The following is a 131,387-nucleotide window of genomic DNA, read 5'->3' as shown; positions in this document are numbered from 1 at the left end:
CAACTTGCTCCCAGTGAGTTAACATTGTTTGTGCTGCAAGCATCTGTAAAAATTACAAAATTCACCACACATTGATGCCATATCAAAGCTCTATAGACTTTCTGGTAATTGAATAGAAATAGTGGTTCTCATGGAAAACCTTCAAATACCTTACAAAACCCCACTTATACAATTATGGTTGAATCTGACCCTCTTATATTTGAGGATATATATGGTATATACAGTACAACAGGTATGGTATATCTCTGATATCAAAGCTCTGTATATGATGTCTCACAGAAGTTAAACTGGATGGCGCTTTCTTGCTGTTTAGGTTCCCTGCACCTTCTTTATCCATATCATTAGCACCAGCCGATAAAAAAGTATACTCCAACCATATTCATTTCAGTCATGTGAATGTCCTAAAATGGCCACAGTACCCTTTATTCATGGATGACCTTTGTCCTAGGGCTGCACTAGTAGAATAACACAGCAGACAAAAATAGATGTCATACAGTGGCCCCTGTTAAACCACATATGGTGAGGGCTAGATTTCAGTTTCAGGCACCCATAGGCCACTTCACCATTGTCTAAATCTTAATTGCAATACTCAAAGGTTCCTAGTACCCTACATAAAATTTATTCCCACAGACCTTGTACATGTATGTAGTCAAACGTATGTTAAATTCTTGGATCTAAATTACATTTTACACATTGAATTAATCCTCATCAAAATGATGACCTCTAAATCTTAATTGCAATATGTATCAATGTATTCAATGGTTTAACTTCTTCCAGGCCTTATATATAGCAACCCAACATTTACACAGGAATAGGAACCATTCCTCCATATAATTTTAAGTCATTCTAGCACAAGATAACTATGGCTTTGACTAGTGAATTTTATAACTCTGTTCAATACACTGGCATATAACTACTTTGATGCTAAACTTTAACAAACTTCACAAAAACAAATTTGATTTATATACTGGTTTAAGATTTTGATTTTTTTCAAGAATGGCTTGCTTCTACTTTCCTAAGCCGCAATTGCTATTTTGCCTCCACTGAAGCCTCTAGTGATTTCATGTTTCAACCGTCTTGAAGGGATCCAGCATTTCCCTAGACTTAAATCATTCTGCTGAGCACAGAACAAATCAGCAGAAGTAGAATGAATGATACTTGAGAATTTCAACACAGTTAAGTATTTTACCATAGAGTGCTGTAGTCTTCTGTATGCAAAAAACACAGCCCTGTTTTGTTACTGTAATTCAAGGATGCATGTGAGCATTAAATAATATTAAATATAAAACTAAACACAGAATATAAAAATGATTGTTATAAGAACCTTACAACCTTGCTTTATTATGACAGATTTGATGTGCCGCTCTTGGATGGACATCTGGAATCGCAGCCACACTGCAGTTTAAGTTAAGGTGGCCATAGACGTTCCAAGAAAGATCGTTCGTTTCAATACACACGTGTAGAGCTGAATCGTCAGATATACAGGTAGATATATGGGAAGAAACAATAGAATTCTACCTGTATCTGACGATTCAGAACTAACAATGGGAGATGTTTGGGTCGCTTCAAAGGCACCCGATCAAAATTTTCCGTCCAGCCCGATCGACGAGCTGACCGATATCCAAGTCTTCTGCCGATATCAGTCGGCTCTTTTTCCACCATACACGCAACGAATATCGGACGAAAATTTGTTTTGTATATTATCTGTGCGTCTATGGCCACCTTTAGACAAGATCTAAAAGTACTAATGCTCAGGTGGCAATAAGCAAAAATATTCACTCTGCTACTAAAATAATAAATATTTTCTCAGCAGTAGCAATTGTTAAAGGGACCATCTGCCATTGACTTTTACATGACTTTAGCTGGAGTATTTTCAGATTCGAATTTTTAGCTGCTTTGGAATATAACAAATCTCAAAAATTTGACCAGAAAAATGGTTTAAATAAAGGTTTAATAAATAGGTTTATAAATAAGCACCTTAGAGTCTATTTTAGTCCTTTACAGATATTTCATGAAACTAGACTCGTGAACAACAACATCTCTTATGCAATACCATTCTTAAACAAGGTTAATCTGAAGTTCTAGGCAAGAGTTTATGGAGAAACCAGACCAAATTTTCCCCTAGATCATGTAAAACCAATACACTGATTGTCGACTGATTTGTGATTTGAAATTATGTCAAAGAAAGTTAGTAATATTAACCCAGATTTATTCTCCATTCTTTTACAAGCCCACATTTTGATGTATGAAGACAATATGGAAAAGATACAGGATGAAAATTATTTACTGCTGGGAGTCCAGTAATCTCAACTGCTATGTCCATCTGAACTGACTTTTTTTTTTCTTTTGCTTGTGTCTATAAAAAAGTGAGCACAATTTAGTTAGTGCTATCAAAAAAAAAAAAAAATTTAAATCTTACATTTTTTTAAGAAAAATGTACATGTAAATATTTTAATATACAGTAATTTTACTTTATGCAGTCCAATTAGAAAATGTTCCATTTACCACCACTCTTTTTGTTGCACTGTTGCTTAGTCTAAGTAGATCACATCCACTTCCAGAAATGAGGTCCGTGCTCACCTTCTCATAAAAGGAAATGTTATTAATTTGGCAAGATCTATTACGCATAAAACCTTGCTGGCACAAACTCATTGTATTATAATTTGCAATGAAGTCCAGTATCTTTTCCCTTAATACGCCTTTGAAAAGCTTTCCTATCACTGATGTCAGACTAACCAGCCTATAGTTTTATAGCCAAGAACGGCACATTAGCAATAAGTCAGTCTATTGGCACAGTGCCAGACCTCAATGAATTCTGAAAAATTAAGTAAAGCTCTCTTGGATGACTACCCACTGGTCCCAGATCTTTGTTTATCTTAACATGTTCTAGTGTCTTTTGCATTTCCTCATGCATGAACAATGCTACATTAGTTCTATTACTATGGTTGGGTCTATTAAGAAAGAGAAACCTTCATTAACTGGTTCCTCATTTGTGCAGACAGATGAAAAATAACAGTTCAGAATATCTGCTTTTTTTATGTTCTCATCAACCAGTAACCCTCCCCCCTCTGATATTAAGGGTTCCACCTCTTCCTGCATAATGTTTTACTATTTACATATTTTTAAAAAAAATAATACTATTTGGAGAGATATAATACAATAAACCCATTTGTTGGAGGTGTAAGAAATTCAAGCTTCTTTGAATTGGAGGAAACAATCTCCTGTGGTTGTGAGGCAGCCTTATGACTCCTGCTGCTTGTGTGAGGAAGTGTTTTGGGGCCATCTTTCTGGAGCACTGAAGCCCTGTTGATGTAGACGAAGAAGTAGGGCTGGAGGACTGCGGGTATCTTCTATTGCAGAATGGATGAAAGGAAGTTCGGTTAGACTTGGAAATAGATTTTGACTTTCCCTTCCTGGGGAAGAAAGTTTCTTTTGCCCCATTTGTTTTCAAGATGATGGAGCCCAGCTGACTACAAAATTGGAACAGAAGGGCTACCAGACTCTTTTTGGATGCCGGGTCTGCATTCCACACCTTTGGCCAAATTCCTCTCCATGCTGCAATATCCAATGCTAAAACTCTGGTTGATAACTAAATTATTCAAAGTAGCATCCCATATGTGGGCATATTTACAAATGAATGTTGATTTTTTTGTGCATTTTCACCAAGAATGACAATTATCTACAACATTGGCAATTTAGTAAAAGATGAAAACAAAAAGTTTTGACTAATTAACTTCACATTGCTAAAGATTCACATCATTTTTTCATGCAAAATTTCTCCAGAGAATCATCACAAATTTACTAAGAGCAGAGGATGAATTTCTCCAGGTTTTGGCTGGTGAACTGGCATTATAAAAATAGGGCAGCTACTTCTGCTTCTCATTATCTATGCCACCTCCTCCATGTTAATTTCTCATACACGTCACTTCTTCATGGCGAAAATTCTCTAGAGAATTTTGACTAATGCAATAGTACAGGGAAATCACTGACAAATTGTCACATAGAATTCATGCCAGGAAAAAAAAATGGTACATTTCTCCCACACAGTTTTTAGTAAATAGGAAATGTGCTGTGAAAACATGCCTGATGAATTGAGGCAAACTTTGGTGAGAGGGCATATTGAACTCATTTTCTGAAGCTGCCAAAATGGCTTCCTGGAACCAAATCCAAGCATTCAGGACACAGGTTAACCAAATTACTGGTTCAAAGATGATGCGTGTCATCAGTTGCATGGTGGCCAGCCCCTCATTTTTTTAAACAATTTTTATATTTTTACCACCAGCATACCACCCCCCCCCCCCACATACACACACACACAAGAATATTCTCTTGCAGTCCATGGGATCCCTAAAGAAAGTACCATCTTTCAGGTGGGGTGACGGTATGCTTGACTGGTCTAGCCACTGTTGCACTGATATTTTGTCCCATTGGTTCTTGTAAATTTTGTGGAAAGGATACAGAATGTCTAATCTCTTGAGTGTATTCTGTCTGGAGTATTCAAATGTGCATTAGAATTCCCATATCATCAGGGAAAAGGGTCAACGTTAACAATAAAAAAAACTTATTTCAAAAATTTGGGGCTGGCCCCAATGCAAATGATGACAGTCTGGTTGAGTTTTGCTCCTGGGAACTTGTACAATTTTGGTAAACCTTGGAACTATAGTAAGCTAATATTTAGGACCAAGCTTCAAATAACTGTAACATTCTTTATTAAGATGGGTACCTAATCAAATTCTGAACCACAACGGGAGGCATGAAAGCAGAATGTCCTATAAAATTTCTTTTAGATTTAGTACACTAAAAAAAAAAAAAATGGACTGCTGGGCTTTTTGTGAGACTAACACTTAAAATACACAAAAAGGGGGGTTGTGGGAGCATTCAAATGCTAAGTTAAAATACGTTTAAGTAAAATGGAATTGTTACTGATTTGGCAAATTAATCAATGCACATTCCCTGGTCCCCTGTCTCATAAGTAATTCAGTATATATGTAAGTGCATGTGTAATAACCATCGCTTACCCTGGTGGTCCAGTGGTGTGCCCTCTAGCATGTTAGGGTGTCAGCCGTGCCTTCGGCGGACTCCCGCCGCATGTGTCCTTACACTTCTGGGTACGGTATCCCTATGGCATGCACGCTGGAGTGATGATGTCATCGCGCAAGATTTAAACTATTTAAAGGGGCCTTTCATAGAAATTGACTGCCCATTGTTAGGTTCTATTTGTAAAGTTCGTAGGTGCCTGATTCTAATTATTATTACTGGTTTTGACCCTTGCCTGCCTTTTTGACTATTCTGATCCTCTCCAATCCTGATCCTGCCTGCTTGTGACTACTCTGATCTCTCCAATGCGATCTTCGCCTGTCCACTGACTATTCTACATTCTCCTATCCTGATTCCGGCCTGTCTGACGATTCTGCTCTGCTTGTGCTGGCCCGGCCTGCCTGTTCCTGGCGGTGTTTTTCCTTCCAGTATCCTGGTGAGACAATTGTGCCCCTTTGCTCAGCCAGAACCGTTAGCTTTGCTCCTCTCTCAAATAAGACCTGGCAGCATCTGATTAGCCGAGGGCTCCTCCCGAGGTGAAAGGCACCGTTATAGGTAGAAGTGAGAGCCGGGACCAGGTAGTTTAGCTTGGGATCTGGATATAGGGTGCCGTACGTGACAGTACAACGGGCCCATGAGACAGAAGAAAATGGAAGAAGCTCCCGCTATTCCGCAAACCACTGAACTGCTATACTCGACCCTTCTCCAGCGTCTAGATGAACAAGAGGGAAAACAGAACTTCATTATTCAAGGTCTGCGGTCTCTCTCCGCGAGGTTGGATGCACAGCAATCCTCTTTTATGAATCCTGAGGGGTCTGTTCCATCATCTACTCCGGGTAATAGAGGTTTTTCCCATGACCCAAAAATCCCCTTCCCTGATAAGTTTAGTGGGGATAGGAGTAATTTTTTTGTTTTTCAAGAGGCATGTAAGTTATACCTCAGTTTTTTCCCTCACAACTTCCCTACTGGTGAGGATGAAGTAAGGTTCATTATGACCTTACTACAAGATGACCCACAAGTCTGGGCACTAAGATTACCTCTCTCTGACCCTGCCCATTAAGCATTTTTTGCTACCATGGCCAAGTTATACGATGACCCAGATCATGCTAGCTCTGCCGATTCCGCTGTTCGTAAACTCCGTCAAGGGAAAAGTTATTGAGGAGTATTGTACAGAATTCCACCGCTGGTCAGTTGAGACGGGGTGGAATGATACAGCTCTTCGTAGTCAATTCTGGATGTGTCTTTCTAGCTCTGTCAAAAACAGCCTGGTTAATTACCCTCCTTCATCCTCTTTGGATGACTTCATGAGGTTAGCCATCCAAATTGATAGGAGGCAAAGAGAAAGATGAGCTGAGGGGGATACAAATTTCCATATTATGTGTAATGACGAGTCACGAACTCCCTCGTTTCCTAACCCTCAGGGGGAACCCATGCAATTGGGGGCTCCGCGCTTGTCTCCTGAGGAAAGGGCCCATAGGCGATCCCTGGGTCTATGCATATATTGTGGGGATAAGGGGAATTTCCTTAAAAATTGTCCCAAGAGGTCTGGAAGTACTCAAAACCTAAGTGGAGAAGGGAAGCTCCATTTCAGAATTCCTCCTCCCAATTCACCTCAAAAACCTCATCCAGAACTGTTAGCTTTGCTCCTCTCTCAAATAAGACCTGGTGGCATCCAATTAGTCAAGGGCTCCTCCCGAGATGAAAGGCGGCAGTTCGAGGCAGAAGTGAGAGCCGTGACCAGGGAGCTTAGCTTGGGTTCTGGATATAGGGTGCCGAACGTGACAGCATGCGTTTACAAAAACAGGGTTTTTTTGTTGTAAAGTTATGATCATAATGTTGATAAGCCACCATACCACATCAAGGTAAACCCCGTATGGTGGTCCCTAACTTATTTACCTCCAGTCATAGTATAAAAAGTCTTGTACTTCTCTGCATAGTAGTATTACTTGTAATCAGTGTCTCCTGAACCTTGGTTTCAGTCTGAGGGCTAGATCCTTCCCAGACACTAGCTTTTGCGGCTTTTAAGAGAGAGAGATTGCCCATACCAACGCCCATGTTTTAAAAGCATAGGGCCACCATTTCTTAAAGGGGTGGGTATGGGGTGCTACAAACCACATGAAGCTTAGCCTGCAGCTTCTGGCTATAATACAATATACAAAAAAGAGGGTATGGGGTTTACCTTGACGTGGTATGGTGGCTTATCAACTTTATGATCATAATTTTTAACTAAAAACCCCGGTTTTTGTAAACACATGCACTTGCATATATACTAAATTACTTATGAGACAGGGGACCAGGTAATGTGCATTGATTAATTTGCTATATCAGTAGCACTTCCATTGTACGTAAATATATTTTAACTTTGCCACAACCCCCCTTTTGTATATAACACTTAAAATACAATTTTCCTTCAGAAAACCGAGATCTTAGAAACAACGCTTATTCTCAGAGTTTTAAATGAGATTTAACAGACTAATTATGCTCCTGGTTATATAAATATATATATATAGATACAGTATGCAGAGCAATAAGAATAGATTACATTAAATACATTACATTAAATACCATTTTTTTATCTATAAAACACCAAAAGCTGTGCTAATGATACACAAAGTATAACGGTACCCAACAGTGCTGACTGTCTAGAATCATTCGCCTTAGACATTATTTGATTATAGCAATGTGTGGCGCTTATGCAGTAAATATGTTAGACACATGAAGGCTTTCCTTCCCATTTAACAAATAAGTAGAACTTTTATTTTAAAATCCCCCAAAAATAACCTCAAAAAATTACCAACCTCTCTTCCTTAAATGATGTCCTTTTTAAGCTGAATCCCCTTTAGTATACTAATTCTTCCCTCTTGTTTGATGCTCACAGAACTGTCTACTGCACAGGCCTGAATGATTTCCATTGGAGCAGGAGGGAGAAAGCATGGCAGTAGACAGATCTTTGACCAATTTCCTTTTCAAAGAACAAAACAATTTTTATTTTGGGAGCTACTTTGTGTTGATGTAGGGATTTTAAAATAAAAAAGGCTTACTTATTCTTTAACATACTAATATGTATTATACATGTACTGCAACATAAAAGAATAAACTAGAGAATATATCAAATAATCTTTTACATGTTGCTGTTACTACTGCCAAAATCAAAAAGAAATGTAAAGAAACTGATCTTAAGACAGGCAAAAAGTTCATGCAATACATTGGAAAGGACTAACAAAATCTAACACAAGACAGATTGTCTTTGAGCTGCTCAAATGTTCATATTTAAATATGCTTGAAGTAGACACAAGTATTAACTGCCTTAAAGCCAGTTAAAACACATTTAATGACCCACTTTTTCTCTAGAGGCCATCAACTGCTGTTTATTACAAAATGAAGTCCAGTTATGCCTGACAAATATGCATAGTAATTACAAGTAGTTATGTTAAGCAATGCTTGAATGAAAGCACAAAGGAAAGAAAAATCTACACTTAAACAGGTTTTTTACACTGTGTGTTTTCTCAGACTGTTAAAATATATTCACCATTATAACACATATGAAAGTCATTAGTATCATCCTCTGCTTTTCCAATGAATCCTTTACTGCTGATGAGCGTTTTGTTGCAGGCTAGCAGGGGATACAAAATGCATAATTCTGAAATAGTATAATGGTTTCCACAGCTATGACTTGCCATTCTTTTATTTCTGTTTAAAGTACATGAAAAAATCATATGCCAAAATCAGTTTTCAACCCTCTTGTGAGGAAAATGGCTGATCAAATATGCATCTCAGTAAATTTATAATAATATTATTATAATACACAAAAGCCATGAATATCTTGTAAATTATATCCTTATAAATGGTGAGTTCTGATGTCATCAGTTATGAGTTCTGATGTAATTTCTGTCACATGACTCACTGAAACTTGTGTATTATAATAAATAATGTACCCCCAGTTGCAAAATATGAGGATATTAAAAGTTACCTCGGAGTTCCATGACCTGTATAAAAACATTCGGCCTTCGGCCTCGTACTTTTATATGGTCATGAAACTCCTCGGTAACTTATAATATCCTTATATTTTACAAGAGGGGGTACTTTATTCACTATATATTATTGTCATATTAAAAAAAAAAGTCTTTCTGTTGTATAGGGCCCACATTATGATTTGCTTGTGTTATAATCATATCATAAAAAACATTAAAGTACCTCTTTAAATGATCCTTGATCTCTCTAGTGAGTATTTCAGATGATGAAACTCAGCTCCAGAGGACAGCATAATAAAGGTATCCATATAATAAAACCGTGGGAATGAAACAGGTTTCAAAAACATTCAGTTCCCCTAAAAGGAAAAAAAAGCAAAAACGTTTTGCTTTCAGATATTTTGACACAACACAGCTTTGAAAATTTTACAAACAATAAAACCAACTGCAAATGAACATTTTAGTTATTACACTTCTATAGTGTAGAAATGAGCAAGTTATTTTTCAGATAGGAAACTCAGTTGCATGGAAATGATTCATGCTGTTTTATTCATACACTGGCTACACTTTACTTATACCTCCAAACCTAAAGCCAGATATATAATATGTTTATGTTCACATCTGAAAACATCTATGTACACAATAGCTATAGTTTAAAGAAATTATAAAGGGAAAGACTTATAACACGTTATATTTTGCTGACTGTATGGGGCAGATTTACTAAGGGTCGACTTTCGAAGTACAAAAAAATTCGAAATTCGACCATCGAATTAAAAAACTTCCAATTCGAATATCGAATTTGACGTTTTTTCAACAAATTTGGCAATCCTTCAGTTGAATAAAAATCGTTTGAATGATTTTTAGCGATCAATCGATTTTTATTCTACCAAAAAAAAACTTAGAAAAGTGCTGTGGAAGGTCCCCATATGCTAACATTGCACTTCAGTAGTTTTTTTTAAAGAAACAGTACTTCAATTATCGAATGGTCGAATAGTCAAACGATTTTTACTTCGAACCGTTCGAATCGAAGTCGGATGGTCGAATATAGCCTATTTGATGGTCGAAGTACCCAAAAATTTACTTCGAAATTCGAACATTCACTCGAGCTTAGTAAATCTGCCCCTATGTGTTTAGAGCAAACTATTCTGCTGAATTGGCCCTAACAGTATCCAAAGAAATTATGATAGGATTTCCCTTGAAACCCGCTAATAATATTGTGAACTAGTTTAACACAAATTTTACTGCATATGGTAGTTTAAGACTAATTTAATAGGGGTATATGTGCCTATTAGAATTGATTTTTTGTTTTTTATATTTGCAACATTGAAGTGGACTGGGGAAGTACCAAACTATAGTCAATATGTATAACATAATCTTTAAAGGAGAAGGAAAGCTATGGAGGCATTTTATTGCCAATAGATTAGCTGCAATAGTGCAAGCTAGAATGCTTTATTTATTCTGTAGAATGTTTTACCATACCTGAGTAAAAAGCTCTAGAAACTCTGTTTGTTTAGGATAGGAGCTGCAGTATTAATGTGGTGTGACATCACTTCCTGCCTGAGTCTCTCCCTGCTCTGGGCTCAGATTACAGTAGAGATGGAGGGGGGGAGGAAGATGAACAAACTAAGCATGCTCTTGCCCAGGGTAATGAGGGTTAAGATGAAGACAGGAAGTCTGATACAGAAGCCCATGTGTACACAATAGAAGGAAAGAAATGCTGTGTTTCTTTTGACAGGGGACTCAGAGCAGCATTACTTTGGGGGTTTACTGGTATATTTAGATGGACCTTTCTGATAAGGCTTACTTAGTTTTAACCTTTCCTTCTCCTTTAAAAGGCAAATGTCAACCTACCACAATCATCAGGGAAAGCAACAAAATCTATAAACGATTTAAAGCTGAGTGCATTCATCCAGCTTGAGTAACCTGAGTAAACCTCACTGTACATGAAAGTTGACTAGTAATGTAAAATGACTACCTTATCTAATCAATCTCCACCTTCTTATTACAAAGTGTTACAGCTTTTGCTGCATTTTAATATGCAGAACAGAAGAAGCATGAAAGGAGAAGGAAAGCTACCAAAGCAGTGTATTGCCAATTGATTATCCAACAATAGTGCAAGCTATAAGACTATATTTATTCTACAAATGCTTTACCATACCTGAGTAACATCTCTAAAGACACTCTCTGTTTGTTTAGGATAGCAGCTGCCATATAATATTGGTGTGAGATCACTTCCTGCCTGAGTCTCTCCCTGCTCACTCATAGCTCTGGGCTGAGATTACAGTAGAGGGAGGGGGGAAATGGGAGAAAGGAGCAAACTGAGCACGCTCAACCCCTGCCCTGGAGGTTTAAGATGAAAACAGGAAGTCTGATACAAAAGTCCATGTATACACAACAGAAGGAAAGGAATGCTGTGTTTCTTTTGAAAGAGGACTCAGAACAGCATTACTTTGAGGATTTACTGGTGTATTTCTATAGAACTTTCTGAAATATCTTACTTCATTTTAGCCTTTCTTTCTCCTTTAACATGCATTGTTGCAGAGACAAACTACTCCGCTATATGTACTTTCTTTGCACAGAATACACTGCATGAACTCCATCTACAACAGTGTGACATATTTTTGCCACACACAGCTTTAAATGTGTTAATGTTTTCTTACTTACATCATACTGGTAAAGTAGAGATTGTGTGCTTTGAAATTGTCAAAACATACTGAATGTACAGACTGCAGAAGACACTAACCCCATACTGGCAAACTCTGCTTTAACGTCTAACAATTTTAGTATTAGATTTCTCTTCTCCCAGCTGGTACAGTAACTCTCTCTGGCACACAAGAGCCTGAGGCCTTCCAGTTTTCTTGCATGATTGAGCAGGAAGACATGGCAAAGCTGACACAAGATACTGTTATTGGGAAAAGTTTTAATGAAACCACTGAGCTACCAATGCTGAAGATATCTGTATGTCAGCACAATGGAAAGTCTTCAGTGGTTATTTTATTTCCTTTTGGAAATAACATTTGGATCCAAGAGAATAAATCTTACTATTTTGGGAATGATGAATCGAGGCTTAACAAAAAATCTGCAGGAGTTTCCAATGAACAAAAACATATTGCAATTTTACATTTTTTCATCCAATCATTGTAAAAATTAAAGGGGTGGTTCACCTTTGAGGTAACTTTTAGTCAAGTCAAGAGGATTATCGTCATCGCTTATGCATATAGAAAATACATAACAAGACAAAATTACATGTATGTTATAATATTGTATAGTATATTGCTTTATAGAATGTTCAGTTCCTAGTAACTTTGCAATTGGTCTTCCCTGTTTATATGTTATACTTTTTGAGTTATTTGCCTTTTTCTTCTCACCCTTTCCAGCTTTCACTGACCACATCTTAAAAACAAATGCTCTGTAAGGCTACAATTTATTGTTATTGCATCTTTTTATTACTCATCTTTCTATTCAGGCCCTCTCCTATTCATATTCAAGAATCTAATTCAAATCAGTGCATGGTTGGAAGGGTAATTTGGACCCTAGCAACCAGATTGCTAAAATTGCAAGCTGGTGAGCTGCTGAATACGAAGCTAAAAAACTCAAAAACCACAAATAATAAAAAATGAAAACCAACTGCAAATTGTCTTAGAATATAACTCTCTACGTCATATTTATATTTAAAAATTAAAAATTTTAAAATTAAAAATTAATTTAAAGGTGAACAATCCCTTTCAAAAAAATAAAGACCACCTGAAAAGTTGCTAAGAATGAGAGATTTTATAATACACAAAAAAGTAAGAATTTAGTTACTTATTAGAATGAGTAACACCAAAAAAAAAAGCATTTTCAAGTAATTAAATGATAATGTACTGTTGCTATTGGTAAAAGTGATGTGTTTGCTTTAGAAAGACAACAATAGTATATTGTAAATAAATCTACCATGACCTGGATGAATGAAAATCTTCATAGTTATATACACCTATACAATATCATGCCATTGTCAAACAATTTGCTGTGGGTATGTTTGTCAAATTGCATAATTTTGTGAAAATGTTTGCAGATGTATTTTTGTGAGATTATGCAACATGCAGGAGCAATGATTCCTTTGCAGAGTGCTAGAGAACTTATTTATTTCACACTAAAGGGTCAAGAAGTATCTAGTGCCTAGGTGTATGTGCAACACATATTCAGACAAGGAGGAAACATCTGCATCTGTGTCAAATAAGTGGCTGGTATGGAAATGGTCTGACACAGCCCTCCCAAGACATGGTTTTTCACAATATGATTTATAGAAGAGTCTTACTAATGAATGAATGTATATAAATGAATACCCTGTTCCAATGAATTACAATGGATTGCCATTGTTTGGGGTATTACAGACACCTTGGATCCTGGAATCAGGGATAGCCTAAACTTCAAATTCTTCTTTACCCTGGATTATTAGAGGTTTTTGAGGAGATGTATGCCTTTAAGGTGATGATAATGTCCACAAGTTATAATGCCAATAACATAAGTTGCTACTGGCAACTGTTCATAGTAAAGCAGATCTAGATATACCATACAAAGGTTTCTCTACATTTTATTACTCATGAACCACATTTAAATGTAAAAAGAGTTGGTGTCACGAAAAGCACCCTAAATCCAGAACCCAAGCTAAGCTCCCTGGTCTCGGCTCTTGCTTCCACCTATAACAGCCCCCTTTCACCTCAGGAGGAGCCCTCGGCTAATCGAATGCAGGTCTTATTTAAGAGAAGAGCAAAGGGGCACCATCATCTCACCAGGGATACTGTATAGAAGAATGCCACTTGGAAGACAGACCAGACAACTCAGCATGGAACAGGCAGGCGGGGCCAGCACAAGCAGAGCAGAATAGTCAGACAGGCAAAAATCAGGATTGGAGAAACTGAGGATAGTTAGTGGACAGGCAAAGGTCGGATTGGAGAGGTCAGAGTAGTCAAGCAGGCAGGCAGGCAAGGGTCAATACCGTAATAACAAGCAGGATTCACAAAGGAAAGCACCCGGGAACTAATCAAATCGAACCCAACAACGGGCAGTGCTCTGTAACCTGAATTCCCCTTTTATACTTTTGAACACAAGCATGAAAAAAGTTTCTTGGGATGCCAAATAATCGCTCTAATTGGCAGTACACTTGGTTTTATGCAACTAAACTTCGGACAGAAAGGCCCACAAACAAACAGCAACTGAAAGTAGGAAACCCAGAATCTGGTTATGTATGTATGTATGTATGTATATTTTTATTTGTAAAGCACTCCTTGAGGGAAAAGCACTGTACAGCATGGTGATGTCCATGAGTTCAAGACTTCAGGTGGTCATTGCCAGCAAAGGGTTTTCAGGAGAGTATTAGAAATTAACATTTTATTTTCAGTTTTTTTATTTGTCCAATTACTTTTGAGCCCCTGAAATGAAGTGATTGTGTTAAGAAAAGGGCTTTAGTTCCTCACATTTTTATGCAATCTTTTTGTTCAACCCACTAAATTAAAGCTGAAAGTCTGCAGTTCAACTGCATCTGAGTTGTTTCATTTAAAATTCATTGTGGTAATGAACAGAACCAAAATTAGAAAAAAAAGTTGTCTGTCCAAATATTTATGGAACTAACTGTATTTATGGCAGATATTTCAGATTCGATATCTTAAAATTGCATTGGGAAACTTGTATTCAAACATATTACATTTCCTAGAATGTCCTTTTATAAGACAAGGTTATAGTATTCTTATTATTCACTTCTTGTTTAAAGACGTTGGGTATTTTAATCACTTTTCCTGGTATCCTGCCACCTCTAATTAGGATACATCAGTGTTTTTGCTGGAACTTGGATACCTATACAGAGTTATGCACTGCCAACTATAAAAGCCTGCCTTACTTCCTCCGCATCTGACATCTACATCAGTTAGAGAGAGAGAGAGAAACAGTAGATTTGTGATGGTTAATTATAGGTTTATGCAAAAATGGTCCAGGCGGACCATAAGGTCTTCACCACCTGAAAATACATATTGGTATTTAACATCTTGAAAACAGTCATAAGTCTAGGTCAAATTATCCAATATAAACAATAAAGTCAGTGCCTAAAAAACCTTTTACTGCAAGAACTGACTGTGTAAAGCAGATATTGAACAGCTTCCATCACGAAAAATAACGTTAAAAAAAGGCTTAGCAAGATTTAAACCGGCAGTTAAAGGGAATAATTAATCAAATCTACAAAGCAAAAATCTTTGCTTCTTATTCATATACAACATTAAAGGTAAAAAAAATTTTCATTTTGATTTATTATCAGTTTATTTTCACTTCCATTACATTTATATTACCTTTCCTTAGCCCATGAACCCTCTACTACTACCTTTCCAGTCCATAGTGACTTGGTACCCCCCCCCCCAATCAGAGCTTCGAATACAGCTTGAAAAAAAAAACTACCAAAACCTGAAGTAAAGAATTAAGGGACCACAGTGGTACATAACAAAGGGTTGTGGTAAAATGAACAACACTCTGGGTCTCCAAACACTGTCCACTGATGCAGGGTAGGGTAAAGAGGCAGAAGAGGGAAACTAGAAAAAATAAAAAATTAAGAGGGCTGGAAAAGTTGTTTAGAACTGAACATTCTATAAAATACTACAATTTAAGTGAAATGAGAAGGAAAGGTTAAGGGGTGCCAAATGTTAGGCTTCCTCCAATGTTTATAATCACTTATGTGGTACCCCAGGCTTTTGCATTTGCCTGGGGTATTTCTGTGCAAGCAATTGGCTTCTTCAGCTTCTTCATTTTGCTTAAAGTTTAGCTTTCCACTCTTCAGTACACGTGCACCGGCTGTAGAAGTCAAAAGAACATTGCTTCATGGTGCTTGATCAGACCCTGGGCCGGTGCAGTTTTCTGCCTTAAGGCCCCCCGTCGTATCACAAACGTGATTATAATCATTGATAGGTGCATTACATAAACAGATTTGTCTTTATTTGAATGTCATCAAAACTAAGGAGTTGGTGGTGTTCTTTAGTAGGAAACAGCAGAGGTCTTATTTTACACTTACAATTGGTGGGGCTGCAGTAAAGAAGGTGAGTAGTTTTAAATATCTAGGGGTCCAAATTTCTGAGGACTAGACATGGTCTAAACATAATCGAGCACAGTCTAAGAAGGCCAGGCAGTGTCTGTATTATTTAAGAAAATTTAGAAAATTTGGAGTTTCAGCAGAAATATCAAATACCTTTTTAATTGGTGATGTGGAGAGTGTTCTGACAGAGAATATCATCTCATGGTTTTGGAATTGTGGTGTGAAGATTTACAGCAGGTGATACGTGTGGCAGAACATTGTGCTAGATTCGCTTTACTATCACTACCACATATTTATGTAAGGGGATGTAGAGTTAGAGCATTCACAATTATTAAAGATGGAACTCATCCTTGTAATTAAGGGACTACCTGAATCATTTAAAGGAGAAGGAAAGCTACGGAGGCATTTTATTGCCAATAGATTAGCTGTACTAGTGCAAGCTAGAATGCTATATTTATTCAGTAGAATGTTTTACCATACCTGAGTAAAAAGCTCTATAAACTCTCTGTTTGTTTAGGATAGGAGCTGCAGTATTAACATGGTGTGACATCACTTCCTGCCTGAGTCTCTCCCTGCTCTGGTCTCAGATTACAGTAGAGAAGGGAGGGGGGTGGGGAAGAGGAGCAAACTGAGCATGCTCTTGCCCAGGGCAATGAGGTTTAAGCTGAAGGCAGGAAGTCTGATACAGAAGCCCATGTGTACATAATAGAAGGAAAGATATGCAGTGTTTCTTTTGACAGGGGACTCAGAGCAGCACTACTTTGGGGGTTTACTGGTATATTTAGATGGACCTTTCTGATAAGGATTACTTAGTTTTAACCTTTCCTTCTCCTTTAAACCCTTTGCTATCCATGTCACACAAGGTGATGAAAAAGTAAATTTTACTGAGTTTAAAACACAGTTAAGAAGCTTTGAGGACACTGAGAAATACCATGTCAGCCCAACCACTGATAATGTGATGCAGGTCAGCACCCCTGTTACAACTGTAAGAGAGAGGGGCAACATTAACCCTGTCTGCTACAACTGTGACCAAAAGGGCCACAAAGCTAATACATGCCTAAGCTAAGTAAATAAAAGAAGGTCACAATAGTGTAACTATTGCAAGAGCCCGACACTTAGGGGGTTATTTATCAAAGTCCGAATTTATCTCAATATTTTCTGCTACAAACTCATTGGGTCTTCTCCCATTGACTTTTATGCAACCTCGACAGGTCTTAAATGATAAATTTGTGATTTTTTTTAAAATAAAATCTGATTTTTAAAAAATCATGAATTTTTCGTGATTTTTCAATTTGGAGTTTAGTAACTAACCCCCATAAAGAAGTATTTTGCAGACGCGAGGGGCGGGACAAAGTAAAGCAAGCAGCTGATTGTACAGAGCCTTCAAAATAAGTGAGAGGCAGTCAAACAGTTTAACACCAAAGGGACTAATGGTGTATACAGGAGCAACATCACATATAATTACAAACATTAAAAAGTTTTTAAGATTTGATGAGACATTCAAGCCAGAGAACCACTACATGGAGTTGGCAGACGGTAAAAAGACTTTTTGGATAGCGCTGAGGAGAGGTATAGTAGTTGATGGAATGAAGATTAATGGTAAGTCTAACCTAAATTGTGAAATTTGTACCCAGGAAAAATTTGTTCAGAACAGAAACAGAGAGTCTGGCACCCGTGCCAAACATTCACTTTAACTAGTACACTCTGATTTAGGAGGCCCAGTAGAGCCAATAGCAAAAGATGGTTTTAGATATGCCATAGCATTTACTGATGATTACTCTGGTGCAGTATTTGTGCACTTTCTGAAAAATAAGAGTGATACAGTATTAGCCACAGAAAAGTTCATTTCTGATGCTGTCCCCTATGGGACTTTCAAATGTATACGGTCTGATAATGGCACAGAATTTATGGCAAAGAACTTTCAGTAACTGCTCAGTAAGAAGAGCATTAGACATGAGATCTCAGCATCTTACTCATCCCATCAAAATGGGACTGCTGAGAGAAATTGGAGAACACTATTTGAGATGGCAGTAAATTGCCAAAAGAGTTATGGACATATGCCGTAATGACTGCTGCTTTGATTCGCAGCAGATGTTTTAATAATCATTTAAGGCAAATCCATACTACATGAAAGCCTAATCTATCAAAGGGGAAAACTTTTGGGTCAGAATGATTTACATACCAGTATGACAGAAAGAAAGTAGACTCAAAGTGTAAAAAGGGAATTTTTGTAGGATATGACATATTACCCAAGCACTGTAAAGGTATTTAAACACAGGCTAGTAAAGTTCAATAACAAAGAGTGTGAATGAGAGACAAACTCAAACTGATGTTAGATGTTGATGATAACATTTATAGGGAAAGGTGTGTATGCCCTATATTAAACCCAAATCCAGGGGAGGTCCCAGTATCTGAGGTTGAGCATGCAGAGGGCAATGATAATGGTACATCCATTGTACAAGATACCCCAAAAGGCACAGAAAAGCCCCTCAGTACTTAGATAACTATGTACTAAAATCAGATTGTAATGCTCAGATACTGACAAACATTGACTACTGTTACAGGGCACATGATATACCACAAACTTTTAGAGAAGACATAGATTCACCCCATTCACAGATTTGGCTTAACGCAGAAATAGATTCACTAAAAGAGAATGATTACAAGCAATGCAGATGGATCTGAAACATACAAAGCTAAACCAGTTGCTAAATGTTACAGGAAATGTAAGGATAACTTAAAACTTGAGTCATATAGTGATGCATTTGGGCCTGAGACCTAAATGACAGAACAAGCACAACAGAATATTGTTTTAGGCTATCCACGAATGGTGCACTGATTTCTTGGAAGTCAAAGAAACAACCCATGATTGCACTGTCTTCCTGTGAGGCTGAATATATAGCACTGGCTGCTACCACACAGGAGAGTTTATACCTTTTTATTATTAACATGTATTTATATAGCGCCAACATATTGCGTAGCACTGTAAAGTAAATGTGATTATACAACTACATCACATGAATTACATACATAGAATATATGGAGTAACAAACATCACAATCAATACAGGTACAAAAAGGTGAGGCAGGCCCTATGCATAGGCATACAGTCTAAAGGGAAGGGAGTAATACACAAGGTGTGGGAGTGGGCAAGATCGAATTAAGTGGGTGAAAATATGGTATTGCGTTTGGTAGTTAAGCAGAGTGAGGGTAGGCTTCTCGAAAGAAGTGCGTTTTCAGAGATTTCTTGAAAGCAGAAAGGTTGGTAGAAAGTCGGACAGACCGTGGGAGAGCGTTCCAGAGGAGGGGTGCAGCCCTTGCAAAGTCTTGAATGCGAGCATGTGAGGAGGTAATGAGAGAAGAGTTGAGTAGTAGGTCGGTAGAGGAGCGTAGTAAGCGAGTGGGTGAGTATATAGAGATGAGTTCAGAGATGTAGGGTGGGGCAGAGTTATGAAGTGCTTTAAAAATCAGTGTCATTAATTTGAATTTGATTCTGAAAGGTAACGGAAGCCAGTGCAGGGATTGACAGAATGGCGAGGCAGAGGAGGAGCGGTTGCTGAGGTGTATGAGCCTCGCAGCAGTGTTCATTATGGACTGGAGAGGTGACAGTCTCTGGAGGGGGAGGCCAATTAAAAGAGAGTTACAGTAGTCTAGACGCGATATGATGAGAGAGTGAATAAGAATTTTGGCAGCGTCTTGAGTGATAAATGATCGTATTTTGGATATGTTCCTTAGGTGGAAGTGACAAGATTTAATAAGTGACTGGATATGAGGAGTGAATGACAGGGCAGAATCTAGGATAACCCCAAGGCACCGGGCCTGGGGAGAAGGGGTGATAGTGGAATTGTTAACTATGATGGATACTTCAGGGATGCTACTGGTGTTAGTTGGAGGAAAGAGAACCATTTCAGTTTTAGAGAGGTTTAATTTAAGGTAGCGTTGTGACATCCAGGTAGAGATAGCGGACAGGCAGGAGGAGACGCGAGTTAGGAGTTCTGGGTTGAGATCAGGAGATGAGAGATAGATCTGAGTATCGTCAGCATAGAGGTGGTAGTGGAAACCATAAGAATTTATTACTTTGCCAAGGGAGGAAGTATAGAGGGAGAAAAGTAATGGTCCTAGGACAGAGCCTTGGGGAACTCCAACAGAAAGAGGTAGGGGAGAAGATGATACTCCATTGTAGGAGACACTGAAGGAACGATTGGTGATGTAAGAAGAGAACCAGGACAGGGCTGTGTCACGAAGGCCAAGCGACTGGAGGGACTGGAGGCGGAGAGGGTGATCTACAGTGTCAAATGCGGCTGAGAGATCTTGTGCAGTTACTCAAACAGATGGACAGTGAATGTCAATATGAGACAGTAAACATTTGTGAAGATAATCAAGGTGCAATAGCTCTCGCAAAGAACCCGGTTTGCCGCCAAAGGTACAAACATGTTGATATCAAATACCATTTTCTTAGATCTGTACTAAGCAAGGGAACTCTTGAGTATTGTCCCACAAACAAAATGGTAGCAGATGTTAAGACTAAGCCAGTAACAACGTTTAAACTGGTACATTACATATTTGGAGTATAAACCAGTGCACTATACATTTATGCTAAATATGTCTTTCTGTAATATGAGAGCAAGTGGGAGTGTTAAGATATGTATTAATGTGTGTGTTCTCATACAGCTCCAATAGTAATCTGATACTGACACTGTCATGTAACATGATATTTGTCTGCTAATGCAGAAGTGTTAATAAAGTTTTGTCTTCTTGAAGCAAGAGAAGCATGGTTACTGTGTGCAGTTTCTCCTCTGTCTAAAGAAAGCTGCAGGCTATAATAAAAAATCACCAGCGGTATGGCACTCGCGTCACTTCGTTTTACGAAGTTGCCTCAGTTTCTTAATCATGATATGCCAAGATACTTGAGTCAATGCATTAGAATGTGTTGGACTGCTTTGAGAATGGGTAATGGTAAATTTACTGAAATGTAATAGATCAGCCTCCTGGAGTGTGGCACACATTTAACAATAAAAGCTAGAAACAGTTTAGAAAAGAAAAGACTTTCAGAATGACAAAGCATGTGTTCCGTGTTCCAAGGCAGCACCTTATAGTAATGCGTCTGCCACACACACACTGACACAAATTTACAGAAGACAAACAGCCTACCAATATACATATAATTCATCCAAATAATAGCACTACTTGCCTCTCCTTATCCCACCCCCACCCAATTATGCTAATGTTTTGTTTTAGTAACTATTTATAAGGGACTGCAAGTTTCTGCCTGTTCCATTTGTTTATATATCTTTCAGATGCTTTATTTTAATTTAACAATGCTGAAAGAATGCACTCATTTAAACATATAAATAATGTATTTTATGTGATAGCAACATACTGACAGAAAAAAACAAACGTTTAATTAACTACATAGTTTTTAATTATCGTGACCAAGACAGGATCAGCATTCTTAACACTCCAGATCTTAAAAATACTGTCTTCAGCTGGAGAAACCAGCCAGTTGGAATCATGACTCCAGCCCAATCCTTTCATTGCACAGGTATTGGACCTATTATCTAGAATGCTCGGGACCTGGGGATAACGGATCTTTCCATAATTTGGATCTTCATACCTTAAGTCTACTAGAAAATCCTTTAAACATTAAATAAACCCAATAGGTTGGTTTTGCTCCCAATAAGGATTCATTATATTTTAGTTTTGATCAAGAACAAGGTACTGCTTTATTATCACAGAGAAAAAGGAAATCATTTTTTAAAAATTTGGATTATTTGGATAAAATGGAGTCTATGGAAGACAGCCATTCAGTAATTTGGAGACATAGTAGGGGTTATTTTTGACCCATGGGAGTGCAAGTGCTTTCCCCTGCCTGCCTTTCTTGAATCAAGCACTGCCTCACATAGGCACTCAATTCAAGGTGCAGTCCGATGGTCTATGAGCTCTGAGGCAGAACACAGAGGCCTGTGTTTAATTGCACGATGACAAAGGAGAAAAAATAGTTTTGTTTTTTTTTGCATTTCACAAGATGTTTGTTAAGTGAGCTTTAATAACAGAATGTTATTTGAAATTAATGAAAGTCCATTATTTGCTGAAAGCCACAGTAAATAATAAAAATATATACAGGTTAGATACAAGTAAATGCGTCCGACCATATCTTTATTAACTTTTCTTTGCATACTATCACACAGGGAAATCATAAAGTAGACATAACTGTGTATCTTGTCTCTATACAGGCCAGGCTGCCCAACCTAGCTTGGCCATAAACCAAACATTCAAATTTTTTGTGATTTGGCTATACACACAGATAGCTCAAGTGTTGATCATAAAACGGCCACATCCATGGATGCCTCATCCACACATCAAGAAGAAGAATCAGCAGTTTAAATGCTTTTGTCCAGACATACTGCAGTCCAATAAAATGCTAGCATCATCACCTGAATTGGGTGTTCTAGGTGCAGTATATGTAAGCACCAGGACTTGCTGATAAATGTTGATCTAAAGGTGGCCATAAACGGGCAGATTAAAGCTGCTATCGGATATCGGATTTTATTTTTTACGATATAGAACTGAATCAGCTAGTTGATGCGGTCCTGCAACCCGTCAGTGCCCATTTGCAGCGTTGTAATCTAATCGTTCGGCTACAGGGTCGTTAGTGGACCAGCCGTTAGTGGGCATATCGGTTAAGATCTGCTCGTTTGGCGACCTTGCCAAATGATCGTATCTAATAGTGTATGGCCACCTTTAAGCAGAAATATGTGAAGAAACTTTTTATGCAGTAAGTGCAGTTGCTTTACAAAATACTTTATGTCATGACCTGAATGAATACAGTTCTCTACAAAACCAGTATTGGGCAGCATGGCTTAAATCTGTTCATGTTAGCAACATAAAATAACATTCTAACCACTTTACCATGACTGTTTTACAACTCCAGCCAATGTAGATTGTTTCATGGTAGCATTGTGATTGGACATGGTACCATTGTGATTGGACCCCATGGTTATCATGTTAAAGGGATTCTGTCATGATTTTTACGATGTCGTTTTTATTTCTAAATTACACTGTTTATACTGCAAATAATATACTCTACAATATAAAATTGTATTACTGAAGCAGCAAGTGTATTTTTGTGTTGCTGTAATATTGGTGTGTAGGCAGACATCTCAGGTCATTGTGCCTGGTCATGTGCTTTCAGAAAGAGCCATGGAACTGCTTTCTGGCAGGTTGTTTTTTCTCCTACTCAATGTACAGTAACTGAATGTGTTGCATTCTGGATTTTACTACTGAGTGGTACTCTTATATCTACCAGACAGCTGTTATCTTGTGTTAGGGAGCTGCTATCTGGTTACCTTCCCATTGTTCTGCTGATGGGCTGCTAGGGGAGGGTGATATCACTCCAACTTACAGTACAGCAGTAAAGAGTGTCTGAAGTTTATCAGAACACAAATCACATGACTGGGGCACCTGGAAAACTGGCATTATGTCTAGCCCCATGTCAGATTTCAAAATAAAAAATAAAAAAATCTGTTTGCTCTTTTGAGAAACGGATTTCAGTGCAGAATTCTGCAGGAGCAGCACTATTAATTGATGTGTTTTGAAAAAACATTTTTTCCCATGACAGTATCCCTTAAACACTCACATGTCACTGAGTTTCAACCTGCCTGAATAAACATGGCCATACATGGTCTGATAAAAGCTACTGACACATCTCCTTGAAATCGAGTAGGCAGTTTACAGGCCTGTGTGTGAGGCCCTCAAGTTGTCCTGTTCAACCTACAGTATATCTGCCTATAAATTTGGCATATATTTATTAGGTAGGTATAAAAATGCCATAGGGGAGTACTGCATTGGCAAGTTTTGGTGGCCCTTTATCAAAAGGTTTACTTGGGCGCCAAGGCTAATGCTTGGATCATTACATGACATGTTTCTGCCAGCCAATGACTTCCCATGCTCTCTGACACAAGTCATACCAAGGCATACGCTGATAGCATATTAGTAAAAATACAGTAAAAAAAACTGGCATCTTGGTGACAAGAATATTATTCTTTATTCTGCTACTGGCAAAACTAAAAAGCGCTGCGCCTTGCTACTAATTCACAGTAACAGATGCATAGGTGTTTAGAAACAAGAAAGGACATGCTCAATCTCTCTCTTTCTATATGGTGTTTTAACACTTTGGGGCCCTTTTACTTAGTTTGAGTGAAGGAATAGAGGAAAAATAGTTCGAATTTTGAATGGTCGAATATGGCTACTTCGACCATCGAATGGGCTACTTCAACCTTCGACTATGACCTTCGACTTCAATTCGAACGATTCGAACTAAAAATCATTTGACTATTTGACCATTCGATAGTCAAAGTACTGTCTCTTTAAAATTTTCTTCGACCCCCTAGTTCACCACCTAAAACCTACCGAGGCCAATGTTAGCCTATGGGGAAGGTCCCCATAGGCTTCCTAACAATTTCCTGATCGAAGGAATTTCCTTCGATCGATGGATTAAAATCGATTTTAATCCATCGAACGATTATTCCTTCAATCATTCGATCATGGATTTTACTTCGACGGTCGAATATCGAGGGTAAATTAACCCTCGATATTCGACCCTAGGTAAATGTGCCCCTTTGTATTAATTTATTTATTTATTAAAAATAAATTATTATTAATTTAAAAAAATTAATAAAAAAGAAGAAACAGATTTTGATTGTATATGTGTGTTTAAAGGCAAATGAAAGCAAACAATTTCATGTACAGCACTAGAATTGTTGTTTTGGTTTTTTTTTGGAACACATGGGGTTTTGTTACAATGGTCTCTCTGTCAGGGCCTTGTGGCTCAGGATAGAGTGAGGACCAAGGAGGAAGCAACAGGCGAGTCCCAAGTATGTGGTAGCCAAGGGGTTAAGCAACACGTTGTCATATTCAGGCAAAAGGTCGGTACAGGCAGCAACGGTTCAAGTGGTTTCAACGAATCAAGATCAGAATCCAGAAAAATCAATATCCAGGGGCGATCCTGGCCCCTCCGCCACCTGAGGCAGCAGCAGTTGCTGCTGCCCCCCCCCCCCTCCCCCAGAAATTTGCACTTAAAATACCAGGAGCAGCATTTTTGCTGCCCCTGATACCTAGTGGGGCGCTGCTGCCTGAGGCGACAGCCTCAACTCGCCTCATTGGCGAAACACCCCTGTCAATATCAAATAGTATAGCACCCAGGAACATCCAAGAGAACCTACTGTATAAACGGGCACTAATTAAAGGCTCTGCCATTTTGGCAGCGGCACCGCAGGGATTAGGATCACACTCTCTCTGATAGCACAGAATGCAGATTTCCAACATATGTTAATTAGTTTAACTCAGAGTGGTACCGATACTAGTTAACCTTGATCTGAGATAATAGCAATATGGTATAATATTTAAATATTTTGTGCACTGAAGAGTTCATAAAGCACATGATCCAAATCATGGAAAGTAATTAGAGGCATATAAAGGCATAACTACAATATATAAGAAATATGATAGCAAGCGCTTTAGTCACAAGGCCCCTGAGCCTGATTTTGGCCTGAATACATCTATAGAACCCATGTCCAACAAGAATTTTTCTACAAGCACAGATGTGTGCATAACTTAATGAAAGAATTGCCTGTATGGAAACTGACATGAACTGACATCATTTAAGTAAAAATGCAGTTAATGCAAATATGGAGAAATTTAAAACATGTAGTTATAATAAGTAATTTAAAAATAGCAATATCAAATAAACTTGACACAGAAAGAAAATAGGAATGTAAATATCCTAGAAAGTTTTGTCCTTGCATTCTACAAATCAGATATAGTTGCCCACGTCTTAATATTATATAACGGATATTTAAATCTGATCTGTAACTACTCTAAAATTTTGCCATTACAGTTATAAGGTAATGATGAATTATCATCTAGCAACAATAAGTTGCAAACTAAGAGGCAGATTTACTAAACATGCTCTCTTTTTTCAACAAGCGTTATTGTTGAATAACCCATTCAGGGAAAATATTCGGCAGCAAGAAAAAGCATCTGATTTTCTGCATAAACCAGGATGTTCAAGCCTTTAGAAAGCTGCGCCTGAAACCATCAGACTATCTGTTCAAATGTAAATGATATAATAGAGGAAACGTAGAACCTGTACAGATGTTTCTGTTATTTAGATCTTCATACCTTATATCTACCAGAAAATCATGTGAACATTAAATAAACACAATAGGCTGGCTTTGCTTCAAATAAGGATTAATTTATATCTTAGTTGGAATCAAGTACAAGCTACTGTTTTATTATTACAGAGAAAAAATAAATAATTTTTAAAATTTTGGATTATTTGGATGAAATTGAGTCTATGGGAGACTTGGCATAATTCGGAGCATTCTGGATAACAGGTTTCCAGATAACGGATTCCATACCTTTATCCCATATAATCTTGTGCTGACCTATGCAGCTGCATGTTGACGTCATTATTAGTTTTTGTAGGACGTTAAGGCTATTCAGGCAAAGTCTCCCCCTTCATTAACTGGTAACTCCAAAATAAAAACATGATCTCAACAGGCATGCATAACAACAACATTGTTTTGGTAAAACAGTGCATTCTTTTCTACTAACAAGCTATATAGACTTTTCCAGAAATTATATACTATAACTACAGCACAGCATCTTTTGGAAGAACATCCGCTGCTTTATTCTCAGCTGGAGATGAAACAAACTCTATTCTAATTGTAAGAAATACTCATGTGTCCTTTTGTAAAGCTTTATTAGCACATCGGTTCCCAAAGGGTTTAACATAAGATCCAAGTGAATTTCTTTTTTATGTACATTTTTATATATTCTCTACTTGGCTTCTTTTCTTCAATAAAACAAATATGAAATGTATCCAGCACTAACAGCACCATTAAACCAATGCTCTATTCAGCACAACCACATGCAGCTACACATGCTACAAGCCAGACTAAAAAACTCATATCTGTAGTCCATTACAAACCTATTACCCACAGTCCACATATACAGATATGCAAAGGCACAGGAGTCTTTGTATATATATCTTTGTAGTGTTTGTCTGATCTGAAAATATGATGCGGAAAAAACAACTGGGGAAAAAAACCTTAACTGGGAAAAAAACACAATTGCAAATAAAGCAAAATCACAACTCAAAATGTATGAATTTGCTACAGTACCTAGTTTTTAAGAGGGCTCTGAAAAAATTACAATGCAAATTGTTAAAGGGGAACTCCACAAAAACATAACTTTAGCTTTTTGAAAAGTAAACATAATTTTAAGCAAAATAATATACATCATTTAAAAAATATGCAGACTTTTCATGATTTTTAATGGTTTCTGACAGTTCCCTAAGCCTAGCCCTCTGCTCTCCTACTGATCTCTCTGACTACTTTACTGATCTGGCTGACTACTGTTACTTTGTAACAGCAGCCATCTGTCCACATTCATCATCCTCCAAAACCCACAATTCCCTGCACACATAATTTCAATAAGGAAAGGAATATCACAGTGCAATGAATTTTGTGTTATGTAGTTACTGTATAGTGTCAGTAAACTGTGGAGTAGTTGTAACAATTTGTAACATCCGTGATTAGTCCTTCCCTGCCAGGATTTTAAATGATGCAGAAAGAGAAGAACTGTTAAACAGCTGGATTTCAGCATAGAAAATGCCATTTATTCATACTTTTTCAAGAAACAGACTGTGATGTATATATTAGGGGGTTCTTTGTTATGTGGGCCTCTTTATCAAATTTTGGTTTGGAAGCCGGAGTTCCTCTGTAATGATTTCAGATTTTTTTTCCTCCTGATTACAGAGAACTGTGACTATGAAAACTGTACTGAATGCTTAATACATCTGTTATACAGATTTTTTTTCAAAATGATGATTTGGAAACATTTGAGCTATATTATATTAGGTTATATATATAAATGTTTTATATTCACAATTAAATACATAAACCAATTTAAATTGCTTTGCTCTTTAATTAAATAAAGTATCCAGGCCCAAATGAAATTAGAAATAATTTATTTGCTTTGAAATCTCATACACTATATACATTCATTTTCGATAATATAAATTCTAATTTCATATGAATACAGTAAAAAAATACATACCCGCAAAATCCAGTGGCTCTTCACTGATAACCGAACTGAACACTAAAATAGATTTGTCAGATAATCCACATTCAAGTTTTTTTCCATCTCCTAAGAGGAAAAAATATGGCAAATGGTAAATCTGCATAAAAGATTTCAAGAAAGATCCATTTTCAAACCAGGCTGCGACATATTAATATTTTTATCTGACTTATTAAAATACTTTTCAGGATAAACAATCATTAGACTGTAAGTTCTATAGGGCAGGGACCTCCTTCCTACTGTGTCTCTTACTACATAGCACTTAAGATCTGTGTCCTTATATGAGCTCTGTCTATATTTATTGTATGACTTGTCCTCCCGGTGTGTACTTTCATATAATACACAAAAGCCATGAATATCTTGTAAATGATATCCTTATAAACGGTGAGTTCTGATGTCATCAATTATAAACGGTGAGTTCTGATGTCATTTCTGTCACATGTCACATGAAACTTGTCTATTATAATAAATAAAGTACCCCAGTTGCAAAATATGAGGATATTAGAAGTGACCTTAACTCCTTAACAGCACCTTACAAATAAAGTTCTACATATATAAAAGTAATTGGTAGTACATTTCTATAGGAAGACAAGACAAAAAAGTATGTGCTTATATGGAAATGTGGGCAAAGACTACCATGGTCCTATAACACAAAGAAACCAATCAGCATTTTTTTTTATAACTCTTTATTTATTTGAAGTTTTAACAAAGCATTGCATATCATCACATTGCAGACTCATTTACGCACAACAGAGTCAGTGGCCTAACAACAAGGCATACACAATCGCATGAGAAAATTCCATTGAATAACGCCCGTGGGCGCACACCTTGTGGCATGGAGACAGAAGCATTAGGAATGGATATGAGCCTAGCATCGTGGACTAGGACAGTAATCAAAAATTAAGAAAGGAACATGAAAAATAAAAAATAAAAAATAATAAAAAAAAAATATAACCAAACCGTAAACCATTTGAGCCCGGGGGAATCAGGGGAGAGGACCATCTGCTTACACAAAAGGAGGAGGGTATATAGACTCAAGAGCGATAGTATCCCTGAGGGAATGGGCAGCTGCAGGTGGGATGGAAGTCAGGTAGAAATAGTATGGATCAAGTCCCAGTGCGACCATACTTTATCAAAGAGCATCAACTGGGATCTGTGTAGGGCAGCCAAGTATTCCATCCGCCTCACATCCTGGATGGCTGTTTTGAGTTACCAATCAGCATTTTAATTGTCTAGTTGTGATGAAAACTCACCCTGGTGGTCTAACGTGCTCTCGGCGGGGACGCCCGCCTCGTTGATGTTCCTCCCTGGCTGCAGGTTCCTCTATGTGAGTTCCTGGGTGCTATTCCTGTTATATTCTGTCCTCTGATTCCTGTTTTGACCCTTGCCTGCCTGACTTTCTCCTGACTTCTGTGATCCTGACCTTGGCCTGTTATTCGACTATTCTACACTCCGTTGTCAGACCCTCGCCTGTCTGACTCCGCTTGTATTCTGCCCGCACCGACCCACCTTGTTTGACTACGTTTTTGTCTAACCCTTGAACTGTGACCTTTTGCCCAAAAGGCTTAATAATCGTGCCCCTCTGCTCGTCCAGAACCCTAGCTTGGCTCCTCTCTTTATAAGACCTGGCGGCATCCAATTAGTAGAGGGCTCTTCCGGAGTTGAAAGGCGGCTGTTAAAGGCAAATGTAAGAGCCGAGATCAGGGAACCTAGCATTGGTTCTGGTTTCTGGGTGCCGATTTGTGACAGTACAACGGGCCAGAGATGGAAGCCGAAGGTCACACTGCAGCTGCTCCTCCCACCACTGAAGCGCTCCTTACCACCCTTCTGCAGCGCTTGGAGGATCAAGAATGGAAGCAAGACTACTTGGTTCAAGGTCTGTACAACCTTTCTCGCAGATTACATAGTAACATAGTAACATAGTAAGTAAGGTTGAAAAAAGACACATGTCCATCGAGTTCAACCTTTTTTTTTTTTTTTTATTAACTACCTATCTGCCAGTTGATCCAGAGGAAGGCAAAAAACCCATCTGAAGCCTCTCCAATTTGCCTTAGAGGGGGAAAAATTCCTTCCCGATTCCAAAATGGCAATCGGACTAGTCCCTGGATCAACTTGGACTATGAGCTATTTCCCATAACCCTGTATAACCTTACTTGCTAAAAAGCCATCCAACCCCTTCTTAAAGCTATCTAATGTATCAGCCTGTACAACTGATTCAGGGAGAGAATTCCACATCTTCACAGCTCTCACTGTAAAAAACCCCTTCCGAATATTTAGGTGGAACCTCTTTTCTTCTAATCGGAATGGGTGACCTCGTGTCAGCTGGAAGGACCTACTGGTAAATAAAGCATTAGAGAGATTATTATATGATCCCCTTATATATTTATACATAGTCATCATATCACCCCTTAAGCGCCTCTTCTCCAGCGTGAACATCTCCAATTTGGCCAGTCTTTCCTCATAGCTAAGATTTTCAATACCTTTTACCAACTTAGTTGCCCTTCTCTGTACCCTCTCTAATACAATAATGTCCTGTTTGAGTGATGGAGACCAAAACTGTACGGCATATTCTAGATGGGGCCTTACAAGTGCTCTATACAGTGGAAGAATGACCCCCTCCTCCCTTGACTCTATGCCCTTTTTAATACAGCTCAAGACCTTATTTGCCCTTGATGCTGCTGACTGGCATTGCTTGCTACAGCCAAGTTTATCATCTACAAGGACTCCAAGGTCCTTTTCCATAATGGATTTGCCTAGTGCAGTCCCATTAAGGGTATAAGTGGCTTGGATATTTTTACATCCCAGGTGCATGACTTTACATTTATCAACATTGAATCTCATTTGCCACTTAGCTGCCCAGATTGCCAGTTTGTCAAGATCATGTTGCAAGGATGCCACATCCTGGATGGAATTAATTGGGCTGGATAATTTTGTGTCATCTGCAAACACTGATACATTACTTACAACACCCTCCCCTAAGTCATTAATGAACAAGTTAAATAAAAGTGGACCCAATACTGAGCCCTGGGGGACCCCACTAAGAACCTTACTCCAAGTAGAGAATGTCCCATTAACAACCACCCTCTGTACCCGATCCTGTAGCCAGTTTCCTATCCACGTGCAAACGACTTCATTAAGCCCAACAGACCTTAGTTTAGAAAGCAGTCGTTTGTGGGGCACAGTATCAAACGCTTTGGCAAAATCCAAATAGATCACATCTACTGCCCCCCCACTATCCAGAATCTTACTTACCACATCATAAAATGCAATCAAATTCGTCTGACATGACCTATCCTTCATAAAGCCATGCTGATTGTTGCTCATAATGCCATTCATTAGGACAAAATTTTGAATGTGATCCCTTAACAAGCCTTCAAATAATTTGCCCACCACAGATGTCAAGCTTACTGGCCTATAATTGCCAGGCTGAGATCGTAATCCCTTTTTAAATATTGGAATAACATCAGCTTTTCTCCAATCCATAGGCACCATACCAGATGACAGTGAATCTGAGAAAATCAGAAATAAGGGCTGGTCTAAAACTGAACTAAGCTCTCTTAGAACCCGGGGGTGTATGCCATCAGGCCCTGGAGCCTTGTTTACATTAATTTGTATTAAAGCTTTTTGAATCATATCCTGAGTCAGCCACTGACTAGATTGAGCTGAACCATTCGTGCAGTTATTAAGCGACCCTGTGAACCCAGACTCCTCTATTGTATACACTGATGAAAAGAACTGATTTAACACATTTGCCTTATCTGTATCTGTTACAACCACACTGGTACCATTATTTAATGGAGCAACACTCTCAACCTGCATCTTTTTACTATTAATATATTTAAAAAACTTTTTAGGGTTAGTTTTCACCTCCACCGCAATTAACTCTTCATTTATTTTCTTAGCCTTCCGGATTGCTGATTTACAACATTTATTACAGTGTTTATATTCATTAAATGCAGCTTCTGTCCCTACAGATTTGTAGTTTTTAAATGCCTTTCTCTTCTTTCCCATTAACTTCTTTACTTCTGTATTAAGCCACACAGGATGATTCTTAGAGCTTCTACGTTTAGTCCTTAAGGGAATAAATTGAGAACAGTAATGATTTAATATCATTTTAAAGGACAACCATTTCTGCTCTGTGTTTTTAGCTGAAAACCTAATGCCCCAATCAATGCTCTGTAGGGCAGCCCTCAAGGCACTAAAATTAGCTTTTGCAAAATTCATGGTTTTTGTTGCCCCAGTATTTTTTTGTTTTTTGCACTAGACATTAAATGATATAACATTATGGTCACTATTACCCAGGGGTTCAATGACTTGCACATTTGCTATAAGTTCTGGGTCATTTGAGATCACTAAATCTAGAATAGCATTTTTTCTGGTAGGCTCCTCAACAACCTGTGCTAAAAAACTGTCGTGCAATAAGTTTATAAACTTGTTCCCATTAACTGATCTAGCAGTACCGTTGCTCCAGTCAATATCTGGGTAATTAAAATCCCCCATTATCATTACTTTACCTAAACTAGCAGCCTTTTCTATTTGCATTAGGAGCTTTGTCTCTTCCTCCTCACTTACATTAGGGGGTCTATAGCATACGCCTACAATTAATTTGCTGGATTCTTTACAATTGGTGAAGAACTCCACCCATACGACTTCTGCCCCCTCATTTTCTAACATAACCTCCTCCTTTATATGAGCTTTTAAATCCTGCCTAACATACAGACATACCCCTCCTCCTTTTCTATTGCCTCTGTCCCTCCGAAACAAAGTATAGCCACTGATATTTACTGCCCAGTCATGCGACTCATTCAGCCATGTTTCGGCCACACCAGATTGGATGCTACGCAGTAGATGCCGAGTCCTGTTGCCGCCCAAGAAGGTCCTTCTGCAGCCATATGTATCAGAAATAGATTCCAAAAACCTAATATTTCCTTTCGGATAAATTTAGTGGGGATAGGACTAAATGTTATGTCTTTCAGGAGGCATGCAAATTATACCTTAGCTTTTTCCCTCACTCCTTTGCTACTGGAGAGGAAAAAGTAAGGTTTTTAATGACTCTATTACAAGGCGACCCACAAATTTGGGCGCTGAGGTTACCTCCCTCTGATCCTGCCAGTTTTTCCCTTGAAACCTTCTTTGATCGTATGGCAATACTTTACGATGACCTGGATCGTGCTTCATCAGTCAATACCGCGATTCATAAATTACGCCAGGGAAAAAGGCCCATAGAGGAGTATTGCACTGAGTTCCGCCAGTGATCAGTGGAGACCGATTGGAACGATATGGCTCTTTGTAGCCAATTCCGGTTAGGGCTTTCTGAAAGCTGTAAAAGACAGCCTAGTAAATTACCCTCTATCGGCTACTCTGGATGATCTAATGTCTTTAGCCTTCCAAGTTGATAGAAGACAAAGGGAGAGAAGGGCTGAAAAGGGTACTTCTTTTCTTACTGGGTAAACTAGTGTTAAGCCTTCTAACCCCTCAGTGCCTCTGCCTCAGGAGGAACCCATGCAATTGGGCATTACTCATTTATCTCCTGAGGAAAAGGGTCACTTTCTGAACCAGTGTCCTAAGAGGCCAGAAAACTTCAAAGCCTAAATGGAGAAGGGGAGCTCCATTTGGGTCGAGAAGTTTCCTCTCCCCAATTTTCCTCTAGGATCTTGGTACCTGTTAGGTTAACCTGGCCCACGGTTCTATTAAGATTTCTGCCTTTGTGGATTCTGGGGCGGCAGGGAATTTCTTGGATGCTGCCTTCGCAGTAAGGCATAATATTCCCTTAACACCCCTTATTCCTCCTATGAGAATCTTGGCTATTGACAAAAGTCCCTTGGGGTCAGGTTTGGTAACCAAAAAATCGGTGGCATTAACTATGTGCACTATTAACATGCATATTGAGGAGTTATCCTTCCACATTATCGAGGGTTCTTCATCTTCTCCTCTAATCTTGGGGTTACCATGGTTACAGGTACACAATCCCCATATAGATTGGGTATCCAGGGAGATTATTCAGTGGGGTCTAAATTGTAAAAGTTCTTGTTTAAGTCTTCCTCAAATCTTTGGTTGGTTTACCCAAGGCATATGCAGAATTTTCTGATGTGTTTTCTAAAAAAGCCGCTGAAACTCTACCCCCACATAGGCGTTATGACTGAGCAATTAGAGGGAGAACATATCCTCTTTCTTTGCCCGAAGCCCAGGCAATGAAAGATTATATCAAAGCAAACCTTGAAAGAGGTTTCATTAGACCCTCTAATGAAGGATGGAGGTCTTCGCCCATGTATTGATTATCATGGCCTTAATAAGGTCAGGTTAAGAATGCTACCATCTACACTAAACTTGATATTAGAGGTGCGTACAACCTCATAAGTATTAGGGAAGGGGATGAGTGGAAAACGGCCTTTAACCCCAGGGATGGCCACTATGAGTATTTAGTCATGCCGTTCGGCCATTGCAATGCCCCCGCAGTGTTCCAGGAATTTGTCAATGACATTTTCCCACTATTCGTAGTGGTATATCTTGACAATATTTTAATTTTCTCTTCTAACCTGGGCGACCATCAACAACATATCCGGGAGGTTTTACTCATGTTAAGAAGGAATAATTTATTCACTAAACTTGAGAAATGTACCTTTGAGGTTTCTTCTGTAAAATTTTTGGGGTTTAACATTTCTGGTAAGGGGTTAGAGATGGATCCTGGTAAGGTTAAGGTCGTATTGACTGGGCTCAGACTCTTTCTTTACATGCAAAGGTTATTAGGTTTTGCAAACTATTATCGTCAATTCATTAAAAACTTTTAGTTGATGGTGTCTCCAATTACGGATCTGAATAAGAAGGGTGCTGATCCTAGTATGTGGCCTGCAGAGGCTATTCAAGCCTTTGAATTCCTGAAAAAGGAATTTGTATCTGCTCCCATTCTTTGTCACCCTGATACAACTTTACCCTTTATTGTTGAGGTTGATGCCTCAGAAGTTGGGGCGGGGCAGTCCTTTCTCAAAGGTATCCAATAACCAACAAGGTGCATCCATGTGCATTCTTCTCTAAAAAAATTCTCATCTGCTGTGCTGAGGCCAATTATGACATTGGTAATAGAGAATTGTTGGCTATTAAATGGGCCTTTAAGGAATGGCGACATCTGTTGGAGGGAAATAAACATGCCATAATGGTCTATACTAACCACAAAAATTTTATTTATATCGAGTCTGCTAAACGGTTGAATCCTAGGCAGGCTAGGTTTAATTTTTCTCTTACATTCAGGCCTGGTTCCAAAAATTCTAAGGCAGATGCACTCTATAGGAGTTTTGAGTCAAACATGTCCGAACCCTTAGAGAGTGACTCTATCATTCCCAGAGAGATGATTGTGGCAGTTTTGGGATCAGATCTTGCCACACTTCTGATCCTGTAAATACTCCTTCTGGGGGGTTATTTGTGCCGAGGATTTAAGGGAACAGGTTCTTAGTGAGGCTCACAACTCTAAAATGGCGGGACATCCAGGTATATATAAAACGTCTACTTAATTGTCTCTTAATGTGTGGTGGCCTTCATTTAAACAAGATGTCAAAAGATTTGTTGATTCTTGTCCTGTCTGTCAGAGGTCAAAATCCTTTAGAAACCTGTCACAGGGATTACTAAAGCCATTGGCTATTCCTGATAGACCCTGGTCCCATCTGTCAATGGATTTCATAGTTGTCCTTCCTCCATCTCAAGGGAAGACAGTGATTTAGGTAGTGGTGGATAGATTCAGCAAGATGCGTCATTTTATTCCCCTCCCACACCTCCCATCTGCTAAAACTTTGGCTGAATTATTTATTTCTAATTTTTTCAAATTACATGGGTTCCCAGTCAACATTGTCTCTGACAGAGGAGTACAATTTGTTTCTAAATTCTGCGAGCATTTTGCTCTTTGGTTGGGATTAATTTGTCATTTTCTACCGCATATCACCCTCAAACCAATGGTCAGACTGAGAGGGTTAATCAGTCCCTTGAACAATTCTTAAGATGTTATTTTTTGGATAACCAATCTTCGTGGGCTGAGCTGTTACCCTGGACAGAATTTGCTTATAATAATGCATCTCATGCTTCTCTGTTTTTTATTGTTAATGGTTTGCAACCGAAAGCTTTTTCTTTTTCTGGTTCCTTGTCTCCTGTACCTTCTGTTAATTCCTCTGTTAAACAGTTTGCCAAAATCTGGTCTGGGGTACATGATTCTCTTTCAGCAGCTACGACTGCTCAAAAGAGAGCAGCTGATAGGTGTCACAGGGAGGCACCTAAGTATCAGGTAGGAGACTCAGTATGGTTGTCCACAAAGAATATTACACTTAAAATTCCTTTACTCAAATTGGGTCCCAGATTTATTAGTCCATATCTTGTTGTGGAAATTATCAATCCTTCCTCTGTTCGTCTTAAACTACCTGATAATTGTAAGATCTCTAATTCTTTTCATGTATCTCTGTTAAAACCAGCTACACATGTGCGTCAACAATCCTTTCCTCCTCCAGTGTTGGCAGAGGGTCAGCCTGAATTTGTAGTCCAGGAACTCCTTGACTCTCGCTTTGTGTGGGGTAAGTTGCAGTACTTAGTACAATGGAAGGGTTACGGCCCTGAGGAAAATTCTTGGGTTCCTGTTTGTGATGTAAGGGCTGATCATCTCAGGAAACGATTCCACCTTATGTTTCCTGAGAGACCTGGGGGTCTGGTGGCCCCTCCTCGAGGGGGGGTTATGTAATGAAAACTCACCCTGGTGGTCTAGTGGTCCTGCGGGGACAACCCGCCACGCTCTCTGCGGGGACACCCTCCTCGTTGATGTTCCTCCTTGGCTGCCGGCTCCTCTATGGCACGCGCAGCGCTTACTTCCTTATTTTATGCTCAAGCGACGCTGGCATGATGACATAATTGCGCAGGGGAGCGAAGTTTAAAGGTAACAACCAGGGACCTTGTTTATTTTTTCATAGCCCGTTGTTTGGTTCCATTTTTGAGTTCCTGAGTGCTATTCCTGTTATATTCTATCATCTGATTCCTGTTTTGACCCCTGCCTGCCTGACTTTCTCCTGACTTCTGTGATCCTGACCTTGGCCTGTTATTCGACTATTCTACACTCCGTTATCCAACCCGTGCCTGTTTGACTACTCTGATTGATTTTCCAGTTTTGACCCTTGCCTGTCTGACTCCGCTTGTATTCTGCCCGCACCGACCCGGCCTGTTTGACTATGTTTTCATGTAACTCTTGAACTGTGACATTTTGCCCAAAAGCCTTTGCTTAACGATCGTGCCCGAGCCCGATCGTGCCAGAGCAGAGACCAGGGAGCCTAGCATTGGTTCTGGATTCTGGGTGCCGATTCGTGACACTAGTGCAATTAAAATAGTGAAAAAAAGTCAATGGTTTTACTATTACAATGTAGTACCAGACATTACAAAATGGTGGGTTAATAACCTAACAGAACATTGTAAAGGCAATAAAGAGCAAGAACATTATGTTAAATAGTTCCCAGATAAACGATTCCTTGCAAGGGTCGGTTACCTTTGGATATATTTATCCATTTCCTTTTGAATGCATACAAATTACTTAAATATTGTTTTTTCTACAAGAACAAATGTTTCCTCTGGGGATATGCTAGTAATTAGTGATATGCAAGTTGACCAAAGGGCCCATTTACTAATAATCAAATTTAGTTTTTTTCCACAAATCTCGAAAAATTTGTGTTTCTCCTATATTTCTAAAAATGCAAGATGTATTAAGTGTAAAAACCACAAAAACATCTAAGGCAAAACTTTTCCAAGTAAAAGTTGTCAAGGTGCTATGGAAGCCAATGTGAGATGTGCTGGTCCTATTAGATTATTAAACCAATCAGAATTTAAGAGGTTTTGCAGTTGTTTCCAGACTTATATTACTGTGCAGATGCAATAAAATGCTCTATATTTTCTTTCATGTTGAAAAATCACATTCAGCAATACATATTAATATATATATTATACATGAAATATACAAGATTTATGTTATATATCATGAAAACTTCTGTTTACTTATCCATACACTGACAATGTTTGACCAGGGAGTTTTAAATCTGTGGTGCCATTATAGGTGAGATTTTTTTAAAAGAAATGTTTCATTCTGTCTGCATTTATGTCGCGCAAATTCTTGTTATAAATGCTTCCAGATATTTTTGTTCTAAAGATTGAAGAAAATGTCATAAAATATTTTTTAATCATTTTCTTTAAAATGTAGTTTTCTGAAATATTTTTAGATGTTACCTGACTTGGCGGAGAAAGCATGGAAAACAACAGAGAATGTCCTTTGACTGAATTCTATATCATTCTTAACTTCATTCAAATTTACGAAAATCAAGGGTAAAAATTATGATGAATTAAATGATAATTTTTCAAAATTCTGATTTTTGATAAATGAAAGAATTTTATCGAAGTGCTGGCACACCAATGCAGAAATTTCAAATAATTGCTTTTTTACATTATACAAAGGCATTGAGTACTACAGTATATTGTTATTACTGTGGTTCGACTGGTTTTAGTTTTTTAAGCAGGTACTTTCTACATGAAAAAACATTTCAACATCTGCATAATTAAAGGCACTGTGTGTGTGTGGCCAGATGTTCAAATTTACAATTACACTGGCAATGATGATGGAGCTTTTAACGTAAAGGCTGTACAGTATGTCAATATTATTCTATACACAGCGTAAATGTGAAAAAAATAATAAACCACTGAATCATTTATAACTAAAAAGATCATACTCGTAATCACAACTAAAGTTCTGTTTTTCTTTAAAGAAACCGTAGAAGCAGTTTTAAGAAAAAATTTCTTGTCTTCATTCATATTAATAGGGACATCAGGGTAGTGTAACAATACTTTCCGATACATGGAATTACGCTAGAGGGATTTATGGTAATTCGTTATTATATAGTGAAGTGAATAGCTGTTTGTGCTGAATAAAACCAAATCCTATCTCCATTTGACTGTAAGAGAGTTTGCTGCTTTGTAGAGGTGCAAACATTTGTGCCAAGGAGTGGGTAGGGTGCATTTGGGTGCAAATTGATTCTGCACTGTAAGGAGTGGCATTCAACTGCACACCTCTTACTAGTGCGTATATATATATCAATCATTCATTCATTCAAAAAAACCAGCAACACTGGGATTTCAGTGAAACAAGTAAAACGTTGTATTTATGAGTACATATACAGTCAACGTGACATTTCTGTCCTCTGGGACCTTTCTCTATATACACAAAAAACTTTGCTGTGTACAAAAAACAGTTTCTCTGTATGTGTAGCAGAGTGACATATTTTAGTGTAAAAGCAGGGGATTGTTTTTTATACCACTTTCATGTCTGTTTGTCATGTAAGTTTTTTTTCCTGAAATCATAGGAACATTCACACTTATGGACAACAACTGAGTATTAAAAATATATGGATGGAATCTCTAATCCGGAATCCTGATTTCCAGAAAGCTAAGAATTAGAGGAAGACCATCTCACATAAGACTCCATTTAATGCATATAATTCTAATTTTTAAAAATGATTTCCTTTTTCTTTAAAAATAAAACAGTACTGTACCTTGTACTTGATCCTAATTAAGCTTTTTTTTTCTTACAAAGGAAAGCCTTATTTGGAAAATCCCAAGTTCCAGGCATTCTGATCCCTCCCTGATATTATAACTTCACTTGCCGATATAAATTATACATCTGTTGTTACTGAGGCATCATAAGCTTTTTATCATGCAGGAAAACATATGCAACACACCAGTAACGAACAATAGTCTATGAAGCAGGTTTAAACAAGTGACAGATGTAAAAATTGATCGCACAATATTTATTCAAAATGTGGGCTTTTGCTTCCCTCTGCTGCAGGTTATATGTTATTGCTGAAAGTATAAATTACATACCCACTAGCATATGTCAAACTAGCTTAGGTCTTAATTATACAGTAAGATGCAGGCAGGGTATAATTTTAGTACCTTTATATGGGTACCCCTTTGTTTAGCAGAATATAATTAAGGAAAATGGACATGAAGGTAGTCAAATATACCAAATAATCAAAAGATTATACACTACGGAATGCATATTTTGCAACAGTTATGCCACAATTACACACTAACACAAAGGGGCACATTTACTAAGCTCGAGTGAAGGATTCAAATGAAAAAAACTTCGAATTTCGAAGTATTTTTTTGGGTACTTCGACCATCTAATAGGCTACTACGACCTTCGACTTCGATTCGAACGATTCAAACTAAAAATCGTTCGACTACTTGACCATTCGATAGTCGAAGTACTGTCTCTTTAAAAAATACTTTGACTACATACTTTGGTAGTTTAAACCTACCGAGGTTCAATGTTAGCCTATGGGGACCCTCGCCAGCACTTTTCTAAGTTTTTTTTTTATCAAATAATCGAATCGAAGGATTTTATCGTTCGATCAAACGTTTTTTATTCGATCGATCAATGTATTTGCGCTAAAATCCTTTGAATTCGATATTCGAATGATTTTACTTCAAGGGTTTATTAACCCTTGAAATTCGACCCTTGATAAATCGGCCCCAAAGAGTTTAAAAACTGTTCGCTAAACTAAATGTAGATGAAACACTGTGCATATGGGTTTTGATTAAGCCATATATTAGTTAATATCAAAGGATTCTAGAATAGGACACTGGCAAATAACTTTTGTGTTGTATTAAGGGATTTAGAGTTCAAGTTTAAGGTTCATACTTTTTGTTAGGGTCATAGAATTTGTCTACAGAACAAGGGATACATCTGTTGTCTGATGCTACAAGTACTCCTAATGCAAGGCCAAGAAAGGCACAAATAGTCTCAGGAACACCAACTGCACAATTACCATTCTGAACACTGTACTGACGTAATAGATTAGCTATATTACCAGAGATACTGTAGTTTCTTGGGCCATTGAGCTGAGACTGTGAGCCAGCCTTTCTTTAAAGGAGAACTAAACCCTAAAAATTAATATGGGAAAAAAATGCAATATTTTATATACCAAACTTATTGCACCAGCCTAATGTTCTCAATAGCAGCAATGATCCAGAACTTCAAACTTGTCACAGGGGGTTACTATCTTGGAAAGTGTCTGTGACACTCACATGCTCAGTGGGCTCTGAGCAGGTGTTGAGAAGCTAAGCTTAGGGGTCATCACAAATTATCAAGCATAAAATGAGGTTGGCCTGTAATATAAGATGATGCTACAAGGCTGATTATTAAATTGTGATGCGAGTTGCACTGGTTTACTAATTATCTGTATTCATTACTAATCAGCCTTATAGTGTGACATTTCTATTCTATGTGTACTTAAGCTCAGTCAGTGACAGCAGCACAGAACATGTGCAGTGAATCAGCAGAAAAGAGGGTGGGGAGCTACTGAGGCATCTTTGGAGACACAGATCTTTACTGCTAAAGGGCTGTGGTTGCCTTGGGCTGGGACAGAAGCGCAAAACATAATGTACAATATTTCTAGCCTACTTCATTAGTTAGACTTTAGTTCTCCTTTAAGAAAGACGCAGTTCTGCTAAAACAATGGATGATTATTGGATGCCATGGGATCAACCCCTTGGAAGATGTGGTTAAATTGTTAAAAATTGATAAAATCACGACTGTCATTGAATCTATTAAAAGATCCCATTATCAAAAGTGTGAACAAAAAAAAACGCTGAACGACCCAAGGATAACATTTCAGACAATTTCTAATGAAAGAAAAATCCAAAAAACTCAAAAAGTCGAATTCATTTAAAGTGGTCCAATAGGATCCGTGCAGCTCCCATTGAATTCTATAGTTTTGCCTTAGAAGTTTTTGTGGTCTTTACACCTTTATCAAGACACTTGATAAACGGCTCTGAGCCCGAAACAGGTAATAAAAAACAAGTTTTTTAGCAGCTAGTACTGTGTCAGAAGCCTTTCTCTCAGCAACTCCAGTCCAGATTAATTTCTTATTACTTTATTACTTTGAACCTGAGGTGGGGGTGTAGACTGAGATCAAGAGGTTAACAAGTATCTCCAGAAGGGCAGTCAACTTTAAGCTTCAAGCAATGCTAAAGTATACTATTTCAGTTATTTACTAAGAAAACTCGCTAACATTGTACTAAACTCTGTTCTAAGAAACAGTGTCTTGTTTCCTGCACATGCTGCTACTTCTCCTTCTTCTTATTGGGATGGAATTCTAAATGACCAACTATTTATCACATGTGCTCCAGGAGCATGCACTACAGCAAAGAAAATATTCAGAATACAATAACTAAAAATGACAATGAATTGTAAGCCCTTGTGAGTACAGCCCTCATTACACCTAGGGGGTTATTTACTAAAATCATGAAAAATGTGTGATTTTTTTTAATAAAATTGGACTTTTAAAAAATTTAAATTTTTTTGGAATTTATTAAACCCAGAGGATGGAAAAATCAGAGTCTGAAAATCCGGTATTTCACACCTGTCGCGGTTGCATATAAGTCAATGGGGGAAGTCCCAATGGACTGGGTTTCGTGCAATACCCCAAAGTTTTATTTATTTATGAAAAATTTATGAAAATCAGATAAAAGTAAATTTATAAAAATATATGAAAATCAGATAAAAGTAAATTTTCGGGAAAATGTAATTATAAATAAGCTGAAAAAAACCCGAGTGGGTTTAATCAGAGTTTGAAGCAGAAAATATTGAGATAAATTCGGACTGATAAATTGATAAATAACCCCCTTACTGTGTTGATTTGTCTGTATGTCAGTTGCAAAGTAACCTTATGCATAGTGCTGTGAGATTTTAGCAAACCACAATCATTTCCCAGTGTCCAACAATGTTCTTATTTGTTTAACATAAAAGAGCTTGGAAATACACATTATGCAGAGATACGTTATGCCCAACACAGATTTGTAGGGGAAAAGTAAATGGACATTTAAAAAATTTCTTTGGGACCTTATGAGTATAAAGACAATTTTTACTATATTTTTATTATTATTTCTAAATTATAAAGTGCCAACATATCCTGCAGCACTGTACGTGCCGGCAAGGGTTTTCAGTATATACATCTATAAATGTTTCAAAATAGTTCAAACCAAATGTTCCTTTTATGTAATTTGGATCCTTGGTTTAACATGACATGAACTGACAGTTTTCTGTAATTTGTAACTTGCTTACTTTTTCAGTGTTGTTCTGATTCCATGTCTCAAATATATCATCTATACTGAAAGCCCAGAGGAAAGGGGTGTCAATGATTAATTATTGTTCTCAATGTTTGTTTCCCCAGTACTGCAATAGTAATTGTAATGGATGACAATATACAGTATGTCAGTGTATTACAGTACTATGAGGTATGAGGTCAAAACGAAATGACTAAAATTTAAGCAATAAAGATTTACATTTGTCCAAGTTCTATAATATACCATTATCTGGTGAAGATGAGCAGACAAGACATGGATTAATTCCATAACTTAATGTTACTGCAGTTATTGGTGGCTGATGACCTTCCAGAATGATTGGCTGTTAAAAAACACAGGACATATATCTCAATATGGGTAAAACCACAATTTAAATATTTATACTTTCTTGAAATAAAACACTGGGCCAAGTAAAAATAGTATGTCTAATATAAAAAAAGTGGTGATGATGATATAATGAAAATGAATGGGTAAATGCTATTACACAGAAGACAGAAAAAAAGTGATTATGTTAAAATGTGAAAAAATAACTTTTTTTTATTAAACACAACCATGTTGAAATGTAAATGATAGCAGTGAACAATCAATTATTTTGTAATTAAAGTAAAAATATATATACACTAAAAAAAATGTAAAAAAGTATATAGGATGCTGTGAAATATAAATTCTTAGTACCCCCATTAAATAAATGAGTAACAAATAACTGTCCAGGAATGCTAAATTCCTTTCGATCACAAAACTATGTTCCTACTTTATATTAAAAATGTACCTTAAAATATAGACATATGGACTACAAAACTATCACTTCACTCATCTGGAATGAAAACACTGGGAGTAAGTGTGGTTTATATTTTTAAAGGTCATAGATTACTGGACCAGAGGAAATTGTTATTCTTGCATATACTGTTATATATGGATATGCCATGATTAATTAACTTTCCAATTGTTGAAGTTTTTCAAAGAGTATAAACTTTAAAGCTGTCCTCTAATAGAAGGAAGGGGAATAGCTGTAGATGTTGGATTTCATCCATTAAATAACTGATTAAAGCAGGAGTGGGAAAAATATGAGCCACAGCCGAGTGTTAGGAGTGTTGGAAATGTACAAGAAGTCGTGAGAACTGTACAAAACAGTCAAACGGGTTGTTATTATTATAAATAGTTGATATTTGGCCAAAGTCTGAAATGTTCCATATCCACAGATCTCCCGTTTCTGGATTAGGGAGAGAAGAAAAAACAAATAAGTTGTGCATATTTTGTTGAAGGAGACAAAGACAAGGTGATGGTCAGATAAAGAAAATGAATATCTTAAGATTGTTGTTTAGTCGGAATACTATTAATATAGGAAATGGCACAGGAGAAGATAAGCTACAAGAGAAGTGATCTTCCACTTCTACAACCATGAAACTATGGAGTTACATATGATAGAGTGAGGAAGTCATATTGTCATATTGACTCCATGATAAAGTCATAAGCAGAGCTGAATGAATCCTTTTCCTATAGAAGATGAACTTTAATCTGAAAAACCACTGCAAAAATGTGGTATCTGTGTGCACCTTTTTAATGACCATCTTTTCAGTTTGTATCAATTTTTTTTAAAAGCAGTCGTCCTTAAACTTTATGAAAATGTTAAATAATGAGGATATTTTAAGGCAATATCTTTTTTTTTACCTGATTTCCCTATAGACCCCAATGGAGATTTTATGAGACAAACAAGGTGATATTGTTTTTTTCTCAAACTGAATTCAGCCTTATGCCCTTAAAAGTACACTGTCATGGAAAAATATGTTTTTTCCAAAATGCCTCAGTTAATAGTGTTGCTCCAGCAGAATTCTGCATTGAAATCCCTTTCTCAAAAGAGCAAACAGATTTTTTTATATTCAATTTTGAAATCTGAGAAGGGTCATGTGACTTGAGCCTGCACTTTAGGATGGAATTACTTTCTGGCAGGCTGTTATTTCTCCTACTTAATGTAACTAAATCAGTCTCACTGGGACTTGGCTTTTACTATTTAGTTTATCAAAGCACAAGTCACATGACCAGAGCCAGCTGGGAAATTGACAATATGTCTAGCCCCATGTCAGATTTCAAAATTGAATCTAACAAAATCTGTTTGCTCTTTTGAAAAATGGATTTCAGTGCAGAATTCTGCTGGAGCAGCACTATTAACTGATGCGTTTTGAAAAAAACATGTTTTCCCATGACAGTATCTAGGGTTGTCACCTTAAAAAAAAAAAATTACCGGCCATGGTGGGGGGCGGAAAAGAAAGGGGCGGGGTGTGATGCAAAAGGGGCGGAGCCAATGAGGGGCCCCGCAAAAGGGGCAGAGCCATGGGGGTGTAGCGTCACAAAAGGGGCAGGGCCACCGCCCGAAGCCGACGAAAACTTACCTTTTTTGTAGTGTTCTTGACATCGCTGCAATGTTGCTCCACCCCATTTTGCATCACGCTGCGTAGCCCCACCCTTTTTTGCATGATGGACCGCCTCCTTTTTGTACCCGCCCCCCACCGGCTAGTTATTTTTTTCAGCAAAGGTGTTGCGTGTGCGCATGCATGCAAGAGCACGCACTGTGTTTTTCCAGTGCGGCAGGAGGAACTACAGAAGTGCAGGGTGCAGATCTGGGCTGGCGTGGCCCACAACAGCCGGGGGTCCACCAGGTTTTTTCCCAGTGTCCCGCCGGCCCTGCGAACTTCACTGCTCCACCCCCAATACTATCTGCCCCGCCCCTTTGTTCGTGTTTAGACACCGGCAAATGTGGCAGAACTAACGAGGCAGAATATAATAAAATGAATTAGCTGATGCCTTAAATGTACGTGTATTAAATGTACATATATTTTGTTACTTCCTCAATAAACCTACACAGCTAATTTTGCATAGGCAACTGGTGTCGTGCACAAGCCAAACAATCCTGTATTAATATATCCTACATCAATCATTCGCTAGAAGAGCTCACTATTAGTAATACTTTATTTATAACATCTCCACACGTACGTGTTGCCTATGGCAGCAGGAAACCTTACTCCACTTCAGAACGCCGCGCAGTTGCGTAACTAGGCAACACGAGAAGCCTTAGCCAAAGTACGGCAAGTGAGATGTGACAATTAACAAAAACTAAAGCGTATTCTGTTTCAGACAAAAACAATTGTGAATAGATCGTAATCTTATCCAGCGGCTGTAAATAACTTGAATCATCGGCGTTAACCTCTTTTTATCTCCCCCTCTTTTGTATGCTTCTGCTACTGTTTGTAGCCCATCCTCCGCCATGTGCACTTCCTTCCAATCCCTTCTCCCCTACTTGGACGCGCCTATTGCTCACTTCCTTATTCTCACAAGGCTCCGCCTCCTACTCGCTGCTGACATTTCTCTACCGGGGTCTTTGCAAAGGCAGGTGTACTTTGTTCTTTGCGTACTAACTTACTTGGGCTCTCCAACCACTTTCTGGTGAGTCTGCGTCTTTTTCTTTTGCCAACGTCACGATTTTTCGCCTTATAACTTAAATACCCAGCCATTCTGTTTTGTAAGCCTCACACAGTCATTAAACTTGTGTGTCAGACTCCTAGTTATCTTGTTTAATGCCATTTAGCAAGTATATGTACCTGCGGTTGCTGGTGGGTGTTATTTAACAACAAAAGGGACTTGGACACATTATTGTCTGGGCAGCTGAGTTGCACTAACTTGTCAACAACTTACAATTCTCTATATCTGATTTACAGACACATGAGCAGTAACCTAAATAAGAACGTCCCAGTGAAGACTCTGTTTTATAAACTAAAGATGGGCATAGACGAAAAGATCCTATAGTACGAATCGAGGATTCGTACGATTTTCAGACCGTGTGTGGAGAGTCCCGGCATTTTTCGGTCATTTGGTCGATCGGACAGGTTTGATTTTGTCCCGACCGATCCCGCTGGAGCCCATTGCGCTCTCATCGTAATCTGATCATTCGGCCATAGGTCTGAAAGTTCAGATTACCCCCGGTATAGCCATGCCCTTTAGTGGCATATCGGGGAAAGATCGGCTCTTTTGGCGATGTCGCCAAACGAGCGGATCTTTTCGTCTATGGCCACCTTTAGGCACGTTTACATAAGTGATTATTTACAATATGAAGTATATAGAGTCCTTGAGCTGGCTGGGGGTAAGAAAAATCATTGGAGGGACAAATCTGGGCCATGGGATGCCAGCTGGACAGCCCTGATGTAGGAAAATGATGGTGTTTAGTTTATGTAGTTAAAGGAAAACTATACCAAACAATGTAGGTGTCTGTAAAAATAAAATGCATAAAACAGCTCATATGTAAAACCCTGCTTCATGTAAATCATTTTCAGAATATACTTTTTAGTATTATGTGCCATTGGGTAATCATCGATAAAAATAAAATGATATAGAAACAAGTTAAAGGAAAACTTTACCCTCAAAATGAATATTTAAGCAACAAATACTTTATATCATATTAATCTTACCAAACTGGTATATATATATATATATATATATATATCTATATATATAAATATTGGCTTTTTACATCTCTCGCCTTGAACCACCAATTTGTGATGGTCTGTGTGCTGCCTCACAGATCAGCTGACCTGAAATACAGTACTATAACTCTTACTGTAACAGGAAGAAGCGTGGGAAGCAAAAGACACAACTCTGTCTTTTAATTGGCTCATGTGACCTAACATGTATGGTTTGTTTGTGTGCACAGTGAATCCTATGATCCCAAGGGGTGGCCCTTATTTTTTAAAATGGCAATTTTCTATTTATGATTACCCAATGACACATACTACTACAAAAGTACATTATTATGAAAATGGTTTATTTACACAAAGCAGGGTTTTACATATGAGCTGTTGTATGCAATATATTTTTATAGAGACCTACATTGTTTGGGGTGGGGTTATAGTTTTCCTTTAAAATTGCAACTGCCAGGCAAAAAATGCCCTTAAAGCGATACTGGCGCATTCCTATAAAAATCATAGGAACATGTCAGTATAAAGTAAATGCTGCACAAGGAAGCGTTTCCTTCAAAGCCCCCCCCCGCAAAGCCGCCCCCAGCCACGCAAACCTGTGTTCACCCGACCCTCTAACACAGCTAAAAGTCCCTCTGATCCGTTTCAGTGACGCTGGGAGGGGGGGCGGCGGGATCCTTCCATTGGCTGTTACAAATGAAAACAGGACCTATGGAAGGATCGCTCCGCCCCCAGCCCAGCGTCACTGAAGAAACCCGGGAGATCAGTTAGGTGTGTGAGCGAGTCGGCAGCACACAGGTTTGCAGGGGCTGGGGGCGGCTATGCGGGGGGGCTTTGAGGGAAATGATTCCTTGTGCAGCATTTGAGGGAAATGATTCCTTGTGCAGCATTTACTTTATACTGACACATTCCTATTATTTTTATAGGAACGTGTTAGTATCGCTTTAAAGGGGTTGTTCACCTTTGAGTTAACTTTTAGTATGATGTAGAGCAGGGGTGCCCAAAAAGCAAATCAGGATTAGTGATTTGTGGGCCGGCCTGGGACCCGCGGGTCTGGCCGACCTCGCACTCTTCCTTGCGGACAGGTGTGGGTTGAGCTCTTCTTCTGCTCTCCCCGTCAAATGCCAGCTTCCAACTTCGTCTTTTATAGACGCTGCACCTGCTCGACCCACCCCTTTTGTGACTTCATCAGCGGGTCTATTAAGCAACGCAGAAATCGGATGCGGGCAGTCGCGGGCCTAGAGAGGGCGGGTCGGGGAAACCCGACCCGCACATCACTAATCGGGATCTACCAGTAGACCTTTAGCTGGTGATCAGTAGATCTCATGACACTGGTAACAAACAGCTTGACTAAATCACCCTCCTGTTTCATGCTTTTCATTCAGAAATGTATTACGTTAGGTTACATAAGAAATATATGTTTGTGAAATATAACAATACATTTTCTCATAAATCAATATTTAAGTAATATTTACCATGGCATTGAATGCTAACAATGCTTTTATGGATATAAATCATAATGGGACATCATCACTAAAAATAGACCTCGCATTAGTAAAGTATGGGCACTCCTGATGTAGAAAGTGATATTCTGAGAAAAATTGCAATTGGTTTTCATTTTTTTATGTGGTTTTTGAGTTATTTAGCTTTTTATTCATCAGCTCTTCAGTTTGCCATTTCAGCAATCTAGTTGCTAGGTTCCAAATAGGAATATGAATAGGAGAGGCCGGAATAGAAGGATGAGTAATAAAAAGCAGAAATCATATATGTGTAGCCTTACAGAGCATTTGATTTTAGATGGGGTCAGTGACCCCCTTTTGAAAGTTGGAAAGAGTCAGAAGAAAAAGGCAAATAATTCAAGAACTATAAAAAAATGAAGACCAAATGAAAAGTTGCTTAGGTAATTCTATAACCTACTAAAAGTTAATTTAAAGATGAGCCACCCCATATATATATTTAATGGAATTCTATTATATTTAATGGAATTCTATTATGTTTTATATGGTGGAGTTTTTATTTCTAAATCACACTATTTACAATACAAATAATTCACTCTGTCATATAAAATGTTATTCCTGAACCAACAAGTGTATTTTTTAGTAGTAATATTGGTGTGTAGGCAGCCATCTGAGGCCATTGTGCCTGATTCTATGCTTTCATAAAGAGCCAGCACTTCACCTTGGAACTGCTTTTATATAAGCTATTGTTTCCCCTAATCAATGTAACTGGAAGAGTCACAGTGGGACTTGGATTTTTACTATTGAGTGCTATTCTCATATCTACCTGTTTGTGTTTTACTGACTTTCTTTTGCATAGGATGTTGAAGTTACACCCAGTAATGCAATGCTGGAATACTGGAAAAGAAACTTCTTTATGGTTTTGGTGCTGCGGGCACTTTCTTTGACTAACTGTTCAACAGATGAAGAGATTCCCGAAGAATGGTTACTCCTTCATGTTGTTCAAGGGCAAATAGGGGCTGGGAATTACAGTTATCTGAGATTAAACCATGAAGGGACCATAATCCTCCAGGTTTTGAGCCTGAAAGGTGATGCTGATATATATGTTTCTTCTTTAACCCTTAACCCAACTTTTGATGACTATGAGCTACAATCAACAACTTGTGGTTTGGATAAGGTCACTATTCCACATGACTTCTCCCGGCCTGTGGGCATAGGCATTTATGGGCATCCATATCACCCGGAAAGTGAATTTGAATTAAAAGTCTACTATGACGAAACAGTGCGAAAGGACCATTTTGCTCGTGAATCTTATGACCCAGAGAGGCTGGAGGCAAATCAAAAACAACAGCAACAAACATCTCTGGATTCATCTCAGGAGGAAGAATCTATTCTGTGGACTATATTAATAGGGATTTTAAAAATAGTTCTCGAAATTCTTTTCTAAGCAGTATTAAACATACGCTGGTATTCCATACATTTTGGGAATTTCTACAGTAAAGTAACTGGAATTTTCTATAAATATTAAAATGTTAAGGATTTATACACAAAAAAAATGGATGCTATTATTATTACCAATTCAGATACAAGGTGGTCTATCTAGAATTTACTTGGCCTGGCTCTGAAATAGTCTTAATGCCCCCCATCCGCAAGAATGTACACATACAGGTTTGGGACCTCTTGTCCAGAATGCTCAGGGCCTGGGGTTTTTCCGGATGAGGGGTATTTCAGTAATTTGGATCTCCATACCTTTAGTCTACTAAAAAATCATTTAATTATTAAAGCCAATAGGTTGGTTTAGCCTCCAATAAAGAAGTATTATTTCTTAGCTGGGATCAAGTACATGGTACTGTTTCATTATGACAGAGAACTTGGAAATCATTTTTAAAACTTTAAAAAATGATTGTATTAAAATGGAGTCTATAGGAGATGGCATTTTGGATAATGGGTTTACAGATAACAGATCCCAAATCTGTATATTATAACTGTGCATCACTTAGGACCTTTACCAGATCTTCTATATGTCTATGTTTACTCTCCATTGTTACACCCCTCCAGTGCTAAACTGGTGAGTTTACCTTTATGCAAACAATATACAAGGTTTCTCCAGTATTATACTATATTATGTATTGCTTGTGTATTACATTTCATAACCTATTCAGATTTTTAACATAAGAAACTTCTTGCCACTCTGTTTTACCTTCAACATCGGCAACTACAGCTTATTTTAGAGGCATATCTAATTTTGGCAGAGAGGTGCCAATTAGAATATATGAGTTATTTACTCCTCTGGTTCTGCACCTTATTTTGGCTTATTCTTGTAATCACAGTGACATGACTGCAGTTTTGCCAAAAAAATAAAGTATGCCCACAAAGAAAGGACATATTAATAAGGAATCCATCCTATTTCCATTGCTTACATAAGCAGTGTCAGACTGGCCCACAGGGATACCAGGAAAACTCCCGGTGGGCCCAGGTGTCAGTGGGCCCTCCTGCTTCAAAACATTTGGCCTATTTCATGACCATTACCTATTTGTTTGAGAACAAAGAGACTAAATAGATTGAATAATAGATTATAGCATGTAAAGAAAATTGACTAGCAGAATAGAGGTTGTGTGAGGAGAGGAATTATAATAGTTCTGAGAGTGGGCCCCTGGTCTAAGGTTTTTGGGTGGGCCCTTGGTGTCCAAGTCCGACACTGTAAATAAGAATGAGAGATTCCAAGAGCCTTCTATTTTTGTAACAAGTCTGTAACCTATAATATACCACTTAAAAGATTTATTTTTAAATCAATTATGTATTTTGCATAAGGGAGAAAACTGACTGGAAGCTTATAGGTTTAAGACCAATTTGTTCTAACCTCATATTGGGAATAAAACCATTGCTGTGGTTTCTACTGAAAGTATTGAAATGTTAATCTCAGTTGGCTTTGAGCTTTGTTTTAGGGGCATATTTATCAAGGGTCGAATTTCGAATTGAAAAAACTTCGAAATTCAAATTCAAAAAGTCCAATCAAAATTAAGTCTAAGTTTTTTTTGGTCGAATAGGTCAGTATTCAATCAAATAGGTCCGTATTCGACCGTATTCGAATCTCACGAATAGCAAATGCTACTGAATTCGATTCGATTTTTCAAAGTCCACCAATTGACTCCAAATAGGATCTAGAAGGTCCCCCATGGGCTGAAACAGCAATTCAGCAGGTTTTAGATGGAGAATGATCGAAGTCGAATTTTTAAAGAGACAGTACATATCATACACAGTAAATTTCGATATTCGAATTTTTTTCAAATTCCAATCGAAATTGGACAATTCCCTAGTTGAAGTACACAAAAAAATAGATTGAAATTCGATTTTCTTTTTCATTCGAAAATCTGCCCCTTAATGTTTCTGTGTGTTCAGAGAATAAGTTGTCTTATGGTAGTATTTGTCACTCTTATTACAAACAGTGTAAAATTGTGGGTGTTTTTGGTCTTTGTGGATCTCAAAAGGACATGCCCCATACTAACTAGTAATATTGTTTATAATAGTAAGCAGTTATGTACAAATTCTGAAAGCCATGAAACAGTCCTAATTCAAATATTCCCCACCTAAAACCTGCCGAGTTCATGGACAAGTCAATGGCAGAGTTGAGCCATTTGGAGATGTTAATAGCCTTCCTGAAAGTTTTTGGGTTTTTTTTGGGAGAAAAATTTGATTCATATGAATTGAATATGATTCGAATTTTTGGGTCGTAACCATTTGATCAAATATTAGCCATTTAATTTTTTTCTTAAATAAACTCCCTAATTGAGTATGTTCGAATTTTAAAAAACTCCCATGAATTTGAAATTCGACCTTTGATAAATGGGCCTCTACATGTGTTTTAGCAAAGGCAATTCTCTTTATTTTTTGGCATTTTGTTGCCACAAGTAACTGCTACTTGTAGTTCAGCGTGTCTTCACCCTGAACTTCAGACTGAAAAGTTTCATCATTTGTTAAAGATTATACTACTAATTCCATAGTAAAGGTTATTGTATTGTGCTGTGTTAATCCACACTGTAGGTCGCAAAGTATATGAGCCCAAATGATGCAAAAATGTCCTACAAATAAGTGTGTTTTGAAGGTCCTTATTTTGTGCCATGCCCTGAACCCCAGGGCTTTGAACAGTGTTAAAATGATATACCTGCCTTACTTGCCCTACCTTAGCATTACGTTTTTAAGTAAATATACCATGGTGATAAAACACAGTAGCTACAGAAGTTAGTCCTAGACTTTTACAGATACTATCCGATTATCATTTTGAATAGAAAAAAACTGGAGCTTATTTCTGTTTGTTAAAGTCAGTGACTCCTAACAACCAAACAGCATATTCAACTGAAAAGACTCAGGACAGGAAGGCTAATAAGTAAAAAGAACACACTGTATTATATGTATTACATTAAATGTAAAAGACTTAAGAGCCCATAGGCAGTCTTGGATTGTTGTTCTAGAGGCTATGGGGCATATTTATTAACAATGGAGACAAACATCATTATGTAATGTTTCCCATAGCAATCAATCAGCAATTAGATTGGGACAGTCACCTACAAGCTGTTTGCCTCCAATGTTAAATAATTTGCCCCTTATTGTCTGAATGATCATCATTTTGTGATAATGTTCCCCATGAGAACAAGATGCAGTTGATAAGGTAAAAGCAGAACTGTAATAAGTACGTGATCAGGATGTTATTGTGTTTCTCATATTGCAGATTATGCATTGTGTATAGCAATTACTAAACTTTTCCCACCCTTTACATGGCAACACTATAGGGCGTATTTATTAACTTTGGAGAGAAACATCATTGGTGATGCTGCCCATAGGAACGAATCAGATCTTTGCTTTTGTTTTCTAACTTGTTGACTGTTCAAATCTAATTGCTGATTGGTTGCTATGGGCAACATCATCAGTGATAAATATGGGTAATATAGTGCAGGATGGTTGGTATATATAGGCCAACATTAGCTGCTGACTCCAGGCCAAAATGATGGCCTGTATAGACCCTGGGTAGACCCTCCACCCCCAGCCTACCTGCCCTATGGCAAATGCTCCTAATTTTTTACTCACCCCTCCGTGCAGATTCTGGCCTTGGAGTTCACAACAGCCATATTCTTCTCTGGTAATTTTCGTGTCTTGATGGCATTTTCTGCGCATGCGCAGTTGGAGTAAATTTCCGGTCCCGAACCACTGCGCATGTGCAGAAAATTTTAGTGACTTTCAGCGCCGAAACCTCCAAAAAAGACAGAGGAAAAAAGATGGCGCCCGTGAACTCCGAGGCCAGAATCTGCACGGAGGGGTGAGTAAAAAATTAGGGGCATTTGCCCAGGGAGGCAGATAGGTTGGGGGAAGGGGGGGGGTCTACCCAGGGTAGGGGGGGTTTATTACAGGTTAAATTCTCCTTTAAAATCTGGCTGGCATACTGTAAATTGTATAATTATGATGGCTTCCAACTGCAGTGGTCACAAAACCTCCAACCCCCTGGCATAGCAATTACTTACTATAGGACCCCATAATTCTACCTGTTAGTAAGTATTGCACACACATAAACTAGTAAATGCTGCAGATGGTGCATGAGACACAACAGAACACAAAGCAAATAAACTGGATCCATTTGAGACCTGAAAGTCAGATTTCATACATATATCGTGTTATGTACACTGATAATGAAAAACTCAAAGACATGAGTTAAGTGGTAAATTTCATGTTTAGTGGATATTTTAAAATGCAATATTTGACCAGCACAATCAACTAAAAATAAAATATGGTTATGGTCCCAGTCCATATCTGCATATTTAAAAAGAGTATTTTTAATTTGTATAAAAGAAAAAAAAACAGTCAACCCCACAAAACCATGTTATGGCATTTCTGGGCTTTAGTCAGTATGAGGTTTCTCACTTTAATAATATGTGTCATAGGATACATATGAAATGGTAGGAATCTCACAGCCTCATAATAAAATGTCACTTGCATTACTATTTTGTTAGTATTCAGTTACAGTTCTGCACTGGCACATCAAGTACTCCCCGAGAAAAAAGAAAAAGACCTTTGACTATGCATTTGAAAAATCAACTTTGACATATATATTTTTATACCTATTTTTTTTAAACAATATTTAAAAATCCATAATTTTTCAGCCATAAATTGCATTATCAGAGTTCAATATGTCCAAGAAAGATAAATAAAATTCCTAACATTTTATTATTTGTTGTAAAAATGTGGAAAAGTAGTACACAATAGGGTTGGTTCCCAAAGCACGTGAGGATCTGGTCATGTAGCACCATTTTTAAAGGCTTGTGCAACTGACAGCTTTAGAGACGTTCTAGCTCTCGTTATCCTTCTTTACTATTTTTGACCTTTCGCGCTCCTTTTTTTGGAGTAGCCGGGACTTTCTGACAACAATCGCAGATCCAACGACCTAAACACAAAGGATAGTTTAAATTCCAAAACAGTCAAGATGCATTTAAACAGAGTAACTATCAAAACAGAATACTGTGTGCCTACAGCATGTAATGATTTTTTTCCCAAAATGCTTAAACTGCTTAACTGCCATTCTTATTCCTTATATTGCAGCTTTTATGTAGAAAACAACTAAAAGAAGTTAGGAAATCTATCAAGGGGAAAAGGGTCTGAACTATCAGAAACTTACCTCTGTTACCTATGTCCCTGTTAAAGGAGAACTAAAGCTTAAAGGGCATGTAAAGGCAAAAAAATAAAATCCCATTGTTACTTACTTAAATGAAAAAGAAACAGAAACCTATCTCCAATATACTTTAATTAAAAAAGGTACAGATTTATTATTGGGGATAGGTTTCTTTTTCAGTTAATAAAGTAAAAATGGGATTTTATTTTTGCCTTTACATCCTCTTTAATTTTTCCAACTCCAGCTGCAGGGACAAAGATCATGGAGTCAGATTTAAACAGATAAACTGGGATTCTATTTGGAGGATTATTTTGCTGCAGCCACAGGTTCTGGAGAGTTGGAAAAAGTTTGTACTGAACAATACAAAAACTATAAAACCCACACTAGATTACATGATAACACAGAACCCAGCGCAGTCTGCCTATTCTGATTATTAATTAGTCTTGCTGTATCGGCTTCTGGCAGATATGATTTTATTTATGCTATTTTAATAATATGACGACCCCTAAGCTTAAATTCCCCAGACCACACTGAGCATGTGCATGGTCTTGGTCTTGCAAAGATGTTTAACATAGTTACAAGATGATGGTCACCTGTGGCCAACTTTGAAAGCATAAATCATTTGTTTTATTAGGCTTCTGGTGCAGTAAGTTCATGTTTATGTTTCATATACAAAACACAGCATTTCTAGCATTATTCTATTTTAGACTTTAGTGATTGTTCACCTTCCAACACTCTTTTCTGTTCAGTTGGTTTCAGAAAGTTCACCAGAAATAAAGACTTTTCCCAATTACTTTCTATTTTCAATGTGTGACTGTTTTTCTAATATTGAAGTGTTAAGTTTCATTTTTCACATTCTAAAGCTGCTCTGAGAGGGGGGGTCGCCGACCTTGTAAACTGTTCTAAATTGATACATTTCGTTGATACATTTCTGCTGAGCAGAATCCCCGAGTTTCATTACAGGCAACTGATAGAATTCATACAATAGTTGCCAGAGATACTACTGAGAAAACTAAGTGTTGCAAAACAGTTCATAGTCTGAACCTGAATTACTAAGCTGCCAGACAGAGACAGTGGACATTAAACTTTTAACTTAGGTTTTGGAAAAACTGTAAAAAAATAAAAAATCGAACGTAATTGAAAAAAGTTTTTTTTTTCTGGGGAACAATGTGAAAACAATTGAACTGGAAAAGTGTTTGGAAGGTGAACAACCCCTTTAACTAAAGAAGTATCACAGAAATGTTGTACATTATGTGTAAGGCTTATATACCAGCCCAAGTGAGCAGCCTTTTAGCAGGGAAGATCTGTGCTTGAAAATGCCTCAGTAGCTCCCCATCTTCTTTTCTGCCGATTTACTGCACATGTTCTATGCTGCTGTCACTTACTGAGCTTAGGGACCAATACTCAATTTACTGTGTATATAATATGAATGTCATAATATAAGGCTGATTAGTAAATATTGCTGATTATTGGTACATGGCAGTTCAGAAAGCAACACACTTAGCATCAGAATGTAATTATTGTATTGTAGTATCAGTTTATATGAGAGGCCAACCTAATTTCCCGATGATGATATGCAAAACCCCCTTCTCAACATCTGCTCAATGTACACGGAGCATGTGCATCCAAGATGGGGATTGTCTGTGACCACTTTGAAGGCCTGAATCATTACTAATATAGAGCGACTGTATCATTAAGTTCAGTAAATATAATATGGAATCTTTAGCCTTATTCATTGTTAGGGTTTATTTCCACTTTAAACTGGTCGCTTAAACAGCTTTAGTTAGAAACTCAACAGGGAATCTGCACTGCATGTGTACCACCAGGGCTTGAAAATCTAACATGCGGCTTTGGGTAGAGATGGAGGTGTGCAGGGAAACTTGCACTCAAAGTCTGCCATAGACAGGGGGAAGGCCCGGGCTCTCCTTGAGAGGCTTGAGGTCTACAGCCACACACACCAGGGCAGTTTCTGCATGCAGTACTTCCTAACACAAGAGAGGAGAAACTTTTGCTGCTACTTTTAAGTGTCTAAATGAAAAGTAGCATACTTTGTGCCTTTTATTTTGGTTGCTATTTTGCCATTTGCCTCCAACATGATAACTAAACTAACCCATATATATTTTTTATTTATGCTTAAGAAATCAGTTTATATTTGTTTAGTAACTTCTTTGGCAAGTAGGCAAGAACATATCCTTCTCCTTTAAAGGGGACCCGTCACCCAAAAAAAAATATTCAAAATCCTATTTTATCACATTAGTCAAGCAAAATGAACTTTAATTACACTATATAAATTATTTGAATCTTGTTTCCTTTAGTCTGGGAATTCATAATTATGGCAAGCAGGTAGGAGCCATTTTGTGGACACTGTTATTAAGGCAAGCCTTGTATCAGCTCAGAATCTTGTTTTTGCACCAGAATGGGGGACCTGATGTCCATCCCCATTCCCTGGTTACACAATTAAATGGTAAAGAGAACAGGGGAATATGTAGAGAGCAGTGACATCTAGGAAGTGCTGAATGGAAAGTGAAAGTAATTGTCTGCCCCGCCTCTATGCCACGGCATAGAGGAGGGGCAGACAATATTTGATTGACAGCTGAGATTTTTAAATGAGCTTACAACAGCTATGAATGCTTTAATAAAAAATAGAAATTGGATTTCATGTTTAATTTGAAAAGGACTTTTATTATACAGATTTTGGTGTCTGGGTGACAGGTCCACTTTAAATACAAAAAATACAAGAAACTTTGAAGGCTTGATATTATAATCTGACTAATTAAATCCTAAAATTAATATCACAGCAACTTGCATTTTAGTGGTACTTTAGGGGGTCATTTATCCAAATCAGAATTTATCCCATTATTTTCTGAAATATACTCCGACCAAATGCGCACGGGTTATTTCCCGTTATTAATCAATACATTTTTCCCGAGAAATTCCAGATCAGAAAAAAAAAAATAGAAAAAATCTTGAAAATTGGGCAAAAATTCAAATCATATGAATTTTTTTTGATTTTCCGCCCAAAAACTTAGATTTTTTTCATATTTTTGCACAAAACCCAGCGCAGATCAGGATATCTTCAGGACTTCTCCCACTGACTTATATACAACCTCGGCAGGCCTGAGATGCCGGATTTTTGGATTCAGATCTTTTTCCATCCATGGGGCATAATATATCCCAAAAAAAATCAAGTTTTTTTTCACTAAAAATTCTGATTTTATAGAAATTTTCGAGTTTTTGGCATTCACACTTTAAAAACCCGCTTAGCGTCTTAAAAAACATTTGAATACATTATAAAAAAAATCAAAATAATGAAATATTAATAAGGATCATTTTTTCTACCTGATGGGAGGGTTCCAAGCCCAACACAGAATGTATGGTATCCACGATCACAGGTGTCACAAAACATCATTTCTTCTTCATGGTGGGGCTGGCCACAGATAATGCACGTTTTACATTCCATGCACTGCCAAGGATATTTTTTTATTACAGCAACAAGTTCTGCAGACATATCCAGACATGAGGGATGACCTAAAGAACAAGAGAAAAAATGGATCATATTCTGTACTTTGACAATTTTAATAAGGGCAATATTACAGACAATTTTACAATGCTGTACAAAATGGCAAATGTGAAAACAGTTTTGGTCCTGAAAATAATCTGTTAAGCAGCACTAAATTTAGTAAATGTCTGTTACATTACCTTAGAGATTTGTAAATGCCTCGTCTAAACTGCCATTTTCTCTCTGACTGGAAGGTAATAAGGAAGGCAGAGGCATCCATTTATAATTATCAACAAGGTGGCAGATGGAAACTGGCCTATCGGCTCAGAAGGCATGATCTGATGCCAGATAAGAAGGTGAAGAAAGCTACTTTTACATCCAACAGCAAGGGATAACTTCCACCAACCATAACTATGCCACCACAGGTATGTTCCTGTACTAAGCACAAATATGCGGCAATAGGCAAGTGTCATTTCCCCTGTAAAAACCCAAAGTGGTCCTATCAGATGTGGTTTTCTAGTGTAGGCTTTGATTATTGCCAGTGTAAGAGAGTAAAGAAGCCACGTGGACAGTACTACAGACTTCCCATTTGGCCTCACAAATACTGTTAGCTCTGATGACTTCACTTGTATTTCTGAAAATCTTCTTTCCTAATCTATGAATGTCAAACCAGATTGCGCTGCCAACCTCTTACCTCTCTTCTACTGAACAACAAATCCTAGACATTTTGTTCTCTGTGATATTTTTAGTTCAAACTAAAATGCATCACAAAACTTTTTTTGCATCACAAAAGAAAAAAAGACACAATAATATGCCTAGTTAAGGGGCTGTTCCTCAGGTTGGTAATCTAAAGAGGAGCTCTAAAAATGTGCTTACCAAAGAAGTTAAAAGTAAAAAAATGTTAAAAGGCTACAAAAAATATTCAAATATTTGAATGTCCCAGTGCACAACCAGCAATAAAATGCTCTACAATATATTACAATGTAGAGGTGTTTTTTTAATAAAAATAATCAGGGATGTACCGAATCCACTATTTTGTGATTTCCCTCCCCCCCTAATTTACATATGCAAATTAGGATTCGGTTCGGCCAGGCACAAGGATTCCCAAACCGAATCCTGGATTCGGTGCATCCCTAAAAATAATGGAGTTTAGTGCTTTAAGATAGACAACAATATTTCCATGTAGGATTCAGTAAAATGAGAGGATTTAGAATGGTTTTGCAACTGAAGAGCCCGAATATTGTGTGAACCGAATTCTTTTTAGTGGCTATACAATTATTACATGACATAGTGGTTATATAGAGTGCTTTGTAAAAAAAAAAAAACCCATAAACATTATAATTTACTTTGATACATGTTTATGTAATAAAATGAGGAGAAAGCTTGCCTCAATGAGTTATATTGTTCTATTGTAATTCGTGTATCTCCACTTTGACCAACTTAAATGGCCAGAAAATACTCCTACCTCCGTCTACAGCTGGCAGGATACCATAGTTCTTAGGGATATGACACACCTTTGTGAGGGACAATAAAAATTCCAGGGATTGCCATAGTTTTGAATTCGACTGACTATGCGACTCTCTAACTCTCTGGCTCAGCTGCACATCATTAATCAACCTCTTAAAACGTAGACTGACATCACAAGAAGAGCTTAGGCACAGTGGTGACCAACACAGTTTGAATGTCACAGACTGCCTGGAACACAACAGCTGCCAAAACTTGCCCCAGGCAATGCACACTGATTAATCATGTGACTTTGGCCATAGTATAAACACACATTTTTCAGCCCCATATTATTCATTACATAACACATGCATAAACTTTTCAGTTGCTTGCAGGGTGGAACTACCATTTATGTAGCAAAGAAAGGTTGAACAGAGTGCAGAAAATTAAATGGAATGTTTTACCAAACTTGAATAGAGATTAATTCTCTTGCCAATTCCTGGAGTTAGATATCACAAGATATTGATAATGACTACATGGTTTTAATTTTCTCAGTTTTTGCTGCTCTTCCCTGGAGAAGCAAGTGAGCTTACTCATTGTTGGCCATTGTGATAAACATGTATCTTATGTTCCACTTACATAGGGTCCATATCCATTTATATTTATAGAATGGGTGCGATCTGGGAGACACTTTAAATAAAATAGATTTATAAAGTTTTGGTCAACCAACCTAACCCCGCCTGGGCCAATATCGCAGCAATTGGGTTTACAAATTGTTACAAATGGGCTGATGGGAATCGTCCTAGGCTGATGTCCACCAGGAGATTCTCCAATTGGATTTATGCAGACACAGGTCAAAACGGTCACTGGCAAAATGGTGAAAAAAAATCTCCTGCTGTCTATTTTCTTGAACCCAACCCATATTACAGCTCTGAAGAAAACCAAAAATATCTATACTTTGTAGTACTTGTCAAAAGTAACCATATCAGAGCGTTATATTTAGCAAGTGCTGCCATCATCATAGAACAGCTCACTTTATCCATTAACTATATAATCACACATAAATCAAAGATCTGTTTTTATAAATATAGTGACTGATAAATGACTGGATTCACTAAGGTTTTTTGTAATAATAATGCGATTCGTATGGACCTTGACCTTCCAGTCCCAACCATTATGCCTTAAATACATAAATCATATCTGGATGTACAGTATTTACCTAAACCAACTTTATTTTTTTATGTTTACTTAAAGGAACAGTAACACCAAAAAATTAAAGTGTCTAAAAGTAAAGTAATGAAAATATAATGTACTGTTGCCCTGCACTGGTGAAACGGGTGTGTTTGAGTAAGAAAAAACAACTACTTTAAATAACCAAGCTTGTTTATATACACTATAGTAGGGTTTCTGAAGCAAACACACCAGTTTTACCAATGTAGAGCAACAGTACATTGTATGGCCATTCCTTTAAAACACAAATTTTTTGCTGTTCCTGTTCCTTTAAAGCCATACTCAGGATGACAATATAATGTACTGTTGCTTTACACTGGTAAAACTGGTGTCCATATATTGCATGCAGACTCGTCCTTGACTGACCATCTTGGTGGCTCTTGTATGATGCCAACAAGGAACTAGATCTATCAAGGCACACCAAACAGTAATGAGATGTCTGGGAAACCAGGTGAGGGCCATATTTAGAAGTGAATGTTGTTTTATTCCCAAAGGTTCAGTACAGGTCACACCATTGTGGTCAGATGAGGCAACCTGCCATTTTTTTTTTTTTTTTTTTTAATTCATCAGCTCTTCAGTTTGCAATTTTAGCAATCCGGTAATAGGGTCCAAATTACCCTGGCATTTGATTTGAACAAGAGATTGTAATAAGAATGGGAAAGGGCACAATTAGAAAGATGAGTTAAAAAAAGTAGCAATAACATTACATTGTTAGAGCATTTGTTTTTTAGATGGGGTCAGTGACCCTGACTTGAGAGATGGAAAGAGTCAAAAGAAGAAGGCAAATAACTCAAAAACGATTAAAAAAGAAAAATTAGCTATTCTATTACATACTAAACATTAAAATAAAGGTGAACCATCCCTTAAATTATTAGGATGCATCTATATGATTAAATGTTATGGGGACACTCAAATGCTCTAAAGGGGGCATACATATACAGTGTTAATTACTGAACACAATGTCTTTACTTACCGCTGTTATCACATTGGGAGCAGTGTATTAGTCTCTCAGACCTTCCTTTCTTGTTGGCGTCCTTACCCTTCAGACAAATTCCACAAATAGCATTTGGAATGGACTTTGGCTGGAAGGGTAGAAAAGGGCTATAAAATTATGTGACAGGAACCCAAATAGGGTTCACTAGGCTCTTCTACTTTAATGAGAAAGCATACTCTACATATAAATTGTGTTTATCTTCCATTTTTTAACCTTAAGTAGACCATAAAGTGTGCAAGCATAGGACAATCTACACATTAAAACCATCCATTTGCATTATATATTAAACAATTGAAGAGGTCATATTTCCAGTCTCATCCATCCTTCGGAACATCCTGCAGAACATTTTGATCTGTATAAAATTATACTGAAGGCTATGAGAACCACTACTGTCACTAAAGCAGTTAACCCCTTAAACTTAAATTATGCAGATCATTGTTTTGTGCACACTATACATGTATGCCATATATTTAAGACAAATAAATTGATGAAAGTCCCTCTTATAATTAAGATTTATTTCAGATACCCGCAGTTAGTTATCAGTAGAACAAAATTAAATCTTTATTGGTAGCCTGCACTTTCAAATACCATGTGCATGTTTTCTGTTGCTTTTTTTTTTTTTTTTTTTTTACAGAGTCCTAAAATCAAGATTTAATTACACAATTGTTTTATTGTTTTCTTATATGTAAAGACAAGGTCATTACAAAATCAGTTGTGCCCTATATAAACTACAAAACAGATTTTAAGGTTTATAAAACTGCTCTTTTAATCATTTTACATTAGATTACTGAAATCACACAATTGTTGAAGGACTATAAATCCAAGCATATTTTAACATATTAAGGCCATGTCACATCAGGCATTTTCTCCACTGATGTATTTATGCTGGAGTAGAAAACAGCAACAAATCTTCCATCCCTACATCACTGTGCAATGACAGGCTTGGTATTAGCTGATTTTTGCACAGATGGGGGGAATTTTTGGAATGAGTATCCAAAGAAAGCATAAAAAACACCTTGTGTGATATGGCATTTAGACATGCTGGCAGTTGTAGTCCAGCAACCTCAGGGTTATGATCGTAACCCTGCAGTGACAATTTAACCTGTCAGGATCTATGTTCTTTATTCATGCAGTTCAACTTATTAAACGGGTTAATCATAATACTCATGTATCTTATTGGTGGGTTCTTTTCCACTAGATGTTTTTAGTGAACGTCTTTAGAAAACTGCAGTGGGACAGTTTTAGGAGGGGTAGATCAACTTTGAAATCCATTAAGGGTCCATGTGGTATGGTGACACCAAAATGTTACTAAATAGAAAATGTACCAACAAACTGGCAGAAAGTGCTGAAAACACCATTTTTTAGGATGTGGGAATTATGCCCTATCTGAGACATAATACAGGTATGGGATCCATTATTCTTAGGGATGCACCGAATCCAGGATTCGGTTCGGAATTTGGCCAGGATTCGGCCTTTTTCAGCAGGATTCGGATTTGGGTGAACCAAATCCGAATCCTAATTTGCATATGCAAATTATGGACGGGAAGGGAAATGTGTGCCTTTTTGTCACAAAACAAGGAAGTAAAAAATATTTTCCTAACATCCTATTGGGTTTAATTAATTTTGACATGATTTTTAAGTAGATGGATATCCACATTACAGAAAGACCCCTTAAAAAAACAGGTTCTGAGGATTCTGGATATCAGGTCCCATACCTGTACTCCAATACTCTCCAAAAGCCACAGATGTTCAGATTTTCATACATATTTCTCACTGACAACAATAGGAATTTATTTTGTACAATTCTTGAAGTTTAACTTACTTTTTTAATAACAAACCCCAAAACACCGTAATTGTGTCCCTATCCAAAAATTAGTTGGTTTAAACAAGAAAATAGGTGTTGTTAGTTATTCATTACAGAAAAGTAATGAAAGGACATGTCAACCCAAAAAATTATTTTTATTTTTGCCTAATAAAAAAAAAACACAATTATAAGCAACTTTCCAATATGAATTTGTAAAAATTGTTAGAGCTATAAGTTATTTGTAAATGTAATTGCTATTGAAAGCAGCATTTGTTGTTACTTTTTAAACAATGTTGCAAAAGTTAAGTCTCCTCCAGCAAAACAAGTCTGTTAATCCATTGTCTTGTCCTTACATTGTATTAACAGTCGGACCCATCAAGACAGAATAAAAAGGGACAAACAATGCTTTCAATAGCACTACATATACAAATAACTTAAAAACCTTAAGAACATTTGTAATGAATGCAATATTGCAATGTTGCTTAGAATTATGTTTTCTTTTATTAGGCAAAGATTTTGGGTTGATGTCCTTTAAAGCACAACATTTTTGCTAATAGTCACTTGGTGAAAACATTTTCATGGCTAAACAAATGCTCAAGAAACATGTTTTTTGGAAGAAACCATTGTTGTTTTTTTCAGAACTTTACCAGGCTAGAACTATAAGCTTCACATATACACAACTTTCAAGAACAAGAAATCTTTGTCAACACAAAAATAAGAGGATTGGTTTATAAATATTACATAATAGCTGTATTGCCTTTCTTTTTAATTTACGTGTATTAAAGCATACAGGTATGGGATCCGTTATCCAGAATATTCGGATATGGGGGGTTTCCCAGATAACGGATCTTTCAGTAATCTGGATCTTAAATCTGATAGACTAGAAATATTAAGGGGTAGATTTATCAAGGGTCAAATAGTTAATTCGAATTTTCAAGTGTCAAAATTCAGACATTCGAATTTTAATCCCACTATTCGAATGTAAATTTAAATGCGAGGAGATTTATCACACCTCAACCATGGAAACAGTCCTAATACGAATATTTGACACCTAGAACCTGCAGAGTTCATGTACAAGTCAATGGCAGAGGTCCATTGAGCCATTTGGAGATGTTAATAGCCTTCCTGACATTCAAGGTGTTTTTTTGGGATGAATCGAATATAAATCAAATACGTTTTGAATTTTTGGGGTCAGAACCATTCGATTGAATATTTGACATTCAAATTTTTTCTTAAATAACCTCCCAGTCCAGTATGTCTGTAAGTATATTCGAATTAAAAAAAATTCACATGAATTCGAAATTTGACCTTTGATAAATGGGCCTCTAAATAAACTCAATAGGCTGGTTCTGCTTCCAGTAAGGATATATAATATATAACTAGAGAGGTACATTTCCTGAAGAAAATGTGAGTGGTGCTTGCCGTGGCAAAACTCAGGCCCCCCATATATGTTGGGTGTCTTGCCCAGTCGCCCCTGGTGCCTAGAGAGTACACAAAGTCGGTAGAATCCGGATTAAACCGGTGAAATTTAAAGCCAACCAAATTTTACCATTGAAATCAATCCAAACAAACTGGCTATTTTTGGCTCCACCCACTTTTAAAAATTTGCAACCCAGTCACCAAATGGACCAAGTTTGAGCACTCTTACATTAACAGTGTAAGAATGACAGGAATTTAAATATTCCCATTGAATAGCGTTAGGTAAAATTTGATTGGCTGTCTTAAGCTCCGCCCATTTTTCTGAATTTTAACCCCAGTTACCTAGTCATGGTCAGTGCCAAGTTTGGGGCCTCCGGTTTTAAAACTGTGAGAACGGCGGTAATCAAAAATTTTACATTGAAGTCAATAGGTGAAAACGGATTGGCTGTTTATGGCTCCACCCGCTTTTCCTAAATTTTGACCGCAGTCACCCAGTGAGTAATTGAGCCAAGTTTGGTACACCTAGCATTTAAACCGTGATAATAGCAGCAGTTTATCATTTTTCATTAAGGTCAAAGGCTGAAATCTGATTGGCTGTTGTTGCCCCGCCCCTTTTTTTCCTAATTGTGAACCACAGTCACTCAGTGACTAACATACCAAAGTTTGGGAATGCTGTCATTTAATGTGTAAAAATGGCAGCATTTCTATTTTTTTCTATTGAAAATCAATGAATGAAATTTGATTGGTTGTTGGTGGCTCCGCCCACTTTTTCTAAACTTGAAGTGGAAACCCCCAGCGACCACATTTGTGATATTCAAGGTCCCTGACATCAATACTGAGAGAATGGCAGCCTTCTTAATTTTTCCCATTAAAACCAATCAAAGAAATCTGATTGGTTGGTTTTGGCTCCACCCACTTTTCTTAATTTTAATCCCAGTCCCCCAGTGACCAACTGTGCCAACTTTGAGGAGGCTGCCATTAACCGTCTAAGAGCGGCAGCAGTTTAAAATTTTCCTATTTAATTGAATGGCTGAAATTTGATTGGCTGTTGTAGACTCCGCCCACTTTTTGTAAATTTTGGCCGCAGTCACCCAGTGACCCACGGTGCCAAGTTTGGGAGCTCTGGCTTTATTACTGTGAGAATTACAGCTGTTTACATTTTCTCATTGAAGTCAATAGGGAAAATCTGATTGGTTGTTTGCGGCTCCGCTCACTTTTTTGGGTCCCCAAAATAGGACAGAAAAGTCACAACACCCCATTCCCGAATAAGCTGAACGGTTTGACACCTCATTCATGGGTCTGCGACAAACTAATTATTCGATAAATTCCCCATTATAAGTCAATGGGGCAAATTTGGGGACCTCTCCTGCCCCGGGGGTAAAACTTATACCCTCGTGTGGGGTATCATCTGACACAGGTCGCAAACCTCTTCAAATGTGGTAAATTTAACGTTTCTACAAGATTCCCTCTCTGCGCTAGAATCCGTCAAAAGTTGGCCTCAATGTTAATCTATGGGACTTTTCGGGGTGGTTAATTGCCCCCGCAAGGGGCAATTAACCACCCACCCCTTAGAAAAGTCATACCACCCCATTCCCGATTAAGCCGCACGATTTGACACCTCATTCATGGGTCTAGGACAAACGGTGCGGGACTAGTTACGCGCCAAACTTTCATACGGAAGAAGAATAAAAATAAGTTTGCAAGATAACAGTAGTGATGCTTTTCTTCGCAAGCACCACTAATAAATATATATAATAACAGAGGATAAGAAATGAATTTTAAAAATTTGGATTATTTGCAGGTGACAGTCTTTTTATAATCTGGCATTTTCTGGATAAAGGGTTTCTAGATAACAGATCCCATACCTGTAGTGCAAATGTTATGCATATTACTTGCTTAGAACAAGCACTCCCTGTTAATGCAGCCTACAGAAAATGCTTCAACTTCACAGACTTCTTCTGATACAAAGATCACCCATATAATTTATGGATGGACCAAATCCTGTATTCTGTTTAGGATATGGACAGCTTGCCAGCATATTTGGCTAAACTAATCTATTATTTATTAAATAAAGTTTACAGACAGTTCAGAATTCATTTTTTTTTGTCAATGATTTGGCCAAATCTATTGTATCCGATCCACCATGCAACAAAATCTGATTCCCCCCCCCCCAGGCTAGAATGTAAAGTCAGATCAGATAAAGTCAGATGGAGTCTTTTGCTTATGCACTTACATGCAACTATCAACATATTTCAATGAGGAAAAAAGTATTTCCAACACCATCTGTTTTTATCTTGTCAGATAAAGATGCAGCAAGAAGATCCAACACTTGTGTTGTGTCTGATGAAAAAATGTACATGTATTTTACGCATCAGGTTTTTCTATCAGTTCTTATATTTCGACCCATGAGACTACATCCGACTTGTCGGATATGTTTTGTCGATCCAACACCATCAACAAAAGTACTTGTGGAGTTTAGCCATAACACACAATTTACACATACCTCCCAAAATTCTCATCTGGAAAGAAATGGCAACTTAATTCATGCAGCGGCCACTTAAACTCTGTTGTGATCTGCATCACCATAAACAAGCACTGTCCCAAGAATAATGAGAGATATTCCTTGCAGTGCATTTTAGAGAAACTAAATGGAAGATAAATCACACTGATCAACAGTAAAATCTTAAGTCATGTACTATAAATTGTTAACACATAGAAGCCTATTTATGAACAGTTTAAATTTTGTGGTTTTAGATGTATTTGAAACCACAACTAAATTCACTTTCTATAAAACCACTAATGGCATGAAATGTATTTAAAAGATCCAAATATAAAAAGCAGGAATGAAAAAAAGTGCTGAATTTTTTTTCTCTCACAATTCCTAGAGAAAGTCTTAATTGATAAAAAAAAAAAGGTCCAATAGGATCTGCGCAACTTCTATAGTACCTTGAAAACTTTTACCTGGTGATTTTTTGTATTTTTTTTTGGTTTTTATGTTTAATAAATCTCAAATTTTTAAGCTTTTTAAGAAATAAGTATTTTTAGACATTTGTGAAAAAAATCAAAAGTTAGTTAATAGGCCCCATAGTTTTACTAATGTATAACTAATATATATGTTATTTTAATTATATACTGGCCTTCCCAAATTAGGGATGCACCGAATCCAGGATTCTGTCTTTTTCAGCAGGATTCGGCAGAATCCTTCTGCCCGGCCGAACCAAATCTGAATTTGCATATGCAAATTAGGGGCGGGGAGTGAAATTGTATGACTTTTTGTCACAAAACAAGGAAGTAAAAATATTTTCCCCTTCCCAACCGTAATTTACATATGCAAATTAGGATTCGGTTTGGTATTGGGCCGAATCTTTCACAAAGGATTCAGGGGTCCGGCCGAATCCAAAAAAATGGATTTAGTGCATCCCTATTCCAAATAATTCATTCTGTTTTTTCTTACATCCCTTGTGCTCCGATTAGCATCTTTGATTATTTTTACAAGGTATAAGACAGTCTTACCAATGAGTAATCAAGGACAGGTATCACAGGGCAAAAAAAATAACAAAAAGCGGTATAATGGTGATACGTTTATTGCCTAAATTAGATAATCACAGCAAGCTTTCAGAACATTTTAGGTTCTTTTTTAATCTTATTTTAGTTAGCCAATAAAGGTATCACTTTTGTTATTTTCTTTGCCCTGTAAGATTTTGACTGGCTAACATGGTACAACAACTTTACCTGAAATGTCTCACAAAATCTGTAAAGGTTTAACCTCATTAAAATGATGACAGAGGCATTCAGAATGAAAGCGATGCCATTTATTTAATAAAGAAAATAAAGCATTTTCAACCTGTTTTAATACATTTTATACGAGAAATTAAAATAATAATCTAACATTTAAAAGTTTCTCACTACAAGATATATGTAATGTATGCCAAGATAAACACATAAAACATTACTTACTGGGACACTTCACCTATAATATATTGCTATTTTTTCTTTATTCAACACCTGAAGTTTTTTATGTCTGTAATTGGGATGCACCAAATCCCAGATTAGGCCCTTTTCAGACGGATTCAGATTAGGGCGAATCAAAATGCCTGGCCAAACCAAATCTGAATCCTTAAAATCATGCTACTTTTCACCACAGACAAGGATATTTTATTTCTGTGCACTGCAAGCAATGTGTTAGTAAACGATCCTTATCTTTATTTGCATATGCAAAATAGAGATCACTTTTGGTTTGGCATTTGGTGGAATACTTCATGGAAGATTTGGCCAAATTCCAAAATAGTGGATTTGGTGCATCCCTCATTGGTATAGGATCTATTTTCCAGAAGCCCATTCCTTACTTACTATTTTTTTTAAGTTCACAAAAATATGATTTATACAGTTGTGTTTTACTTTTGTATGTATCTAACAAGATTCCACCCAGGCCTGGATTTGTGGAAAGGCCACCTAGACCCGGGCCTAGGGCGGTAGGATTTTAGGGGGCTGGCATGCTTCCCTACCACACCCACACTGGTTCAAAAACACTGGGGATGCGCTGAAGATACAACCATTTTTTTTAAATTTCCCGTGCACCAATCCCCATTGCTCCTGTCCCCCTGAAGGGGACAGGGGCAACAAACGGCAGTTGGCCTAGGGGCGCCCACTATGTAAATCCGGCCGATTCCACCTAATCATGCCATGCTCATTTATGATTGCACAAGCCTGAATGTAAGCTTGAGCCTGAGTAATCAAAAATCAACCCCTTAGTGTCTCTAGCTAACCAGGCACCACACTACTTCTAAAAGTATGATTACTAGGAAACGAATCTGAGGGGTAAATAAAAACTCACCCACGTTCTATTAATTTCTTTGGGATTTGGGTGAAAGTTAGAACTCACCATTTGATAAATACAGTTCTAAAAATTAAATGGATGTGGATGAGCTTTTTATTATGAAGGCAAAAAAAATCCCATTTTTCTTTCTGTAATGAAAAATAAATCTATCTCCAATATACTTTAATTAATAAATGTCTACTTTTTTTTTAAGAAACCTGACTGTATGCAGTGAAATTCTCCCTTCATTTACTTGCTCTGTCTGCTGAGGATAGGAAACTTGAGAAGGTCCCTAACTGCTCTGCAGGTAAACGATCATACTTTTAAACGGCAGGGGGGGAGCTCTCCCCACCTTACTTCACAGAACTCGAGCAGCTTTGTTTGTTTCCCTGTAAAGCAGCTGGTGACTGTGTATAGATTTGTATCCGCAGACCCAGTGCAATCTGCATATTCTGTTTATTTATCAGTCTTGCTGTATCAGCTTCTATGGCAGATATTATTTGACTTGTGCTGTTTTGATCATTTATGACGATCTCTAAGCTTAACCTTCCAACTGAAGCCAGACCACACTGAGCATGTGCGTGGTCTTGCAAACATGTTTATCAAAGTAAGATGACAGCCCCCTGCTGCAACTTTGAAAGCATAAATCATTTGTTTAATTAGGCTTCTGGTGCAGTTCATGTTTATATTTAGTATACAAAATACAGCATTTCTAGCATTATTCTATTTTAGACTTTAGTTCCCCTTTAAATGTCATACACCCAAGTACAAAGTAAAAGTGTTACATCCAATCAAAATCTAGAATTTATGGCCCGCTCGCGCACCCTGTAATTCTCGCCTGGTACACGGTGATGGAGGGATCGGCACCCTAGCATGCTTGACAAAGGGGTACAACCCCGAAACGTTGCACAAACTGCAAATAAACACTTAAGGGTCTATCCCTGCTTGAATCAGCCTTGCGTGCCAGTGAATTATTGGAATAAAAAGCCATCTACCCATTGCCCATAGGCAGCAATACTAGGGGTTATAAAAACTTGTTCCTAAGGAATCATGCACATATGTCATTTTTTACTCCAAGCACCTGAATCAACTACACCCAAACACTGAATATTCTCAGCGCATTTATGTCTGATTTGTGTTAAAAAAACAAGCACAACTGCAAATGTTTAACACTCTGGATGCAATTGTGTCAAACCAACTCCCCTTACAGCTGCAATTATACTGAAATTATGGGTAAAACAAGAAGAAATAGACTTTTCAGCAGAACATTTACCATTCAATCATATGCTTGTAAATAAACATACAAGCAAAGCTGCTCATATAATATAAAGTAGAAATTAATTTCTCTAGTGTAGGGCTGTCCACCCATGGGCCAGAAGTGTTATTTTTACAGACCCTAGCTATGGGTTGCATTGACTGTGATTTCATTTAATTTAATGGCCCACTACATGGAAAATTTAATAGAACTGCACTATAAAAATTTTTGCTATGATATGTAACTGACCTGGACTAAAAAAAACTTTAGGTGAACCGTCAGAAGCTTGTCCAAAGCCGAACCAGATTAATTCTTCCAGATCTTAAAAGCACACTTACCTGTTTTTTTTCAGAGAATAATGCATATGGTTTGTGTTGCAAGACTTTAAAACATGTTCATGACATCTGTAGATCCTGATTTTCTTGTCTGTCCTTTTTCCCCATAATCCTACCTCCTACTAGTGCCTTTCTGCCAGTCTTGGTTATGTGCTACTTGGTTATGAATATTTTAAGGTTAGAGTGCCTTTAAAGGAGAATTCGACCCTAAACTTAAAAAAACCCTAACCTCCACCCTACATGGACCCCCCCTCCTCCCCCCAGCCTAAGTGTTACCCCAGGCAAATGCCCCTAACGTTTTACTTGCCCCTCGGTGCAGCTTCAGGCATCGGAGTTCAGGGGCGCCATCTTCAGCCACTTCGGTAATCTTCGGAATGAGACCAGTGTGACGGCGCATGCGCAGTTGGAGCAATTTTATGGCTTGCGACAAGTGCGCATGTGCCGAAACTCCGTGCCCAACTGCCGGTCTCATTCTGAAGACTACCAAAGGGGCTGAAGATGGCGCCCGTGAACTCCGATGCCTGAATCTGTACCGAGGGGTAAGTAAAACGTTAAGGGTATTTGCCGGGGTAACACTTAGGCTGGGGGGGGGGAGGAGGAAGGGGGGTCTATGTAGGGTAGGGGTTTTTTAACTTTAGGGTTTAGTTTTCCTTTAACAAATGTAATGTGAATGATGCGTCAGTTCAAGGTAGTCAAAAGGATACTTTTACTATAAGAAATGTATAAATGGGAAACCAGCAATTCTTATAACGGCCTTATTTATCAATACAGCACACTTAGAAACATCATTACCAAAAACAAAGAAAATATTTTATGCCTAGTAAACCACGTATCTGATTGATAGATAGATAGATGTTTATCTACCAACCACCAAATGGTTCACAAAAGAATTCAAAAGAATTATATATCTGTGTGGGACACCTGATTTCACAGGCTGTCATAAGATTACTTGAATTAGCAACCTATCAGTCAGGGCTAGAACAGCAGTCTGGCAATGCTTACATGGCTTTTTTTCCACAGGCACTTGGCCAGTCCAACCACTCCCATTTACTGACAGGCTAATGGCACACATGACATTTTTTCTGTGGAGAAAAGGCTGATTCCTCCAATTTGTGCAGTGACAGGACTGAAGGAATTCTGCCTCCCACGGCACACGCAGGAATAATTTGGCCAGAAAACACTTGTGTTTGCATTTCTGTCCATAATCCGCCACCACAGTGCAGTGACAGGCCGATCCCCTATGTTTACTGCATACAGTATACTGGGCAGAAAAAAAACAGCTGTGACGTTATACTAAGTTTCCAATACATCTAATTTTTGTTTTTACTATAGTTGGAGGCTTGGATTATCTATACTACCACAAGTGGCCCTGGCTATGATGTTTAAGAAATCTAAGTGGCTTCACTGTCTTCTCAACAGTAATCACTCTGATTGCACCATGTATACGCTGTTCCAATTGGCTTCTGCTGCACTGAAAACATAGTACAGCCAATTATACTTCAAGGTTGGCAGGCCTGTCTAAAGCTGACTCAGGCAGGGTCCCATTGGAATGTGCCTGTCACCATTAGTGCAAATGACTGCACAGCTACATTGAGGTGCTTCTCTGTTGGTTGAAGACAGCCGGCAGAGGATACTTCTTATGTGCATTGAGCATAAAACTCTGGCATATCTATCTGCACAATTCCACAAATCTACTAAGTAACCATAAATTATCCAATAAATTGTTTAACTCATTAATAAAAGGTTTTCACCTTAATGCTTTATTAGAAAAAATATACATATCTGACAATATTATTAGGTATTGAGTTCTAAAAAATAACTAAGATAGCTTTTATATCTACACACAATCAAGGATGTCCAGCCTCAGGCTCTTGTTAGATACCACCAGTATCTATCAACAGCTTTAGGTGTAGGTTGCAGTTTAACAATAGTCGGATATCCTTGTGCAAAATTACACATGCATTGCAGGCTTTGGACTTGCATTGGACTACAAAGCATAGATTATATCAAGGACAAGAGGTTATAAAGTTTACAAGCCTACATTTCTACAGTCATATATTCTGTAGCCATACATGCCCCTATAAGACTTTTCAATCTAAAAATATATAAATTGATATAGTGTGTGTGTTAAATGTACACTAAGTGGCAGATTTATTAAGGTTGAATTGAAAATTTGAATTTTTTTATGGTCAAAAGTGTCAAATTCGACTAGGGAATTATCCAAACCTTAATTTGAGTTTTTTAAAAAAATTAGATTTCTTGATTTATTATTCTCTGGCCCTTTAAGAATTCAAATTTGACTATTCGCCACCTAAAACCTGCCGAATTACTGTTTAAGTCAATGGGAGTGGTCCAGGGATCAATTTGGAGATGTTTGAAGCCTTCTTGACATTCAAGTTTTTTTCGGAGAAAAAAATTCAAATCGAGTTTGATCGAATTCGAATCGAGTTTTCGGGTCGTTTAAATTCGTTATAATAATTTTAATTTATTAATACGTTTCGCCAGGTCAAATTTCTAATTCATTCAGGTTTAAGGAAGTTAAAAAAAAAACTCACATGAATTCGAAATTCGATCCTTGATAAATGTGCCTCTGTGTGTAGTGGGACAAATTCCTGATTATAATTATTCCATAAGAACCAATGTTTCTGCCCCAGTTGTGAACCTTTATCAGGCCCATATCTTACAAATCGAGGCCAAACATTGGTTCTCATGCACTAATTATAAAAACATTAAGTCTTTTTTTTTATAAGCCCTGTGTTGTGTCAAACTTAGATATACAAGTAGTGTTAATGTTTTTAATGAGCAAATGTAAAGTGTTAAAGTGCTAACTTTAAGGAGGCACTGTAAGATGATTGAGTAAGTTTCACTTACAGTTGTCTATTTCTGTTACTGTTTTGGATTTGTGATTTTATTTCTGGATATATAATTAATACCATTTGGCTGCCTGCAAAAAATATTGTTCCTGCTGATAGTAAATGGCTAAAAATAAGCCACTCTAAGATTCTAAGCATTAAAAGCCAGAAGACATCTCAGCTAAAATGGAAATTACTAAGCCCATCACTACCAGTTTGTAAATCACAAAACACAACTGTACTTCCTGCATATGGGGAAACACAACGGATATTTCACAAGTACATTTTCTAAACATACCTAGAGCCTCTTAATACTTATTATTTTCTTACTCCACAACAATATACGTTTGATTACTAGTAAGAACAAACCCAGTCCTTAGGGAGTAGAAAGACACACACTTATTTTGGTGCCAAGGAATGTTGGATGTGCATCACAATGATAAACCATTTGTGAAGTTGCTACGGCTCTCTACTAGGATACCCAGATGTAATCCCTAAAGAAATGAGTTCAGGTATAGAAGTCACTCCATAAACAAGGTTATGGAAAAGCCCCAGGTTAAACAAAGCACAGGGGAAAAGGAAAATGAAATAATGAAGAACATGGAAAGAGAAAAAGCACAAGGACCACAACCAAAGGAGCATGGAAAGAAAAAAAAATCCACTTTCGAAAGAAGAAAAAAAAAAAAAAGTATAACAAAAAGAAAAAAAAAATGAGATGCAAGGGCAAAAAGAATAATTCAGGAGGGAGGGGAAGCCTGGTCATAAAGAAGCTGAGTCAGGGGCTTTTTTCTTCTACCTTGTACCCGGAGACAGATTTGGACAGTACAGAACGTTTGGATCCTTCCTTTCTAGGAGTTGATGATTTCTCTTTCACTTTTGGTCTTGGTTGTGGTGTCTCCTCTTGGGTGTCCTGGGTATTATCACTTTCTGACATATTCATAGAGGAACTGTCCTGTAATAAAATACACTTTTAATAATTCAGTAAAAGTTTAAGAACACATATTTGGTTAACATTTGTTCATATGGAACTTTATAGCTATTACAATATTTACAGCTCCCCCTCTTCAGTATCCTTCAGGAACCAACCAGTAGTAGGCTTTTACTAGTTCAGTGTACACAGAACAATAATAGATTATAGCTGGTTACTAGGGAAATGAATGCAGGTGTATTTTTGCATCCTGTGAATGAATATATGAAGTATAGTATGCAAGAGCAGAACTGTTTTACAAATAATGGTTCAGCATTCATACATTTCAAAATTTCATACATTTTAATTCTATATTGATAATGTTTAAGATCCAACTTTGTTTGATGCATAATTGTATCTTCATTTATTATATCTGCATAGTGTAATGTTAGCAAAATGTCCAGCATGGTTTGCTATCACAAAACAATTTTGCTATTTTTCTTTTTAAATTATGCCATGCAAGATGCTTATTATTTTGTATTGTCCTCTATTGAAATTTCACACCTTAAAGGGGACCGTCACCCAAAAAAATTATTCATAATCCTATTTTATCACATCAGTCAAGCAAAATGAACTTTAATTACACTATATAAATGATTTGAATCTTGTTTCCTTCAGTCTAGGAACTCATAATTATAGCAAGCAGGCAGGAGCCATTTTGTGGACACTGTTATTAAGACAAGTCTTGCATCATCTCAGAATCTTGTTTGTGCACCAGAATGGGGGACCTGATGTCCATCCCCATGCCCTGGTTACACAATTAAACAGTGAAGAGAAGAGGGAATGTGGGGAGAGCAGCAATTTCTAGGAAGTGCTGAATGCAAAGTGAAAGTAATTGTCTGCCCAGGGCATAGAGGAGGGGGAGACAATATTTGATTGACAGCTGAGATGTTTAAATTAACTTACAACAGCTCTGAATGCTTTAATAAAAAATAGAAATTGGATTTCATGTTTAATTTGAAAAGGACTTTTATTATACAGATTTTTTGTGTCTGGGTGACAGGTCAACTTTAAAGCAGAACTAAAGCTTAGTACTCTGCTGTGCTGGCCAGCACAAACAAAAACAATCTCTTTCTTAATCTCTCTTCATTACTCCTTGTATCTGTCCTACACTATTCTCAGCAGTGAAACACATTTTTTGTGTCCAACATGGCAACAACAGGGTTAAAAGCCCTGTGAAAACCTGCTGTTTGCAGATCTGAAATGCTAAAGAATTTTAACATTAGTTTTTTCTCTTAGAAAAACATTTAACTTGCCACTAAAACATGTAACATACTTTTGGATATAAAGGCCCTTACAGACGGGTGTTTTTACCTGTGCTCCCCTGCATTGTGCTTTCTTCCATTCAGCCTCAGGAGAGCGCAGAAGTAGACGTAGTCAATTATTTTGAAGGGGGCAGTACTCACACAGACGCATGCAAGCGCCAATTGTAGGTTGGGACGCAGCATGTTGCATTTTACCTGCGTTTGACGCATACATGCGTCTGTGTGAGTACAGGCCCCTTCAAAATAAATGCAGGTAAAAACGCCCGTTTGTAAGGACCCTAAGAGTGCAAACTTTAAACATTTAAAGTTTAAAATACTCTACCTGAGTTTCCCAAGCTGTTCAGTTTGCTCAGGGTTTGCTGAAACACAAGGGTGTATCCTAATGATTGTCAGCTGTGCACAGGCATTTGCATATCTTGGAATTTAAACTTTGTTTAAATGAGTTTTCTTTTTCACCTTTTTATGTTATAATCTGCGCAGATTCTTATGTACATTTACTGGTAAAAATTGTAATTGTTAAAACTGAATATTTGTTTAATTTAAAATGTATGATGTCACAGAACCACAAAGCATGCTGGGAGCCTTGGGTATAAAAGGCCACTCCCAGTCAGCAATAGTAAGTCTGCTGACTTACTAAAAGTCTGCCTGTTACTTTGCTAGGACCCCTAAGCTTAGCTTCTCAACAGCTGCTCAGAGCCCATTGAGCATATATGCTCTGTGCTTCTGTTACTTACCTAAGCTTAGGGACAAATTCACAAAATACAAAATAGAAATGTAACAATATAAGGCTGATTAGTACTTAACACAGATAATTACTACATGTCAGCTCAGAAACCAGTGCAATTAGCATAATAATTCAATAATCAGCACTGTAGCATCAGTTTATATTACAGGCCAATTTAATTTTCTGCTTGATAATTTGCAACAACCCCTAAGCTTAGCTTCTCAACAGCTGTTCAGAGCCCACTGAGCCCATGTGAGTGTTGCAGACACTTTCCAAGATGGTGACCCCCCTGTGACACGGTTGAAGTCCTGGATCATTGCTGCTATTGAGAAGCTGAAACTTTAGGCTGGTGCAATAAGTTCAGTATATAAAATATGGCATTTTAGCCATATTTATTTTTAGAAAAATCTTATCATAAAAATTATATTGTCTTAGTTATGCAAATATATATAACCACTAGCAAAAACCCTGGTCAAGACACACATAGTGCATTCCAACATATCAACTGTAGCAGTATGTGGCCTAAAAGAAATGTTCATGTTGCCCACTCTGTCCAGGGCATGACAACATTATTCTTATATTATCTAACTAAAAAAAAAACTGTCAAAATACATGAAAGAAATTGTCAGCATTAGTCTACATAAAATTAGCACTCACCCTAGGTCATATTTCTAGATCTGGCACTATAGTTTTTACAGTAAATCCTCTGTACCATGTATAAAAACACTACCTGCCTCAGGTTTTATAATAAGTTAATATTCTCTGTAGACTGCTTGGTTTTGCATGTATACCTTAAAGGGATACTTTCATAGGAAAAGATTTCTTTTCAAAATGCATCAGTTAATAGTGCTGCTCCAGCAGAATTCTGCACTGAAATCAGTTTCTCAAAAGAGCAAACAGATTTTTTTATATTCAATTTTCAAATCTGACATGGGGCTAGACATATTGTCAGTTTCCCAGCTGCCAGAGTCTTGGACTTGTGCTCTAACTTTTAGTCACTCTTTACTGCTGTACTGCAAGTTGGAATGATATCATCCCTCCCTTCCTCCCCAGCAACCCATCCTATCAGCAGAAAAATGGGAAGGTAACCAGATAACATCTCCCTAACACAAGATAACAGCTGCCTGGTAGATCTAAGAACAGCACTCAATAGTAAAATCCAGGTTCCACTGCGACACATTCAGTTACATTGAGTATGAAAAACAACAGCCTGTCAGAAAGCAGTTCCATCCTAAAGTGCTGGCTCTTTCTGAAAGCACAGGACCAGGCAAAATGACCTGAGATGGCTGCCTACACACCAATGTTACAACTAAAAAAATACACTTGCTGGTTCAGGAATTACATTTTATATGGTAGAGTGAATTATTTGCAGTGTAAATTAGAAATAAAAACAACATCAGTGTCGGACTGGCCCACCGGATAACAGGAAAACTCCTGGTGGGCCCAGGTGTCAGTGGGCCTTCTTGCTTCGAACCATTTAGCATATTTTATGGTCATTCCCTATTTCTTTATGGGAAACAAATGCTTAATAATGGAAGACTATATTAAGTAAATATAAAAGACTAGGATAATAAAGAGGTTGAGTGACGAGAGAAGGAATAATAGTTTGGAAAGTGAGTCCATGGTCTAAGGTTTTCTGGTGGGCCCCTGGCATCCCAGTCCGACACTGAACTACATCATAAAAAATCATGGCAGAATCCCTTTAAAGGAACAGTTCAGCGAGAAAATAAAAACTGGGTAAATAGTTAGCCTGTGCAAAATAAAAAATGTTTCTAATATAGTTAGTCAAAAATGTAATGTATAAAGGCTGGAGTGACTGGATGTCTTAAAGGAATTGTTCAATGTAAAAATAAAAACTGGGTAAATAGATAGGCTGTGCAAAATAAAAAATGTTTCAAATATAGTTAGTTTGCCAAAAATGTAATGTATAAAGGCTGGAGTGATTTGATGTATAACATGTCAGTCAGAACACTACTTCCTGCTTTTTAGCTCTCTTGGTTTACACTGACTGGTTACCCTGGTTACCAGGCAGTAACCAATCAGAGACTTGAGAGGGGGCCACATGGGTCATATCTGTTGCTTTTGAATCTGAGCTGAATGCTGAGGATCAATTACAAACTCACTGAACAGAAATGTACCATGTGGCCCCCCTTCAAGTCGCTGACTAACTCAGAGTTATAGAGCTGAAAAGCAGGAAGTTGGATGCATGCAGCTCAGATTTAAAAGCAACAGGTATGACCCACGTGGCCCCCCCTCAAGTCACTGATTGGTTACTGCCTGGCAGGGCCGCCATCAGGGGGGGACAGGGGGGACAAGCGTACCGGGCCCGGGCATGAAGGGGGGCCCGGCAGCGCTGCATTTTTTTGAAGATCCGGGCCCCCCTTACGAGCGCCCGAGCCGTACGTCTTGCCTCTTCAGTGCCGAATGCGGAAGTGCCGAAAAGCCGATGCGACGAAAAGACCCGAAGTCACGGAAAAAGCCGAAGTCCCGAAGTCACGAAGCGCCGAAAAGACCCGAAGTCACGAAAACAGCCGAAGCCGAAGTCCTGAAGCAGCGCAAAGACCCGAAGTCACGAAAACAGCCGAAGCCGAAGTCCTGAAGCGGTGAAAAGACCCGAAGTCACGAAAGGAGGCGAAGTTGAAGTACTGAAGCCATGAGTTCAATTCTACTGAACACCAGTTTGTGTTTTTTTTTTTTTTTAATCCCCTGGCCACCAATGTATTATTTTAATATTCTATAGGCCCCTGCCACCAATCTTTTTTTTAAAACTTTTGTTTTTGGGGCCCCAATTTTTTTTTTAACTCGTAAGGGGCCCCTTGCCACCATTGTTTTTTTTTGGGTTTTTTTTTAAAAAAAATTAATTTTCTTTTTGGTGGCCCCAAATTTTTTTAACTTGTAAGGGGGCCCCTGCCACCAGTTTTTTTTTTTTTCAAAAAAAAATTATTTTTTTTTTAAATTTTTTTTGGGGCCCCAATTTGTTTTTAACTTGTAAGGGGGCCCCTGCCACCATTTTTTTTTTTTCTCCAAATTTTTTTTTCTCCAAATTTTTTTTTTGGGGCCCCAATTTGTTTTTAACTTGTAAGGGGGCCCCTGCCACCATTTTTTTTTTCTCCAAATTTTTTTTTTGGGGCCCCAATTTGTTTTTAACTTATAAGGGGGCCCCTGCCGCCAATGTTTTTTTTTTTTTTTCAAAAAAAAATTTATTTTTTTTCAAATTTTTTTTTGGGGCCCCAATTTGTTTTTAACTTAGAAGGGGGCCCCTGCCACCAATGTTTGTTTATTTTTTAGTTTTTTTTTTCATTTTTTTTTGTTGGGGCCCCAAGTTTTTTTTAACAGGGGGCCCCCCCTGCCACCAATGTTTTTAAACATGAAGCAGCGCAAAGACCCGAAGTCACGAAAACAGCCGAAGCCGAAGTCCTGAAGCGGTGAAAAGACCCGAAGTCACGAAAGGAGGCGAAGTTGAAGTACTGAAGCCATGAGTTCAATTCTACTGAACACCAGTTTGTGTTTTTTTTTTTTTTTTAATCCCCTGGCCACCAATGTATTATTTTAATATTCTATAGGCCCCTGCCACCAATCTTTTTTTTAAAACTTTTGTTTTTGGGGCCCCAATTTTTTTTTAACTCGTAAGGGGCCCCTTGCCACCATTGTTTTTTTTTGGGTTTTTTTTTTAAAAAAAAATTAATTTTCTTTTTGGTGGCCCCAAATTTTTTTAACTTGTAAGGGGGCCCCTGCCACCAGTTTTTTTTTTTTTTCAAAAAAAAATTATTTTTTTTTTAAATTTTTTTTGGGGCCCCAATTTGTTTTTAACTTGTAAGGGGGCCCCTGCCACCATTTTTTTTTTTCTCCAAATTTTTTTTTTGGGGCCCCAATTTGTTTTTAACTTGTAAGGGGGCCCCTGCCACCATTTTTTTTTTTCTCCAAATTTTTTTTTTGGGGCCCCAATTTGTTTTTAACTTATAAGGGGGCCCCTGCCGCCAATGTTTTTTTTTTTTTTTCAAAAAAAAATTATTTTTTTTTCAAATTTTTTTTTGGGGCCCCAATTTGTTTTTAACTTATAAGGGGGCCCCTGCCGCCAATGTTTTTTTTTTTTTTAGTTTTTTTTTTCATTTTTTTTTGTTGGGGCCCCAAGTTTTTTTTAACAGGGGGCCCCTGCCACCAATGTTTTTAAAAAAAAAAAATTTTAATTTTTTTTTTTTGGGGCCCCAATTTTTTTTATAAGGGGGCCCTGACCATCAATAGCTTTTTACAACTTGTGTGGGGGGGGGTTACTTTTTTAGCGCTGATGTCTGTGTGGTCTTTTAACTGCGATGTGGGCGGGATATGGGGCGGAGCTTGGTCGTCAGTGTGGGCGGGGCCCAGGGGGCCCCAAAAATTTTGTTGTACGGGGCCCCGTGATTTCTAATGGCGGCCCTGCTGCCTGGTAATCAGTGGAAACCAAGAGAGCTGCAAAGCAGGAAGTAGTGTTCTGGCTATTATGTGAGACATTCAGTCACTCCGGCCTTTATACATTACATTTTTGGTTGACTAACTATATTAGGATTTTTTTTATTTTGCACAGCCTATTTACCCAGTTTTTATTTTTATACTGAACAATTCCTTTAATACTGTTTTCTGGTATTTTAGAATTGGCATTAAATAGTGCACTTCATAGCAAACCAGTGCATTTCTGAGAACTGAAATAAAATAAAAACATACAATGGAAAGTCTTACGGATGATCCTTTTGTTTTTTTCTTTTCACTTTTCATTTCTTCCACCTCATCGGAATCTCCGTCGCTGTCAAGTGCCAGTAATTCAGGGTCCAAAGGGTCTAGAGGTGGTTCGTACAAGGCTGTGTTGAGTGGCAAATATCGGAGCTCGTTTGGGGAATATCTGCAGTTGGAGAAAAGAAAAAAAAGGGTAGATTGATGCAGTAATGAGCAGTTGTAGCCAAAAACTATAATGAACAAGATTGAAGGGTGATTTGTAAAAGCTACAGCAATTTTATGGAGACTCTTTTTAGTACTTTAACCCTTGTGTCTAATCAAAGCCTATGCATGCTGAAGGAGAATTGAACATGTGGTGGAGTATGCATGAATAACCTGTAAAAGGAAAATCTTTAACTTAATATCACATTATAGTGTGGGTACATTATTGTATTATAATTGGGTTTCTAACACAGATCACACAATGATCTTCTTGATGGCACAATATTGTTAAAATCTCTTGGTAGTAGAAATCCAATTCCCAAGAAACTTTAGGCCAACAAGAACATGACAACAGAAATCATAGTCACAACACCTGCAATAAAATGGCACAAATATAACAGCACTATGAATATATTAAGGAGAGTGAAAAGTGTAAACTACCTCTTGTAGTACTCCTGAAATTGCCCAGGTATGAGGGAAACTGGATAAGGACTCACTTTTGTCATTTCAGAAGGTATAATTTTGTACTTTCCCTGAGGCACCTGTATTATCTATTTTATTTAAAAAAAAAAAGACAAACATTTTTTATTGTATTAAAGAAAACAAATTTAAGACAATGGCACATTGGGTGCTTTGTTGGTTATGTCCAAATATGGGCCACAAAACACCAGTACACACCCTTTAGTAAGCAAGTGGAATTGCCGCAAGTAAATCAGTAATATTGTGTGATCTCAGTAAAATACATTATTCATTTACTGACCTGACTTTGGCGATTCTGATGCTTAATTAAGCAAGGGTATTGTCGACGTTTTGGACATGGGTAACAAAATGCCCCATGTGCCATTGCTCGTTTTTAATATTTCAGAGCTATGTTAAAGGGGAACTAACCCAAAAAAGAAAATGTAATATAAGCTTCATCTCACTGAAATAATAAACTTTCTAAATATGATCAGTTTACAAAGTCTCGCTTCAATCTGTCATGCAGGAGTCAGTCAGATTTTGATTGATAGGATCTAATACATCCTTTGTGGGGTTTGCTTGGAAGATGTATTAGAGCGTGTGCTTTAAAACTAACAAGCTCTGATGGAAATCCTGTTCATGCGGGATTTGTAACAAAGTTATTTTGATAGATTTTGTTTGTGCTGCAGTTGATTATTTGAGTGAACTCTGATACATCTGCTATGAAAGGGAACCCCTTCTAAAATATGTCAAATTCTGCCCGAGACTCTTTTATGAAGAGGGAATAAAGAGAGACAGTTTGTTGAGTGGGAGGTTATGAAAAGTAACTTGATTATTTCAGAAAGGGTACATAATTTTTATCTGATTATAAATATATGAAACTATAAATATAAAGTCTCATATACCCATGAGATAAAGCTTATACTAAATATATCCATGAGATAAAGCTTATACTGAATTTCTGTTTTCGCCATAGTTTCCCTTTAACTATTACTGACGTGAATTGCACTGAGGGATAGATATAATAAACACAGAAGAAAGTATTCCATGTGGTAGATATAAATTACCAAACTATTAGCATGCAGGGTGTTGTCGATTTTGGAGGATTATGATTTAGATACACTTGTATCTGCATTTTAAAATAAATAAATAAATGTATCCTTAGTAACAAATTCTACAAGACTTGCCAAGATGCAGTTCTTAAGCAGAATACAGTACCACACAGTCTGATCTAAGCAGATTGACTAGCTTATGTTGATGGACAAGCAGTAATCAGCTCCTCTTACGTGTGTCTGCAAATCAAAATAGGCTCTTCTTTCTTCCATTCTTTCCCGGTTCAAGTTGCTGTTGAATTCTGCAGCTTTCTTGGCAGCTTTCTTAATGTACTCGGGAACTTTGCCCGCCTCAACCTTCTGTGTGTTTTGTTGTTGCAATTGCTGAAAAATAGACATCCTCTTGTTAAAAGATGCAGTGTCACTCAATCCAAAAAATTAAAAGAATCAATTTTCAGTAAAACTCTTTACTTTCCCTGTTTCATCCTGATCACATACTTCATTCTGAATTTCTCCAGTAGTTATCTGTTATGGAAAAATATTGGTATAAAACAGTTTGTCCTCCAAGTCTTAAAATTAATCCCTCACTTTATGGCCCAGTAACACAACAAAACAAAAATGACTATTTCTATTGTGTATATTTGATAGGGATGTGCCAAATCCACAATTTTAGGATTCAGACAAATACCGTATCCACCAAAAAAGTTGCATATGCATATCAGCAAAATCACAGGACAGAAAATTCAGTGTAAAAACTGTCTAATTCTAGTCATATGATAATTAGGGCGCGGATCAGGTTTGGTTGGACTCAACTGAAAACCAAAAACGAATCTGGGATTCGGTGTATCCCTAATGTATACATTTTTTTCCAAGCAGAATACTTTTATTGCAGCATGTTTGCTTTCATTTCTGGTGTCAAAACAATACCACATCCAGGTATGTGTGTCCATTGGAGCCCTAAATAACAAATAACCTTCCCCTAAAAGCCAAGTAAAGAACTGCTTTTTAATTTATATAAAAATATTAAGCTTTCTATATAAGCACAATAACTATTTTGCTCTTTAGGTTCATAAAGAGTATTAATTTCATAGCACTGTGCATAGCATCACCAGTTCAATCCAGACCATTTTTAAACTGCTGCATACTTTGAAGCTAATATCTCTTACTTACAGCTAGTGGCCTATGGATGCTTGATTGGCTTTAGAGTCATCATATGTTTATGCAATTCTGTAGAAGATTTGTTAGAGATACAAATAAAAGGTCTTCAGACAAATTGTAGATCCCTTACTTACATGTACAGTATGTCACCACCCAGAACACCAAAATGGATAGTGGTTTTCTCAGTTTTGCAATATGTTTGATATATAAATACTTTCTGTTTTAAGGTTTAAATAAGAAGGCTTAATAACTTGGGGTGCCAAAATGTTAGCCACCCCCTTTCAAATTATCATTGTTTACTTAAAGGAGAAGGAAAGTCGTTTACCACTTGGGGTGCCAAATGTTAGGCACCCCCAAGTGAATGTATTTACTTACCTGAAACCCTGGTCCAGTGCTCCTATCAGCAGAAAACTGCACCCGCCTGGGGGTTATTCCAGCGAGCATCACGGAGTGTTTCTGGCTTCTTCTTTCTTCAAATTTCCTGGGGCAGACGCATGTGCAGTAGAATGAAAAAGCCGCCTTTTTAATTAAAGTTCGACTTTTCACTCTAATGCACATGCGCAGCTACGAGAAAAAAGAAGAAGCTGGAAGAGGAGCGATCTGTGGTGCTTGCTGGAATAACCCCAGGCAGGTGCCGTTTTCGGCTGCCGGCATGGGGTTTCAGGTAATACATTCACTTGGGGGTCCCTAACATTTGGCACCCCCAAGTGGTAAACGACTTTCCTTATCCTTTAAGACCCCTCCTCCTGTTCACTGAAAACTGCATCGGCCCAGGTAATACTGTGGGAGTACCACGTTGCCATGTTATTCTTTATCCTGGATCCTCACTACAGCCTGGTCCGGTTGCACTTGCACAGCAGAGTGAAAAGCCAAATATAGAAGCAAAAAGGTGGCATTTTATTCTACAGCACATGTGCACCTGGCTTGGGGCTACATAGAGGATCTAAGAACTAGAAGAAGATTGCAGTGTGGTGCTACTATAATAGTATCATGGACCAGAACAATTTTCAGTGCACAGAAATACCAGCACAAGTAAGTGACTGTAATGAGAGTGGGGTGCCTAACATTTGGCACCCTCCCAAACAGTGATCATGCCTTTCTTTCCTTTTATTTTTCATGTAGTGTTTTTGTCTCCTATAAAGATACCTTACCAATATAATTTAGCCCTTATTTAAAAACACTACATTTGTTTATACAACTTGTGAATATTCAACACATAAAAAAAAGACAGAAAAGACCTTTCAAATGTTATCATCTAACCATTTATGTACTTTCTGCTGTGTGATCAGACTTTAAATAAGTACAGGAGAGAGATTTGTACAGTAGTTTCATTTAACACGACAGCAAAAGAAAAGTCCCAACATTTTTGTGCTTTGTTAATGCAATGCTGTACAGTGCACCTTTTTATATTTACTAAATATAAATACAGGTATGGGATCTTTTATCCGGAAACCGGTTATCCAGAAAGTTCTGCCAAATAATCAAAATTCTAAAAAATAATTTCCTTTGTTCTCTGCAATAATAAAATAGTACATTGTACTTGATCCAAACTAAGATATAATTAATCCTTATTGGAAGCAAAACCAGCCTACTGGGTTTATTTAATGTGTAAAGGTTTTTCTAGTAGACTTAAGGTATGAAGATCCAAGTTATGAAAAGATCCGTTATCCGGAAGACCCCATCATTCTGGATAACCGGTCCCATACCTGTAATTGATTCCATTGAATATCTGATTGCTACTACATAATTTTAAAATATTTTATAGTGTTTTAAAAGCATGTGAACTTTATTTAATCAGCCCACCCCAACACACCTATCCTTTACTTACTGAGTACTCCTTGTAGTGGTCTGTAATACGTTGTCGCTCTTTTTCTTGCAGGATGACAGAATACTCTGCATGTTTGGCTGGATACTCTTTAATCATGAGATCTATTACTTCATCACTTCGTAAAGCTGTCAGACCTGGAAAAAAAAGGTACAAAATAGCAGGAAATAGGTTTTTACGCTTTGCATGTACACAATATTATCATAAGTACACTTATCAAGATGAGCTCCAAAAAAGGTCAAAAGTAACAAAATACACTTTTGACCCACGGGCCTACACAGTTTTTAATGTAAATTCCGAATGGTTAGAAATCATTGTTAGTGTATAATAATTAGCAGGGATTTGTGCATTAGCAGCAGTAGCACATTATTCAAATAAAGCACCCTTGTGACCTATACACTGATTGGATACTACAATGACCTCCTTGTTCTTGCATTTACACTTCCCAACCATTTATAGCAGAATACCAAGAATTGTGATTATAGGCAGTAATTCAAGGAGCAAATAGACAAGAAGAAACAAGAAGAAGAAAAAGAGCAACTGGTATAATGGTGCTTAAGATACAAAAGAATGAGGAGAAAAGACATTTCTGATGTCATACTGACTAATGATATCACAAGTTATGTGCAGATAACAAAAAGCAGCTTTTGAAAATATTTACAATCCTGGTGTAGAGAGTTGAAAGGATTTCAATTTACCTAAAGTGCATTGAGTTTCTGTAATGACATTTAATTCCCTCAGATATAGTTTTTCCTTGTGAGACAGATCTCTTCTCTCTAAATCTTGAAAGAACAAAAGAATTCAAATTATCTTAGATAAAAGTATACAGAAATTAACTAAGCACTATATACATCTTTGTGGAGAGCAAAACAAACAAAACCAGTTATTTTAAAGTCTTCAAGGGTAACTTTACCCCCAATATGAATACTAAGGGTATGGGCACACTAGGAGATTCGGGAAGATTTATTTGCCCAGCAACTAATCGCCTCTTCTTTGGGGCTACTAATCTCCCCGAACTGCTTCCCCATGTCTTCCACTTGCTTCAATGAAAAAATGCCTGCTGCATGGCACTCACGGCACTTAGTTTTCCTGAAGTGCCTGAAGTTTCCTCATGTCCTGACTGTGCAGAGGACTACTGCACAGAGGGGTAAGTAAAAAGTTAGGGGTATTTGCCCGGGGTAACACTTAGGATGGGGGGGGTGGGGTCTATGTAAGGTAGGGGGAAGTTTTTTTTTTAACTTTGGGTTTGCTTTTCCTTTAAGTCTACTAGAAAATCATGTAAACATTAAATAAACCAAATAGGCTGGTTTTATTCCTAATAAGGATTACTTATATCTCAGTTTGGATCAAGTACAAGGTACTGTTTTATTATTACAGAGAAAAAGGAAAATCATTTTTAAAAATTTGGATTATTTGGATAAAATAGAGTCTTTGGGAGACAGCCATTCTGTAATTTGGATCTTTCTGGATAATGGGTTTCCAGATAACCGATCCCATACCTGTACAATTAAGAAAATCATGTTTTAAATATGCAAATATATGTATGTGGGTATATGTCATAATGTTTAAGAGCAAAATGATACAACTAAAAATTAAGCATAACAGTGAGATATCATGATTACCTGGATATTTACGCTTAAATGAGGTAACGCCCAAATATTCACTGACTTGTTCTTGTAGCATATAGTACTCCCCTGTTTCATCTGGAGGCCATTTGTATTCAATAACATTTTCTGCTGGGAAATAGCTGGACCTTAAAGGAATGAGACAAATGATTTACAAAAGTGTGGTAGTATTCATTTTATGAGAATACTACAGAATCAACATGTTTTAACATGATGAAGTACATTAATATTTTTAAGAGTATTATTTTAGTGACGGTACCTGTAGCACTTTCAGTAAATGGAAACTGTATGGAAAGTCACAATAGCTATGGTTTGAAAGAAAGCATATGGAACACAAAAATAAATACCCAAAATCTTGGTTTGAATTTTCACAACTTGGGGTGCTGTCTCCAGACATTCGCCTTCGTTTCGCTGGCTGACTTCCATCATTTGAATTCTCTTCTGGGTCTTTTGTATCATTTGAATTGTCTTCCTTCAAAATTAAATAGGTGTATTTATTAAATAGGTAGAGACATGGTAGTTCAGAATGAACGAAATATGATTTATGTGAAAAGTGTGGATTTATAATGTATAAAATGTAAGCATCTTAAAATGAAAGGCATCTGTTAAATGCTTATCAGGCTCATCAGATGCACTACAAGAAATGGAGAAACCCTTTGATTTCACAAGTGACATCACTACAAAAAATTTAAAACACTTGAAATGTATTAACAGACCTGATAAGTTTTTACAGGATCTTCAAATAAAATATTTATTTGCAGCAATACTGCTTGTTTTATGCAAGAAGACTCCTGTAGATGTGCACAGAGCCATAACTGATTTATGAACCCTATTCAACAGCACTAAACTAATTTGAAGGGCAGTTTTAATAAATGTGTAAAAGGAGCATTTGTACCACTTTTCTTTTTTTTTATTGCCCACCATATTAAATTCAAATTCTTGTGTTAGTGGGTAGTACCATAATGATTTTCTTGGGCTGGCTGAAGGGGGCCATCAATGAGATGTTTGCCCTGGGCCAATATTTGCATCTGCACAGTTACAGACAGAAACCAATCAATGCGTAGTTTTGTTCTGCCAGCTGCAGGAAGGATAATGAAAGCAAAACTGTAATTGGCTGCCACTGACTCATGTACTTTTGCTAACTTACCCATTGTAAATGGGTTCAATTGCATCATGCTTATCTGTCAGCTGCAAAACAAAGTGGGCCCCAATGACTTTAGCATGGCAGTTTGCTTTATAAAATCTAATTTAGCTTATATGGATACACACACAACATGTACAAATACAGGGTAAAAGGTAAAGCAAAGATTTTGGTACCAGCATAATAGTTTCAAACTTCTTTCAGCTGTAGATTTCAGGAGTTTGTGTCACACTCCCAAAGTAGAACACTACATGTTTCGGGTCAGAGCCCTTTTTGTCACAGTAGTACCTGGATTTTAATATTGAGTACTGTTCTCAGATCTACCAGGCAGCGGTTATCTTGTGTTAGGGAGCTGTTATATGGTTACCTTCCCATTGTTCCGCCCTTAGGCTGCTGGGGGGGAGGGAGATGGTTGATATCACTCCAACTTGCAGTGCAGCAGTAAAGAGTGATTGAAGTTTATCAGAGCACAAGTCACACGACTTGGGGCAGCTGAGAAACTGACAATATGTCTAGCCCCATGTTAGATTTCAAAATGAAATATAAAAATAATCTGTGCTCTTTTGAGAAACAGATTTAAGTGCCGAATTCTGCTGGAGCCGCGCTATTAACTAATGCATTTTGAAAAAAAAATATTTTTCACTTGACAGTATCCCTTAAAGAGCGCCAAAGATATAGAGTTGCGAAAACTCCAGCAAACTCATGTAAGCTCCAAATCCAACTAAACATAACTTGGGCCAGAACCACCTGTCAAGTCTTAGACTGTATCTTAGACTTGCTTAGTAGCAATGTTCCCTGTAATCTGTATGCCCATACGCACTACACACAAATTATGGAACCAGAATATATACACAATATTGGAGCACACAGAAAACGATATATGTTCGCACATATTAAGATCCAACCTCCATATTATAGGCGCACAATGAAAAAAAACCAGAATCCGCGATTGGACCTTATTTATTATTAAAAAAAAAAATCACAATTTCATCAGATTGGGGAAAAACACGAAAAAAATAGAGGGAAAATCCGAATTGTATGGTTTTTGGATTTTCTTTACTAAATCACTAGATTTTTTCTGCACTTATTCCCAAAAAGTCAGAATTTTTCAGATTTTTGTTTGAAATAGTTGGATTTTTGGGCTAATTCCAGCACAGACCAAAGAAACTTTCAAATAGTATAGGGACCTCTCCCATTGACTTATATACAACCTAGGGAGGTCTGAGATGATGGATGTTAAGGTTTAATAAATCTCAAAACATCCGAGTTTTTGTCCCCCACTAAAAATTCAGATTTTCTAGTAAAAAAAACCTTGCATTTTTCAAGTTTTTGGCACAGACTTTAACAAACAACCAGGCTTGAAAATGTATTCTGTGGGGAAGCGCAAACAAGAAAACTCCTTGTGCAGAATATACAGATACGTATGTGCTCAGTAAAAAGTGCAAAAAAAAACCATCCACCGTCTCAGCATGGTAACCCCCACTAATAAAGGTAATAAGAAACCTCTCTGGGGAGAATACCTACTCACCAGATTTAAGAGGTATATAGGCCAAACACAGTTAGTTCAATCTTCACAACCTTGGATAAAACAAAGATAGGAACGCCATATAATGAAGTATAGCTTTCTAATTGATGATAAAAGAGCCCCCAACTGGGTACACTCACAAGATCTGAAATTAAAACTGCATTGAACAAATGTTCAGTCCAAGTGCACCATATTAATTCCTCTACGCGTTTCATGTGGTGCACCATGCTTCCTCAGGAGGATAATAATAAACAACCCTCTAAGACTCATTTGCAATTGCAAGTGTAATGTGAAATTACATTTTTTGGTCGCAATGCAGAGTTTTTCCCATAATACCAGTGCCATTGCCTTCTAAATATCATGCACTGCAACCAACTCTCCAATGCAAATGTAAATTAGTATCCTCAATGGTAACGTGCACACAAGTTTTTCAGCTAGGTATGTAGATGCAATTCAGCTATGTATGTATACACAACCTGCTAAGACAAGGGCCCCCAACCTTTTTTTACCCGTGAGCCACATTCAAATGTAAAAAGTGTTGGGCGCAACACAAAAATGGAAAAAGTCCCTGGGGTGTACAAAATAAGGGCTGTGATTGGCTATTTTTTGGCAGTGAGGCTCTGTTTGGCAATACATCTGTTTTTAACAAAACCAAAACTTGCCTCCGATTCCAGGAATTCAAAAATAAGCACCTGCTTTTTTGGTCAATGGGAGCAACATCCAAGCAGTTGGTGAGCATGTTGCTCATGAGCCCACTGGTTAGGGAACACTTGGAATAACTGCCAACAAGGGGCAGATTTATCACGAGTCGAATTACGAAGTAATAGGAGTTTTTTTGAACTCCCATAACTTCGAAATTCAAGAAAAAAAGACCAACTGAAATGTATTTAAAAAATTGAAGTTTTTTTCTGCGGGTGAATAGATGTTACTTCAGTCTTTTGAATCGAAGTAACGTCGTATTCCATCAAATTTAATTCAAAGTATTAAAAAGGAAAACTTCAATTTCTCAAAGTTCACCAATTGACTCCAAATAGGTTCTAGGAGGTCTCCCATAGGCTAAAACAGCAATTCTGCAGGTTTTAGATAGCGAATGGTCTTAGTCGAAGTTTGAAAGAGACAGTACATGATAAATTTTGATTCTCGAATAGTTAAATTTTTTTCAAATTCCATTCGAATTTTGGCCTATTCGATAGTCGAAGTACACAGAAATAGCTCCAAATTCGATTTTTTTTTTTTTACTTCTAATTTTTACTTCAACCCTTGATAAATCTGCCCCTAAGAAAATGTAAATGATATGCATCTAATGGGTCATTCACTTTACATTTATATGTATTCTTAAGAGGAGGCTTAACTGGTGCATTGGTACACCTTTGTGAATAGTGTTGTAAGACATGCATTTCAGCTTTTCACATTTACTTCCAACAAAAATGCTTTACAACTGTAACAGTGTCAATAAATCAGTACACCTGGGATAGTAACAATAATATAAGGACATAAGTGATTGCTTTTATATTCTATTATTGTAACAATGTATAAATTAAACTATTTGTAACTTGAAGCACAGACGCTTGCCAAATATTTAATAAACACGTGAATGCTAGCAACACCTTCTCCAGAAATGCCAAAAGATAATACTATGTAAATGTTACAAGAATTGGAAAAAAAAAGTCACTATTAATTGGTTTTGTGGAAAGCCCACTATTCAATATTTCAACCAGGCCAAGGATTTTAATCAAATGGGGCTTTGTGCTGTTTAGAGTGCCAAGAAATACAGTAATATTCCCTCCTACAATAGAATATAGTAACTAAAATGAGGCACAAAATTGTTCTATAAACCACTGTTTTGTGTGTATAAGAATAAATAATCTTCAGATTCAGATACATATTATTTGACTGAGCAAAGCATTCTCTGAAATTCCAGCCGCAGCTAAACTAATTTGTTCATGTTCCATAAAAAGCATATGGTAACAGCAGCTAACTAAGTTGTGAGCATGAATCCCAAAGAAAATAATAGTTTCTGGCAACATTTAAAGAGCTGTAAAAAATGTTTAGAGGACACGCAGTTATAAAAAAAAGCATAGGGTCTATATGGTGGTTATATGTCATTAATAGATTGTCTGTTACAGATTATACACTGCTATTAGTTAGGAAATGGTTAAAATAACAAACACATATACAATATACAAATACTCTGCTAGCCAGTCACTTTGTTACACTCTGCTATTGATATTAAAGGGGAACGATCACGAAAATGAAGCTTCGTCACACTGAAATAAGAAACTTTCTAAATACAATCAAATATTCTGCATCCATTCTGAAATAATGAAGTTTATGCTCACTATCCCTCTCTCAGCATCTCTTTCTCTTGATTCTGTCTTCATGCAGGAGTTGGGTGTTAGATATTCATTGACAGTTAGATCCAATCTATCTTATAGGGAGGCTTCCTTTCCTAGCAGATGTATTAGGGAGGAACTACACGGAAAATTTCGGCGCGATCCGAGGCGCTGCGCAAAAGTGCAGGCGTCACGTCGGATGCAACAGAAATAAGATAAGTAATAGCATTGTCAGATGGTGTTGCAGATTTGCTCCGATGCTGCATCTTCATCCAGTTGGATCAACGCTGCGACTTCATCCGACATTTCCATCTCCTTATTTCGGTCGCGTTTTTGCACAGTGCGTCGGATCGCGACTAAATCGTCCGTGTAGTTCCTCCCTTACAGCTAACTCAAATAACTGATTCTAGTTAAAAATCTAACAAAATAACTGCCTTTTGCACAAATCCTTCATGTAGAGAGACATGATGTCTGGTGATTTTAATAGAGTGAACTCTAACATCTTCTAGGCTAAAGGAACCCCCCCTATAAGATATTTTGGATCTAACTGTCAATGATTATCTGACACCCAACTCCTGCATGAAGAGATATTGAAGAGAAACAGATGCAGAGTAGTGATGTGCGGGTCAGGGTTTCCCCTACCGTAACCGGCGCTGTTATGACCCGCACCCGTGGGTCCTTTTATAGACCAGCGCCGACTGCCCCACCGATGACGTCACAATGACATCACAAAAGGGGCTGGGCTAGCAGACGCGAGATTATAAAACCGGAACCCAGAAGTCAAATGCCGGCATTTGAAGGTGGTGGAGAAGCGCTCAACACGCACCCGCCCGCGAAGAGCACTGCGAGGTCGACCCAAACCTGCCTGACCCGCGGGTATCGGGTCGGCCAGCACATCACTAATGCAGAGAGTAATAGTGAAGATAAACTTGATTATTTCATAAACAGTGCATAACTTTTAATTGATTATATTTAGAAAACTTCTTATTTCAGTATGCTGAAGCTTATATTACATTTTCTTTTTTGAGATCGTTCCCTGTTAATAAGAAAAGGTATAAAATCGGTGTTTTCATTAACTGAATGAGGGGATAATATGACAAGCCTTTAGAACTCAGATAGTGATCACATGCAGATGAGTAGTACTGATCCTGACAAAACACATCACAGACTAAGATCTATAGATTCCCTCCTGAAATACAGAAGGTAAGATGTTATGCATGCATTGGAGAGATGGGCAGCCATAAAACGTGCATGGGCATCCACAGCATGAAAGAGTGAAAGAAACGCAACACGCACGACCGGCGGCTACAAACATTACAAACATGATTTGCGGACGCAGGTAAACAAAGGCACAGAGAGAGAGAGACAATGTGAGCATGTCACCTTTACAGAGGGCGGTGCAGGGATGGCCGGTTCACTGTCGCACAAAGGCTTCGCTGAAACAACGGCGGCCATGGCCCGACATACAGGAAGCAATACAATTACTGCAGGGAGAAAGCATAAACTCCGCCTCCACATGCACACAGCCCCAACAAGGAAAGCCCCGCCTACCCCCACGGTGTCTCGCGAAGGGTAGTGAGGAAGCGTAACTAAACAAGGGCTGTGTGTATTTACACTGACAGACTAGTACCTGTTACAGCGGTAGTTGTGGCGTCAAAGCAGCAAAAGCTAAAAAATAAAAACAGACACAAAGTCTAGCTTTCTCCTATATTATATATGAAGGTCTTCAGACGTTATAGGCTCAAATCGTTTTGTTGTTTTTTCAACCCTAACGTTAAAAAAAACCCTATCTCCCCTACACCACATAGACCACCCTCCCTCAGCCTAAATGTTACCCCGGGCAAATGCCCCAAATGTTTTACTTACCCCTCGGTGCAGATTTAGGCATTGAAGTTCACAGCCGCCATCTTCAATTTTCATGAGTTTCGGTGCATGCGCAGTTGTGCGGCAACAGAAAATTGCTACAACTCCGCATTTTCCGCCATGCCGGTCTCATTCCAAAGATTTCTGAAGAGGAGAAAATGGCGGCTGTGAACTCTGATGCCTGATCTGCACCGAGGGGTAAGTAAAACGTTATTGGCATTTGCCCGGGGTAAAACTTGGGCTGGAGGGAGGGGGGTTCTATATAGGGTAGGGGGGTAGGGTTCATTAGGGTTGTATTCTCCTTTACGATTTAGTTGGACTTCTCTTAGTTTGTGAAAACATTATGTGACGGTCACTCTTTCAGATACACTCGAGAAAAATCAATCGCATCTCAATTTGCCTCTTAACTAAAAATGTCAAGTGAGCCTTCCAGAAGGGCCAACTCCGCAGTTCAGGAAGCACCGCTTTTATGTTTCTTGCTTGACTGATGCTGGGTCTGCAGTCCTGAAGCGCCACAGCTCTTGCTGTGGCGATTGGGCAGCCGAGCCACTGGACTGAACACCAAGAGCCCCAATAGTGTAATATGTATTGGTAAGGGATAATGAAATAAGAGTAGATAACATATACTCACAAAACAGGGTTACCAATAGGCAACCACTGTAAAGGCAGGTGGGGAGATTGTCCTGACAGAGGCGCTAAGTGTGTATACTACTACTACTGCCAGATGCTGTAACTCCTATGTTTATTGCCTGAAGAAGCGGGTCTGAGCCCGTGAAACGCGTTGTACTGATTGGAGTTCGTTAATAAATTTTGACTGCTTAATTACAGTCGTTTTGTGTCTGCTTGGAGGAGGTAAGTCCACTACTGCCTCCTCTGATTACCAAGTTTTTGTTTTTTAACTTGTTTATATCCTTTTATTCTTTTGGCGCCTCTGTTCTTTTTATACTGGACTGAGGGAACTTCTTTAGGGTGCATGCCATATGGCCAGTGGGTAATTATATGTTACTGAGCCCCACAGCAAATTCAATTTAGGGCCCCAAATCTTTGGTAGGTTCCAGGGTTGCCAGGTCTAATTTTCAAAACCAGCCACAAAAGTCAGCTACAAAATGAGCCCAAAAGTAGCCAAGAGGCACTTCAAAAGTAACCCACAATAGCACATGTGCAGTGACAAAAAGTCTAAAAAAATAAATGTGTGAAAATACCTTTTTCAATTTTCACTGATTTGCACATTTTTCCGTCAAGCAAAATGGGAAAGATTCATCCCCCTTTACCAGGGGCATAACTACAGAGGGGGGCTCATAAGGTATAGGGGCCCCATAAGGCCCGAATACATATACAATTTCAATAAATATTGGTAAACAATTCAACCTCTAGACATTTTGGTGGCAAGCAGATTTTTGCCCTTAAATTGAGGAAAGTCACTGGAAAATGCGAGAATACAGAGCCCAAAATCTAGTAACTCCCAACTACTACACAAGTCAGTCCCATTGCATGCTGGGTATTGTAGTCTTACATTAGACTTGGCAGTCGGCAAATTGTTAAACAAAAACTACATTGCCCAACATGCATCGGGAAACGCAGGCTTGGCACATTAGGGCAAGAAAAAACTTTGTCTCATTTCCAAAGTAAAAACAAGCCAAAGGCCCAAAAAGTAGCCCAAATCCATACCTTGGCTAGTTTGTACTTTGAAAAACTGTCTGAACTTTAAATTACTAGCCCAATTTGGCTGGAAACCTGGCAACCCTGGTAAGTTCATAAATTCTACCAAGATGTATTGAAAATGTGCTCTAATTAGGGAAGGGTTGCCAAATTTTCCCCCGGTGGAGACCGGGCAGGGGGCAGGCAGTGACGTCAAGGGTGGGCCGTGACATCAAAGGAGAAAAGGCACTTGATATGCAGCAGATAACATCTGTAGTATACAATGGGATTATTGAGAATTTATCTGTTATCTACTATGTGTCCTGTGCTTGAATGGGTGTAGCCATAGGGACAGCCATTCAAGCACAGGAGACACATTAGATAACAGATAAATTCTGAAGAATACTATTGTATACTACAGAGCTAATCTGTTATCTGCTATGCAACCTGTGCTTGTTTATATAAACGATGGTAGTCTTTCTGAAGCAAACACACCAGTTTTACCAATGCAGCACATCACTACATTATAATGTCCTTCATTTTAAACACTTTAATTTTTTGGAGTTCCTGTTCCTTTAAAATAAAAAAAAATATATAGATTATCATTTTAAAAAAGACAAAACAGTGATGGGCAAAGTTCTATTCTGAAGCATTTCATGGAATGGCTCTAGCAGTAGCTGTTATTTTGTATTTTATTTAATTGCCTTTCCAGATTGAATGTCACTGGAATCTTTTATATTGACAACAACATTGTTATGGCTGGTTATCTTTTATTGCTTGAGATAATTCATGCTTATCATTGAACGTCGTTATTTTTAAGAGAATTCTTCTGGTTAGTTCAATAGTTTCATCCCATCTGTTCTTCTCAAAACTTGTGTAAGAAGACATATTCTCTGCATACTGTAGAATTGATTTTAGATACCTATTGGAAAAATAAATATTACAAAGTGGTATACTTGTACACGGTGAATAGCATACCTGTTTTAGTTTTGCAGGCGTTTATTATTGTATGTTATTGCCTACAAAATTATGTTTTAGCCTATATGCCTTTATGGCATTAAATATGGGCAATTCCACTACATAAAATAAAATTATTCTGTGATGCATACTATTTTTCTAAATAATCGTTAACACATTATTGGATCATAGCAGGAAATACCTGGATATGGGGTCGTCAGGCACTGATTATTTACTAATATATTTATATGGCTATATCTTAACAATTTTGTAATGAAATACTTTGGTATTTTAGCACACAATCTGCCATTCTTGTTGTTCTTGCTGCTGCTAGACTACTAATCTCAGTGGGTTCTTGCTGGGAATAGCATTATACTAGTATATTATCCGAAAGGCTAATGGAAAAAGCAATGGAATTGCAGTTACATCATTTTCCTTACTTTATATATTTCTGGTAATCCACTAAATTCTTCTCAAGAATTGTGTGTATGTTCTGCATATTCACAATCACCAACATTACAAATAATCGAAGAATAGGAGTTAGGATCTTGATGCTAGGGGGGAAAAAAAAGATAAAAACTCTATATATTTTAAAATATTTACATCATCTCAACTAATGTTGCGTAAGCTTTGAAAGTTATGTCCATCAGATCTGATCTTTATATCCCAAATATCTGCAAATTATCAAATGAAAACACACAATAAAACATAAACAACTTTATATATAGAGGCTATTCTGTATGATTCTCTTATTTCTTAGATATTAAATGTGTATTTGTGTTTAACTTAGTGTCTTGCTTTTAAAGATTTTTATTTTATAAGGGAGTATTTACAATTGTCTTTTAAAAGGTCATAGTTGAGTGTTACTGGCATTGAGAGGCATTAAGAACATTTAATAGTTAAAGGAAAACTAAAGCCTTAAAAAATAATATGACTACAAATTACCTATTTTATATACTGAACTTACTGCCTTTTGCTACCTAAAGGTTCAGCATCCCTGTAATTATCCAGGACTTGTTTGCAGGGCCTCACCATATTTGATTTTATTAGGGGTCTGTGACACTGCACATGCTCAGTGTAGTCAGGCACTGTCACATCATCAAGCAAATAACATAGAAAATGATGCGATAGGGCTGATTAATAGATTCTGATGCAAATTGCACTGGTTTCTGAGCTGCCATGTAATGCAAATCTAAATCATTACTAGTCAGCCTTGTATGGATCAGCAAAAATGAAGATTGGGGAGCTACCAGATGTGTATTCAGAGGCACAGATCATCACTGCTAAAGGGATGTGATGGCTTTGGGTTTTCAAAAGCCCAAATCATGATGTGACGCATTTCTGTCCAATTGAGCTTTAGTTCTCCATTAAAATGCCAAAAGGCAAAACAAAGCTGCCTAGTAATGTGTTGTATATGATCGATAGACAGGAATGATGCCAGCCCCCGAGCAGGAGGATCAGAACAGCTCTCGGGTTTTAACAGAGAAACCCTTTGGTCATCTTTCTGACTGCAACTGAGCAACTTTTAATACAGAACCACATACACACTGTTCAGCAAAATGATTATAATCAAGGAATATGATCTGACCTGTACAACATACGTATGTAGTTCTGCCTTTGACGGGAGCGTAGTGCTTTCTGCATCCATTGTTCATACCTGAGCTCTGAGATAAATATAACATTTCTTGATATAAGGTAAAGTTGTGTGCTCACTTTACGTAGAATACCAACCACTTCCACAACCCATCGATGGCAAAACAATTTCTTAATATGCTTGTTGCAAAGGTTGGTCATAGTTGTAAACCTGAAAAAATATATATACAGTAACATGTAAGGAAAACTATACCTTCAATACAACCTGTTAAGGGGATGTTAATTCCAAGGAAAGCAGAATTGTGTGGAGGTTGTATGAGGGCAAATACATGATTTTTCTACATGTAAATCAGAATTTTCAATGGTATATATTAAGGTTTTTCTTAAAAATGAGGCTGCAGCTTACTTATTTGTTATAGTGAGCCATGCTGCTTATGCACACACCTGTCTTTATTTCTCAACATTGCATATGTGTCCTTCAAATAAAAAAATACTATTCCACAGCGGGATTAGGTACAATTTTGTGCATTTGTTGTTTATATGAAGATAAAACTTGGCATAAAACATTATGCATACTAAAACAAATGTTCATATTATTATGCTCTCACTTAATTGTCACCCATTTTAGGAATGTGAGATGCTGTAACCCAAAATTTAGCTGTACATCCCACTGAAGAAAGAAACTACACAAATGACCTGAATAAAAATAAGTGTTCAAAAGTAGTGCAGTGGTTTATAGAGTGCACATACCCCAAACATAACTGCACTTCAGAGTAGTGGCTCTGGAAGTTATAAATAGTGTTATTACTGAAACTTCTATAATAAATAAAGCATAAAACATACTTGTCTGTTAAAATGCAGTAGTCCAAATCCTCCACATCAGTGAAATCCTTTATTTGGTGTTTATGCAAGGATATAATATATAGTGTTTCATGAGTGAACAACATTCCAGGGTCTGCACTGCCTTCTACCCTTAAACACAATGATGTAATACAATCTAAATTAATCTGTAAATGCATAGAACACTTTCATATTAATTATTGACTTAAATGTAGGTAGGGTTATCGAACGGGAGGACCACAGGCCAAATATGGTACAGGTATGGGATCCGAAACCAGTTATCCAGAAATCTCCGAATTACAGAAAGGACGTCTCCCATAGACTCCATTTTATCGAAATAATCCAAATTTTTTAAAAATGATTTCCTTTTTCTCTGTAATAATTAAAGCAGTAGCTTGTACTTGATCCCAACAAAGATATAATTAATCCTTATTGGAAGCAGAACCAGTTTATTGGGTTTATTTAATGTTGCTTTGAATAAGAGACTGGAATATGAATAGGAAAGGGCCTGAATAGAAAGATGAGTAATAAAAAGTAGCAATAACAATAAATGTGTAGCCTTACAGAGCATTTGTTTTTAGATGGGGTCAGTGACCCCCAATTGAAAGCTGAAAAGAGTCAGAAGAAAAAAGCAAATAATTCAAAAACTTTAAAAAAATAAAATAATGAAGACCAATTGAAAAGTTGCTTAGAATTGGCCATTCTATAACATACTAAAAGTTAAGGTGACCCAGTCCTTTAATTATTCATATTAGCCATGTAGCTGGGTATTACCGTTTTTTTTTAAACAAATGAGGACTTTAGCAAACTCTGTGTGTTTTTAACATAGTAGGAGCATAGTAATAAATGCCAAGATTTTCCACAACTCTTTAGCTTTGCTTCTCAATGGCAGCCCAAACCCCAATGATTATGTGCAGTGTCAGCTACACTCAAAAGATGGCCTAACAGTTTAGAATATGGAGATCTGCTGAGAACAACTTTGAAGGCATGAATCATTTTTGTTATAAGGCTGTTGAACCTCTGGGTTAGTATGTTCAATATAATAAATACAGAATTTCTAGCTACATTAAGGGGCCGATTCACTAAATTCGAGTGAAGGATTCGAAGTAGAAAAAATTCGAATTTCGAAGTATTTTTTGGGCTACTTCGACCATCGAATGGGCTACTTCGACCTTCGAAGGATTTAATTGTTCGATCGAAGGAATAATCCTTCGATCGTACGATCGCAGTATTTGCGCTAAATCCTTCGACTTCGATATTCGAAGTCAAAGGATTTCAATTCCTAGTCAAATATCGAGGGATAATTAACCCTCGATATTCGACCCTTAATGAATCAGCCCCTAAATGTTACACTTAGTTCTCTCTTGAAAAGCAGCAGCACTTACTTTCTAACTTGTTCAGAATGATCAGGAGGAGATGGAAGATGTGTCCACTCTTGAAGACTGTCACAGCATTCTATTACCTGTGTATAACAAAAACGTGTCAGGTTTCTCAATAACATAAAGCTGTTAGCTTTACACCTTTCTTGTTAGAGTTACACTGTCTACTCTCTATAGATGTATAAATCAAAGCCATCCGGTTGCTTTTGATGATTACTATTTTATCCAAGTTTCATATAATGCCAAATGGAGGATTGTTTAGCTATTAATATATAGAAAACATTATGTTTAATTCATCTTTTTCCCTTTGCATCTGTTACACCAACCAACAGGTATGGGATCCGTTATCTGGAAACCAGTTATCCAGAAAGTTCCGAATTATGGAAAGGCCGTCTCCCATAGACTCCATTTTATCCGAATAATCCAAATTTTTAAAATAATACTTGATCCAAACTAAGATATAATCCTTATTGAAAGCAGAACCAGCCTATTGGGATTATTTAATGTTTTCTTTTAGATGTACAGTATGAAGATCCAAATTACAGAAAGATTTATCTAAAAAGCCCCAGGTCCTGAGAATTCTGGATAATAGGTCCCATACCAGTATTAATTATAACCTACTGAATTGGGTTTAGGACCATCTTATAAAACAAATAGATATATTCTCAACTATTCCTGCACCCAAGACATGGAACAAAATGGACAATTTTTTGCATTTTGGTGTAGGAACTAGGGCCGAATCCTTCTTCCCAGCTGAACCGAATCCTAATTTGCATAAGCAAATTAAGGGCGGGAGGGACTTTTTGTCACAAAACAAGGAAGTAAAAAAAGTTTCCCCCTTCCCACCCCTAATTTGCAAATGCAAATTAGGATTCAGTTCAGTATTCGGCCAAATCTTTCGTGAAGGATTCCGGAGTTTGGCCAAATCCAAAATACTGGATTTGGTGCATCCCTAGTAGGAACAACAACCTGAAACACATACACAAGTAAGATTCTACAGCATAAATCTACTGGATTGTCATCCTCTTTAGTATTTTATTTTTGACACCAGGGGGTGGATTTATCAAAGTGTGAATTTATCAAATAGTGAACTCTATTGATAAATATGATTCTAAAAATCCCACAAGAATGAATAGAAAGTGAGCTTTTCTGTGGCAAGTTCTAAATTCACACTTTGATAAATCTGCCCCCAGGTGTGCAAATGTACATGATTTAGTATTTGTAGAATAACTTCATAATGAAGTAAAAAGGTTTACGCAAATATTCCATGTTGTCTGTATATATCCAGCATTGCAGTAAACTTAGATGTATCTGATTACAACAAACTCACAGAGGGATCAGATAAATTTATACTTAAAATGAATCTGCATTCTCATTATGTCTAAACGCAATCATATCACATCACCAACATATTTTCAAACCTGTTTTTGAAGTAGAGCAATTGGATGAAACATTGATTTGTAGCTTTCAACAGCATTAATCAACGGATTAAACACATCAGCCATCTCCTGTTACAGGGAAAGAAAACTGTTTTACTATGGATAAAAATGGGCATAACATCAACAGAGTTCTGAGGCCCCTCGTCCTTCATTCCATCTATCGTCACTGCCAGTTCAGAACCTTTAATAGTCACCTGTTCCTCCCATATATGTACACATATCTACATGGTGCATATATATATATATATATATATATATATATATATATATATATATATATATATATATATATATATATATATATATATATATGTGTGTATCTCTCTAGCTTGAGTGGCAGAGATTGCAAAAAAAAAAAATTCAAAGAATAAACGTGAAATGTTGCATGAAAAAACTTGGCAAGTAAAAGCTGATGAGTTTCTATAGAATTCATTGGGGATTGTCTCAAATAACTTTTTTTCCCCCAGTTTACTATAACATCTGATTTTCTGTTTACTGAGTGACAACTTGGATGGCTATAATGTCACCATAAGCAATGCTAAGTGAGTATGAGACCAGACTAGAGGCCTCATTTAAAGTGCAAGTGTAAACAAAATTTAGCAAAATTAGACGCTATTAAAAAGGTACGTGCATCCATACATCCTCCAAGCAAATAGTGGAGAGCAATACTGTCCCTGTTTAGTCTACTCTGATCAATGATGACTCCTTTAAAGACATTCTGCAGCTTGCACATGATTAATGAAAGGAAGATGCTAATGCAGTAGTTGCGCTGCATATCCACTTAGCAGGCACTTATTTTTACTCTGGTATTCTGGGAAAACACTGCATTGTGGGAAACAAAAAGGCAATCGTGCACTTTGATGATAAATGTTGCATAAATATAAGTCATAAGTAGAGACTTTTGCAAATTCAAATATAACTTATGCTGGAACAGTCTGTAATTTCTAGAAGACCCTGTGGTGAAATTTGGAAATATCTCCCAAGTTCTATACTTGAAAAAAAAAAAAACTGCAGTTTTACCCTTTACATAGTACCCCGTTTGATTGACAATGTCCTCCTTATTAAATTAAATTTGACCATGGTAACAAATAAACTCACAGAAGTCCAAGACTTGACTATGCCAAGATTTTTCTCACCTTGAAAAAAACATCCTCATGCTCTACATTCTTATATAGCATCACCAGAGAAAAAAACATTAACTGATTGGCTATTTCTTTGGGAAATTCATTCAGTTGTATTTCCCCGTGGCTGAGATGGTCTCTTATTCGTGGGCCTTCCTGATGATTCAAAAAGTCCAATAGAAACTCCTGTTGGTATATAGAACATTATTAGTAGGCAGCAAATGTTTTTAATGTACAAGGCAACAGTTTTTTAAGAACGAAAGAACAATATTTTTTTCAAATAACTGACTAAAAAAACTTCTCTTAATCCGTATTAATACAAATCAATCAATGTGGGTTCTAGGGCAAGTAAACCAAATATATTGCTTGGAAACAGAAAAATATGAACCATGTCAAGAACATTTCCAAAAAATTACTTTTATTTTAGCCTACAAAAATAATGCAAGTATGTTAGTATAACATTCACCATTGCTGGTTCTCCCAAAGTGTATGGGACTTGATTTTCAGATCCACTATCCAGTTGCTCAGTCAGGATCTAGGAAATACATAATACATCATTTAACAAATGTACTATAAAAAATAAATCTTATAATATTAAAGTTTTGCACATGGAATTAAATGTTTGGTGGTGCTAGAATTACCTTAAATACACTGAAATTGCTAAACAAATTTGTTTTAGCATATTTAATGTTTTTCAGGTCAATGTTAAAGCAGCACTATCATTTATTTGTTATATTATAACATGCTTTTATTATTTATATATTTATAATTATTTATTTTCCCCTTTAAAAGTCCAAATTCGGAGCTTAATAAATAAACCCCTGAGACTAGGAAAATCTATCACATACAAATGTTAATATACAGTTGAACTTAAAAGGAACAGTAATTCGATTTGATCGGATTCAAATCAATGGAGCAGGTGCACAAACTAGATCTGCTTTTCTCAGCCTGCAAAAATACGCAGGCTGACAAGAGCAGAGCATTGTGCCCATAGCCTTACACCAAAAAATGAAAGTGACAATATAATGTACTCTTGTCCTTCACTGGTAGATAACAGATAACTTCTGAAGAATCCATTTTATAAGTGTATGTTATCTGCTGTTTATCCTGTGCTTTTTACTTTGAATGGGTGACCCCATGGCTACACAGCAGCTTGTTAATATAAACTATTGCAAACACACAAACTTTTTTTTTTTTTGTTATGGTTTCTTTAAATTTGCATTCCCCTTAAAAAGATTTGTATGTTTATACACCTTTTTTAAAGTCATCTGCCTAAACGTTGTTCCCTCTCACTAAATTAGTTGTTACTTAATTTCTGACTCAGAAATTATACGAACAACCTATATTAGCATGTACTGTATCTTAAGCAAAGTTGTAGAAAAAAATGCTTTATTATTTATTGCAGCTAAGAAAGTAACCACGGTCAGATTTAATTTTAGCTAGGAAAACGTTTGGGATCATACATAATACATACATAATTTAGCGTTAGCAATCAATTTAAAGCCAACATCTATTGAAAGTTGTTTACTTTTGGTGTAATCCCCCTTCCTTACTTCCAAACCATTATTCTTATTATCCTTTATGTATAAAATGTGATGTATACTGCATAGATTTACAGAAACTATTCACAATCCCAGTCCCAATGGATCCTATTCTCTAAGGTTCCTATCAAATTCACACATACAGTAGTAGAAATAGTAAAATATGTTGTAGTAAAATAAGCAGACCTCCTTACCTCATCAAAAGTCGTGTATAAAACAGCAGACTTAAAAACATAAGGTAGACATGAGTTAAAAATGCAGAGAACATGTATGTAATTTACAAACAAACCATCAACACTAAAGGTGAAAATACTTTTGTGCATATGTATAGATTTTTTTAATTTAACTGTAAATAAAATATTTTGTGTCAGAAAATGGGTGTGCTGAGAGTGAATTACGTTGCTAGCACTTTTGCAGTACTCTTGGTTTCCTCTGTTCCTTGAAAGGCAGCTGTTAGAATGGATACAATAGTTGCTAATATTCCAAAGATGCTGCTGAGAAATGTATCAACTAATTGTAGCAACTAAATGTAGCAAATTGTAACGGTTCAGAATGCTCCTGGATTACTGTGCTGCCAGCCTGAAATACTAGAGACATTAAACTTTAGTTTTAGAAAAAAGTTAAAAAAGAAAAGATGGAAAGCAATTGTTTATGATGAACTATCTGAAAACAACTCAACTGAAAAAAGTATTTGGAAGGTGAACAACCCCTTGAATGTACATATTGACATACTTGGATTAGAATGGAGAGAAGAATATACAGTAGAACCCCCATTTTATGTTTATCAAGGGAACAGAAAAAAATGGTGTAAAATCCAGAAAAATGTATTATGCATAATATTTAGGTGGGACCACAAAACGATAATGTAAAATGAGGGAAAATTTTAAATTAGGCAATGTAAAATTGAGGTTTAATTTCATTTATGATGAGCATCCCCGTTACACAATACACAAACTATAGAATTGTGAAATAAAAATATATCTAAAATGCAAGCGACATCTCACCTACCTCAGCAGTAAGCATTCTGTTTGGGCACTTATTAACCACTGTAAAAACCAAACGTAGACTGCATTCAAGTTGAGGAAGTAATAGTATAACACAATCTGCATACCTGAAAGATAATTTTGCAAATATAACAATTATATGGCTATTTCACTAGATTAATTTTTCTTACAAATATGCAGGATTTAACAAAGCACCCATGTCTGTACAAAAACTGGTTCTTCAAAAATGTAAGAACGCTGCTCTACACTAAGGGGGTTATTTATCAAGGTCAGAATATTCGAACCTCAAATAATTTGTGGTTTATGGAGGAAAAAAAAAACTAATCATTTTTCGAGATTTATTAAAGTAAGATGGTCTAAAAACTCAGAATCCAAACCCCGGCATCTAAAAGCTGTCAAGGTCCTGTATAAGTCAATGGGGAAGGTCCCAGTGTCTGCGCTGATTTCCATACCGATATCCGATGAGTTTGTGGTTTCTGCGCAAAAACTCGGAAAACTAAATTTTTTTTTGTAGATTTAGGAGATTTTTGCGCAAAAAGACAAACTGAACTTGTTTCAGTGAGAATACATTTTACTGTAAACCCCTGGGCGATCAAAGCTATATCAAACTATTACATTGGCAGATTTTTATTATGTGTTATATATCAAAACTGAAAGATGCTCATCATTATGGGGCACAATTATTAATTTACACGGTCACGTTTTTACTATAATTCACAGTTGTTTTCTGCCGTTTCTAAAATCTGCTGGTTTTAGGAGTTATGAGATTTTTTTCCTTACTATAAAACAAATGACCACCAAAAAAAATGGATAAATAATCCCATCTATATATGAAGATATATATTTTAGGACATTGTAGAGCATTCTCCAAAATGAACCATTGTATATGTTAAAGAAGCAAAATAATGTTGTAGGGATCTGTACAATAAAAATTAATTATAGAATAACTGTATGGGGCCGATTCATCAATAGTCGAATATCGAGGGTTAATTAACCCTCGATATTCGACTGGGAACTAAAATCGTTCGACTTCGAATATCGAAGTCGAACGATTTAGCGCTAATCCTACGTTCGATCGATCGAAGGATTTTTCGTTCGATCGAACGATTAAATCGTTCGAATCGAACGATTCGAACGATTTTAATCCAACGATCGAAGGAAAATCCTTCGATCAAAAAAAGGTTAGCAAGCCTATGGGGACCTTCCCCATAGGCTAACATTGACTTCGGTAGCTTTTAGCTGCCGAAGTAGGGGGTCGAAGTTTTTTTTAAAGGGCAAGTACTTCGACTATCGAATGGTCGAATAGTCGAACGATTTTTCGTTCGATTCGTTCGATTTCGTTCGAATTCGAACGAATTTAACCAATTCGATGGTCGAAGTACCAAAAAAATACTTCGAAATTCGAAGTATTTTTCATTCGAATCCTTCACTCGAGCTTAGTGAATCAGCCCCTATGTGTCAAAACTGTAATCCTTTTTTACCTGCCTTGCTGGAAAGCTGCAATGGCTTCAATCCAGAATGATGTCATATGTGGCAACGCAAATTTAGACTTGACAATCAATAATTCTGCAGCAAAAAGTGCCTTGTCACTGATACCTGCAAACATTTTTGAAAAATGTAAAAATTAAATAAATTCACATACAGGAATTAAGATGCCTTCTTTCCTTTCTCAGACTAGGACTACTCACTATATCATACTATATGTTTCACCTGTGCTTATTGAATGCTGTCTTCAGGTGTACCTTCTGCAGAACCACTGTCATGCACTAGCAGATGTTAAATGGGGCCACATTTGGTAATGAATAGCAGCAAAAGCAATAAATACACCCATACTAAGCTGTGAAAGTGGGTTTAGGTCAGCAATTTACCCGAAAGACATAATTCAACAACAAAAGAAAGATGAACTGGAATGGGCCTATATTGTAATTATGTAAACATTATGGGGCACATTTACTAAGTTCGAGTGAAGGATTCGAAGTAAATCGAATTTCGAAGTTTTTTTGGGTACTTCGACCATCGAATTTGCTACTACGACCTTCGACTACGACTTTGAATCGAACTATTCGAACTAAAAATCGTTCGACTATACGACCATTCGATAGTCGGAGTACTGTCTCTTTAAAAAAATCATTACTTTTCTAAGGTTTCCTTCGATTGATCTATTAAAATCCTTCAATCGATCGATTAAAATCCTTCGAACCCTTCGATCGTAGGATTTCGAATTCATAGGATTTTCCTCGAGGGTCGAATTTGAGGGTTTATTAACCCTCGATATTCGAACCTTAGTAAATGTGCCCCTTTGTATTGAAACAAGCAGCAAAAGGGAATAATGCATTTGTATTGCTTTGTTTCATTTTTTATTACAGTTTCAAAACAAATAACATAACAAGAGGCTTAATACATGTAGGTAGATTTTAAAAAATCACTTACTTGGAAATACTTGCATGTCCTTAGGGCTATTCAACAGAAAGTAAGGTCTATGTTCAAGTGGCAAATGGGTTAGGGAGAGGTAGGTTTTTAGCAGCTGTCCTAACCCAGCTGTTAATAGCAAAAGGGTGGAACAATACCTTTAAAACAAAAAAATGCAGTCTCTCACAAAATGAAGCACTGATATCTAAATACTTAATTTACAAAAAAAAAAAATTAGTCAGTGGGACTTGGAAGGCCCAGAAATTTGACTATTACAAGCTGTTTGTGCAAAAATCCGAAAAATTCTGGCTTTTCGGGAAATTGGCAAAAGAAATTATACTATTCGGGAAAACCTCTGAAAAAAATGTACAATTTGGGATTTCGCACGATTTTATCGAGTCCCCCACCCCAAATTCGATTTAATAATAAATAAGGTCAAATTGTGTATTCTAGTTTGGTTGGCCTTTTTTAAAAATAATTTGGATTTTAATAAATAGCCCCCTGACTGTAACCTGCATGCGTAACCAAAAGGGATGATTTCTGTCTACTCACTTGGCCGGAATATCATCAGGAGATGCAAATCCATGCCACAGTATGTTTCGAAGATTAAGGCTTTCTGGTGAGCCTAGGAATACCTTTAGCACATCCATCTGGTTGGGTAAAGAAATTTAATTTTTAAAACATAATATTAACTGCGGTATAAGAAGGTTCAAGTAGTGTAGTGGTTCAAGTGCTGTAAAATATTACATATGTCCCACAAAATCTGCTAATATACAGTGGTGTGAAAAACTATTTGCCCCCTTCCTGATTTCTTATTCTTTTGCATGTTTGTCACACTTAAATGTTTCTGCTCATCAAAAACCGTTAACTATTAGTCAAAGATAACATAATTGAACACAAAATGCAGTTTTTAAATGAAGGTTTACGTTATTAAGGGAGAAAAAAAACTCCAAATCTACATGGGCCTGTGTGAAAAAGTAATTGCCCCCCTTGTTAAAAAATAACTTAACTGTGGTTTATCACACCTGAGTTCAATTTCAAAGGTTATAAAGCCATTTCTAAAGCTTTGGGACTCCAGCGAACCACAGTGAGAGCCATTATCCACAAATGGCAAAAACATGGAACAGTGGTGAACCTTCCCAGGAGTGGCCGGCCGACCAAAATTACCCCAAGAGCGCAGAGACAACTCATCCGAGAGGCCACAAAAGACCCCAGGACAACATCTAAAGAACTGCAGGCCTCACTTGCCTCAATTAAGGTCAGTGTTCACGACTCCACCATAAGAAAGAGACTGGGCAAAAACGGCCTGCATGGCAGATTTCCAAGGCGCAAACCACTTTTAAGCAAAAAGAACATTAAGGCTCGTCTCAATTTTGCAAAAAAACATCTCAATGATTGCCAAGACTTTTGGGAAAATACCTTGTGGACCGACGAGACAAGAGTTGAACTTTTTGGAAGGTGCGTGTCCCGTTACATCTGGCGTAAAAGTAACACAGCATTTCAGAAAAAGAACATACCAACAGTAAAATATGGTGGTGGTAGTGTGATGGTCTGGGGTTGTTTTGCTGCTTCAGGACCTGGAAGACTTGCTGTGATAGATGGAACCATGAATTCTACTGTCTACCAAAAAATCCTGAAGGAGAATGTCCGGCCATCTGTTCGTCAACTCAAGCTGGAGCGATCTTGGGTGCTGCAGCAGGACAATGACCCAAAACACACCAGCAAATCCACCTCTGAATGGCTGAAGAAAAACAAAATGAAGACTTTGGAGTGGCCTAGTCAAAGTCCTGACCTGAATCCTATTGAGATGTTGTGGCATGACCTTAAAAAGGCGGTTCATGCTAGAAAACCCTCAAATAAAGCTGAATTACAACAATTCTGCAAAGATGAGTGGGCCAAAATTCCTCCAGAGCGCTGTAAAAGACTCGTTGCAAGTTATCGCAAAAGCTTGATTGCAGTTATTGCTGCTAAGGGTGGCCCAACCAGTTATTAGGTTCAGGGGGCAATTACTTTTTCACACAGGTTTGGATTTCTTTTCTCCCTAAATAATAAAAACCCTCATTTAAAAACTGCATTTTGTGTTTACTTTGTGTTTGTTTTGTGTTATCTTTGACTAATAGTTAAATGTGTTTGATGATCAGAAACATTTTGTGTGACAAACATGCAAAAGAATAAGAAATCAGGAAGGGGGCAAATAGTTTTTCACACCACTGTAATGTATAATACATGCACAATATATGTATGGTGGATATGTAAAAGGACTACAATCTAATACATGGATTAACACACAAATTTAGACAATAAAAAATATGGATAAAATTTAAACTTACTAAAGGGCAGATTTACTAAGGTTCAAGTGAATTTTCGAAGTTAAAAAAGTTCTAATTTCTAAGTAATTTTTCGGATACTTCGACCATCTAATAGGCTACTACGACTTTGATTCTAAGTAAAATCGTTCGAATATTCGACCATTCGATAATCGAAGTACTGTCTCTTTATTCGCCAAATTAAACATGCCGAAGTGCTATGTTAGCCTATGGGGACCTTCTAGACCATTTTTATAAGTCTTAACACATAGAAGTAAAATCATTCAATCGTACGCTAAAATTGTTCGATTCAAACAATTTTATTGTTCGATCAAACGATTTTACTTCGATCGTACGATGGCCAAATTCGGTTAAAAATACTTCGACATTCGAAGTATTTCAATTCGAGGGCCAAATTTCGAAGTATTTATCACTTCGAAATACGACCCATGATAAATCTGCCCCTAAGTGTCATTAAAGAATACTTTCTTTTTTTTTAACTTTCCTTTTGTACTGAGATTTTGTATTTTTGTACAGAAAGAAAAATAAAAGAATAGAGGAGAGACTTAAACAATCATGGATTACACATTAACATACACAGAATCTCCTTCCAGAATGATATTTGGGGTAGATAGGGTAATACCAATAAAAAAAAAAAAACATCAGAAAGATTCCGAATAAACATCCTTAACAACGCAAACCGTTTGGGCACATAACAGCAAGAATACCTTCTTTATACTGAATTTTGTAGCTCAGTGGCCAGTCAGAAAAAAAGTGTGTATCTGAAAGTATGTATACTAGCTGATTAGAAATATATACACAGATCTGAACTGTGGCCAAAATTCTGTCACAGTTTTAAAAGTCAAATACATGAAAAACCTATAATGCCTTGTGTTTACAAAATTGTTGTGAAAAAACATATGGAAAATAGTAAACAATACGTGAATGTACTTACCACTGGTTTACTGAGGATTGCAGCCAGTTCTGTAGATGCCAGCAGATCTCTTAGTAAGAAAGGACATTCCTTCCCAACCATTAAATAAACCTAAAATAAAAATACATGAAATTGCAAAATTCTCTAAAAATGTTCTCTAAATAATGATTAGAGAATTTTGCGTGCACTTGAAAATGGTAACATATTATAAAATAGAAAAATGAAGATCAATTCCAAAATGTCTCAGAATATCACTGTATGCTTCATACTACAAGTTACATTAAAGAAACTATACTGTACGCTACTTATTCGATTAACATAAAAAAAACTATACACATATAATATACCTATTATTTGTAAAAGCTGTAATTTACTTTCTCCTGCCATAAAATTTGGTCTAGCTCAAACTTTAGGGGCTATGGTACATCCAATTTTAAGTGAGGGGAAAAAAAAACAATACATGCCTGCCCCGCAATATGAACAATGACACTGTTGCATTGCATAAAATTGGGAAACTATCTATTATTTAACTATGTAGAATATTATTTTCCAGGAAATGTCAGCTAATAAACAACATAGTACAAATACTATTAAAATAGTACAAATAACGAATAGGGCCACCGATGTCAACATAAGGCGCTTATACACTAATTTGTGGGCTGCGCATGATGTTATGGGTGAACGAGTTGTTGTGTCACTGGACACTGAAAAAGCCTTTGACACTGTGGAGTGGCCCTATCTGTGGCCGCTTTTGCGTAGATATGGGTTGGGAGATGTATTTGTTACTTGGGTTAAAGCACTGTATGCCTCGCCCAGAGCCAGAATATTAGTGAATGCGGAACTGTCACAGGAGTTTGTGTTGGCGAGGGGCACGAGACAGGGGTGTCCGCTCTCGCCTCTGCTCTTTGCGTTGGCCATAGAGCCAATAGCCATTAGAATTCGGAATAACCCTGATATTGTGGGACTTAAACTACAGAGGCTTGAAGAGAAAATCTCCCTTTATGCGGATGACATGCTGGTGTACCTGGCCGACGCAAAAAATTCCCTCTCAGTATTGTTGCAAGAAATTACTGCGTTCGGACAGTTTTCGGGTCTCAGGGTAAATTGGGGGAAGTCAATTATATTCCCGATAGATTCGAGTGTCCAAAGAGACCAAGACACGCCACTTCAATGGGTATCCTCATTCACTTACCTGGGGATCAGAATCCACCAAGACCCTAAGAAATATGTAGAACTGAACTTGGCCCCGATTATTGGTTCCCTGAAAATTAAATTACAGCATTGGGCTAATTTACCCTTATCCCTTCCAGGTCGGGTCAATATCCTTAAAATGATATTCCTCCCCAAGTTCATTTATGCGTTCCACAATGCACCACTTACGCTCCCGAAAGCCTGGTTCAAGCAACCTGAGGCAAGTATCAGGGACTTTATTTGGGCAGGGGAGAGGCCTAGGGTCAGCATGCAAATGTTGCAGGCTCCGGTTAGGAAAGGGGGACTAGCGCTTCCTGACCTCCAACATTATTTCTATGCTAGCCAGTTGGTTTATGCATGGTGGTGGCTCCATCCGGACCCCAGTAACCAAGCTACAGTAGTAGAGGCGGCTGTAATCTCTTCCTTCGAAGCTCTAGCCAACCAGCTCTATAGAGGTCTACCCGCTTTGTATCCACTGACCCCCCCCATGAAAACAGTAATCCAGGTGTTTCAGAAGATTGTAGTGTCAGGGCATAGAAAATCTCATGCCTGGTCCAGGTGGACCCCCCTCTGGGGTAACAGTACACTAGGAGAATTCAGAACCTTGCCTGAAGTTAGTTTCTGGGCTAATGCTAAGGTGAAATACTTAGGGGATATAATTGGTGCTGGTGGGCTGAAACAGTTTGCTCAGCTCAAGGAGGAATATGGCATCCATAACCAGATGTTTTTTAGATTCTTACAGTTAAGACACGCTTTTCGGGCCCAATTTCCAGAGGGGTCCCCACAGGTTACTGAGTCTACCCTTGAACGCTACCTCCGTAAACCCGACTTAACAAAGCCCCTTAGCTGGTTCTATGCAATTGTGCTCCAAGAGAACTTTAATCCCATACGTCAGGTGTGTAGGAAATGGGCCTCTGATTTCCCATCACTAGACGAAGAAACTTGGGCAGATATACTTGAACAGATTCCAGAAACGAATATATGTATCAGAGATCGCTTTATTCACATCAAATTCTTAAATAGGGTGTATTTAACCCCACACCGGCTGGCACGTATGTATCAGGGGCATCCGGATGTATGTCTTAAGTGCAATGCCGAAGCTGGCACCTACTTACATGTTTTCTGGGGCTGTCCTAAGATTCAGGATTACTGGGCCGCAATACTTAGATTTATATCTACATTTTTGGGACTCCCTAACATTAGGTCTCCGGAATTTTGCCTCCTTGGACTATTTGAAGGTCTGCCTCTACCCTCTAGTGATAGACTATGCCTGCAGCAGTTGCTCCACTATGCCAGGAAAGCCCTTCTCTTGACTTGGAAAGCTCCTGAACCTCCTACTCTTGGCTTCTGGAAAAGATTGGTTGATGATACCCTCCCTAGGCAAAAACTGACGTATGCTGCCAGAGGTTGCCCTGAGAAATTTGGGAAACTCTGGGACAAATGGCTGGCTATCCCTTAAATGGTTACGGTAGCTAGTCGGTGGTTGAGCACATGTAAGTTTTTGGGTGGCTTGACAGGGATGTAACTATGTAAATGGAGAAGCTCATCTTGCTTGCCTTTCTTCCTTTTCTTTTCTTCTATCTTATGTTAATTGAAAATCAATAAAGAAAATCTTTTAAAAAAAAAATAGTACAAATAAAAATGATTAATAATTGTGTACACTAATTGTAGTGGATGTTTAATATAAGCAGCAGTGAGTAGCATTTCTGCCTAGCAATGCTGCAAACCAGAGTTCTATTCTGGTTTGGGTACTATGATACTCCCACACTCCAGAAAGCATTCTGATGAACACTAACTTATAGCATAATAATCTAAATTTAAGCATTACTTACATCACCCAGTGATCTCTCTAAACATGATGTCACTTTCATCATACTCAGGGAGATATTAACACCGCTTAAGCTCTTCAGTGCTTTAAAAGCTCTAAGAAATAACTGCAGAGGAGAAATTACATAAAAACTACATAAAAATTGTTAATTGAAAATAAACATATGTTTGCTGTTCAGTTGTGCTTAGTACAGGGAAATTCCTATGGTAGCATGGTTCTATGGTATCCATATCTAAAGGCCATAAGAATAGTTTATAAGTATTGGTTCTTTCCAATTGTTCTTATACTGTGTACCAAAAATGTATTTTGTGCATGCTTTTGAAAAACATTGTGTGCAACATGGTAAGTGGTTCCTGGCAAGTAGAACTATGTAACAAGAGGGCTTTCTTGCTATTGCTGGGCCTTCTTCTTCTCATTTTTGGCTGAATCTGACTGGCCTCTCCCCAAATAATGTTGCACCACTTCTTCTGTGGCTTTTTATTAGATGATTATAATACTATAAAAGGGCTTTGCGAGATGAAAAGTAAGGTAATTGGCAGTTAACAATACACGTTTGCAAGATATTGATCCAGAGGTGGTCAGGGTAGGAGAGCAAAGACATTACAGTTAATTCACCCCTTCCTATAGATACACATTCCATACGGGTCTTTTAGACTGATTCGGCAGTTTATCTGCCAGTATATGGGGCCCTCCCCAAAAGATTTCTGGCCAAAAATCCTTCAGATCTCAATTAGGTTTGATTTTCCAATCACATAATTGATGCGGTCCTTGACGGCTGATATTGGTAATGATCAGATTAGGGATGCACTGAATCCAGGATTCGGTTCGGGATTCTGCCTTTTTCAGCAGGATTCGGATTCAGCAGAATCCTTCTGCCCGGCTGAACTAAATCCTAGTTTGCATATGCAAATTAGGGGCAGGGAGGAAAGTCGCGTGACTTTTTGTCACAAAAGAGGGAAGTAAAAAATGTTCCCCCCTTCCCAAATTCGAATTTACTATTCGATCTTTGATAAATCTGTCCCTGAAGTGTTGGGTTTTGAGAAGAGTTTGAACATGTCAGTTAGCGCGAGTAGCTAATATAGATAGTGTAGCATAAAGTGATAAAGCAGATTTCTATGTTTTGCAATACAGATCCACAGGTTCACAAGTCTGTGAAGTGCTTACAGCTATGAACTGAAGATACTCTGCCACGTGATTCATGCTATAGGCAATAAAAACAGCAAATTCAATATCAACTCAGCATCCATTTTCAGATGACAACAGTTTTCAAAAACAATGAATATATTTTAATATTTTGCTCTTGTACCTCTGTATTTTCAGTCCAGTGGAAGCACCATCCAAACTGTTCTTCAAACTCTGTAGAGGAAAGTGATGTGAAATGTGTATGGACTGCTTGACACAACGGTCCCAGCTGCCTGATGCTTTGTATAAAATCCAGAAACTCCCCTACAAAAGAGTTATTTACTTAAATGTTGTTATATTAGGGATGCACCGAATCCAGGATTGGGTTCGGGATTTGTCCAGGATTTGGCCTTTTTCAGCAGGATTCGGCCGAATCCTTGTGCCTTGCCGAACTGAATCCTAATTTGCATATGTAGATTAGGGGCGGGTAGGGAAATCACGTGACTTTTTGCCAAAAAAGAAGAATTTTTTCCACTTTTTCCTTTCCTGCCCCTAATTTGCATACGCAAATTAGGATTCGGAATCTGTTCAGTATTCGGCCAAATCTTTCACCAAGGATTCGGTGATTCGGCCAAATCCCAAATAGTGGATTCGGTGCATCCCTATGTTATATATTAAATACAATGAACACATTTACCTAGGAGACACCCAATCGTGAAATAACATATTCAAACACTGACCGAGAGCAGCTTTGGGAAAAGTAGTATGAGTAATAACAAAACAATCTGACAATCAGTTCTAGAAAATGTGCTGCAAAACTGACCTGTAGCTTTATAACACATATTCTCACTGAGAGCCTCCCAGCACACTTCATTGTCTATAGTTAGGATTCTTCTGATATCATAACTGCCCTGCAGCTCAAATCCAACCTTGCAGATCATATAGTGAACTGCTGGAGATAGGCAGGTACTAACAGTAGATGGTTCCAACATCTGAAATAAAAAATATTTGCTGAGCAGAATAAGTAAATACAGTAATAATATATAGATATTTGCCTGGATAGCATTTTGAAGGAGTTTACCAACCACAATCTATTTTGTGTAGTGAAAGGAAATGTTATTGTAAGCACGTACAGCAGGAGAATGCCTGTCATTAAACCTATGAGATCTTGTGATCCTGGTGTGGCACCCCATGAGAACAGGCCCAATTGGCCTAAGGCTGGCCCTGATACCACGTTTTTAAACATTAGATCAATAGGGCATGTACTGAACATACTTTTTGCCTATTGATGAATTAGGAAATATCTTTTTTTTGGTATTTCTTGCACTAGACAATTCAAAATCTGAAACTGAAAGTAAAGTCACAGTCTACTTCTACTACTTGGAGCACAACCAAATCAAGTGAGAAGCCATCTGTATAAACAAAACCCTTTTATTTCCCCAGTTACAGACTCTTAGGCCACACTGGGCGTTTTGGGTAGATTTGGTCGCCTGACGACTAATCGCCTCGTTTTTGCGGCGACCAATCTCCCCAAACGCCTTCCCTCACTCTGCTGGCTAAAATGAAAAATCGGCTCAAATTGCCTCAAACTTCGGGCGACTTCAGAAAACGAATCGCCGCGTGTGATTAGCGCCAGTGATTTTTCATTTTAGCTGGCGCACAGTAAGGGAAGGCGTTTGGGGAGATTGGTCGCCAGGTGACCAACTCTCCCCAAAACGCTAAGTGTGGCCTTAGCCACAGCTCCTTTTTTCTATTGTGCTGCTACAAACCAGGACAAAGATGACATGACTTTTAATCGCAAAGCATGGGTTATCAATTTCATTTAAATAACTTAGTAGGATTAATGCAGTGACAATACCATGTATAATACCCCCAGAACTCACAGCAGGATGGCACAAAGGGTTCTGAGATTTGTCACAATCCTGAGCAAAATCCTGGATTCCCGCAGCATCCCTCCAAGAATTACACAGTATTAAAGGTTGAGGCCATTTCAGGGTTGCCAGGTTTAATTTTCAAAACCAGCCAAAGTCAGCTACAAAACCAGCCCAAAACTAGCCAAGAGGTACTTCAAAAGTAGCCCAAAAATAGCCCAATGATTGCAGTGAAAAAAAATCTAAAAAATAAATAAATATATGTGACAAAATTAATTTTTCTAATTTTCACTGTTTCTCAAATTGGGACAGCAAAATGGCACAGACTCATCCATCACCAGGGGCGTAACTACAGAGGGGGGCCCAGGGGGTATAGGGGTCCCATATGGCCCAAATACATATACAATTTCAATCAATATTGGTAAAACAGGTCAACCTCTAGACAATTTAGTGGCCAGAAGATTTTTGCCACCAAATTGTCTGAAATTGAGGAAAATCACCGGAAATTGCAACAAATGCTTAATTTTGACGGGAGACGGGGGTACAAAATCTGGTAACTCCTAAATTCTACACAAGTCAGTCCCATGGCATGCTGGGTATTGTAGTCTTACATTAAACTTGGCAAATTGTTCAACAAAAACTACATTACCCAAAATGCATTGGGAGACGCCCGAATCTTGGCTAGTTTGTACTTTCAAACCCCACCTTGGCTTTAAATTAGTAGCCCAATTAGGCTGGAAAACCGCCAACCTGGCGAGTGGCGACCCTGTCCCTGGCCTCTTTATATATACCTCATCATGTATCATGGCATTTCAGGTGAAGCAAACAAGGAGTTCTGTGTTTACCCACAGCAGGAAGATTTATTACCATGGAGCAAGGAAAAATCATATTCAGCACCATTAGTATAAAACACACCAGCACCTCTACTTATAACACTGTAACGCGGCTTACTTACACTTTCCAACAACTGCAGGCTGCGCCTCTACTCAGCAACCACATTCTTGCCCAAAGCCAAAATGTCGACTCATGCCTCCGAGTCACATGACAGCGACGCACAAGTCCTTTCTACACAATGCTGTCATTGCGTAAGCTAAGGAACATGGTGGGGAAACTGTGCATATGACACGTGTGAGCTGCTCAGAAATGGCAACAGTCAGTCAGGTTAAAGAACTGGGGTTTCTGCAGGAGACAGACGCATGGCGACTACACAGCTCTCAGTTCCCTAGCAAAGTCGGAGGGAGGCCTGCATGGCTGGGGGAAGTCGGCGTGCCAGAGCCTGCGGCTTTACAGTGCGGACTGTGCGGAAAACCATTGGCATTTCTCCTGCAAGTTTACGCGCCGTGTGCTGGCAGCTTCCACAGGACCATTTTCATTTTCTGCTGCCGCAATGGGAGCTGCCACAGGGAGTCCGAGGCTCAGTGTTTTAAAGGTATTATAAATGCTATTACAACAGTACATAATGTAACATTGTATGAGTTTGAAGCTCATAATAATAATGGAGAGTGTGGATTCTGAGTGATTTCAGTGAGGGAAATGGCATACAGGGTGATCTTGAGTGTTTTTGTTGTACAAAAATGTCTTCGGGGCAAATTCACTAACCTGCAGGGTTGCGCTAGCGCAGCCTTCGCCACACTTCGCCAGGGCGCCGCTAATTCACTAAAATCTGAAGTTGCGCTCAGGGAGGCGAAAGGTAGCGAAGTTGCGCTAGTTGTCAAGCAAAGCGAAGTTACGCTAGCAATGCCTAATTTGCATACGGCGCCAAGTTAAAGTACAATGGACGTATATGTTGCAGCAAATACATTACACTACACAAGCCTGGGAAAGCTTCATAAAATAGAGTTGTTATTTTGCCCTATACATGTGCCCACTGTATAGTTTAGGTGCCATATGTTAGGAAATGAAGGGGGGAAGGAGGGTACCCCCAAAAAAAATTACGATCTTTTTCCGCCTATCACCCTTAAAAAAGTAAGACGCCAGCGTTTTTTGGGACTTAGAAAAAATGTAAACTTTTTTTGAAGCAAGTCCTATCTACTCTATTGCACTTCGCCTGGTCTGAGGTGGCAAAGGCAAGTCTGGCGCAAGAGGTAACATTCAGTAAAATGCACAAGTTAGTGAATTAACGTAGTTACGTCCCTTCGCCGTAGCGCAGCTTCGCCTGGCATAAGGGTGCGAAGTAGCGCTAGAGCGAATTTAGGCTAGCGCCCGTTAGTAAATTGCAACAAAATGACATCACGCTGGCGAATTTGCGCTAGCCGCTTCTTGCTTTAGTAAATTTGCCCCTTGAAAGTTCTTTTCCTCTAGTCTGAAGGGATGGCCTCTAGGGGAAGTTATCAACTTAATGGGTATACTTATAAAGTGTAATCATGTCCCCTCTCAAGCGTCTTTTTTTTTTTCCAGAGAAAACAACCCCAACCATGAGTCTACCCTCATAATTTAAATTTTCCATCCCCCTAACTAGTTTAGTTACATGTCTCTACACTCTCTTCAGCTTATTTATTACACTCCTAAAGGAGAAGGAAACCCCCTAGGCACAAAATACCTCCCACCTCCCCTATGTTACTTGTTACTCACCCCTCTGCGCAGGTCCTGTCCACGGAGTTCACAGGCACCATCTTCTCAAGAGCGGTCTTCTTCCTGGATTAATAGGCATCTTCTGGCGCATGCGCATTAGGAGCATTTACCAGCACGGATCTACTGCTCATGCGCCGAAAGCCACGAAGAAAACGCTGGTCAAAGCAGGAAGAAGACCACTCGGGAGAAGATGGCGCCTGTGAACTCTGTGGACAGGGGGGGACAGGTAGGCCAGGGGGGAGGAGGGGGGGCAACATAGGGGAGGGCTTTTGCTCCTAGGGGGTTTCCTTCTCCTTTAAGGACTGGAGCCCAAAACTGCACTGCATGCTCCAGGTGTCGCCTTACCAGTGACCTATAAAGGGGCAAAATTATGTTTTCATGCCTTGAATTTATGGAAAATATTTAATTGCTTATTCAAAAAGCAAGTTCATATAAACAGGCAGACCATAAATGTGGCAGTAATCCTTTAATAAATCATGTTATTAAAGGACTTTTTATATGTTTATCTGGTTCAGTGGCTGTACCTATCAGTATCTGCCCTCTCCTCCATCATGACTACATGAGTTTTTTAAAGTAGTCTTTAGCCTTAGGATATTAATCCCTCAACCTCAGGGACATACCTTAAAGCAGAACGGTCACCTGTACATAAAAAGCTGTATAATGAAAGTCTTTTGCAAATTAAACATGGAACCTATAATTATTTTCTTCATAAAATATCCATACCTGTTCTAAAGGTGTCTGAGCTATAAATCAAATATCTGCCCTGCGTCTATACCTGAGGCATAGAGGTGGCGCACTTAATTACTTTCAGTTTCCATTCAGCAATTCCTAGATGTCACTGTTCTTCTCACATTCCCCTTTCCCACCTTACACTCTATAATTGTGTAGGGCACTGCTCATGGGCATTAGGTCCCCCATTGTAGTGCATACACAAGATTTTGAAGATTTTGGAGTGCTACACAATTACAGTAAGTGTCCACAAAATGGCACCTGCTGTTGTTGTTTAATTCCAAGACTGAAGGAAACAAAATTTAAATAATAAATAAAGTGTAAGCAAAGTTTATTTTGCTCAACTAACATGATAGAAAATAATTTAGAATTATTTCTTAGGGTTGCAAGGCTATGCTATCCTGTTTTAGCCTCAACCTTTGTATTTTTTTTATTTATTTTTTTTATGCTACATGGTGGTTTTACTTTTAGCTACCACCATGGGCCCTAATCCATATAATTTAGGGTAGGAGGTCTGTGTTTAAATCCCCCACCTCATAAAAAATGGGAAATGTTCGGTTATTACTAGGCTATTACTATGCATAAAGAGAGTGACATCCAAACTTAAAATATAATTAGCTGTTTGTCATCATTCAAGAAGGTATCAAACCTCACTTAGGTTGGTAATTTTGTTAATTTAATTACTTTTGTCTCCATTTAGTTTATCGGAATCAGCTACCCAGGAAGAACGACACCTATTCTTATGGCCCTCCTCCAGAAACAGGTCCACCTGATGGAGAGGATTGCATTAGTTTCCAGTTGAAATGTGGTCTTCGTCTTTGCAGAGTCTGTGGTTGTTTGGGACCCAAAACCTGCTCAAAGTGTCATAAAGTTAATTACTGCAGTAAGGACCATCAGCTGATGGACTGGAAATTACAGCACAAAAAAGTATGCAGTGAGCAGTTTGGTAAGTATAAACCAAATACTTCTATTGTAAACTATACTTGCATTGTTCAGATAGAAAAACAGGAGGAAAGAAACCTCACGGTGTGGGGCAAAGTACATGTATGTATATTTTTATTTGTATAGTGCTCCTTGTGGTCAAAACAATAAATTAGTAGTTACAAACTAGGAGTCATTGAAATAAAAAGTAACAAGTGCATTATTAGAAATACAATTCACATAAATATAAAATAATTACAATACAGATTAAGTTCTCAGTGTCAAGGAGACAAAAGGCTGGAGGACCCTAGCTCGTAGGGCTTACAGTCTAAATGGGAGAATAACATACAGACACTATTCGGAGGGTTATTAAAGTGCAAGTGTCAGCTGAAACACTCGGTGGTAAATTATGCTTTAGTATTCGTTTAAGGATTTTAAAATGAAAGTCTATTATTCCTATGAGACAGAGCAATAGGCTACTTTTGAAACTGAGACTGTTGTAATCAGTAGTGCAGGGTCTCTTGCAGTTTTAGTATGATTTGCTGTACACCTCAAAAACAATTATTTTTTGAGGGGGAAAAAACAGAAAAATGATATAGTGTAGTATTCTATTTCAAAGTGACACCCATGGTGTTCAATCACTTAGATCAGAGCACATCAATTATCTTTATAAGAGATTTCAAAGAAGGTGAAATGTGAAAAATAATGAAAGCATCAAACTTGCAGTGATTTAGGGAAAGGGACGAGAGAAGGCAGAACGCGTCGGCGGTGATGAGGAGGTCTGTTGCTAAAGAGTGGAGACATGAAAAACACTGACTTGTGGTATCACTGTGGGAACTGCTCACTGATTTGAAACGCAGACTTATGTAAAACTTTTTGTGAGTGCGATATTATTTCTTTATCAAAATATCAAACGCTTCTGCACGTCACTCTTTATTACCCACAAAAGGACAAAGAGATTAAAAGCGGTGACGGAACACTTACGCTTAACCATTAGTGTTTTGTGAGTATAATCGACTACCAGAACCACAGTGATTCAGAGTGTGGGTATGAACTATAGCCTAATTTCTCTCATCTTTCACTAAATCACTTCTCTTTTGATATTTTAATTTTTCACATTTTACCTCTTTACAATCTCTTATAAAGATAATAATTGGTGTGCACTGATCTACTGTAAGTGATTGTTTGAACACCATGGGTGTCAATTATATAAAAGATATATTGTAGTATATTTCAGTCTTTCCCCCCGCAAAAAACAATTGTTTTTGAGGTGTACAGCGACTCATAGTGGAAACTGACCTTTGGAGTGGAAGAGAGCCTGACAGATTGCTGGACTGGGGACACACTGGGTTTGGGATTCACTTCTTGTTAATTTGAGTTTTAATAAGTAATCACAGTGTGGATACTAAGAAAAGCAGGCATTGATTTTAATGTGATACACAATGCTTTGTTCACTTGTGAAACTAGGATTTGTGATGGGTTCAGTGAACATTTTATATCCGTAATAATAACAAGAAGCTGAAAATGCATCATATTACACTGAAGCAGCTGTTTACCTACAAGCATGTTTTTTTTTAATTGGCCAATGCAGTGTCCCTTTAACCCCCATACCTAACGCTGCTCAAGACATGGTTTAATGGATATTTTAATGGTATTTTAAAGGTAAACTCTGACATTGATAAATTGGACTACATTATACAGGGTATATATGATTTAAAATGGTTTTGTTTTTTAAATATCTTTTAGATGTATCTAATATTGAAGTTGTAGACCATGGATTTCTGTTCCCTGAATTTGAGATTGTTACTGAACCAGAGGATATGGAGGGTGATAGTGGAAGCCAAGATGAAGAAGATGAAACAGTGACCGAGCATGATACCCAAATTTTATCAGCTGGGATTGGTAATACATATCCTATCATTTTGGATAGTTTATATATGTTTTAAGTAGGCTTTCCATATTTTTGACTTTTTTTCAGAATAGTAATATAAGAAAGGCTTGGTTTATCCTCTGCTCCATTTGTCAAGGTATTATGTATTGTTGCTTCAAACAAATATTGGTGTATGGAACCCATGCACCTGGCTAGTATCCATAGTGTGTGTGTGTCCTCACTGAAGCTTACTGCTATACAACCATTGTTTCATATTTTAATGTGCTTCCCTTCCAGTAAAGATATGTTGTGTATAAGGAAGCTGTTCTGTTTCCAAATTAATATTGAACTGCTATTAAAAAGCATAGAGCCATAGTTACATTGCACTTTGTAATTTTTTTTTTCCATAGAAACCTCTGTGGACGGCGTGAATCTAGATGAGAAGGAGCTTGAATCAATGGCAAAGCATGAGACAAAAGATGATATGGTGTTTAATAATTTTAAGAAAAGTATAGCTTTGGAGCCAGAGCAGGTAAGAGAACATTCCAAATAACCTATCCTTATTTTCACCTAACAGTGTTCAGCATCAGTTGTTCTAATCAAAAAGTAAATGAAAAATTAACAGGCTGATATATTTTATAATGGGGATCTGTGTGTCTAGGAAAATACTGCTTGCTTGAGCCGTTTGTATTGCACAACAATACATTGACACCATAATTATAAATACCTCCAAAAAAATGTATTTTCCCTGATAAGAAAACTCTGAAATGTTTCTGAATTTCATAAATCTGCACCTGAATGTGACTGTCATGCAGCAATAAAGGCAGTTCTTGCACAGACTAAAATTGATAGTTAAATCAAGTCAATGTTGTGTTCCTATTTATGCACAAAAGTATACATGCAATAACTTGTGAAAGATACACAAGTTGAAGATGAATTCCACCAACATATAAAAGATGGGGAGCATAAAGCTCCAGAGTGATATTCCACATATGTAATTTAAACTCAAAAAATGGGGATTTAGCCACTCAAAAACGATGAAAGTCACTAAAAATAAAATACTAAACACTTTATATGAACTACACCTGTATTGTCTTATGCATTTTGTGCTCTCTGAGCTACATTAGAACAACTGGAAATTACTGTTTATATAACAGTCCACAAATAAAATCACAGATGGGGGGAAAAAAACATTACTTAAAAAAAAAAAAAAAATACCCATTTTTAAATATACAAATAGACAAATATCCCAAGATAACGACAAAAGTAAAATATGGTTATGCAAAAGCAATTCGCAGAGTATATCAAATTTACTCTAAAGTTTATATGATATTAAAGTGCAATATACAGTATTTAAACACGTAATTATTTTGTGTGAACTTCATGGTTTTTGAGTGCCGGAATCCCCATTTTTTTTGTGGTTAATATACGTGGTAAGTTTGAATCTTCACTGAGAGTTTGGGGTTGGTGCACCTGGACCAAATATACTGGGTGAGTTATAATTGACATTGTTTATTTTTGTACTTTGGTAACTTGTTTTATGTACAATACTGTATGTGTATTTTTTTTATATTAAGCATACTTTGGAGTAGGCAATACATGAATCCAATAAAATGTATAAGGGTTTGTTTTGCAGGAATCCACCTCCTATTTTTCATATGGTCTGTTGTTTTTTTTTTCCAATGTAATTTAAAGGGGTTGTTCACCTTCAAACACTTATTTTTTTCAGTTGGTTTCAGATTGTTCACCAGAAATATACTTTTTTACGATTACTTTCTATTTGTGACTGTTTTTCTAATATTGAAGTGTACATTTTTATTTTTCATCTTATAAGGCAGCTCTCCCCTTTAACGGCTCTAAATTGATCCATTTAGTTGATACATGTTATATTTGTCTTTGTTAAGCAGAATCCCTTAGTTTCATTGAAGGCAGCTGTTAGAGTTGATACAATAGTTACTAATATTCCACAGATGCTGCTGAGAAATGTATCAACTAATATAGCAAATTGTAACCGTTCAGAATGCTTTTGGATCACTGAGCTGCCAGACTGACTCAATAAAGACAGGAACATTAAATGTTAAACTTGAATTTTGGAAAAATTGTAAAGAATAAAAGATGGAAAGCAATTGAAAAAGTCTTTGTTTATGGTGAACAATCTGAAAACAACTGAACTGAAAAAGTGCTTGGAAGGTGAACAACCCCTTCTAAGGATCTATAAATGCACCTGTATTATATATTTAAATGTATTTTTTTTATGCTGCAGGTTTTGAGGTACAGCAGAGGTGGTGATCCACTATGGATTTCTCGCAATCATATCCCTTCTGAGAAAGATATACCAGACTGCTCCTGTGGAATGAAAAGAAAATTTGAATTTCAGGTAATACATAGTGATTTTAATTTCTGTTTGAAATCTGTCAAGTAGGCAGTTAACAAATGGCACTTAATAGAAACATAACAAACGTAACTAAACTTTTAGATTAATTTTTGAAAACCGCAGTCTCATGCTGGCATTGGGGCCTATATTTCTTATATTGTCCTATGTAGAAAAAGATGCTTAAAAAACAAAACTATAAATAAGATACCTGCAGCACACTGCAGAACTTACGGCTAAATCTGGAGTGAGAGCTGCTCTCTTCCACAATCTGTGCATGTGCAGACTGTACGGTGCATGCACAAATCAGTGAGGGGAGGGGCAATGGTGGAGCCAAATACAGGACTAGCTTTCACCCATTTGAACATAGGTGTATATTAAACATGAGCTCAATAGGCTTGTATTGAAACTATTTTGCCCTTTGCATATTTTCTGAATAAAAATGTTATGCTTTTCAGTATTCCAGAGCACAATTCAAGGGCTTGAATTTACTTTAGTTAAACACTGTTGTATCAGCGAAAAACTGCTGGGATTCTGCTGAATCCCAAACTGAATTCTGTATTCAGTGCATCCCCAGATTTTGGGGCTTGTTTACTAGCATTGGATATAAATATCTCCACAGGTTTCCAAAGATGTTGGCAACCAATCAGCAAGTCACCTACAAGTTAGAAAACCAAAGCAAAGATCTGATTGGTTGCTATGGGCAACATCTCCGGAAATCTGTGGAGATATTTATCTCCAATGTCAGTAAACATGCCCCTTTATCCTATCCTTATTTCCCATCACTACCTTAACACCCCCCCCCCCATTTTTTGCTGCCTGTATCTTAGGTTTAGGGCAGAGACACACTCACAGATTCGGGGAGATTAGTCGCCCTGGCGACAAATATCCTTCTTTTGGGCGACTTATCTCCCCAAACTGCCTGCTCTCCCGCCGGCTAGAATGTAAATAGCCAGCAGGTGGCACTCTGATTGCTTCGTTTTCCGAAGTTGCCCGCACGAGGAAACTTCGGAGAACATCCTCTGATTTGATTAGTTTCTTGTAACATGCTGTGGGGCTTTTTAGTAGGAATATTACTGCATATACTTGTAGATCAGATTTTAGTATAGTTTAATAGTTATATGATTTTTAAATATGTAGATACATCTAACTTGCAGTTTGTGATCTGTTAATCCAAGGATATTCTGGGGAATGTAAGAGTCTGGTAATACCAGAAGTAATCTGTTTTACTTTGTTATTGACAGGTTATGCCACAGCTACTGAATCATCTCAAAGTAGACAGCCTTGGAGAAAGCATTGACTGGGGGGTCCTGGCTGTATTCACTTGTGCTGCCAACTGCAGTGCAGAGAACCAATATGCGACCGAGTTCTTATGGAAACAGGATGTTGCTGGCGACACACTGTGAAAAATCTATTTATACCTGGCTACATTCTTGTAGTTTACTTTGGATGACAATAAAACATATATGGTTGTCCCTCAAATCTTTTTAAGGATTGTATCAGTGATTAAGATCATACAGGTATGGGATCAATTATCTGGATCCCCTTTATCCAGAAAGCTCTGAATTATGGGATGGGCTTCTCCCATAGACTCCATTTTTGTGCTTGAATTAGTTGATTAAAATTATTTTTTTTTCTCTGCTAATAAAACAGTACCTTGTACTTAATCCCAACTAGAATATATTTAATCCTTATAGGCAAAACAATCCTATTGGGTTTATTTAATAAACTCTAAAAATGAATGTGGCTAAAAATGCCATATTGTATATACTGAACTTATTGCACCAGCCTAAATTTTCAGCTTGTCAATAGCAGCAATGGTCCAGGACTTCAAACCTGTCATAAGGGGTCACCATCGGAAAGTGTCTGTGACAATCACATGCTCAGTGGGCTCTGAGCAGCTGTTGAGAAGTTAAGCTTAGGGGTCATCACAAATTATCAAGTAGAAAATGAGGTTGGCCTGTAATATAAGGTGATGCTACAGGGCTGATTATTAAATTCTGATGCTAATTGCACTGGTTTCTGTGCTGCCATGTAATAATAATCTGTATTAATTTACTAATCAGCCTTATATTGTGACATTTCTATTCTATGTGTACTTTATATTGCGAGAGGGTCCCTAAGCTCAGTAAGGGACAGCAGCACAGAGCATGTGCAATAAATCCGCAGAAAAAAAGACGGGGAGCTACTAGGGTATCTTTGGAGACACAATCTTTACTGCTAAAGGTTGCCTTGGGCTGGTAGAAGCACAAAATATCATGTACAACATTTCTACCTACTTCTTTAATTAGGCTTTAGTTCTCCTTTAAACAATTGTTTTAGTGTACTTAAAGTATGGTGATCCAAATTATGGAAATATGGAAACCCCCAGGTCCCAAGCATTCTGCATAAAAGGTAGCATACCTGTACACTAAAGTTGTTTCCACCACAATAACATGAATATAAGAAATCATCATACCAGCTTAATATGGTTTTGAGTACAGGCAATTTAAAACACTCTTATTGATACACTTGGGGGCAGATTTATTAAGGGTCAAAAAGCTTGAAGGGTAAAGTGACATTCACATCTATTAATGTAGGACTCAGACACCAGAATATTTTTGTAAGGGTTAAAAAGATTTTTTAGGAGAAGGTAACGTTAAATGTCTGGTGTCCAGTAACCCACATATAATACTCTTTAAAACTGTTTATGACATAAGCTAACCAATCACATAAAGATCTTTGCCGAGCTTTGACCACTTGATAAAGAGCCAGAGATGGCTTGAAACGTTGCTACTATTGGTCTGTGCCATGTTTGAATAAAGGCCTTTTTATTACATTAAGAAGGTGCTGTTCTCGTCTATACTGAGCTTTGACCACTCACACACTGGGCAAAATCGGGCTGATGGCCACTGATTGGATCATGATATGAGTCAAATGGGGTTGATGGCCAGTGCTCAACTCATGATGCTGGCCCAAATAGGGCTGATAGCTGGAAATCTGATCATGATTTGGGCCAAATTCAACTGATGCCCATTGAATGGGTCAAATATATTTTTTGAAAAGACATGTTTGAAACCATACTAACTAATTTTGTTAAAGTGAATATAAAAGCAAGTATCAACAATACCTAGAAACTATTAACCTATTAACTACTATTACTATCTAAGAAAAAAAATTTCAATGTACTTAGTTGAAATTCATGTACGCATAAAAAAAAATTAATTTGACATCACAATTAATAGTACCAAACTTACGGTATCTCTACAGTATAAATTTATAGGCTCTTCAATTCATAATGAAAGCAGTGTTGAGTTTGAGTCACATAGAATTAGCAGCTCAGTAAGCCAGGTGCAGACTCAC

At 37.5% G+C, this 131,387-nt stretch overlaps 4 protein-coding genes across 10 annotated transcripts; 2 read left to right on the top strand and 2 right to left on the bottom strand.

Moving 5' to 3' along the window:
* The first annotated feature begins 46,634 nt into the window (after positions 1 to 46,634).
* Positions 46,635 to 50,806, top strand: c6orf120.S (chromosome 6 open reading frame 120 S homeolog). The gene is made up of 2 exons (XM_018265243.2): positions 46,635 to 46,781; positions 50,123 to 50,806. Exon 2 carries the CDS (start codon positions 50,150 to 50,152, stop codon positions 50,708 to 50,710), a length of 561 nt encoding a protein of 186 aa, XP_018120732.1. The 5' UTR covers positions 46,635 to 46,781; positions 50,123 to 50,149; the 3' UTR covers positions 50,711 to 50,806.
* Positions 50,807 to 54,963: 4,157 nt separating this feature from the next.
* phf10.S (PHD finger protein 10 S homeolog) lies at positions 54,964 to 96,103 on the bottom strand. Of its 5 annotated transcripts, none has more exons than XM_018264510.2 (13): positions 95,931 to 96,103; positions 89,896 to 90,020; positions 89,546 to 89,676; positions 88,622 to 88,705; positions 87,927 to 88,060; positions 85,412 to 85,465; positions 85,175 to 85,324; positions 83,871 to 83,980; positions 83,235 to 83,394; positions 76,362 to 76,517; positions 63,064 to 63,172; positions 59,258 to 59,446; positions 54,964 to 55,693 (listed from the first exon to the last, which is right to left on the bottom strand). In XM_018264510.2, exons 1-13 carry the CDS (start codon positions 96,063 to 96,065, stop codon positions 55,608 to 55,610), a joined length of 1,623 nt encoding a protein of 540 aa, XP_018119999.1. In that variant the 5' UTR covers positions 96,066 to 96,103; the 3' UTR covers positions 54,964 to 55,607.
* A 2,483-nt stretch (positions 96,104 to 98,586) lies between these two features.
* Positions 98,587 to 120,675, bottom strand: ermard.S (ER membrane-associated RNA degradation S homeolog). Of its 3 annotated transcripts, none has more exons than XM_018265235.2 (18): positions 120,539 to 120,675; positions 118,536 to 118,704; positions 117,897 to 118,036; positions 116,595 to 116,696; positions 113,593 to 113,682; positions 110,884 to 110,981; positions 110,353 to 110,489; positions 109,404 to 109,518; positions 107,927 to 108,029; positions 107,113 to 107,142; positions 105,844 to 105,912; positions 105,393 to 105,563; positions 104,239 to 104,325; positions 102,824 to 102,900; positions 101,442 to 101,570; positions 100,594 to 100,809; positions 99,446 to 99,559; positions 98,587 to 98,970 (listed from the first exon to the last, which is right to left on the bottom strand). In XM_018265235.2, exons 2-18 carry the CDS (start codon positions 118,702 to 118,704, stop codon positions 98,802 to 98,804), a joined length of 2,016 nt encoding a protein of 671 aa, XP_018120724.1. In that variant the 5' UTR covers positions 120,539 to 120,675; the 3' UTR covers positions 98,587 to 98,801. The 3 variants fall into 3 exon arrangements, with proteins under 3 accessions (XP_018120724.1, XP_018120727.1, XP_018120728.1); XM_018265238.2 differs by having other exon boundaries at positions 117,897 to 117,946; XM_018265239.2 differs by lacking the exon at positions 116,595 to 116,696.
* pdcd2.S (programmed cell death 2 S homeolog) lies at positions 120,669 to 130,867 on the top strand. The gene is made up of 6 exons (NM_001087335.1): positions 120,669 to 121,012; positions 123,584 to 123,829; positions 125,551 to 125,706; positions 126,085 to 126,206; positions 127,938 to 128,051; positions 129,290 to 130,867. Exons 1-6 carry the CDS (start codon positions 120,727 to 120,729, stop codon positions 129,449 to 129,451), a joined length of 1,086 nt encoding a protein of 361 aa, NP_001080804.1. The 5' UTR covers positions 120,669 to 120,726; the 3' UTR covers positions 129,452 to 130,867.
* The last annotated feature ends 520 nt before the right edge of the window (positions 130,868 to 131,387 follow it).

This window comes from Xenopus laevis, chromosome 5S (assembly GCF_017654675.1).
Source record: "Xenopus laevis strain J_2021 chromosome 5S, Xenopus_laevis_v10.1, whole genome shotgun sequence".
Taxonomy (NCBI): Eukaryota; Metazoa; Chordata; class Amphibia; order Anura; family Pipidae; genus Xenopus; species Xenopus laevis.
The sequence above is the reverse complement of the archived record's forward strand: the minus strand, read 5'-3'. Positions and strand labels throughout refer to the sequence as shown.

Coding starts and splice junctions, on each gene's coding strand:
- phf10.S (XM_018264509.2), bottom strand. CDS start 96,065: ATGTGGAGGCGGAGTTTATGCTTTCTCCCTGCAGTAATTGTATTGCTT. Junction 85,325..85,411: donor ATCAGGATGAAACAGGGAAA/GTAAAGAGTTTT, acceptor TCTATTTTTCAG/CAATTGCAACAACAAAACAC. Junction 59,447..63,063: donor CTCCCAATGTGATAACAGCG/GTAAGTAAAGAC, acceptor CTTGTTCTTTAG/GTCATCCCTCATGTCTGGAT.
- c6orf120.S (XM_018265243.2), top strand. CDS start 50,150: ATGCTGGAATACTGGAAAAGAAACTTCTTTATGGTTTTGGTGCTGCGG.
- pdcd2.S (NM_001087335.1), top strand. CDS start 120,727: ATGGCAACAGTCAGTCAGGTTAAAGAACTGGGGTTTCTGCAGGAGACA. Junction 123,830..125,550: donor AGTATGCAGTGAGCAGTTTG/GTAAGTATAAAC, acceptor AATATCTTTTAG/ATGTATCTAATATTGAAGTT. Junction 125,707..126,084: donor AATTTTATCAGCTGGGATTG/GTAATACATATC, acceptor TTTTTTCCATAG/AAACCTCTGTGGACGGCGTG.
- ermard.S (XM_018265235.2), bottom strand. CDS start 118,704: ATGTTGGAACCATCTACTGTTAGTACCTGCCTATCTCCAGCAGTTCAC. Junction 116,697..117,896: donor ACTGGACTGAAAATACAGAG/GTACAAGAGCAA, acceptor TCTCCTCTGCAG/TTATTTCTTAGAGCTTTTAA. Junction 98,971..99,445: donor GATTACCAGAAATATATAAA/GTAAGGAAAATG, acceptor TTTTTCCAATAG/GTATCTAAAATCAATTCTAC.